Genomic DNA, 144,179 nt, shown 5'->3' on the forward strand with positions numbered 1-144,179 from the left:
TCTGTCGGTATTGGAGAAATTAAGAAAACACACATACATTTATTGGTTCTCTCTTTCTCTCTCTCTCTCTATATATATATATATATATATGTCGCCAGCTGTTTTTATGTGCAATAATATTCAAACATTTGTCTATGATGCATTTTTGCTATGCGCAATTCAGAAGCCAGATCGCGCTCACGCGGAGGAGCTTCAGCACACGCAACATGAAAGTCCTGTTTAATTATGATAGAAGAGAGAACCAACTATTCAAACATCTGCTCACACTTTAGGCCTGTGGCTGTTATATTAAGCTAAGTATTTTTTTTTTTTTTTTCGATTTTGGCTTCCAAGGATTATAGCCGCATTTCTCCCTTCCCTTCATAGCGGCGCGGATTCGTTCCTCCGAACCAAAACTTATCTGAATCAGCTCAATCAGTGATTGTTATAAAATGCCGTCTTTACTGTTGCTACATTGCAGGACATATTTGATAGTAAAACGTTGAAAGTACAATCTGCTGTTCCCCAGGCTGAAATGTGTGTGCGCGCGTGTGTCTGCGCGGTCGCGTGCTCCAAAACGGACAAGCAAAGTACACTTTGAGCTTCGGGCGCGTCGAAATAACACACAAAAATATGCCAAAAAATACACACACAATGTGTCAAAATGGCCGGTTATGAGAGTCTTCACTTTTATGTTTTAAGTGGACGAGAACAGTTGGGAGAAAATCCGATGCGTGTCAGTATATTGTCTTAAAGTGTCAGACTGGAGCTTGAGCCATCAATGTTAATCAAAGAACAAAATGCAAAGAGAAAATCACCCACAGCTCTTAATCTGAACAACATTATAGCTTTAATAAACATAAATCTATCAGTACATACAGTGAAAACTATGCAGTGCTCATTTACATTTGATTACTTTTGTAACTATTACTTACCTGAACATTAATATTAGTAGACCTTCATGGAAAAATGAAAGCACTGTTTATTTCATTTCGTTTGTGTGTTTGTTTTATTGTATTTGTCAGTTTGTTTTACTTTGTTTCTTTGTTCATGTTGTTACAGTATCTTATCTTATGTATATAAAACACTAAAAATACCTGCACACTGGTGCATTTACAAATTGATGAAGTGCAGGCATTTTTAGTGTTTTATATACATAAGATAAGATACTGTAAGAATATGAACAAAGAAACAAAGTAAAACAAAAAGTACCGATAAGAATACCGTTAAAGTACCGGATCGATAAGCAGTATCGATAAGAGTAGTAATACCGTTAAAACCTTAACGATACCCATCCCTAGTATCGAGGTATGTATCGTATCGCCAGGTTCTCCAAGGTATACAGCCCTATTTCTAACCCTCCATAGACCGCAATGGTATTACCACGATCGACGCACAGAAACGTAACAAGGACATCGGTAAAATAGTCCATGTGACATCAGGGGTTCAATCGTAATTTTATGATGCTACAAGAATACTTTTTTGTGCGCAAAGAAAACAATAATAGCATAATTTATTCAGTAGTTCTCCCCGAGTTACCGTCTTCCGCCATTTTAGAGAGTACCCCAGAACGTAATCAAAGTAATGAGCATTGTTTTTCGCTGAACGTAATCAGCATTTTTTTATGTTCAGTAGACATCGCGTGCATGCTGAATGTAAACAACACTCATTTCACGAGTTCACACTTACATATATTTAGCACAAGTAAGGTAATGCGTATTTTGCGAGTATAGTAATTCGTAGTTGGTGTGCTGTCCTGGGGAAGGGCTCCGGGCTCAGGAATGGCCCGAACCCAGAGTACCCCCCAAAAAGTAATTTAGTTGCAGTTGAGTCGCTGATCGTCGTACGGAAGGTAAGGTCGGGTGGCCGGGAGACTCTCGCCGACGTCCGACGGGAGATCAAGACTCGCTGTGTCGGACGGGTAAGTCTCGCAGACCGTAAAATTAATAGGGTAGTTTAGTCTGGCTGGGAGGCTCTCGCCGACGTCTGACGGAGGTCAATACACACGGCGTCGGACGGGTAAGCCTCGCCGACCGTGGGATGGAAAAAGTAGGGGTTGTCTGGCGGGGAGGTTCTTGCGGCATCCGACGGGAGATCAATACTCACTGCGTCGGATGGTTGAGCCTCGCTGGCAGACAGACTAAAGGGCCAAGGTTGCTTGACCGAGAGGCTGTTGTAGCGTTTGGCGGAAATTCAATACTCATGGCATGAGCGGGTAGGCATCACCATTTGTTGAACGAAAAACATATTCGGAAGTTTCTTGCCACGTTCGACGGGAGTTCAATACTCGTGGCATTGGATGGATAAGCTTAGCTGGTAGTCAGGTGGAAAAGGCGAGGTTTGCTCGGCCGGGAGGCTCTCGCCGGCATCCGATGGGAGATCAATACTCGCGGCGTTGGACTGGTAGGCCTCGCCGGTAGACGGACTAAAAGGTCAAGATTGCTTGACCGGAAGGCTCTTGCCGCGTTCGACAGGAGTTCAATACTTGCAGCATCAGACGGATAAGCGTCGCTGGTAGTCAGATGGAAAAGGCAAGATTTGCTCTACCGGGAGGCTCTCGCAGCATCTGACGGGAGTTCAATACTCACTGCATTGGATGGTTAAGCATCACCAGTAGATGGACTGAAAAGGACAAGATTTGCTTGACCGGAGGCTGATGTCGCGTTCGAAGGGAGTTCAATACTCACAGCATTGAATGGATAAGCTTAGCTGGTATTCGGGTGGGAAAGGCCAAGGTTTGCTCGGCCGGGAGGCTCTTGTCGGCATTTGACAGGAATTCAATAATCACAGCGTCGGATGGGTGAGCCTCGCCGGTAGTCGACAGAGAAACGTATTTGCTCCACCGGGAGTGCTCTTGGAGCATCTGACGGGGAGTTCAATACTCAGGATAATTTGAGTCGGCTAAAAGAGAAGATGCTATGAGGATTACTTGCGCAAATGTAGACAAATCCAATAAGCTGCTTCTGATAACGCGTCGAAAATCTTGGTGCTGCTTGCGTTCGAAAGTTAAGCATACGACAAAATAGGATTTCCTGTGCTAGCGTAGGCCAAATAAATGCCATGAATCTGGATGGATAGGCATGGCTTTGGAAGCGGAGGTGATGTCGACTTTTGACAGCCAGGTGCTGAGACCCATGATTTTATCAAATGGATTGCCTGGTCAATGTCTTCCTATTGTGAGAGAATTCGTCGAGAGGAAATCGAGGCGTTTATGCTTGAAACGGGGAGTTATGCAGAGCTGATAGATCGATTAGAAGGTATTTCTTACCCCGGAAATTTTCCTAGAAGCCACTCCAATGGGCTAATGCATAGAAGGCGGTCATTGAAAGGGCTGATCATGAACCCTCGTTTAATTGCGCTGCCTATAGGGGAAAAACTGAACAGATTATAATGGTGAAACGGCTGAACGTAATGAAAAACTCTGAATATGGACATCAAAAGCTGCCATTTTTCTATCATTTACGATTGATGCGGCTTTTCTGTCGTAAAGAAATGGCCAAATGTTAGAGATCAAGTAGACATTTGAATTGGATGTTTTAGCCAAACGAGGATTAGATCGCACGGTGGCATATAGACCAGTGGTTCCCAACTCATCCCAGGGACCCCAAGCCACTGCACACTCCGCATGCCCCCCCCCCCCCCCCCCCCACTTAACACACCCGATCCAACTCATCAGTTCATTGGTAGAGGCTGCAAGACTTGAAATGGGCCCGGCCCGTGAAAGAGACACACAAAAACGCGCAGACCATTGATATAGACCATTGTCTAGCTATTGGATCCCTCTGTAGGCTTTGGTGTAATGCGTATGTGCATGATATGTTTAATACATTATATTAAGTTTTCGACAAAACCATATGTTATTTACTTTTGATACTTTATACAAATGATTATGGCCTATTGGGAAACTGATAGACGCGTTAGAGAAAAAGGGAGTATGAGAAAAAGATGTGTGGGTCTGTGTTGCGAGCGGAGGCAGCCTCGCGCTTGCTTCGCTTGCTGTGGCTGTAGGCTGTTAGTTCATGTTAGTTCACAGTGTATTAACTAATGTTAACAAACAACTTGAGATTTTAGTAATGTATTAGTAAATGCTGAAATGAACATTTAACTGAGATTAATAAATGCTGTAGAAGTTTTGTTCATTCTTAGTTCATGTTAACTAATGAACCTTATTGTAAAATGTTATGGATCAGTGTGCTCAATGTGTCTTTGACCTTTATTATATATGTTTTGATTTTATTGTGTTGTAAATAAAATACAAATAATCAGAACCCCCATTTTTTTTAATCTCCTCCCAAAACTTACTAACCATGCATAATCTTTCTTTTTCTTCTAAAAAAAATGCAATCATGTACATCCATCTTGCTCACATATTATTGTTACACAGTTTGTGCTGAATACAAAAAAATTACGTATTAGCTAACAATATGTTATAAGTAGCTGAAATTAAGCACAAATGTCAGGGCATGTCAAAACATCTCAAGGGCCCCAAAATCATCTCAGACTCTAGATCAGTGGTTTTCAAACCCTGGGTCGCGACCAAAAATGGGTCGCCAGGATGATTTAAGGAAAACGTATGTATGTAACCAAGTTCAAGACTCAGGAAAGAAGCAACTAAATAACATAAACAAAACGAAAGTAACCGGCAGCCGCCTCATGTCAGAATCAAATGTGTATTTGTGTTTGTGCTCTGTTTTTGCAGCATTGTACATTGTAGTAAATCAGAGACATATCTGTTGATTTTTATAATGCTATGGCCAATCAGAGGCGTTTTGGTGAGTCAGAATCCACTCACCGCTCAGAACGCAAGTGTTCTTGTTCAGTTCAGAGTTCTGGAAGCTCGTGACGCGAATCCTCTGGTTATAATGAACGAAATGCAGAGGTGATGTAAATGAGAGATTAATTGTGCCGTGTTGACATTCATTGATTATAGCGGGATTTTCTGACATTGCGATAAACTAAAATGAGTCACAGCTTTTTAAGGAAGCGCACTTTGCGCGCTTTCTTTGCTGTAGCCTATTCTCCATTCATAATTTGAATACAAGTTTTGTTTTTCATGGACTGGACAAAATATGATATGTCAGAATAGATGTGCTTTAAGGCAAAGCACCCTCACCCTCTAATTTCAGAAGCACCGACAGTTGATTTGATTTTGGAACAGAGCATCCATCTGGAGCTCTACGGTGGGACTCGAGACCGGTTTGTAGCATTTCTTTATTTCTCTCTGTCTCTCTCTCTGTCTATATATATATATATATATCAAGTTTCTGCAAATAAATGATCTAAATGACAATATATTTATTTGGAATTTTGGAGAAATGTTGTTAGTAGTTTATAGAACAAAGCAAAAATATGCATTTTACTCAAGTAGGGCTGCCACTAACGACAATTTTTATTTCGATTAATCTATCGACAAATTTTTCGATTAATCGATTAATCTAAACGATTAATTTCCCGCAAAAAAACTAAACAAAACAATTTTACTTAAAAATATTTTATTAAACCAAATGAAATCCAAGTTTTTATGAAATCCTTTTTTAAAGCAAAAGTGAAGTGCAACAGAGTGCAAGAAGCAAGTGTCCATCTCATAGTCCAAATAACTGAAATCAAAGTTCAGTATTATAGTGTAAGAATGACAACACATCCACGTGTTCTAGTCTAATAATAATAAAATTATAATCATAAAACACTTTTTAAAGCAGGGCTCCAAACTGCGACTAAAATGGTCGCATTTGCGACCAAAAATATTAATTTTCGAGTGAAGTTTTTGCTGAGGTCGCCACTGGCGACTATATATAATTTGCATGAAAGGACTTTTTTCCCGATTGTTTTGCGCTGACATCTTTTATGATGTTCAAGTATTAAACTTACATAAGACGATGCGCATCAAAGTTTTACTGAAAAGAGTTTCAAACAGTCCTCGTCTCTGCCGCACACAGTCTGCTGAACGCAGTGAGAGAGACCTGAAAGGGCCTGTTTAGGCTACACCTGGTCACTTCATGCATTTTGTCTGATCGGATATCTATATGATTTGTTAAAACGTTTCCCCATTTACACTTGGCCACATAAATGTGTCTTCGCAAAACGGATATAAATCCGTTCTTCCAATTCCCGCTTCATATGCCAGGGCTCCAAACTGCGACTAAAATGGTCGCATTTGCGACCAAAAATATTAATTTGCGAGTGAAGTTTTTGCTGAGGTCGCCACTGGCGACTATATATAATTTGCATGAAAGGACTTTTTTCCCGATTGTTTTGCGCTCACATCTTTTGTTATGTTCGCGTATTAAACTTACATAAGACGATGCGCATCAAAGTTTTACTGAAAATAGTTTGAAACAGTCCTCGTCTCTGCCGCACACAGTCTGCTGAACGCAGTGAGAGAGACCTGAAAGGGCCTGTTTACACCTGCTCACTTCATGCATTTTCTCTGATCGGATATCTATATGATTTGTTAAAACGTTTCCCCATTTACACTTGGCCACATAAATGTGTCTTCGCAAAACGGATATAAATCCGTTCTTCAATTCCCGCTTCATATGCAAATATAACGGAGTTCATGTCAATGAAAGCAATGGATAATTTTATTAATTATCAGCTAATTTCAATATCAAGAGAGCGCGCGGCATCAGCACTGGAAAGATAGGCTAGTCTCCCTACTTTTAATGAAGAAGATTGTGTGTTGAGCGTCTGCGGCTTACTTTCAGGTTCATTCAGTTTGCGCGTCGCTTGCTGAAGAAATACTCCGCGACTCATCCGCGGTGATGCTTGTTGCATTGCGCTGTCATATCTGACTATAACATGCCATATAGCCTATAAAACGCTCTCACACGTCTATTATTTTAATATTATGGGAGGAGTAAAATTAGCATATGTGGTTTCAACAACCAGATGCATTTACACTTGTCCGGTCGATCTTCTTATCGAGATCTTAATCTATATGCTGTGTTCTGTTAATGCATGGACTTCCTGTTATTTGAAGCGCACTTGCCATCCAGTAATCGCAAAAAGCTTTGTGCTGTCTTACTTTTTAATAAACAAAGTATCAGCTTTAAAATGCTACGAAATTCAAATGATGCGGTTTGGGTGCTCTTTAATGCGGACCACAAGCGCACATTTCGGTAATATAAACACCAGTACCCCGCGTCCACACGGTCCGTGTATGCGTCCGGATCGCGCGAGCGGAGAGTATCGCACTTAATGCTCAGGCGTGATCTCTTTAGCACCTCAGTTAAAGCAGCAAGTGAACCCATTATATATTTCGATTTACTACTATAGTATGAAATGAACATGATCAAAAGGTAGGCAATAAGAAAGCCTATAGTACAACTTACTGAAATGTTTTATGTAAAAGCTCATTGTTTCAAACTGAGGAAATGTATAAAGCTTGCAAACATTGCATTGTAATACATTTACCTCAGAATAACCACTCAGTGTCCATAAACTCATCAGTCAGCTAGAAAAATAACTATAAAGAGGAGCGTTTTGCTATATTCAATGCTACAGCCGCTATACAAAGCACACTAGAATACAAAAATATGTTGGGTGAGGATGAGGGTGGTGGGGGCCAGATGAGGATGGTAGTGATGGTGTAGGTGGAGATATCATTCTTCTAAACCAGCATTTTATGCAGAGTCTTACTTTACTGTAGAGCTGCGGTTTTAAATGTGAATTCTTTTAATTCAGCTCCAAGGTCATGCCATGACGTATTGATCTTCTATTGGTCACACTACTGGTTTAATATGATAGGAATTTGCTGGTCAAAGTTCACCAACTTGAACTATGGAATGTAGTAAAATGTGAAAGAACTTTGCAACTTTTTGGTTGGGGGTGCTAAGGGACCTGGAATATGGATGGTGGTTACTGGCCCAAAAAAGGTTGAGAACCACTCTTCTAAACTAATGTTAATGCTGAGTTATTTACTTTTTGGTTTGTATAAAATCTTAAGATTCACCACTTACCAGATATGCAGACAGACATGATGATTAGGGGTGGGAATCTCTAGGCATCACACGATTAGATTATAATTCAGAGGGCTGCAATGGGATAAGACATGTATCTTTTGCATGTGCATCTTTTTTTAATAAGGATTTCTTTTTTTAGTACTGGGCAATAATTAATCGCGATTTACCGCATCCAAAATAAAAGTTTTTGTTTATATATGTGTGTGTACTGTGTATATTTATTATGTATATATATTATTATGACTAGGGATGTGTGGGTATAGTCGGCTAAACGGTACAGCTCCTACTAGTCGACACTGAAAACAATACTTGATTACACGAGAGAAATTATTTTAGCATTCAAATTACCATCATTTTAACGTTACATTTTAAAACATTTTAAATAAGTTAAAATAAAACTTTTGAAAAAGAATAGCAAAATGTATAAATATTTTTAAAAGCGTATCTACATTTTTACCTCATGCGTAATCTTATTCAATACAGGCACGCATGCGTTAGCTTGGAGGCTCGCCAAAGCCAGCAAATGTCAATCTTTCATACGTCGCTGCAGTACGTGATCCCATTCGCGCAATCTATTCTTCTAAACGAAGACCCACTTTGGTGGTGCTGCGGGATTTACAGGCTCTTTTCGAAACTGTCTGCTTGCTTGTAGTTATCTCTCTGCGTGCCTGTGACTTCAGTTCTTGCCGAGCGATTTTTATTTATTTTTTTTTTATTTATTTTCTTTTTTTTTTTCAAGTGCAGAATCGTCTAGTCCTGTCTTTCGCTAGACCACGTTTACGTGTTAAATTCACTGAACAAATGCGCATGGTCTAAGTAAAACTAGCATTCTTTTGTTTTTAGACAATATAGCCAACATGAAGTACATTTTTAAAAGCCGTTTTAATGCTATTCCTTGATAAACGTTCCTATTTTTTGTTTTACTTTTGTTTTAATATGTTGGCTAACTTTATATGAAAATGTAAGAACTCTGTCAGTCTATTGATTGATTTTCCATTTCTGCATTGCTCCAGCCGATCTGAATAAATAAGCTATGCACCGGTTTATGTTGAGTGTATGCTCTTTCTTTTTTTCTGTTTAACGACGCCTAATATTAAATGATGATAACGCGAGGCAAGCATATGGCATAATCATGACCTATTTTTAGCAGAATTCATTGAGGGATTTGACAGTGTGATTCAAAGATTTAAGTATTGCAAGTGTAGGCTGTTATATAGACACACGCACTTTTTTTTTTTTTTTTGCCATTTTTGGGGGTTTCTAACTTTTAGACTAGTCGACTAGTCGGATACAAAACTTCCGTTTAAACGACAGTCAAATTAGTCATAGCGCACGTCCCTAATAAAGACACACGTACGGTATACATTTTGGAAATATTTACTTGTATATATTTATATTTATATAATTTATAATATAAATAAATATATTTAATATATAAACAACATTTTTCTTAAATATTTACATGGATGTGTGTATTTATATATACATAATAAATATACACAGCACACACACACGACACATTTAAGTGGCATTTAATACACGGAGCCGTAGTTCGCTGACAAGCCACGCAAAATCGCGTTCATAATCGAATGCGATTTATCAGCGATTATGAACGCGATTTTGCATGGCTTGTCAGCGAACTACGGCTCCGTGTATTAAATGCCGCTCCATCTGAAAGTAGGTGATGGAGATTTACCGCTAATCAAAGAACCGGCTTTACTGATGACATGCGCATGACAGTAGCATGAGATTAATCGTGCAGCCCTATTCTGTAATTCCTTCTTTTTCTTGTGCTTGAGTAAATTTACTGACACTTCTCCTTTCATCAGCCTTCTTTCATTTTAATCCTGGTGGGGATTAACACTGAAAAACTCATGCTGGTTGGGCAGGATGTGAGTTCCTTAATTTCAGTTCTTAAATATATAAAAAAAATAAAAATAAAATTGGGGGAGCTAAAATATCGCTGTAGTAATTCCTGAAGAAAAAATAAGTGTGCAAAATAGCATTTAAGTGGTTTTAGTTTTATTTGAAGCATTGATGTTTATCTTTTTGGCATAGTGTCCCAAGAATTTTCACTTCCGTGCATCACTAGTAAGTAATCACTAGTAAGCATCACTACTAAGTCATCACTAGTAAGCAATTTTGTTATCTGTCAGGAACAAATATCAAAATGAAACAAAAATATGTGGGGAATTCGTGGCCTCATGGTTATCGTGTTGGACTCATAACCCAAAGGTTGCGAGTTCGAGTCTCAGCTCCGGCAGGAATTTAAGGTGGGGGAAGTGAATGTACAGCGCACTCTTCCACCTTCAATACCACGAATGAAACGAACCCCCAAATGCTCCCCGGGCACCACAGCGTAAATGGCTGCCCACTGCTCCGGGTGTGTGTTCACGTGTGTGTGTGTGTTCACTGCAGTGTGTGTGCACTTAGGATGGGTTAAATGCAGAGCACAAATTCCAAGTATGGGGAACCATATACTTGGTCACGTCACTTTCACTTTTTCACTTTCAATAACACAGGCCTCACAAGTCAGAACAGGGTTGCATCAGGTTTACATCTGCACATAGTCAGAGGTATGAATTAAAGGGCACCTATGTTATAAGATGTAATATTGGTCTTGGGTGTCCCCAGAATGTGCCTGTGAAGTTTCAGCCCAAAATTCATAACAGATCATTTATTATAACAGCTGGAAAATGAAATTTTTGGGGTGTGTCTAAAAAGCTGATTTGGAGTGTATCACTTTAAATGCAAATAAGCTGTGTTCCCGCCCGTCTCCAGAACAGGGAGTTGCATATACATCTGTCTGCATTGCATATCTACAGCAATAAACCGGTAGAAACAGCCAGTGTTTAGCCGTACATATGGGAAGCCAAATGCAAGTGGGATGAAACAGTGTGATGTTACAGAGCTCGTGCTGCACTGATCTGTCATCGGCGGGTAAATTGACCGAGCCGCGCTACCGAATGAATCTTGTGCGACGAACGGTGAGAACTAATGTAATGTAAAAATACTTAATGTATGCACACAAATACGGTTAAAATACTAAGCACTATAACGACATGACATTCAAAAAAAAGTCTGGAGTGATACACGTGTTTAGGTCAATTTTGAGGCACATTACCTTGAAAAATTAAAGTAATCCACAGCGTCCTCAGCAGCTCGGATGTTGGGAGAAAATTTAGACTCTTATGTTCAGTCTTACATCCAAACACAGAGCAGGGGATTGCTTGTGAGACATTGTTGACGTTACAGCTGCTCGAGCGTGGAGAAAATGGAGGACAGCTTACAACCACTGAGGGCTGAAACTATGGCACTGCAGGGCTGTCAATCAACCCCTGTGGCCCAGACCAACGCAATGTGATGTCACACTGCGTGAGAATCAAAACGGCAGGTTGGGAAAACTGCCAACACACATTTATATCCAAACACCATGTAAAAGTGGATTTTGCATAATAGGTGCCCTTTAAAGTAAATCCATTTTTATTAGATTAGCCTTAGAAATGAAATTTGTTGTGTGAAATTTGATTGAGCACAATTTAGATTTCTTCATCAGTATAAATCTCCCCACATATACTGGACTGCACCCCCCCCCCCCACCCCCTCCCAAAAGACAGAAAGGATAAATCCCCTTTATACAGTATGTGATAATCAGACATCAGTTCCTACACTTGCTTTTTAGTAGCATGTGTATTAGAACAGGGTTTAGTTTAATTTAATTTAACAGTCTTGCTTTCGAGGAGACTGAGGCACAGGTCTAGCGTGGACATTATCTTCAAATAATTTGGCCAGTGGCCTTCTGTGGTTTACTTTACATGTTTGTATTTTAATACACAAGATGACACATACAGAAAATGAATCTCCACTGTAACTTGCTGCCTCTGGAAATCAGATTTCTAGGCTGCATATGAGTGTGGGTGATGCACTAGTCTTTACATGGTTATAACAGTCCCTGTTTAGTATGCAGGTCAGGCTATAGGCTTTAAATCCATTTTCCATACCTGTGTGAGTGGTTATATGGGATATCATATAGCCCTGCCTTAAAGCTTGATCTGAGAGAATGCTTTAGAAGCACCATGGTGATGGACTGTAACATAAACCAACTTTCTCTCGTTCCCATTGCTCTCGATTTTTTTTCATCTTTTCCCTTTGTTGCAGCAGCTACTCTCTTGGTGTTGGGTGAGGAGTTCATATGGCATTAAACAACTAGGCTTTTTGTTTAATAATTGTGAAGTGGATCATGTAATTAAGATTGTTTCTTCTGTATGGCCACATGCTACTCCAAATCAGTCTAGTTGAACCCAGTCTGTTGATTGAGAGTGAAACATGGTACTGGGCCTCTGTCATGATTTTTTCTCCCATGAATGAAGACAGTGTAGGGGTGAACGCTGGTCTGCGTGTCACGTTGACATGTGCGGTTATGGCCCAGCAGCAGAAGAATATCCACTAACGTTTGGTGGAGGAGGGGTGTATGTGGGTGAAGTGGGATTTAATGCCATTGCTGTTGATGCTTTAGCCATCTGCTCAGAGCCCGAGCGAGAGTCAAATAAAGCCTAGAAACACACCGAAAGAGACAGATGAGAATACTGACCTGGCACTAATACAGCCTCTGTTCTTTAATTTGCAAGTGAAGAGGGTTGACCAGGATACACAGAGTAGATTTGATGTATTTGATGTAGATTTAATGTAAATATCAGTACTATATTTATTGTTGTACATCTTTTATCCTGTTAAACACTTGCACCGAAATATAGAATTAAATTTTTTTAATTAATTAATTATTGTTCAGTTATTTTTTTTAAATCTCTGATTTACTCTTTGAATCCATTAGCAGTGAATTAGTCAGGTGTTAATTAATTAGGTGTTTACATGGATGTAGTTAAAGATACGCAAAAGAGTTTTGTTTATGTCTGTCTGTCTGTCTGTCTGTCTGTCTGTCTGTCTGTCTGTCTGTATGTATACACGTACATATACATATGAAGAGTTAATTTGCAAAAAGCGATAACTATTACTTGTTTAACCGAGCTCTATTACTTGTGTTTTTCCTAACAGTGAGCGTATTCGATAAAAACATACTAATAGCCATTATTGTGTAAATATCTTTCTGTGTTGGTTCTTAGTGAAAGTGCAGATTATATATGTAAAATAAATACAGATCTGAAACGTATAGTGCTGCTGCACAAAAATATAGAGTTATTCCAGTTGTTTTTCTATACCAACAAATTATTTATAACGGAAACATGTTCCCTATTTTAAAGAAGGAATTTTTTTCATGTATAACATTACCTCAGAATAGATTCCCTGTTCTACATTTAAAAATGTATGTCTTATTTAATGTTTTAATTTCCCATTGAAAATTATGAAGGAAAAAATGTTTTAATTTTATGACTGAAGATGAGAGCAAATTGCAGAGATGAGACACATTGTTTCATTGGTGTGGAGGAGCTTCCTCAGCCCTGCCTCCACCAACGCAGAGGCAGCGCGATCGGCTAAGATGTCTCTCGATGTAATTCATTATGCCCATATATTGTGCAAAAAGTTGATGTAGTTGTGACAGGCCTATATCCTATGTATCCTGACTTAACACACAAAACACTATTTTTTTAGCATTTTATGTAGTTTAGCATGTAGATAGAAACAATAACGGAGAGGTCCATTGAACTGGCTCAACCATCTTTTGGTGAACACAACCTTTTGATACCCCTTGAGAGCAGGAGGTAGAAAAAATGCACAGAAGAATCATAGGAATAAGTGCCATTGAAAAGCGCTTACTGGCATCCTGTTGACCAATTGTTGAATGGATAGTTGAGGTGGTTTCAAGTGAGATTTCCTGGGAAAGGCAGGGCCCAGATATTTGCATATGAAAACTTCTGGATGGATGAGAGAGAGAAAGAGGGAACATGAGCAAGAGAGAATGACTTGGCAGTGTGACTGTGATGGTTGTCAGAGAAACAGAGTGTACTGTCTTGTTCACACCTGGGTGGAAAATGCTTCTCTCAGCACAGAGACTGCCATGTTCATGTGGAACCAACAATTCTGTTAGGAGGAAAACATCACACAGATTAAAATACCTTAGATAGAAAAGCTAACCTGGACTTACATTATGCCAGCACTTAGGGCTAGGCGATTTTTCAGGTTTTATCGATTAATTCGAATCGAATGTTTTGCCACAAATGTATTTTCTAGAAATCGAGGAACCGAGTTTTTGGATAGAAATGTTACCAAACGTTAGAATTAGACACTTTGACAATATCCCAGTGATAACAGTAGAGAGAAGAATGGTCCAACCACATGTCGGCACACTTGAATAACCGCTCAAATGTGACGCGCTCATATTGCTAGGCACCATTCACACAGATTGCGCTTTTGTGTTGACAAAGATGCAAATTGGCAGTGGAATAGGAAAAACATGCAAGAAGATGGGAGTGAACTTCTTTTAACTTGAGCGCCGCGTTTTTAAAATGCAGTTTCTAATGCAGTCAAACACATCCATGTTTACATAGAAAAACCAATGAAAAGCAGCACAGTCAAATTAAAAACCTGGAAAGAACCACTACTGTCTGATATTTCATGTTGGCATCATGGTGACGGGCTGGAAGCTGCTGTTGTTTTTACAGAACATTTTATAGTTAATAATAGTCTACTAGTGTTATACCTTCAGTCATTTTGGAATTAGAATTTTTTATTAGTTTTATTAAAGCATTTTCTTCATTATTTCCGAAAAGTTTGTCATGTTACTTGACAAGTTTGACAAGTTACTTGAATCTTGTTGTAGATTGTTGACTAGTTAAAAATCGTAAAAAATCGAGAATCGGTCAAATGTTTTAAAATCGAGATTAATATTTTTTGCCGTATCGCCCACCCTACCAACACTAGTGTTCCGACATGCTGGGGAAATCTACATGAATTCAGAGTGCTGTAAAGTAAAATTGCGCAGTATACCAGTACTGGAAAAATGTGTGTATATATTATATTTCAAAAGGTACAATAGCATGATTTTGCTCATTTCTGTACTTGATGCGCTGTAGATGTTCTAGAGTTCATCCCTATGCGGCAGATGACAAATGTGACAACAGAGGGACAAAATGGATCAAACACATACAACACACTCTACATGATTAAATAAGAAAATATCATAAATAGACATATAATGTTAATGCTCCCATGTGTCTTTAAGCGCTCTGAAGAGCATCACAGATTTCTATTTATAATATGTTTTTGCAGCGTTGTAACCAATCAACGGGCATGTCTGTTGACCATGTGAATGTAATGGCCAATCAGATGCGTTTAAGTTGGTCTGAATTAGGAATGGGCATTTATCAGAAATATTGCAAAAAGTATTTGAGCTCAAAAAACAAATATTCTAAAATTCGTTTAATGAATTTAATAAGAAATATGTTAGCCTATTTTCATAATAAAGTCCAACATTATTTGTCACCATTTCTGAACAAGTTCAGGCTATATTCACAACAGGCTTATACATTTTATCATTTATTTTTTTTTTCATTTGAAAATATTGAACAATGTGTGCAAACAGGCTTTGAATTTAACTTTTTCACTCACCAGCCAATTTGGCTACTAAATTTTGAAGTTACCGGCAATTCATAACTTCTACTAGCCAAAAAATAAATAAATAAACCAACAGCTTGCGCTGACAAAACGGGTGTTGCAAATCACTTGAACTTTGTGTCAGTACGTCTCATAGAAAAAGACTTTAGATTGCTGTCGGAGATTTGCTGCGTCACGCCACATGTAGACAGAATCACTGATCATAATGGGTTCTATTGTATTTTGTCACGCCACTCACGTCCAATGTATAGTCTTCAGTCATTTTTCACTTCAATGCAAAGGAAACTAGTGGGCCTGCTGCGCTGTTATTTGTTGACTATGTTTTGAGCAGCAAGCCTAGTCTTAAGTTTCTCTGTGGTAACAAAAATAGACCTAAGTGAACAATAGCCTTTAAAATTAGGCAAAAATAAATAAAGGTCAAATAAAGTATCATAGGCAAGTAATCATATGGTTTTGAACAAAACCGTTAAAATGCATAACCTATTACAAACAATTTGCACATTACGCGTTATGACTGCAGAGGGTGGCAACGGCCTGATGATTTTTTACACTTTACTGCACAATCTAATCCTTGTTTAATATTGACTAAACATTTTATTCAAATGTTCACTTAATCTTTAATATCTGGCCATTTATTTATGACAGAAATGCTACAACCACTGTAATTTCTTAAATATGTGGACATCAAACCATGTAAACTCAGAGCGAGGGTTTAAACTTTTATTTGGAAATTGCGATGAACAGTTAGCATAATGAGAGAGATATTGATGTATTCTCCTGTGATAGATCTGCCACTTGTTCTACGTAATGTGTAACGTTACTTTTTCATAGGAAGATTGCACTTTTGTATAATTCAATAATTGATTTAATATCAGTACCGAGGCATCGAATTCTGGTTTCGTACTGAAGCCAAAATTCTTGTATCAAGCCATCCCTAGCTGACACAGCAGCTGTTTTGGTATCCTAGTTAAGACTTTGCCTCACAGGCTCAGAAGAGCAAAGACCGCTGGTTTGGTGGGCTAAAAAAACAGCAGACTGACCACACATTAAGCCTGCTCGGAGAGAGTACGGAGAGATCAGGAGACACGAGGCGGCATACAGACTACCCTTCACCTCCCTCTGCATTCATCCATCTAAATGCATGGACTATGGGCTCCCAGATGGCCCTGATTTTTGCCTCTCCCTCTCGGTCTCTCTCTCTCTCAAATGCGCTCGCCTGCCAGATTAAAGCCTCTTCGTCAAGCAGAGCCGGTGAGCATTCTGATTGGCTGAGAGCCTCAAGCCCACTGCTCACTGGTGAGAATGCACTTGACGAGGTAGCCACTGTGTTGTCGGGGGCAACCACTCACCGCAGCAGCAGAGACCGGCAGCCTGGGCTTAAAAAACAAGGGAAAAGAAAAGAGGGAGAAATTAGAGGGAAAAACATGACAGCAATAACAAGGGATTAGCCTATGGCATCAGCCAAACCATCAGCACTCCATATATAAATTTAAAAAAAACCTCCCACCGCACACAGATGTTTGTGAAAGGGAGAGAGGGAGGGGATGGAGTGTCTGAGATGAAGGAGCCCGATTGAAAAACAGCTCAGCAAGAGAGGATGTGCGATCTGCTTGGTACACAATAGAATTAGGAAATGCGTACGTATGTGATGGACTTCAACTGGTAGCGTGGCATCACACACAAATACACACTGACCGGCCATCAGAGAACCAGGAGCAGCAACTTGTTATGAGGAGCAAAAATCAGAGGTGTCACCTGAGCGCAGAAGAACAGGCCACATCCATGTCTGTTTGAACTGCATATTGGACGAGCAACGGAGCTGGAATCTTCGTTTGACCTTAAAATGGGGGACACAGCAGAATATCAGCGTCTGCCCAGTGATTGCGATGAGGATGAGGTATTCCAGGCTATCCAGATCACAGTTTTGTTGGTGTACTACATATTTGAAATGTTTATCATGAGTATTGTGGACATTTATTTTTAATGTCCATTACACATAGCTTATTCAGTCTGTGTACAGTAAGAATGACTTGCTCAGCCGTGGGTAACCACAACAGAAATGTGAGTCTGTAAGTGTGTCAGTGTGTCTGTAAGACGGCACAATAACCCACATGTGGATGAATCATCACGTGATGCGCGGTACTCTGATTAGCATGGTGGTGGGTGCCCTAAATTTCCTCATACTTTGCAAACATTAACCAGGCTGTGCTATACTGTTATTGTCATTCATTAGTCTGATCGACAGCATATGTATTTACTGTTTGCTCTGGGTGGTACTCAACTCAATGCCACACGTGACATTTGAAGCCTTGTCTTAGCAACTCCACAAAAATGGTTAAAGTAAAAAGACATTATCTAAGACTGGCATGATTTCAGTTAGACTAATGTGTTTACACAACATTTTAAAAAGGACAAATTATTATTTTAGTTTGATTGAAAATGCATGTAAATATACTTAATGAATGTTTTTAGAGCTGTTTGTAGATCTTTTCATGACAGCCTGATGTTCTGTGAATCATCTACAGTAAGCTCTCCCTTTAGGGTAGTATGTTAGTACTTGTTTAGGCTAGGTAAGTCTGTGTGTGTGTGTGTGTGTGTGTGTGTGTTAACACTGTTTCTCTGTGTTTGGTGGCATTTCACTCTCTCATAGCACTATGACCTCATCCACCCCTTGAGAAATCCAGATAATGTTTTAGCATTCACATAATGCATCTTATAATCTTGTACTGTTTACAGTTTTAGTCCTGCAGAAACAAAACTGACTGAGTATCTCAGTACCTCTTTTTCTCTGTCTTTCGTTTTTAATTCACTTACTGGTCTTTGGTTATTTCTCTTTAAATTATCACCCTGGATTATCATCCTGACCTCTTTTCTGTCTTTTACCTCACTTTGTACTGAATACAGTCTGTGTGAATGCATGTAGAAATTCGGAAAAATGTGAATAATGTTACTGGGTTTAATCCCAGAATGCATGTGTAAACCGAACAGGAGCTTCATTCTATGTAAGATGTATTTCGTAGTGATTATCTTACTTGTATGTGATGACTTGATAGGAAAGGAGAAAGTTTTTATACAGACCAAGATGCAAAAGGAAAAAATATGACCAGGGAACTACTCGCCATCCATTCGGATGATGAAATGGACCACTCAAATACAGTAGTATATGCAGTGCAGTTGTTCGTGGGAGGATGGCACAAAAATGAAAGATGCTTCTTGATGAGTACATTAGATGTCAATCAGTGTTGGGTAAGTTACTCTAAAAAAGTAATTAATTACAAGTTACTAATTACATCTTCAACAGATTACTTTACAAATTGCTCTCTCCGAAAAGTATACAATTACTATTTAAGTTGGCTTGAGAAAGCCTATTTAAACTTATTATTATTCTTTTTCTGAGACTAAAATTTCTAAATGCTACTCCTCCTAGAGCTTTAACTCTACAGACTCCAAACTCAGCCCAAATCTTCATACTGTTCTGACTTGAGTTGCTATATCTTTTCTAACTGATCGGACTTGCGGTTTTCATAAAACTGAAGATTAAAAATCATACAAATCCCATAGACTTACATTGATGGAATGTTCAGATGAGCGAAGACTATGCAAAGCATAGTTGCAAAGCAGCTCTACAGGAATTTAAGTTTCCACAATATATTGCAGAACCTTAATATGTTTAACTTATGGCAAAATTTGGTAATTCTGTATGTTGTCTGAGCATTGGCATCCTCTGAGGGGTTGGCTTTCCTCAGGTGTTCGGTCATCTCAGATCATTTAAGGGTTGGATCCAGACTGAAGCTTCTGTAATTCCTATTTACCACGGGATGTTCCATCTAAGCAAAAATTATTTGTTCAACCCAAGTGAAAGAATAATAATAATGTACATTTGATCAGATATAACTGCAGTACAAGATTATAAGATGCATTATGTGAATGCTTGGCTTGATGAAATTAACAGTTGGATGTGCCAGAACTTTCTTCAGTTAAACAAGGAGAAAACTGAAATCATTGCATTTGGAAACAAAGATGAAGTTCAACTTCTCAAGGTGAATGCATACCTTGACTCTAGGGGTCAAACAACTAAAATTCAATTCAGAAATCTTGGGGTGATTCTGGAGACAGACCTTAGTTTCAGTAGTCATGTCAAAGCAATAACTAAATCAGCATACTATCATCTCAAAAATATTGCAAGAATTAGATGTTTTGTTTCCAATCAAGACTTGGAGAAACTTGTTCATGCCTTTATCACCAGCAGGGTGGATTACTGTAATGGTCTCCTCACCGGCCTTCCCAAGAAGACCATTAGACAACTGCAGCTCATCCAGAACGCTGCTGCCAGGATTCTGACTAGAACCAGAAAATCTGAGCATATCACACCAGTCCTCAAGTCCTTACACTGGCTTCCAGTTACATTTAGGATTGATTTTAAAGTACTTTTACTCGTTTATAAGTCACTCAATGGCCTAGGACCTAAATATATTGCTGATATGCTCACTGAATATAAACCAAACAGACCACTCAGATCATTAGGATCGAGTCAGTTAGAAATACCAAGGGTTCACACAAAACAAGGGGAGTCTGCGTTTAGCTATTATGCGGCCCGCAGTTGGAACCAGCTTCCAGAAGAGATCAGATGTGCTAAAACATTAGCCACATTTAAAGCAAGACTCAAAACTCATCTGTTTAACTGTGCATTTGTTGAATGAGCACTGTGCTATATGTCCGAACTGACTGCAATACATTTTATGTATAATCATTTTCTTTAAATTTATTTTAAGTCATTTTCTATACCATTTTAAAATTCCTTGTTTTTATTATTTTTATTTCCATGTTTTTATTGATTTTAATGTCTATTTCACTTTCTTTTATGTAAAGCACTTTGAATTACCACTGTGTATGAAATGTGCTATATAAATAAACTTGCCTTGCCTTGCCTTGCCTAAAGAGATCTAGATTTAAACAGAGAGAGTGTGTCTGAACCCCGAACGTTATCAGGAAGGCTATTCCAGAGTTTGGGAGCCAAATGTGAAAAAGCTCTACCTCCTTTAGTGGACTTTGCTATCCTAGGTACTACCAAAAGTCCAGAGTTTTGCGACCTTAGGGAGCGGGTTGGATTGTAGAGCGCTAGAAGACGAGTTAGGTACGCAGGAGCTAAACCATTTAGGGCCTTATAGGCAAGTAGTAATATTTTGTAAATGATACGGAACTGAATGGGTAGCCAGTGCAGAGACTGTAAAATTGGGGTAATATGATCATATTTTCTTGACCTGGTAAGAACTCTAGCCGCTGTATTTTGGACTATCTGTAGCTTGTTTATTGAAGATTCAGGACAACCAGCTAGCAGTGCATTACAATAGTCCAGTCTAGAGGTCATGAATGCATGAACTAGCTTTTCTGCATCAGAAACAGGTAGCATGTTTCGAAGCTTGGCAATGTTTCTAAGATGGAAGAATGCTGTTTTTGTAACATGGGAAATATGATTTTCAAAGGACAAGTTGCTGTCTAATATAACACCCAGATTTTTGACTTTAGAGGACGTGACAGTGCATCCGTCTAGTTGCAAATTGTAATCCAATTCGGTGTACTATTTTGTTTGGTCCAATAAGTAATATCTCTGTCTTATCTGAATTGAATAGGAGGAAATTATTGGTCATCCAATCATTTACATTTTTACACAATCTATTAGCTTAGTTTAGAAGTTTAATCTGGTCTTGTTGAGATATAGTTGAGTATCATCAGCATAACAATGCAAACTAATCCCGTTTTTTCTAAAAATATTACCAAGAGGACTTCCTGTCCTATAGCTGTAAAGCACTGCAGTTTTTCTTTGGGTGCGATGAATGAAGCTGAAATACTAGACGCAGTAGAATCTACATTTGATATTGTATTTCTGATGTTATCCATTTTATCAGTAAAGAAATTCATAAAGTCATTCCTATTAAACGGTGAGGGAATATTTAGATCGGGCGGTGTCTGTTTATTTGTTAATCTAGCCACTGTGCTAAATAAGAACCTTGGATTGTTTTGGTTATTATCTATGAGTTTGCGGATATGCTCTGCCCTGGCAGCTTTTAGAGCCTGTCTATAGCTGGACATACTGTTTTTCCACGCAATTCTAAAAACTTCCAATTTAGTTTTTCTCCATTTGCGCTCAAGATTATGAGTTTCCTTCTTGAGAGAATGGGTATAACTGTTGTACCATGGCGCAGTACGTTTTTCTCTAACCTTTTTCAATTTGAGGGGGGCAACAGCTTCTAATGTATTAGAGAAGATAGTGCCCATGTTGCTAGTCATTTTGTCTAGCTCATGTGTATTTATGGGTACGCAGAGCAGTTGAGATAAATCAGGCAGGTTATTTGTGAATCTGTCTTTGGTGGCTGGAACAATAGTTCTGCCCGGACGATAACGCGGAGCCACATAATTAATATCAGTAATACGCAGCATGCACCATACAAGGAAATGATCAGTAACATCATCACTTTGAGGTACGATATCTATATCGCTTTCCTATAGCTCAAATGGTAGAGCATGGCGCTAGCAACGCCAAGATCATGGGTTCGATTCCCAGGGAAAGCAAGAGCTGATAAAATGTAAAACTGTAACTTGAATGCAATGCAAGTCGCTTTGGATAAAAGCGTCTGCTAAATGCATAAATGTAAATATCGGTAAGATCAATTCCATGCCATATAATTAAATCTAGCATATGATTAAAATGATGAGTGGGTCCGGTGACGTTTTGCTTGACTCCAAAAGAGTTTATTAGGTCAGTAAACGCAAGTCCTAACGCATCATTTGTATTATCAACGTGAATGTTAAAATCTCCGACAATTAGCAGTTTATCAACATTAACCAATAGATCTGAAAGGAAATCTGTATATGGCCCTGGCGGTCTATACACAGTAGCCAGAGCAAGAGATAGGAGAGATTTCTTTTGCATATCTGCAATTCAAACTCCAACTCTCAAAATTCAAATCTAAAAACACTGAAGCCGTTTAGACTCAATCAGACGTCCCTTCTATGTACTATTTCTAACCCATTAAAACTCGTCTGTATGTCTGTCTGTATTGCCTGAAAAACTACTTTAAACTTCAAACTATTTCAGACTGAAAACCATCAAACTTAAAACTTTTTCAAACTTTCTGGTCCGGCTTTCTCAAGCCAACTTAAAATTTGTCTCGACAAACTTTTTTTAAATCTAGTTACTATATACTATTACTATATACTATACTTGACATGATATGAAATGTTTTTTTTTTAATTCTTTCAAGTAACTACATAAATTATTCTGGTCGCATTTTAGATTAGGGTCCAATTCTCACTATTAACTATGATTTTTGCCTCAAAATACTCCTAATTACTGCTTATTAATACTTAGTAAAGTAGTTGTTACATTTAAGAATTGGGTAGGATTAAGGATTTAGAATAAGGTCTTGCAGAATAAGACATTAATATGTGTTTATTAAGTAATAATAAACAGCCAATATCTCAGTAATATTCATGCTAATAACCAACTAGTTAATAGTGAGAATTGAACACTAAAGTGTTACCAGTATTTTTATTAACTCACCAAAGTATTTAAAGTGAGAAGGTACATAAAAAGCATGCATTTCAAGGTCAGACTTTAAATTTTGATCCTAGATCCACTTGTGTATAAATGTTCTACAGTCTATTCACAGTATTAAGTTCAATTACATAAGAAGTAACTGTAATTAAATTACAGAAAAAACACGAGTAATCCCTTACTTTTTCAAGGGAAAAGTAATTGAATTACAGTAACTAATTACTTAGTTACACTCAACACTGATGTCAGTGTCTTTACGGGACTGTCCAGGATTGTGAATGAAAGCACAACACACAGGGAGGCACTGGCAGTGTGAATGAACAATTATGCAATGTCAAAATACTTTGAATACATCAATTCTAAAACAAACTCATTGATTCTGCCATGCCACTATACTATATGTGACCCTTGACCACAAAACCAGTCTTAAGTCGCTGGGGTATATTTGTAGCAATAGCCAAAAATACATTGTATGAGTCAAAATTATAAATTTTTCTTTTATGCCAAAATAGTATATTAAGTAAAGATCATGTTCCATAAAGGTATTTAGTGAATTTCTTTCCGTAAATATATGAAAACTTTATTTTTGATTAGTAATATGCATTGCTAAGAACTTCATTTGAACAACTTTAAAACCCTTAGATTCCAGATTTTCAAATAGTTGTATCTCGGCCAAATATTGTCCTATCCTAACAAACCATACATCAATCGAAAGCTTATTTGTTCAGCTTTCAGATGATGTATAAATCTCAATTTTGAAAAATTGACACTTATGACTGGTTTTGTGGTCCAGGGTCAAATATATGCTCAGGCCGAACAAATCCTAGTGGATAAAATCAAGTAGTGCTCTACATTTTTCTCTTCATTGTTTCTCTTTGAAATACTGTATAGAAGTTACGAGACAATGTATTTCAGAAATGTCTTTCACATCTAAAGCTGAGAGCAGGAGAATTGTGCTGCATATTCAGTATCACTTACAAAGTTGAATTGTATAGGACCATGTGAGTTGTTATTAAACTGAAGCATGTGTTGTTTTTTAAGCCATGTTCAAGCATGTCTTTTGTTTGTATGACATTTCCAGATGAGCTTTAACAGTAGAGCCAGCTACTGTTACTGCTGTTGTCCTTCAGTAAAGGTGTTGTGAATCCCTTACTGATCTTGAGAGAAGACTTGCTTTTGGCTTTTTCAACTGCTGGGTTTTACACTTCCTTGTCCTGATGTTGTTGTTGTTATATTTGTCATGTTGAAAAATTATTTTTGATTTATGAGTGAAGTATCTTCTATGTTTGGAGTATGGCTGATCCTGGGTGTCATTTAAAATGCCACTGGGTACAAGCACTTTTGTGTGACTGCTTCCCTCTGGTGGTTTGTTAGAATACCGCAGCGTGGAAAAAAGTGATCCACCTGACCAGTGTGTGCACAAAAACTTAATACCTATATTTAAGAAGAACTAACAATATACACCGAGTAAAATTATAAACGCAACACTGTCGTTTTTGCCCCCATTTTTTATGAGCTGAACTCAAAGATCTAAGACTTTTTCTATGTACACAAAAGGCCTATTGCTCTCAAATATTGTTCACAAATCTGTCTAAATCTGTGTTAGTGAGCACTTCTCCTTTGCCGAGATAATCCATCCACCTCACAGGTGTGGCATATCAAGATGCTGATTAGACAGCATGATTATTGCACAGGTGTACCTTAGGCTAGCCACAATAAAAGGGCACTCTAAAATGTGCGGTGTTACTGTATTGGGGGGGGGGGGGGTCCGAAAACCAGTCAGTATCTGGTGTGACCACCATTTTCCTCAAGCAGTGCAGCACATCTTCTTTGCATAGAGTTGATCAGGTCCACTCTTCTTCAATGGCTGTGCGAAGTTGCTGGATATTGGCAGGAATGGCACAACAATGGGCCTCAGGATCTCGTCACGGTGTCTCTGTGCATTCAAAATGCCATCAATAAAATGCACCTGTGTTCGTTGTCCATAACATACGCCTGCCCTTACCATAACCCCACCGCCACCATGGCCCACTCGATTCACAACGTTGACATCAGCAAACCGCTCACCCACACAACGCCATACACGCTGTCTGCCATCTGCCCTGTACAGTGAAACCTGGGATTCATCCATGAAGAGAGCACCTCTCCAAAGTGCCAGACGCCATCGAATGTGAGAATTTGCCCACTCAAGTGGGTTACGATGACGAACTGCAGTCAGGTCGAGACCCCGATGAGGACAACGAGCATGCAGATGAGCTTCCCTGAGATGGTTTCTGACAGTTTGTGCAGACATTCTTTGGTTATGCAAACCTATTGTTGCAGCAGCTGTCCGGGTGGCTGGTGTCAGACGATCTTGGAGGTGAAGATGCTGGATGTGGAGGTCCTGGGCTGGTGTGGTTACACGTGGTCTGCGGTTGTGAGGCAGGTTGGATGTACTGCCAAATTCTCTGAAACGCCTTTGGAGACGGCTTATGGTAGAGTAGTAACATTCAATTCACAGGCAACAGCTCTGGTGGACATTCCTGCAGTCAGCATGCCAATTGCACACTCCCTCAAAACTTGCACATCTGTGGCATTGTGCTGTGTGATAAAACTGCACATTTTAGAGTGGCCTTTTATTGTGGCCAGCCTAAGGCACACCTGTGCAATAATCATGCTGTCTAATCAGCATCTTGATATGCCACACTTGTGAGGTGGATGGATTATCTCAGCAAAGGAGAAGTGCTCACTAACACCGATTTAGACAGATTTGTGAACAATATTTGAGAGAAATATGCCTTTTGTGTACATGGAAAAAGTCTTAGATCTTTGAGTTCAGCTCATGAAAAATGGGGGCAAAAACAAAAGTGTTGCGTTTATAATTTTGTTCAGTGTATTTCCAATGTCTTAATATGGGTGTAATGGGGCGGTCTCGAATTCCATTAATCAGATTTGACTACTTGTGCTTTTTGTTATGGACCATCGTTGAATCCTGCAGGCAGACATGAGAGTGAGGGTGGATTTGACTTCTTTGTGAGGTGCTACATTTGGAGGTGTAGTGTGAGTTTGGCTCATCCGGTCTGAATGTGCAAAGCTGTTAGTGCTAACTACAGGTCACCTACACAAACGCACATAGAAAGAATTGATCCTTGATGACACCACCATCACTTTCTTAAATGAAGTATTTTAATCCAAGTCTGAACAGATTTAATTATGCTTTTATTCATAAACATTGATCATTGCCCATGAAACATTGCCACAGCCATATCACCCTGCAGCACAAGACCGGCTGCTCACTGAAGCTAAGCAGGGTTGAGCCTGGTCAGTACCTGGATGGGAGACCTCCTGGGAAAACTAGGTTGCTGTTGGAAGAGGTGTTAGTGAGGCCAGCAGGGGGTGCTCACCCTGCAGTCTGTGTGGGTCCTAACGCCCCGGTATAGTGACGGGGACACTATACTGTAAAAAGCACCGTCTTTCGGATGAGACGTTAAAACCGAGGTCCTGACTCTCTGTGGTCATTAAAAATCCCATGGCACTTCTCGTAAAGAGTAGGGGTGTAACCCCGGTGTCCTGGCCAAATTCCCTCTACTGGCCCTTGTCTATCATGGCCTCCTAATAATCCCCATACACTTGATTGGCTCTATCTCGCTCTCCTCTCCACCTGTAGCTGGTGTGTGGTGAGCGCACTGGCGCCGTTGTCCTGTGGCTGCCGTCGCATCATCCAAGTGGATGCTGCACACTGGTGGTGGTTGAGGAGAGACCCCCCCCCACATGATTGTAAAGTGCTTTGGGTGTACAGCAATACACAATAAAGCGCTATATAAATGCATCATTCATTCATTCATCAGTGGACATAGACATTGCACATAAAATACAGAAAATTAAAGCTGAAATGTTACTGCTTGATGCTTGAGACCCAATTTTTTCTTGTCTCAAGCAAGCACTTTTGACCTTCTGTTTAACATATTTCATAACAGAATTTTTCATTTTGGATGAACTGTTGAAATCCAGTCCAGGGATGTAATGATTACCAGTTTGACGATAAATCATGATCAAATTCCCCATGGTTAGTATTACGTTTCATTATTATATTCATGTTTAATTATCATTAAAACCATATTCGATGACCGTGATCTGAACAACTCACGATAAATAAATACTGTCCAGCATAAAGCAGTTTTAAGTAAAGGTGCGTTCACGCCATATTGTAATAACTGTAATTACGAGATACCAACTTGTAAAAAGCGTTCACGTTCTCGTAGAACTAGTTATTACAACTTGTGAACTGGGAGTTTGTACCTTGTACCAGGTGACTGCTGCACCTCATGCTGAACCAGCAAAAAATGGCGGTGCTTTCAAAGAAAACTATTACTGCTCTAAAAAAAGATGAAAATAGATACATATATACATACTACAATGTACTATAATACTGTATAAAAACATATGTAAGCGTTCATACTGTTATTATGTTATTGTTTGTTTAGGTTAGCAATATTTATCACCTTCATTAATAATAACAAACAAACAGACCGTTTCTAATAATTTTTTTACCTGACACGGTTTCTGGTTTTTGCAATATTTAGCAGTAGCTTACAAATGTAATGTTATATGTTTTACTGCTGCCAGTAACATTCTTTCACATGATCGCGGGTTCATTTCGTTGACTGTTGCTATAGAAACGGACAATCCCCAGTCCGAGGACGTGAACGTCACGTGATGTCATCTCAGGAAATATTAGGACATGGCGTGAATACAGCATAACAGTCTCACATGCACACAGCACGCAGAGTAGTTTCCTGTGAAAATAGGGCGGAAAAGCTGGGAGGTTTAAAAGGGAATTATACAAATGAATATATGAATGAATTAATTATATGACTGTATCTCTGAAGGTTCTGACTATCTTCAGAAACGATTCAATGGTATTTTTTCATCTTCGCTCCATATAATTCCTAAAAGAAGTGTTCTTATAATCGCAATACTGCTTTGTCCACGGAGTTTACGGGAAACAGCTGTAATTCAGCTTTTCCATAAGCGCCACCTAGTGTCAGAGAGTGGATTTACAGATTCTTATATTTACATTCAGCCTGTGTGCAGTTTCTGTCTGGCCAAAAAAAAAAGTCATGTTTGTATGTTGATTTTTAAATATAAAACTTGACCTTATTTATGTGTCAGTACTTTTTGAACATCTCCAGCACATTTTAACAATACCGTGATAATACTGATAACCATGATAATTTTGTTCACTCTAATCGTGATAAGAAATTTTCATACCGCTACATCCCTAATCCAGTCCTTTTTTAACCGTGTGCAGTCATGTCACTTTGTATAGCACTGTTCACAGTCCATGCTTTTTTTATATCAGCCTTACATAAAATATTGCCTTGATACCCCCCGTGAGCAAGCCGAAGGTGACTGTGCTACGGAAACAACTCAAATGAATTAACCAGACTCTGACGACACCTGCAGTGTCTGCAGTGCACAGCTAGTTTAAGTGTTCAGCCAAATATCTGAGCTTGGTCACAGGGACCCACATTTTCCCCTTATTCACAGCTGTGCTAGCATTACCAGATTTTTCTTCATTCTCTTAAATAAAGCTCCTTTTTCTATAAGTCTCAGGAACATTCCTGCTGCATTAGCTGCTTGGTCTGAAGCGGCCGTTGGAAATTTTTTGTGTCAGGGCAGTAATTGGAGGCAGACTGTTCATGACACGCAGGGCCCTGCTTTATTGCCTCTGTCCCTGCTCACCTCATCTTCCCTCTTGCTCTTGGGGAAAAAAACTAAACAAAACAAAACATGGCTCAACCAACATTGTACATTTTGTTTATCGCTCAAAATGCCGCACGTCTGGTTTAGTCTGTAGGCTTGATGAATCAGTGGGGAATGAGGGAGGGTGAATGGACGTAAATAAAACATGGTTTATTCTGCTAGGGGTGATGAAGCCAAAATGCCCCCTTTTTGTTCAGAGGAGAATGAGATGGAGGGAGGGGACACATTTTGAATGCGTTTGTTTACAAGAGATTGAGATAACATTTTTAGAGGGATTGAGGAAGGAGAATGCCGCAAACCAAATAAAGAAGAAAAGTCAGGTCATGTGGGAGTTTAGAGTAGAGTGGGAGAGAGAGAGAGTGAATATAAAAGAAAGATGTGGTGAGAGCCAGAGATAGGAGGGGATATGGTGCTGTTCAGGAGGGGGATTTGTTAAGAGACCAACATATGGGAGGAACACAGGAAATGAGCTCTCCATCCTGCAGTTAAATCTGACCTTTTGGCTCATGATCAAATGTTCCTCCATCCGAATACCATGGAGTCTCTGTCCCGGGCACAGGCTGATGGAGGGAGGAGGGAGAGATGGAGGGAGGGAAAGAAAGAAAAGGGGCACTTCCCCAGCGTCTGTTTGTGAGTTGCAGGAATTACACAGTCACGCAGTAGGGGGAGAGAGAGTCCTAGACGCTCCTCCTGCTCCAGAATAACACGTCCCCTCTGACACAAACATGCACGCACTGACCAAAAAAAAACAGTGCCTTTTCTAGCTCAGGAGCCCACAGAAGCACTAAGGGACAACTTTGTCTGGGCATTGCAGCTCTTCTGGTTCACTTATCACTTCCACTGTGGCTGTCATTTGAGCGAGGGATTTGGGAATAGAAGAAACTGTTCTATTAATAGCTGGCCGGTGGACTGAGCGAATGGATAGAGGAATGGACAACTGAGGAAAATGACTCAAACACACACTGCAAAATCTTTTTCAGACATACAACAAGGAGGACATCACCTCACAGTTCTTGTGATTTGCTTCAGACCGCGCAGTGTGAACTTTGTTTTGGGATGTTCAAACTAGGCTGCCAAGTGAACATTTCCCTTTGGCAGACCTCTCTCTCTAGTGTTTTCTTGCCTTGACAGTCCCCCACATACAAGTTCTCCATGCTAGCACTGAGCTTCGGTTAAAGGAGCTTAATGTGGATTGCCCCGCGATGGAATGTAGTACGTCGGCTGTACAAGTTGTGGAGACTTTCCAACTGAGGAGACCTTCACAGTTTTGGAGCGGTCTCTCCATCTCGAACCCTGTTCTCCAGCAAAAGAATCTCGGACGATTAGGCTGAACTTGTCTTTTTGTGGATTTTCTCGTAGAACTCAATATGCGTCGTTTTGACAAGCTCAAAAAATCATTTCCGTTTCTTGCTCATTTTCACATGTACAGAGTAAGTCTGTTTTTCATTCTCTTGTGCAGCGCATGCTAGGTTTCAGTATGAGGTATAGAGCTGGGAATTTCAGGACTGACTCGTGCATGAGCGTGCGTTTGTGTGCTGGTTCATGTCAGCATCGGTGTTGGTGTGAAACCGCACTATGCTTTTACACGTGTGTAAGCTGTGTGCTTGGCTGTGTTCATGGATCTCATCAGACCATACCAGAGCCTGACCCTAACAATACATGAAACCTTCACAGTGCATAACTTCAGTATCATGTCTAACAATGTATTTCTCACACACTGTCAGAAGTCAGGTGTTTTTGCATTTATTTGCCATTTATATAGTGTTACGTTACGTCCATTAATCCATCCTTGTTGACTTTAATTGCATCATTTGTAGCTGATTTATTGTGCCTTATCATGGCAATTCATTTGTAATGTTCTTTCTTAAATTTGCATGAAGGGTGTAACCACTCTTGGTTGTAACTCATGGACTCTGTCCAAGGGTTTAAAGTCTACAGCCCTGTAACACCATATGCAGTACTTCAAATTTCATAAGCTTCACTCGTTGCCACTAGCATTGCTCAGTATACCTGCATTTTGGTAATACTTGTTAGCAGTACTACCATATTTTCCAAATGATAATACCGTAATGCAATATTAAAAGATATTATAGAAGAATCTTGATTTGTTTGGAGTGCTTGCATATTCTAGTGAATCGTACTGTATCAAGACCAAAAGCTGTTCCTCTTTAGCATAAGGATATATTGTAAAAGATGCATGCACACTATGCATGACCACATATCATCAGGATCAAGTGGATCAGACTCCTCACATATTAAGATCACAATTGAGCCAGACATTTCATGGATGCTTTGCCACAGTGGTTGTGAGGACAGATTGCTTGCTTGAAATAGCAGTTGGATTTGTCAGACTGTGAGCCTTCGTATCAAAAACAGAAAGTTGTAACTGATTTTAGTCTGTAGATTTGACTGATACATGTTGCTTGCAACAACCACACATTAACTCTCTTCAACCACAAGACAAGTGTCTTTCCTCCTCTATCATCAGTCTCTGAAGAGGACTGGATTTCTTTTTCTCTATTTCACACATTCCCCTTCCTCTTTTGCACAGGAGAGATGTTTCCTGTGTGTTCAAAGGTATACTGTATCTAAACTTTGACTCCTAAGTTTGCTAGCCAGCAGGGTAGACCGGAACTATTGAGACCTATTTGGACAAGATGTTGGATCTGTTCCCAGTTTAAGTGTGAAAGGTTACTGGGAAGTTCAGTGTGGGGGAGGGATATGGCTGTTTGTAGATGTAAATAACTATTTTGTCAATATAAAACAATATAAAAACAATTTTTCAGTGGCATTTGCTAATGTATGCATCACTATTATTGGGCTGTATAGAATGTTTTATTTTTTCAAAATTCTAAAACTTTACAAATTTAATGTCATTGAAATAATAAGGCCATAACAAATCAGGTTTTTCCCCAAATTGTTGTCCGTTTTAATTTTTCTAGATTCTATATTTTATTATTGAATACAAATCAGTTATGATCAATTATATCACCTCCACAGCTCATTCACTTTGATGCAGATTTGATATTTAAATATAAAGAAATGCTTGAATACATTCATTCAAAATGTGCAGCAACCTATGGTTACATGACCGATTTGGCCACTTTCTGCATCATGAAAATCATAGAGCCCTACAATAACTTTTCTCATACTTGAAGTTAACAAAACAGAGAGATAGAACGTCACAGAAAGTTCAGTGCGTTACTATGCTCTGAAAGATATTGATGGTTAAATTAAAGTTAAAAAGGCCCTGACCTTTGACTTTTCATGTGTCAACAGGGGAAGCACTTTGGGCACAAAAGGCTGCTTGTGCTCTCTTTCTTTTCCGACACTTATTCAAGGAATCTGTCGACTTTGCAACCCTTTATTTTACATGAATATCTCAGCAAGCTTCTGCCACTTTTACAATTCTGCAACAGAGACCAACTATTTAAAATGGATCTCTGACAGAACACAATATATATATATTTTTGGTCTATTGGAAGGGTTTCCTCCACAGTAATGTAATGCCTTTCTAATGATCTTAGTTTCAGCAAATGCTGATATATGATTATATGTAGTGGTTGGCTTTGGCCAATATATATTTTTTTTTATTATCTGCCAACAAGTTTTCCTGTTTGGCAGATGGATCACTCAAATCAGAAAGAATGTGAAGGTTATGATGATGGCAATGGACGTGTGGGAAGTTATAGTTCTCAAGGAATTAGTTTGTTCCTTCCAGAATACTTTCAGGTGAAAGCATGATTTAAACAGGTGCAGCACTTACTCACACGCAATCGCTCTCTCAATAATGCATTTAAACAAATTTAATCTTACAGTGCTACTGTAAGATTAAATGTGTATCTTCATCTGTATCTAATTTTGAATGAGCAGAAATCTGTAAAAAATGCAGAGATCCATAGATAAAATAACTGGCGAAAACAGTTATTTTCATCCTTCACAAAATAAATTTGCAAAAAGCAGCAATGATATGTTTTAATGCCGACAACAATGTAATAAGTTTGACGTGGTAGGAATATTGTTCACACACTAGTGTTCCAATAATAAACTACTCTCCAAGCATTTTATTCATTTTTTTTATTTAATTTAATTTTAATATGTTATGAAAAGAAGTTCTGTGGTATTTCAAAACTGAAAATACTTTAGCTGTAGATTTCCTCAGGGAACGAAGATGGAGCGCTGTTTCTGATATCAGTGAGCGAGGAGTGGAGCGGGGAGCGAGAAATGGTGAACCTGGAGTGGAGTGGCTATTGAATACTTGGAGCGTGGAGGGGAAATTGTTGCCAATCCACTCCGCTCTCATTCTCTGAAAATCACACAAAGAGTGCCGTTTTTCTATAAACAAAATAAACATCGCACAGAATATGAAGAATATCAAAAGCTTGGCGATTCAGTTGTCCATTGCAGTCCTAAACCTGTTATACATGTGTTTTGTCCTAAATATGACTTGAGTCACAACCAGTGATGTACTGGTGATACTCATCCAGCCTGATCCGTGGTCTCCTGAGACTGAAGGATACCTAGAAATAAAAATCGGCTATCGGACACCCTGCTTTCTAAGATCTCGTCATATGCCATCAGAAGAAAAAGAATGGTTGACCACCGTTTTATATCATTTTACATCATTTGGTCATTTGACATCTCATGTAGGCTAAATAATTTGTGTACAGTCTGTAATTGATTGACAGCCCTAATTTCAACACATCAAGAGAAACGTAATCCCTAACAGCTGCTTGTTCATCACTTTTTTTTTTTTTTTGGAAGTACAGACTTGATTTTACTGACTGAGTTTGAAGCAGTTTTCCCAAATGGAATTTAGCATTAAACTAAAAGTGCAAACATATCTGTCTGCAGTTTTATTGCAGTTTACACCCTTAGCAGCCTGTTATAGTTGCACACATCATATGCATTGCATAAGAAAGTGTCATGAACAAAAGCTTAAGTTACACAGTCACACGGATGCATGCAAATATGCAGTGTCATTCAAAAGAGCGAGTTTCTCTGATCGCAAGATATGCTCTCCACCACCTGCCCGTCACCCTCCCAGGTTTTGCCTTAATGTTGTTAAGAAGTGGCATACCACAAGGCCTCCAGAGAAAGAAAGTGTGTCAGAGAAAGATCACCAGTGTGAAGGAGTGCAGGGGGAGGGAGAGATTGAAAATTGAAAGCAGCTGATGTCCAATATGCTCCAACAGAAAAAAGAACAAGCACAAAAGCAGACTATGGAAAACAGTAGCACACTTTATTTGTCCCAGAGCTTCCAAGCATCAGGGTCAGTGTTATTCCATCCATTTGCTGCACCATTCATCTGTTCCTCTTGTTGCAAAACAGAAGCTTAAAGAGACCATTGATGTTCATTGTTTGATACGTGATAAGGACTTTGGGACTTGAGGATTTAGATTTTTATGGATATGTCAAGACGTTGCTAATTGGGTCTGAAACTGAATTACAGATGCAGGAGCTTCTGTGAAAAGGTAAGGCCTATGTAATCTGGTTAGTTTTGGAGGTTTGGAGATGCTCCTTTTGGGAGTAATTAGCTTTAGAGAGCAGCTTAGCACATGTGGCCTAGGCCAGGGCCAATGCCAGCTGTGCTTTATGAACTTCAGGTGTGCATGTTCATTTTTGTGTGTGTGTGTGTGTGTGTAGTCACCAGATGTGCGCCACGGTTAAACAGTGAAAGCCAACTGTATTGTTTCCCCCCCCCCCTATTGTTGCCGCGCACTCTGAACATTTAGCATGCTATCAAACGTGATTTAGTTCAATCACAATTTTGGACTTGGTCGCTTGGTCCTGTCTTGTTGGACACTACTTTTTGTTTTTGACTGTTTGTTAGTTTATTTTGCTGGAAATATCATGAACATGCTTGCTTCTGGGGTTTTGGGAGAGTCATTGCCTGTGGGGAATAGCTCTGTGGAGTTCATTGGTGTGTCTCTGTCTGTGCAGAAGCTGGGCAGCAGTATGCAGTGTGAAGAAGGCACTGAGTGGCTGCTGGAGCTGCTGATGGAAGTGCAACTGCAGCAGTATTTCCTGCGCATCCGTGATGAGCTCAACGTTACACGTCTCTCACACTTTGACTATGTGAAGAATGAGGACCTGGAGAAGATCGGTATGGGCCGGCCAGGTAAGTCTAACCAAGGTGTTTGCTTGTAGGTTTATTAAACAATGCTTTCCAAAAGGCAGTGTACTCAAAGAACAGAATCGACATATATGCAGAGATTCAAAACAAATGTTCATGATTTAAATTTTGGCAGTTGACATAGTGATAACCATAGGAACGATGAAGACCGAAAAAAAAAATGTATTGTATTACTAAATATTATTTATTTATATAAATATTTTTGTATTAGCTTTAAGTAGTAAGTCAGTGTAAATGCCAAATATTTTCTGCCACAGTAACACTGAGATGAGAAAGAAAACAAATCAATAATGTCTGAATGTGTTTAGTAGCTTTAAAGGGGTCATTGGATGACCATTTTGCACAAGTTGATATGATTCTTTAGGGTCTTAATGAAAAGACTATAACACACCTTGGTTAAAATTTCTCAATGGTAGTGTAAATGGTAATGGTAAAGTGTAATGGTAGTCCTTTTTAACTTGTCAAAATCAGCTCTGTTTTCAGCAAGCCGTCCTAGTCCATGTTGCTTTAAATGCTCATTTTAAATGCTCACCCCGCCCCTCTCTTCCATGGGGTGACGAGCAGACTGTAAACTTCAGCCACGAAACTTGCTAACTAGCATATATTAGAAAAGGCGATTTGCAAAGATTCATAAACTCTTATACTCACGTCTTCTGTAGATGAAGCTGGATCACGAATGATTCACGCGAATATAAACGCATTTAGGCAGATCGAGTATCATTGCATTCCTTTCAAAAATGAAAGTAATGTTAATCCTCTGAGTCTTCAGCGACTCAGATGTTGGGAGTAAATAACGACTGCTGTATTCATTATTGCATCCAACAACAGAATGCCTCAATTGCTTAATCGGAGACATTCTTGTCTTCCCCTGCACCAGTTGACACAATGGCGGACAGCTCACTCAGGGGGGGTCTAAGGTAAAATGGCCCTGTCAATCAACTATCGTAGGAGGGGCCTGTGCAGAACTATCTTATTCTGACAGAACGGCCTGATTTGAGAAAGGGGATTTTAAAATAGGGATTAAAAAAAAACACTGGGTGGATTTTTATCATTATAGGATGGATGTGTACACACACTTCCAACACACATGTATGTTATGTTATAACATGTAAAGTGAACTTTGTATCCGATGACCCCTTTAATAAGGCAGTGACTGGCCACCACCTACTGGTGGTTTTAGTTTCGTATTTAAGAGTATCAGTTAATTTTTTATTTTTTTTAATTCATTTGACATTTTACATTTACCATTAATAGGGTTTAATTTGGCATTAATCTCATAGCATTATTTATTCAGTTCTAATTAATGGCACATATAATCTGTAAAAACTTTAATCACTTGACAACCCTATTTATTTTTATTTTATTATTATTTTTTTATTTTTTTATTTGCAAATACCTTAAATAGTTAAATAGATCATTTCAAATAGTTTTTGCAGTAGTATCAAAATTGGTACTAAGAATTGTCAAATTTGACTGGTAGCTATTGATACTGACTAGATTTTGTAGGCATGACAACACTAATGTATAAAAAGTATATTTTAAAAGTATATGTTTCTCTTGAATTGTAGATGGATTTTTTCACAGAGCTTGTTGCGACGCATTCTTCAATTCTTGAGCATAGAAAGTCATTGCCCACTCTAGTCAGTGCTTTAATGATTGTTTGTGGATGTTGGGCGATGTCAGTAAGAGCTTTTGCAGCTCTCAATACAAAATCAGATGCTGTTTACATAAGTGGCAGGTCATTGTTCTTCAAAAGCCATCTTTGTGAAGCATTTTTTTCATTCATAAAGGAATGACATACTGTAGCTTTTCGGTTTGTATCTACTTATGTCAGCACCTTAATCCAAAGGTCACTAGATCTAAATTGGTTCAACCCTAGAATGAATATTTTCTCAGAGTTATATAATGGACAAAGGTGACAAAGATGCATCTGAAAAAGTAACATTTTTAGATGCATCTTTTTAATACAACAGAAGGCTGTCTGTGATGAAACTTACTGAAAAGCAAGGATTTTTTTTCACTGGTAAACCCAGCAGAAGTTTGAGTGTCTTCCAAATGTATAATCAGTGTGTCATTCCACACTCAGTATTAAACCTTTTGTATTTATTTTCTTTCTTTCAGAAATAATGTGTTGAGTATTTACATATTTCTGTTAATTAAATTCTAGTTAATAATTTCTCTGGTAAATATTCCTTAAAAATAATGTTTTAATAATAATTTTATTAAGTAATATATTCCTATCACAGTTTCTTCAAGTTAAACCGGACCTTTATTTTGACGGGTTGTTTTGAAGACCTTTAAGTTTTTCTTTTTATATAGAGTAAACTTACCTATTAAGCTCACCAAAATCAATATTGAGACATTTTTTAGTGCACAAGATATTGGTTTCAGTACAAAAAATTGTTAAAATATTAATCTCTCACACAAAAATATTTAATTTTATTTTAAATGACAAAAGCATTTCAATAAAGATATACATAATTAAATTCAAAAAGTCTGGCTGTGCTTAATGGGTAAATTTTTGTACCCTTTAAGCACACCCCTGTTCCCATTAAGCTTACATCATGTTTTATTAAAAATTCTTGCTTATTTTATGGAAATGTTTTAAAGAATAATTGTAAAAATTTATTTTTTGAAGGTACAAAGTCAATCACACAAAAAAAAAACAAGACATTAAAATCAAGCAACAAGGCAAATCAAACAAAGTTGATCAGTTATATATTCATAATAAAGTGTCATTTAAGCACACTGCAACATCTGTACTAGTCCACATTAGTGTTGTCACGATACTGGAATTTCTAACTTCGATACGATACCTTGAAAAATATCGATATTCGATACCATTTTCGATACCACGGTGAAAAAAACTGCCACAATATTAAGGGGGTAATTTTTTTAATTTAAAGATAAATGTAACAAGTCGAGAGCATGCAGTATATTTTACATGAACAAAAAAATGTCTTGAGGTACTGCATTTGTTGATTTATTTATTAATCTTTTATTAATCTTAGTTAAATGTTAATTGAAACTAACGTTTACTAATACATGTACTAATTAAAATCCAAAGTTCTATTTGTTGATATTCTCATTTGCTTCATAACCAAAATATTTCCAGATATAGGGCCCTATGAAATAGGCCTGTCACGATAACAAATTTTGCTGGACGATAAATTGTCCAAGAAATCATCGCGATAAACGATAATATTGTCGATCTGAGACCATTTTCATCTAGAATAATGATAATGGCATAATAATGCACATACACCTTTCAAAATTCAATAAACGTTTATTTCCAAAGACTATTTAACACTGAAAATGGAAAACATTTTAAATATCCACAATAATAATGAACAAAACAACCAAAAACAATAAAAGCAATGGACTCTCAGTCTCTGTTAACAAAAAATGCACTTGAATAAATACCAAAAACAATAAATAAAATGGATGTAAACAAAATTGCACTTCAAAAAATATTAAACAATAGGCACAACATGCATTCCATAACAGGCAAAACTGCCTGTTAGGACCTTTGTAAACAAACAAACAAAAAAGTTGATACTGTTTTAAAACAAATGCGACATACCGGCTCGCTCAGGTTAAGTGGTTCACCACGGTCATTCGGTTTGAATCCGAAGTGCTCCCACACTGCAGCTGTCGCGTTTGGCTTTGAAACCAATTCCATGTCACAACTTGCGTCTCGTCTTTTCGCTCTTCTCTGCAGTCGCCTCAAGCACTCCCGCCTTCCCACACAAAGTCCATGTGACTGACAAGTGCCGCCTCCCCACACAAAAGACAATGCAACTGACAAGAGGTCAGACTTCTCCTACGCTAAGGAAACGAGAGTTGTCATTCAGTCGCGGATAACAAACAAGTATGCAAATGAAATCATTTTTTTTTATCGTGCGATTAATCGATTTATCGACTATCGCGACAGGCCTACTATGAAATCCGTTTTATTTTCTCCCAAATTCCGTTCTATTTTTTTCTACATTCAATTTTTTCCGTTTGAATTTTTCTGGACTCCTTTTTTTTTAATGGTCAAATTAAATGCTATTAATCTAAAAGCATGTCTAATTCATTAAAATCATGAAAATTATACAATTTAACATTTAATTTATTAAAAGTGTAACAAAAATTACACGTTTAGGGCCGTATGAAATGTTTTATTTTTTTCTCACCTTATGTTTTATTGTTACCAAATTCTGTGTTTTAGCATGTCTATTATTTGAATGCATACAAACTATTTTTATTTATTCTTACAGTAGCCTTATGAAATGTGTTTTCCCCCTCAGAAATTCTGTGTTGTGTATTTAAATTTTACTGGATATCAGATGAAGGCATAAAATAATTTGAATTAATTTATATTTGAATTAATGAAAATTAAACATTTACATTTTTGGCAAATGAAGGGGATTTACTATTAAAATTAAAATATTTTGTGATTATTTATTTAAAAAAATGAACAGTAGTAGTAAGTAGTAGTATTATGTACATTCTACTAAATAATAGTAATATAGCCTATTTCTGGCACACGGTCTTTAATAGGCTGTTAAACCGAACTTTTATTTTGACGGGTTGCCGTGAATACCTTTAAAGTTCTGTGTGTGTAGGATATGACGCTAGTTTTGAAATCACCGCGAGCGCCACATTAGTAAACACAACCGCACGTGCAGCACATTCACACAGAGACGCGCAGAACATGCAGGATTCATATTTAAATCGACTTTTGCAGCTTAATATTTACAGATACTAGTCCATATCGCGATTTGATTTAAGCGTAATGACCTACTTTTGATTAATTCATCCAAACTTTGACAAATTCCGTGACATTCCGCGTTAAACTGTAAATTCTGTTTTTATGACTGGATTCCGTGCGCATTCTCTGCATCGCGGAGATCATAGATCCCTACAGATAGCGCTCCTGCTGTGTTCTTTATCAACAAGAGCAGTCATCTTTCTATTCACTTCACTTTTGCTATTTAACCAGAGCGAAGGAGACGAGTGCGGTCACGTGTGCTGCTTGTCCACGCGCCTTTGGAGAGAAGTGAAAGTGACAGCTCGGCTAGTATCGGTGTATCCATACTTCGGGAAATTAATATTGGTACCGTTCAGATATTTCAGTATCGATATTTATCGAAATATCGATATTTTTGACAACACTAGTCCACATTCAGCTGAGTAACACATTCAAAAATCAAATAAAACAAACCAATAAAACATTTAATTCATGGGGATGAACACAGAAACTAGCCTCATTATGAAGCCTCTTATTATATGGATGTTAACTTATCTATAGTCCTCATGGCTGGAATACACTACATGATTTTTGTCCCGATTTTCCACAGATTTACAGTCTGGAAAAGTTCATGCTAGTTGCTAAAGTCTGCAGATTTGAGTTGACAGAATCCATAAAAAATCGATTAACTTAACTTAAAATAACAACCATCAGTTAATATTTAAAGTCTGTTTATAAAGTATTTACATAGACGTTCAATGTGGAAGAGCTTAAAGTCCATGTAAAGTCAATTCTAAGAATTGTTTGTAAACACATTATAAATGTTAGAAATGCATTGCGGAAACATGTTACAAAGACTGTGAACTATGTAGTTCTTAATTGTGGAGTTAGACCGTTAAACAGTTTTTGATCAGGATTTTTTGGGCAGGGCTAAATCATGGCTCGATGACGCAATCAAGCCACTGAGCACGGCCCCTTTCCCAACACTATAAGACGTGTGTTTGACTTGAAGCAGCACTGCAGACTGATCGGTGTGTGACATCAAAGTACAGTGAGAGCTACAGAGAGCAGAGGCTCCTGATGCTTTCGAATCGCTCTCGCGGTACTTTGATGTCATACACCGATCGTTCTGCAGCGCTGCTTCTAGAGCACATTAGCATCAGTGGTTCACGGCTCAATCGCGAGTTATTGTCATTACCGTTAGTTACTACAGCCTACAGTTTGTTAGCTAGCTATGCCTTAGTCACGTAAATGCATAATACCTGGTTGCGATCATTTACAAAACAGTTCGGTCTTCTTATTAAATAAGCTGCTAGAGGAAGACAGTTGAGAGAGACAGCAGCTTTCCCGCGAGTGGGCGTGGTTTCATATAATATTTATTAAAGTGACAGAATTTTTCTAAATAAAGAGTCTAGGTCCTGTATTAAGTTCATACATATTTTAATATGAACAACTATTATTAACAATATCTATGAAATTATACTTTTTCTTATTGATGTCACACTGAAGTGGAGTGATTTTCATAGTAGTGCATCCTTTAAGCTCACCTTAAAATAATATGAAGTCTTTAAAAATTACAGCACTGTAAAACCACAGACCAGCAATAAACTGTCAATTTATAATATTATGGATGTAAAAGTACAAGCCGTAGCACACAAACAGCTAGTCAGCTAACTGTGTTCTGTAGCATCTGTGCTGTGTTGCTAAAATTATCTTTTGGATCTAATGTAATTATTTCCCACATCCAAGTTCCAGGTTATAATATACTAAAATCTGAACATTAATCTCTTAATTTTACAATAAATAGTGAAACTTAACCAAAATAAAGGCTTAAACATCAAAAAAAATGCACATTTAAGGGGCTCAACTTTTGGTGAAAGTTTTTAGACCGCTTTCAAAATGGCTGCCAGACAGAGTGAACATATGGAGACCCCTATCTCAGTGTGCAATGATCCGATTGACTTGAAATTATAGGAAGTATATAGCAACAAACACATCAATTGGCTAAGACATCAGGTAGGATGATAATAAATTATTTTTTCTTTTTACAATCTGATCTCAAAAATGGGTGCTTAATGGGTACGTGAGCTTAATAGGTACATTTATGACAATAGTTTTTTTCAAAAGAAATGGTAAAATGTAAGTGAGTTTTAGAAATTGTTCATGTGTTCATGTACTCATACAGTATATTTGGCTAAAAACACTGCGAGCTTCACGCATGCTTTATTATGTGTAGTAAGCGAAACCACACGTCTGCCCCATTCATTCACACAGAGGCACACAGAACATCCAGGATTTGTATTTAAATGGTATTGTTGCAGCTAAATATATACATTGTTTTGATTTAAGTGGACTTATCTGCTTTTGATTTATTTATCCAAAATTTGGCAAATTCATGACATTCCCGCGTTATTACAGTAAATTAAATTTTTATGGCTGGATTACACAATTCTGTCTCTATTTTCCGCATTGCGGAAATCATAGGGCCCTAATAACCAGGGCTTGAATTTCAGCACGGGATTGCAGGTTTTGCGCATTGTTTCTAATCATTCTCACAGGTTTTTTTATTTAGCATGTAAGACGCTTGGGACAAATTGAGGAATGTAATATTTGCACTTTTTTTAAGTCTTACCAATTTAAACATTCAAGCGACTTTTAACCATTCAACGCAAGAATATGCAAGAGAGAACTTAAGTACATAGACAGAGCACACATACAAATTCTCAAAATACCCATCTTCGTGAGTATTCACGTAAACACAGTCAGTTATAGACCCTTTTAGGGCCGATGTCACAGTTACGTTACAGCGCTAGCTGGAGGCAAAACAAAGCGAAAACTGGAGGCGGCCCATTCAAAACAGCGCATATTCGGCTACATAATGAGCTTATAATATCATCTTGTTGTGATGTTGGGTGCCAGAATCGATGCAGTAAAGGCTTCCATTTGAAATTTTAACGCATTCCTGCTGCCTCTGCAAGACAAAAAAAACTGACGAAAGCTGTGGTTAAACGCAAAAAAACGAGTGGACTGGACGGAAACGATCGTCAAAAATACTCACGTTTACAGCGCACTCTTCTTATCAGAAAAGGTTAAATAAAGTAATGCTATTGTCTTTTGTTGCTATGGGCACGTCTAAAGATTTCTTATGCATCTCACCACTATGTCGTGTATGAAATAATGTCCGTGTACCTGTGTGCAAAACAACAAACTGACGATTTATAAGCGTAATCATTTGTAATTGTATATACATTGTGATTAATTGTGGCTGGAATAATAATGTAACGTTAACTGTAAAAATAGTTGCCTATTGAAATTGAAATATATACATCGTTGCCTATTGAAATTGAAATATATACATCTTCTAGATAGACACGGTGAGTTTGTCTTTACTATACAGGTTAGATGTGAGTCACTCAACCGGGTTTAACTCCATCCTTTGAGTTAAAGTGTGTGCGGGTCGCCCAATCTGGTTTCATCCGTTAAAGTTAACCTTTTAAAATAACAATCACAGTCCCGGACAGTGAGTGACCTTACTTACATATGGATGTAAAATCTGAATTTCTCCAGTTATAGTTAAAAAAACAAACTAACAAACATCATAGCTAGCGTTAGTGAAGCGGTCCATGGAATCTTTGTGCCTACAGCTAAGCTCCGCCCACAGAAAAATGTTGCAATGTTTACTAAAAGAAAAAAGGTCTATAACGTGAATGTAAACAGCTGAGAAACAAAACGCGTGTATAAGAAAATTAGATCCGCACATCCTCCAGTGAAAGAGACAGCAGTATAAATAAACCTGTCTGTTACTTATATATTGAAGACCATCCAGTGTTATTTTACAGGTGAATGGATTATTCAGTTTCTGTAGTATTTCTACAGTATACCTGATTATTACCAAAGTCCCTTTCAAGGAAAGTCCGTTCACTCGGCCGCCATATTTGCAACGTCTCCGGGCAGCTCAGACAAGACCAAGTCCTATATAAATGAATGGTGGAATCCTAAAATCTCAACAAACGGCTCGCTGAACTCGCAATTAAATTACATATTTCAAATCAGCAATAAAATCTGAAATGAACTGCCCCATGAATGTTGTTTCTTTTGCTCAAATAGCGTTTAAAAAGCTTATTTGTCAGGCTAGACCAACCAGTGCGCATGCGTAGCTCCAACGCGCTTATTTCTATGGGAACCAGAGCTTCTAGGCCGCTGCAGTGACACAATTACTTTACCAATCAACGATTGGCTCTTTCATTACATATTGTGTGTTGCACTTTCTCCCATTCATAAGTATAGGAGTGAACTGTCTTTGTATTCCTATAGTCTTTGTTATTACTGTTACCAAACTGAAAAGGTTAAAGCACTATTAATCCTCTAACGCATGAATTATTAAATCACAAAGTATACTTTTTTTACATGTTTGTTTTTACTTTTAAACAAGTGAAAAATCATGACAAAAACAACACGCATCAAAGGTATAAAAAGTGAAGCAATAGAACTAAATGTGTGGTCTTAAAAAACATGTTTTTAAAATATTAACTATGTGAAAATGGTTTAAATACACTTAAGAACATTCAGTAAGAACAAGCTACAGTTGGGCAAAAAAGTATTTAGTCAGCCACCAATTGTGCAAGTTCTCCCACTTAAAAAGATGAGAGAGGCCTCTAATTTTCATCGTAGGTACACTTCAACTATGAGAGACAGAATGGGGGGAAAGAATCCAGGAAATCACATTGTAGGATTTCTAATGAATTAATTGGTAAATTCGTCGGTAAAATAAGTATTTGGTCACCTACAAACAAGCAAGATTTCTGGCTCTCACAGACCTGTAACTTCTTCTTTAAGAGGCTCCTCTGTCCTCCACTCGTTACCTGTATTAATGGCACCTGTTTGAACTCGTTATCAGTCTAAAAGACACCTGTCCACAACCTCAAACAGTCACACTCCAAACTCCACTATGGCCAAGACCAAAGAGCTGTCGAAGGACACCAGAAACAAAATTGTAGACCTGCACCAGGCTGGGAAGACTGAATCTGCAATAGGCAAGCAGCTTGGTGTGAAGAAATCAACCGTGGGAGCAATTATTAGAAAATGGAAGACATACAAGACCACTGATAATCTCCCTCGATCTGGGGCTCCATGCAAGATCTCACCCCGTGGGGTCAAAATTATCACAAGAACGGTGAGCAAAAATCCCAGAACCACACGGGGGGGACCTAGTGAATGACCTGCAGAGAGCTGGGACCAAAGTAACACAGGCTCAAATCCTGCAGTGCCAGACGTGTCCCCCTGCTTAAGCCAGTACATGTCCGGGCCTGTCTGAAGTTTGCTAGAGAGCATTTGGATGATCCAGAAGAGGATTGGGAGAATGTCATACGGTCAGATGAAACCAAAATAGAAGTTTTTGGTAAAAACTCAACTTGTCGTGTTTGGAGGAGAAAGAAGGCTGAGTTGCATCCAAAGAACACCATACCTACTGTGAAGCATGGGGGTGGAAACATCATGCTTAGGGGCTGTTTTTCTGCAAAGGGACCAGGACGTGTAAAGGAAAGAATAAATGGGGCCATGTATCGTGAGATTTTGAGTGAAAACCTCCTTCCATCAGCAAGGGCATTGAAGATGAAACGTGGCTGGGTCTTTCAGCATGACAATGATCCCAAATACACCGCCGGGCAACGAAGGAGTGGCTTCGTAAGAAGCATTTCAAGGTCCTGGAGTGGCCTAGCCAGTCTCCAGATCTCAACCCCATAGAAAATCTTTGGAGGGAGTTGAAAGTCCGTGTTGCCCAGCGACAGCCCCAAAACATCACTGCTCTAGAGGAGATCTGCATGGAGGAATGGGCCAAAATACCAGCAACAGTGTGTGAAGACTTACAGAAAACGTTTGACCTCTGTCATTGCCAACAAAGGGTATATAACAAAGTATTGAGATTAACTTTTGTTATTGACCAAATACTTATTTTCCACCATAATTTGCAAATAAATTCTTTAAAAATCAGACAATGTGATTTCCTGGATTCTTTCCCCCCATTCTGTCTCTCATAGTTGAAGTGTACCTATGATGAAAATTACAGGCCTCTCTCATCTTTTTAAGTGGGAGAACTTGCACAATTGGTGGCTGACTAAATACTTTTTGCCCAACTGTATGTCATGACGGCACAGAAATGTGAAGTGTAACAAACAAAACGTAAGAGTGTGTGTCTATGGGACTGGGGTATGTGGGGCTGTGTGGGGGGAGGGTAGGGGTGGTGGCCTATTCATATACATGTGAGCACAAATACAAATACACACAAGCACACAAACCCTCCCACCACACGCTCAAACACAATCATGCACACATATACTGTATCAGCACTCATACAGTATATATATATATATATATATATATATATATATATATATATATATATATATATATATATATATATATATATATATATGCCTACAGCTTTATATCTAATAAATAAATATATTCATATGCAATATCACAAAACAAAAAAAATAGATAAGTACAACAATTAAATGGAACTGTGGATAACCCTTTGGGGGTTCGTCAGTTGGTGGTTGGGACATGATTCTACATCTTAAATGGTCAATTCGGAGTTTGAAATCAAAGTTTCTTGTACTGTGTGTAAGCTATAGGACAACAAAATCACCCCATAGCACTACCTATAGTTGTACACTTTAAAATGCATGCAAGTGTCTTCCTAACAATATAAATATGAATCAACACAAAATTTTAAATTGTAAAACACAAAGGCATTGAGTGATAAAACATTTAAGTTAGATGCCAGCAATTTAAAAATGTATAAAACATTTCAGAATCAGAATCAGAATGAGCTTTATTGGCCAAGTATGTTTACACATACAAGGAATTTGTTGTAGTGACAGAAGCTCCACAGTGCAACAGAAAGACAGCAACAGGACAGGACACAGGTAATAAAAACAAAATAACAAGAAATAGCCAATAACCAATGTACAAAGCAGCAAAAAACAAACAAAAAAAAGCAATATATAATATAGACAACTATGCATGTACAGGTCAAGTATGTGCAAATTAGAAATGAGAAAAAAATAAAATAAGTGAGTGTGGTGAATGGATAATGTATTAGTTGTGTGTTCCACGTTTATTATTGAGTGTTCATGAGATGTATTGACTGAGGGAAGAAACTGTTCCTGTGTCTGGTCGTTCTGGTGCTCAGAGCGCTGTAGCGTCGACCAGACGGTAACAGTTCAAAGAGGTTGTGTGCTGGATGTGAGGGGTCCAGAGTGATTTTGCCAGCCCTTTTGCTCACTCTGGATAAGTACAGTTCTTGGAGAGTGGGGAGGGTTGTACCAATAATTCGCTCAGCAGTCCGGACTACCCTCCGTAGTCTTCTGAGGTCGGATTTGGTAGCTGAGCTGAACCAGACAGTTATTGAGGTGCAGAGGATGGATTCGATGATGGCGGAGTAGAACTGTTTCAGTAAGTCCTGTGGCAGGTTGAACTTCCTCAGCTGGCGAAGAAAGTACAACCTCTGCTGGGCCTTCCTGACAATGGAGTCTATGTGAATGTCCCACTTCAGGTCCTGAGAAATGGTGGTGCCCAGGAATCTGAATGACTCACTGCAGTCACAGTGCTGTTCATGATGGTGAGTGGGGGGAGAGCAGGGGGGTTTCTCCTGAAGTCCACTATCATCTCCACAGTTTTGAGCATGTTAAGCTCCAGGTTGTTGAGACTGCACCAGACAGCCAGCTCCTTAACCTCCTGTCTGTAAGCAGATTCGTCACCGTCCTGGATGAGGCCGATCAGTGTGGTGTCGTCTGCAAACTTCAGGAGCTTGACAGAGGGGTCTTTAGATGTGCAGTCGTTGGTGTAGAGGGAGAAGGGCAGTGGGGAGAGAACGCAGCCCTGAGGAGCTCCAGTGCTGATGGTTCGAGTGCTGGATGTGAATTTACCAAGCTTTACTAACTGCTGTCTGTCTGTCAGGAAGCTGTTGATCCACTGGCAGACGGAGAGCTGAGTTAGTTTATTTTGAAGGGTTTCCGTGATGGTGTTAAAAGCTGAAGTCCACAAACAGGATCCTCACATAAGTCCCTGGTCTGTCCAGATGCTGCAGGATGAAGTGCAGTCCCATGTTGACTGCATCATCTACAGACCTGTTTGCTCTGTAGGCTCTGTAGTCTTTCAAATGATTTCATGGCTACAGACGTTAGGTCTGTAGTCATTAAGTCCAGTAATTTTGGGTTTCTTTGGCACGGGGATGATGGTGGAGCGTTTGAAGCATGAGGGGACTTCACATAGCTCCAGTGATCTATTGAAGATCTGCAGATGTAATTCCTAAGGTTGGGTTTTTCCTCTATAAGAAGAGTACTTTTCTGGTGTCCTTGCATATATCATGACAATTACAAGGTTTAACATGCTTTTTAGCTTTCTTTTGACACCGGTAGTAGGCATTTTTATTGCACATATGTAACACTGTTTATTTTTATTCAGATACATTGGTTTGCGCCTGATGTCACTGTTGATAAAGCTGAACTTGTTTTTAACCGGCAAAATTCATTAAATAATAATAATTCTCTCATTTGCTTTTTTTTGTCAGGGCAAAGACGGCTGTGGGAGGTGGTGAAGAGGAGAAAAACCATGTGCAAGCGCAAGTCTTGGATGAGCAAGGTATGTCATCAGCCTTCCTCACACGCACTGACAGATTAATGAGGCTTCCAGTCCAGGATCAGGTCCCACACACATCTATACACATGCAGCCGGAAAAGGGCTTTGCTTTGTTCATTTCGTCATTCAGCTCACATTGTCCCTCAAGAACTTTAGATTTTCTAACTTGCAAAGTGTCTTATTGAACCTGAAGGGAATAAATCAAGAACTAACATTTAATGAACTTGACCTAGACTATTTCCACAGCCTTAAATCTTTTTCCAAGAGCCTAAATGTCAAGCTGAGGTTGTGATGCTTCTCAAAAGATAACTCGCTGTTCATGGAGCTGAGCAGTTCAGGAATCGAGTTTCTTTAAAGTTAGAGTAAGGAAACATATTTTGCCATCGACACATCGAGGCCTGTTGCTTCACCCCTCTGAAATTTATCAACTTATTTTCTCTCTTTTACACACAATACTGAAATGTCTGCTCTGACTGCTGAAGCAGGAAGTGTTGGCTCAGGCCTGCCGCTCACTCTCTAAAGCACTAACCAGGTTAATGGTCCATCAAATGCTGCAGGAAGAGCATCAAATTGGCCTCAGTCACAAGCAATAAATCGGCACAATATGGGCCATTCTTTAGGGTTTGTGTGTGCACGTGAGTGTGTGCATGTGTTTGACGATAGATTCGGAATGCAGAGGAAATTAAGTTTATAGCTGATCCTGTAGGCCAGGCTGAAATGCAGTTTGCATCATTCTGACAAAATAAAATGTTCAGTATATTGGATGATACATTGACTTTTTACAGTATTTTGTTGATGATATAAAGTTAACCAATATCATAAATATTTCATTGATATTAACCCTTGTGCATCAATAAAAAAAAGTTACACTTGGGTCCATAGTGGACAAAAATGTCCATGTCAAAAAAACGGTCATAAAAATTGGAAGCTTGGGAGCAGAGACTTAAAGGGATAGTTCACCCCAAAATGAAAATTTGCTGTTAATTTACTCACCCTCAGGTCATCTAAGGTGTGGGTGACTTTTTTTTCTCCAGTAGAACAGAAAATAAGATTTTTAGGTGAAACCGTTGTCCTTGGTGATTCATAAAATGGAGGTCAGCGGCTGCCGGTTTTTGAGATAAAATTAAAATATATAAAAACATGTCCAAATCAATACCCGTGGCTCCTGGCGATACATTGAGGTCTAATGAAGCGAAACGATCGGTCTGTACAAGAAAATGAACACGATTTACAACAGTTTTACCTTTAATCCTGAGCCTGGGCAACCGGCTGTCAGCGCGTGCACGACTGTCTATAGAGCGCGACCTCTCGGTCCCCATGACAACGGATTCACGGGCGCGATACTGATGACGCTATTTGTTTACAGAGTGAGAGAACGTGAGGAGAGCTACTCACACTGATAGATAGTCACACTGGAGCTGACACAGTTAATTCACGATAGAGATAGAGGACGCCTGTTTTATTATTTGTCAAAATGGTACTTACCTGTGCTTATCCTGGATGCTGGAACAAGTTTAAAAAAAATAAAATTAAAGTAAAAAAGTCAAATTAAATAGTAAAAAATCGGTAGTAGTTTCCTGTAACGTTTATTGTATACACCCCCCCTCACAAACACACACAACATGAGATTAATCAATGCATAAACTTTTAAACTTTAGCTTTGTTGTTCAAGCTCTCCTCACGTAAAACAGGAATAAAGCAAGTATTTGCTTTATAGAACCTGAAAAAATGTCTGGTATTTGCTCTATAGACCCTTTATAGACTAAACCTGAAAATATGGCACCATCTGGTAAAAAATAGTAAAAAAAATAATTTTGAAGCCTTGCCAACAGAATGAAAGCCTATTAACAAAAATTGCATAATTTTACAGTTAAACGGCACTGCAATGGGGACATTTTTGTCCTTAAGGTCCTGAGTGTGAGTATTTTAAAATTGATTTTTTTGAATGAAATGAGGGTGAAATATTAACATTCCAATAAAAATAAACACCTGAGCCAAAATTTAAGCAGTTGGCATTAACACAGGCACACTTATAACAAAAAACAAAACTGAAATAGACAAAAATGTCCATAAGGTCGCACACGGGTTAACAGAATTTGTATTTGGTCTGGCAAGAATGAAAACATTTACATAAAGAAGATTCACTTTGTTTCATCAATTAAAAATAAAGGTAAAATTTAGAAAGGCAAACATAAATGGTATTGAAAGCTAAAATATTAATATTTTAAATGTTTACTGATAACGATGCATTTTCATGATTTGTTTACAAGCAGAGGAAAGCACACGCATGCGTCATGGCAAGACAGGATGAGAAGAATTGTTGAATAAAGTCATTATTTTTGTTTTATTTGCTTACAGAAAGTATTGGCGTAGCTTCGTAAAATTACGGTTGATGTCACATGGACTATTTTACCGAAGTCCTTGCTACATTTCTGTGCCTTGATCGTGGTAGTACCCTTGCTGTCTATGGAAGCTCGGAGAGCTCAGATTTCATCAAAAATATCTTAATGAAGATGAACAAAGGTTTTATGGGTTTGGAACGACATGAGTGTGAGTAATTAATGATAGAATTTTCAATTTTGGGTGAACTATTCCTTTAATTTGACCCATTTTCACTGCTGCATACAGCTGATACCCATTGTATTTAAATGGAATTATCTGAGGAATAAATAATGTTGAAACTAGAAATGTAGCTTGTTTCCCTCTATCACAACAATTGCATTGAACTTGTCTGAGTGCCAAAAATGCACTGAAATTGTCAATTTAAGGCATATTAACTTGCTCTCAGCAGTCTGCTCATAAGATTCTGTATTTGACTCAGTTTTTGCGATATTTGGAAGGGATTTTGTTCATTTTAATAGCTTCTGATTCTAACAAGTGTTCAAATATGCAGTGTTGTAACTACGTGTTACTGCATTGAGAACTCACTATCTCTGGAATTGAACCATATAAGGCATGAAATGAAAATTCCAAAAGAAAACCAGAACCAAAAATTATATTAAGATATATTTAATACTTTGAGTTGCAGTCGTGCAAACTTTGTAAAGCAACGTTTTTGGCTCCCAGAAAAGTATGTTGTATACAGTTGTTTTGATAAAGGGAAACAAGCTACATTTCTTGTTGCAAAATTATTTGTTCCATACATTCTTTTTTTAACTGCAATAAGTATAAGCAACATGCAAAGTGAACCACATTTGTTTTTTGTACAATTTAACTGTGTATCAAACATTATCTCAAAGTGCCACATTAAAATCCCAATATCTCTGAAATCTTATAGGACCTTAAGACGGGTAAGATACCATAAGAAATTGTTTAAAAAAAATCCTTAATACTTAATGCAAGAATTGCTTTAATTACTAAAGTCAATAGATTTTACTAATAGAACCACCAATTTCTGTGAAAAATAACATGAGGTTGGCATATTACCCCCACCCCCACCCCTCTACAAAGCAGTGTGTTACTCAGTAAATAGTCTTCCATGACATTTAATATTTTGGCTTTCTTAATCATTTATGTATTTCATCCTCTAGAACAAAATATATATTGAAAACAGAATATTTAGCCGGGGACCTCTGGTTAAGTTGACAAGGAATGACCCAGATGGATATTAAACAAATGAATGTAACTAGTATTATGAGACAACCTGGCAGTAATTTTTGTCACATTGATTGTTTTTTTTTAACTTCTCCTTAAGCCATTTGAAAGAAAATAGATTAATAATAAAATGCATATTAATCATTGTTAAAAGGCAAAAAAAAAATAGCATCCATTTGTAAATGTATTTATTTAGAAAAGGGCCTGTTTTTAGGTTTGTCAGACTTTTGAATGTTGGTTTGGTGTAGAATAAAATGAGCTAGGAGCTAAATCGGACTGTGTAAAAGTAGCAGCTTGTTTTGCCCAGAATGTTTATTACATACAATAAACTGATCTGAATAAATGTATACTTTGCTTTGAGCTGTTTCTGTACGGCTGGTTATAGCGTGTCCTCAGTGTGAGAGTTGTTTTCATAGGGCTGGATGTCTGGGTGGTTCTGACCAAAGGCCTCACTAGAGCCAGAGCCAGTTTTAACCTGAGTAAACAGCAACAGCAGTTAGTGCATTTGCAGTTATGACAGACACATTTATTAATTTATGTGTATTTGTGTTTGTCTGCCCTGCTCTATATTTAAAATACCACTACAATGTTTTGTTTCTGTGTTTTCCCATTGAATGTGTGTTAAGTGTGTATTTGTGCCTTACTGGTATCTCATTTTCTAACAGAGCCAAGGCTAGAATTAGAGAGATCATAGAATGTATCTGGCTCTTCCAGCTCCATCTGACTTGACATGTCATTAATCTCCTACTCTCACTTATATTTACATTATATACTGTGTATGCTCATTTCCAATATGTGTTGAGAGGACGTGTGTATGTGGGAGTGATATGCACACAGGATTGACAAATGATTGCTCTTGTCTAAACCATCAGCTTGCAGGGCACATTCCTCTTTCTGTGGGATGAGAGGACATCTTGACCTTTGGCACCAGAAATGGCACACTTGTGTTACATGAAGCACATACAAAGATATCCTCTACTCCCATACTCTGTTAGGAAAAATGTGCCAAAATGTTATCTTTTTGGGTAAAGCTGCTTACCATTGGTGCAGTACCCTTAAATAAACAATAGTGTACCTTATTTAACCCTGAAAGGTGCATGTTAGTAGTAATATTACCTTAATGTACTACTATGAACCTTTTAGGTGTAAATAAGGTATAGAGTTGTCCCTTTTGATGTTAAAAAACGTCAAGCTTTTGTACCCCTAAAGGTACAATTTTGAACATCTGACAGTGTATACATGATTATTAACTGCTTTTATAAAGTCACATATAAAGAACATGCACACTGTTTAATATGTGACCATCCACTTAGCCTCCTCTCAGCTCTTTCATACATGTCAAATAATGAAACCAACACATACACAGACTTATTTTGTGTGAAGGCTTTAGTTGCAGCTTTGGCCTGGGCCTACAGGAAGTGGCCTGAGAGGATGAGAGCTTTCTAAATTTACACCTGTTTGTTTCCATTTCTGGCATCGAGAACAGACTGAGTAATCTGCCTCCTCACTCCACTGTTAGTGTGTGGGGGCATACTTTAGTTGACACTTACGCTTAGTAAGTGTTCTCCTGTTTCAAATGTTGCTTTCATGCAAATATGTGTGGATGCCTATATAGTTTTGTGTTGGAATGTGAAGTGACATACTGCATAAAGTGATATTCGTGCTCTGCATTTAACCCATCCAACGTGCACACACACAGCAGTGAACACACACACACCGTGAACACACACCCGGAGCAGTGGGCAGCCATTTATGCTGCGGCGCCCGGGGAGCAGTTGGGGGTTCGGTGCCTTGCTCAAGGGCACCTCAGTCATGGTATTGAGGGTGGAGAGAGTGCTGGACATTCACTCCCCCCCACCTACAATCCCTGCCGGCCCGAGACTCGAACCCGCAACCTTTGGATTACAAGTCCGACTCTCTAACCATTAGGCCACGACTTCCCCAGAATGTGTTTTGTGACAGAGTTTTGGTTGCACTTACTATGTGGACAGTAAAACCTGAATCATCTATGTTGTGGAGGGCAACTATCCCGCTTTGAAACAGCTTAATAAACATACTAACTAATGGCTTAATGAAGATGTAAAAATATAAAAAGCTATTTGTGAGGGTCAGGAAGCGAAAATATCATTTGCTCAGTATACAAATGTCAATGGAAAGTCCAGAACCAAGATGGAAAGATGAGTTTGGATTTGTTACACATTGAGGCATTTGTCAGTGTGTAATATATGTTTGCTATGTGTATGGCTATCAGACAGTAGTCTGGGGTTCAAGGTTCTGTCTAGATCCTCTATATTCACTCTGGTCCCAGTTCAGTTCTTCTATTTTCAGCCTGTCCGTCAAATCCAGGCTCTCACTCTCAAGGCTACAGACATAGCATTCCGACTTTCTCTATTTTTGTTTTCTCTTTTTTTTTTTTTTTTTTTGCAGTGTCAACACTCTCTCTAATCTGATCTTTCAGTCTGTTTTAAATGGGTTAAAGTCAAGGTCACCTCTCACTCCTCCACCTTCTGTTCATGTCCATCCCCCTTGTCCCTTGAGTTTGTAGCCCCTGGCTTCCCTCAGCCCACACTCTGGTTCTTGATAGCTCAGCTCTCCTTGGCCAACCCACAGGCTCCTCATACAAAGTGCCTCAAGAGCCGATAAGCAGTTAGAAAGAGTAGTTCTTCGTGGAATTACACACACACTCTCTCTCTTTCACTTTATCTCTCTCTCTATCGCTCTCTTTCTCTCTTTAATTGTGATTTCTACTGCTGTCCTTCTTTTTGGTTTTGAGATGTTCCCTGTTAGCACATATCATTACAGTAATGGGATAGAGACTGTCCAAGGAGTCCTCAAGTTCCTGGTACACATTTGATGCAGTTCTGGCTGCACACAATTAAAACATGGGTTGTGCACACAGGTTGCTGAGGGCTTTTACTTGTCACCTCTAGATGTTGACTTAATTGTTGTTTATCCCTCAGGTGTTCAGTGGCAAGAGACCAGAAGGAGACTTCAGTCCCCAGCCGGCCAGTACGTTCCGAAAACTCGCCGCCACACCTCCTCCAGTGGATGGACAGCAGCAGGCCCTCACCTGTCTCATCAGTGAGAAAGACCTGGCCCTCTTTGAGAAACTGGGCGATGGCTCCTTCGGCGTGGTCAAGCGTGGAGAGTGGTTCACGCCAAATGGAAAAGTGGTGAGCAGACCTGCACGCATAATTGTTAAAAGATTGCAATCTTGATTCAAACACTCACGCAATCTTATTCCTAAATGACAACACTTCAGCTATGTCTATTAAGCCTGTTCTGAGTGTGAAGCTTAACTTGCTTAAAGCCTGCCCTTGAATCTCTGTGCCAGTGTCATTTGTTAACGTGCTGCTCATGCTGGACTGATGCTTGCACTGGAAAACATTCAAATCTTCATTCGTGCTGCCGATGATCAGGAGAGAGCAGCTGCCATGAATATGTAGTTTGAAAGCTTCACAAATAGTACACATTATCATTATTTCTGTGTTATTAACATTACACAATTTCTGTGTTACAAAATAACGGAAGTACTGGGATAAAAAATTATAGTTTTGGTGTAAACTGATATCTACAACAGTGATCAAAATAGTTAATCACCTTTTAAAATGATTTTGATTCTTTGTGTTGTATGCCAGGTGGTGACACTTTACTAAAAAATGTATTTGTCATGGAATCATTCATTCATAGATTCATTCACAAATGCTGGTGCTTCCAATAAAAAGCAGGTCTTTATAAATGAGACTATGCCTGCGTCCCAATGTGCAAACTATCCATCCTAAATTCTATGCGATATTAGTAATGTTCAATACTATTTATGGCAGATAGAGTGGAAAATATGCACATTGGGATGCAGGGATTGACTCCATTCATTTTTTTTTTAACAAATATTTCATTTAAATTAATATATTTGGACATGAACATTTTGTCATCAGAATTATGGGAGAATCACAAAACAAATCATGATTCTGAATTTATTCATTATCATTCAGAGTTCTAGTGGTGAGTGCGGGAGGAGAGAAAGGTTAAAGTGTTTGGAAAAACAGGGAGCTTTGTTAAAAACACCAGCTTTGCAGATGCAGAATTCAGCCACCATCTCTGTCATGCACTAGGATGTACTCAAGATGAGGATTCAAATTGTACCATTGACATTTTAGTGATATTCAATTCAATTCAATTCAAGTTTATTTGTATAGCGCTTTTTACGATACAAATCGTTGCAAAGTAGCTCTACAGGAATTTATGTTTCCACAGTATATTTATATATTGCAGAACCTTAATATGTTTGACTTATGGCAAAATTTGGTAATTCTGTATGTTGTCTGAGCGTTGGCATCCTCTGAAGTCCTCTGAGGGGTTGGCATCATCTTTCTCAGGTGTTCGGTCATCTCAGATCATTTAAGGGTTGGATCCAGACTGAAGCTTCTGTCATTCCTAGTTACCATGGGATGTTAATCCCGTGGCAGAAACAGAGAAGCAAATAGAGACATAATTAGCGTAGCTGCTGTTCCATCTAAGCAAAAATGATTTGTTCAACCCAAGCTAAAGAATAATAATAAATGTACATTTGATCAGATATAACTGCAGTACAAGATTATAAGATGCATTATGTGAATGCTTGGCTAAAGAGATGTGTCTTTTAATCTAGATTTAAACAGATAGAGTGTGTCTGAACCCAGAACGTTATCATGAAGGCTATTCCAGAGTTTGGGAGCCAAATATGAAAAAGCTCTACCTCCTTTAGTGGACTTTGCTATCCTAGGTACTACCAAAGTCCAGAGTTTTGCGACCTTAGGGAGCGGGTTGAATTGTAGCGTGGTAGAAGACAAGTTAGGTACGCAGGAGCTAAAACATTTAGGGCCTTATAGGCAAGTAATAATATTTTGTAAATGATACGGAACTGAATAGGTAGCCAGTGCAGAGACTGTAAAATTGGGGTAATATGATCATATTTTTCTTGACCTGGTAAGTACTCTAGCTGCTGCATTTTGGACTATCTGTAGCTTGTTTATTGAAGATGCAGGACAACCAGCTAGCAGTGCATTACAATAGTCCAGTCTAGAGGTCATGAATGCATGAACTAGCTTTTCTGCATCAGAAACAGGTAGCACGTTTCTAAGATGGAAGAATGCTGTTTTTGTAACATGGGAAATATGATTTTCAAAGGACAAGTTGCTGTCTAATATAACACCCAGATTTTGGACTTTAGAGGACGTAACAGTACATCCATCTAGTTGCAAATTGTAATCCAAGAGATTCTGTGTACTATTTTTTGGTCCAATAAAGTAATATCTCTGTCTTATCTGAATTTAATAGGAGGAAATTATTGGTCATCCAATCTTTTACATTTTTTACACAATCTATTAGCTTAGATAGTTGAGAAGTTTCATCTGGTCTTGTTGAGATATATAGTTGAGTATCATCAGCATAACAATGAAAACTAATCCCGTATTTTCTAATAATATTACCAAGAGGCAACATGTATATTGAAAATAGCAGAGGACCTAGGACAGATCCTTGTGGTACTCCATACTTTACTGGTGATAATTGTGATGACTCTCCTTTTAAATGAACAAAGTGGTAGCGATCGGACAGGTAGGATCTAAACCATCTTAAAGCCTGCCCTTGAATACCAGTATAGTTTTGTAATCGATCTATGAGTATGTCATGGTCTATAGTGTCGAACGCAGGACTAAGATCTGTTTGATATGTTTGTTAATCTTTTTTTTTTTTTAATCTGCAACACTTGAAATCAGAAATTGAGGTAACACTTTGGTACAGGGACCAAACTGTCACTCTCACTATTAACTTGTTGCTTATTCGCATGCCTATTATTAACATATTGGCTGTTTATTAGTACTTACAAAGCACATATTCTTGTTGGAAATTTTCTACATTCCTAATCCTACCCAGTGTACCTGAACTTTACAACTACCTTGCTAAGTATTAGCAGCAAATTAGCAGTTTGAGGCAAAAGTCGTACGTTAATAGTTTGTTAATAGCAAGAATTGGACCTTAAAATAAAGTGTGACCATTAATGACTATTGCACATTTTGGCAGGAACATTGTTTGTCACGTTCAGAAACTGAGATCAACAAAAGAATAGTTTTCAGACACTTTGTATCTGCTGTCCCACCTTTCCCTTAAAGTGTTCCAGGGCTCCATGTGAACATCCTGTTTCAGGACAGATCTCTATGTGTCATTGTAGCAGCTGTGTTCTCTAGAGGAGGTTTGTGGGAGAGACGGGCCTCTAATGACCTGTTGAGGGGTCAGATGTCGTGTGAACTGAGCCGGAGGCTGTAGTGATAGTGTATATTGTACACCAAAGGGTTCTTTCTACATGGGACTTGAGTGGAAACATCTTTCCTGTGGCCATCTGTGCAGATCAAACACTGCTTCGTTGAGCTATACAGAAAAATGTCAGGACCAAGCTGATATTTATGTCAACTGCTCTTTTCCTGCATGTAACATTCAAACACCCTCATCCAACTTAATGATTATAGCCTTTAATGCAAACTCAATTCCTGGAGGGCCACTGCTCTGCAGAGTTTAGTTCCAACCAACTCCAACTCGCACCTGCTTGGAAGTTTCCAGTAATCCTGAAGACCTTGAGGAGTTGGATCAGGTATGTTTGATTAGGGTTGAAGCTAAACTGTGCTGAGCTTTGGCCCTCTAGGAATTGAGTTTGAGACCACTGCTTTAAAGCCTGAGACACACTGCACGATTTTTGGCTGTCCCAGACAAAAGATTGGCATCGTGAAACAATCGTGCTGAAATTCGTGCAGTGTGTCTCGCATCACTATTACTGTTTTTCAAACATAGAAATGAAGATTTGAACAAAACCCTGACCCTTAGTGCGATACATGTCCAGCATTTGTGGTCTACACTGTACATGTTTATCACTTCAAAAAATCTGAGTAGATTGCTTTTACTTTTCTAACTTGAATTGGACTCGATCAGTTTTCACATGCAAGGCAATTAAGCAGAGGAAGAAAATATCCTACACAACAGAAGCAACAGGTGGACAACAAAGTGTCAAATACATTCTAACAATGTATGCATATTATTGACACTACCAGGTAAATTCATACATCGTTTCCCAAAACTGTTTTTGATTGACACCTGCTTTGAATTTACAGATGGATGGCATTCAGAAAGATGCAATGTATTTGCACTATTTAGTTCTTTCTGAAAATGTAAAAACCTATATAACCATTTAAAATCTATTTAAACTCATGAAGTAATGAAGATGGGTCTGGTCATAATTTAGGCAGAGTAATGACAGATGTTACATGATTTCTTTCCAAAATGTGGAACTTCAGCCAGAGTCCAAGCTGAGCACAGGGAATAAAGTTGCTCTGCGATTATGCTCTGTACTTTAGTGATGTCCAGCAATAGTGTAGAGACAGGTCTCAGAGGGGGTCATTAGCGTGTGTGGGATTGTAATGTGTACAGGTTAGTCCAGCTGCTGGGAGCTCTCCCCAGCAAAGGCAGATGTGTTCTCATTCAGGGACTTATGATGAATTTGTGCTGATTTCCTGTCTGAGTTGTTCTTTCAACATGTCCTCCTCAGCTCAATGTGGCAGTGAAGTGTCTGAAGACAGACGTGCTCAACCAACCAGATGCTCTGGATGACTTCATCCGTGAGGTCAATGCCATGCACTCTCTTGACCACCAGAACCTCATCCGTCTCTACGGAGTCGTCCTCACACACCCCATGAAGATGGTGAGTGAGTGTGCGTGTTAACGTCTACATCAAATTGGTGGTGAAGATAGGGTGCTAAAGTATCAAGGTCTTGAGAAGGGAGGGGTGAGCTAAAATAAGGCTTGACATTTGCGTGCTCTCTTAGACACATTATTTGCTGACACTGACTTCTCGAATTATTCCTGATTGGCAGTGTTCATTGTTTCCGACAGCAAGGTGCTTCTTGTCAAATAAATTTTTCAGTTGTGAAATGAAACTTAATATTGTGCCCCTCTGATTCCCTTCCCTAAATGACCCTCTTTTTTTACCCTTCTTTCTCTAAGGTGACTGAGCTTGCACCTCTCGGCTCCATGCTGGATCGCTTGCGAAAGACCCTGGGCCATTTCCTCATTTCCACTTTGTGTCAGTACACCATCCAGATAGCCAATGGCATGGCCTACCTAGAGTCCAAGCGCTTCATCCACCGAGACTTGGCCGCCAGAAATATCCTCCTAGCTTCCAGTGAGCAGGTCAAAATCGGTGACTTCGGACTGATGAGGGCGTTGCCTAAGAATGATGACCATTACGTCATGCAAGAGCATCGCAAAGTCCCATTTGCCTGGTGAGCGAGAGGGTTGGAGAGACTGGATATATATTTACAATTGAAGAGTTTGTTTGCATGTGGTTTGAATCTGTCGAGAAGGGATACGGAGAGCTTTAATTAATTTGGTTGGTTTTGTTTGTATGCAGTGACAGGCCAGAACTCAGGATTCAGACTGAATTTCAATGAGGTCATTGTTTGTGGCCCTTGATTTTATTAAATGAACTGTGCATGATCCTCATGTCATTTTCCCCTTAGTGGGTTGTTTATTTACTGGCATTTTATTCTACTGACCTAATTTCTGCATGGTGTTTTTTTTCTTACATAGGTGTGCCCCAGAGAGCTTGAAGACGCGCACGTTTTCTCATGCAACAGACACTTGGATGTTTGGTGTGACACTGTGGGAAATGTTTACCTATGGTCAGGAGCCATGGCTGGGTCTAAATGGTAGTCAGGTACCCCTCCTCGTACACTCTGAATTTCCATTTAGTCATAAACATCTGCCTAATGAAAGACCAGTTTTGGTATTTGACAGTAATCCCAAAAATCAAGACATTTAGAGCCTAATATTGCATTTGCTTCTGAATAGTGATCATGCTATTATTGCATTTACTTACTGGGTAAGACAATCATAAGAAAAATTTAATATTTGTTTGTGACAGATCCTCCACAAAATAGATAAGGAGGGTGAAAGGCTGCCTAAGCCTGAGGACTGTCCTCAGGACATCTATAATGTCATGATGCAGTGCTGGGCTCAGAAACCAGATGACAGGCCCACCTTCGTGGCTCTGAGGGAATTTCTAGTGGAGACCATGCCTACAGACATGAGGGCCCTGCAAGACTTTGATGAACCTGACAAGCTTCAAATCCAGATGAATGATGTCATTACCATCATAGAGGGCAGGTAAGCTTTTATACCATAGAATATAATGCGGCTAATGGATTCATGATTGATATGACACTTTAATTTTATAGTGAATGATCTTAGGACAGGCAAGATGAAAACAACAGTCTACCCCAGTGGTTCCTGGAGTAAATTTAGAATCCTAGGAAAATCCAGACTTTTTTGACTTAAGAAATCCATACATTTTAATTACAGAATGTTCATCGGTGATCTATTTAACCAGTGACTTTACATGATTTTGCCACACATCTATGACTTATTATATAATGATTAAGGATACAGATTTTAAAATGTTCAAAATAATTTTCCAAAAAATCAGTTTGGCATAACTAGAAAAATGTATGTTCATTATAAAAATGGCCATGAAATTTAAAAGGATAGTTCATCCAATAATAATTAAAAAAAAAATGTAAATTACTCGCTCTCAAGTTCCAAACCTGTATGGGTTTCTTTCCAAACAATTGAATGTCTACCATCAACTGTTGTTTACCAACATTCTTAAAAATATTATATTTTGTGCGCAACAGAAGAAAGAAATTTAGGTTGCGAACATGAGGGTTAGTAAATGTGAGAATCCTGGTTCTTCAAAAGAAACAGTTGTTGAGGGGGTGAATTAAAATAAGAATTTTTTTTATTTATACATTTTAAAAAGTCTTTAATTTATTTAATTCACATTTTGTTGTATTTTTTAAATAATTTGAAGTCATCTTGAGGCCCTCTTGGAAGTCTGGTCTAGACCTAGAGATGGAAAGTTCTCAGACTGGCTCAGTGCTATTGATTTTACTAACAATAATCTGCTCATATGATTCACTCCTATGGGAATCATTCAATACTGGTTGAAAAAACTGTTCAAGAACTGTTAAAATTATAATAATAAAAAAAAAAAAGTGAATAATTAGTTCTCTGTTCCCAGCCCTCTTTAATGCACCTCTTTAATGAAGTAGCGAAATAAGAGAGATGCTATGTTTTTATCTTTAAATGGTCTCTATGTGTCTTGCAGGGCAGAGAACTACTGGTGGAGAGGTCAGAACAAGCGTACCCTAAAGGTTGGTCAGTTTCCCAGGAACACAGTCACGTCAGTGGCAGGTCTTTCTGCCCATGACATAAGCCGTCCACTGAAGAACAGCTTCATTCACACGGGCCATGGAGACACTAACCCTCACCGCTGCTGGGGCTTTCCTGACAGGATCGACGAGTGAGTCTCTTAAACCTAATCTCACATGTACATTCTGTATTATCTGTAGTTTTTATTGCATTCTCTAAAATGTTTTAATTGGTGGTTCTCCAGTGTTACTGTGTAGACTAGAGGGCCTGGGGTAGCAGTTGTATGATGTCCTTATTGAGTTAAATGAAACCTTGCAGGTTGCACACTGGATGGACAGATACGTCTGTCATGGCCAATAAGTAAAGTGCTACATTCACTAACATGGAGAAACGGCCAAAGTCTTTGCACATGATATAAGCACTTTGCTTCATCAGCACAAGGTGGCAGTAGAACACAGTACATTCTATCTCTACCATAAACTTGGCTGCATCAACTGATATCACAGCAGTAAATACCTCCATAAAACATCAGCAGCTGATCAAATCTGAAATGTCTTTTTATTACTTTGGTTATACATTACTTTGTTACATATTACTTTGGTTAAATCTTTGTTTCCCAAAACTTAGGTCTAAGAAATAGTCTCCTGTATACACTGATGGGCTGCTAAATGCTTTTGTCATTCTGCTTCTTTTACAGTGTTTATCTTGGGAATCCCATGGATCCTCCAGATGTTCTGGGGCTGGAGCTGAACTCTGTCAGACCAACTCAACTCCCTGGACGTGCTAAGAGTGAACAAATGCCTTTCAGTTAGTAAAGTGCAAACATTATTAAACATGCTTCCCATGGTCATAGAACAAGTAGAAATGTTAAGGTATTTTAAAATTGTGTTTTCAGGCCTGAAGAAATCATGCATCACAGATTCAACAAAAATATTAGGCAGAACTGTTTTATTGATAATTTGATAATTAATGTTTCTTCTCACTCAAATTTGTAAATGCAGCTATGAGTTAAAACCCAGAATAGAAATGGTGGCCAATGAGAAGGCATTTCACAAACGAGTCTAACCAAACAAGAAACATTTGAATGACTTTCCACGTTTAGAACAAAACAAGAAAACTACAGATCTGAGAGTGCTCTGAATGATTTACTGGCAAATCAGTTCAATCATTTAAATGCTTATCTAGAAATCATAAATAACTGGAAACTCAAAAAGTGTGGGAACCCTGTAATCTAAAAACCTGACTTGACTATTGATTAAAAAAAATAACTCCAACCTCTTAAATTAAAAACAAAAATACTTTTGCCTTTTTCAGTTCACTGCTTCTTTAATACAGATCCTCATGCTTTGTGCTTCTTTCTTCTCTCTCTGTTATGTACTTATTGTTTTTACGTTTTTTTTTTTTCTTTTTCCAACCTGCTTTTTTGCATATCTTGCTATCTTTAACTCGCTTGCTGTGCAGAGGAGCCTCCCCCTCGGCCCCCTCAGCCATCTTTGCTGGTTAAGAGTAAGTGTGGACCCTCAGTTCAGTTTAAGCACTGCTCATGCTCCCTCTGTTCTCTCGTAGCACCCCTCCTCAAAGGTACAGCACATCTGTATTGTATGCATTTGCTCTTTCACTCCCCCTGTTTCTCTCTTAATTGCTCAATTTTTTTAGTTATCTGTTTGTCATGTCTTTGCTGTGGTCTCCTTCACTGACATGACATTTGGTAAACAGCCGGTCCTATAATATCCTTTTTTTTTTTACAAAAATAATGCTGATTACAGAGCTGGTACTCTGCAAGGGATCTGCAAATCTCTGTAAGAACTGGTCCGCATTTCATTGACTTGAAAGTTGAATGATGGCATAACTATGTTGCTAGATGTTGTGCTATGTCCACAAACATGGTGGCCTATAATAACATACAAAATAGTACCATTTTAATGTATTTACATATTTTGCTCATATTACAAGGCTGTTACATTAATTTATATAAGTATTACATAGTTATTAGTAGACATTCTGACAAGACGTTGTCTTGTGCATGTTACATTTTCATTTTACTTTGAATGTGGGTGGGTCAATGAAACTGCACTTGTTAACTTTCATATGTGCAAAAAGGTGCAAAGGTACAGAAAGTTTTGGGGTATTAACACTTCCTCAGTGCCATGTGCTACTAAGCAACACCTGTGCTCATTTAAACATGTATTACCGTAATGCACCTAATGTCACGAAGATAAAAAAAAACAACTTAAAAAAAAAATATACATATCTCAAACATAACAAAATACAGCAAATACATTTGCAAATCATGCAAAATGATCCATATATAACTAGACCAAAAAAATATACATACAATATATATACCAATAAAACAATCTCATGACTCCAACAAAAGTTTTAAACATCAGTTTTTATATACAATAAATGGACATCATACCAAAGTACTTGTTAGGGTCCCCCATATACAGGTCCTTCTCAAAAAATTAGCATATTGTGATAAAGTTCATTATTTGTCTAATGATAAACATTAGACTTTCATATATTATATATTAGATTCATTACAACACAACTGAAGTAGTTCAAGCCTTTTATTGTTTTAATATTGATGATTTTGGCATACAGCTCATGAAAACCCAAAATTCCTATCTCAAAAAATTAGCATATTTCATCCGACCAATAAAAGAAAAGTGTTTTTAATACAAAAAAAGTCAACCTTCAAATAATTTTTTTTTTTTTGTCATGTAACTAGAACCCTCCTACGATGCTGTTGCTGAGGATGAGAACCAAACATTATCAGCCCTTCGGCGTCTCTCTTTGAAGAAGGGCCTTAAGCTCAAACCAGCTGCCTGGGTCTCTGCTACCAAATTAGGTGATCGTTCCACATACAGTGTGCGGACCCCAGGGGGCAGCACTCCCACAGAAGTCTCTCTCATAGACTTTGGAGAAGAGTTTCCATCGGCCACACCTTCACCCTCTCCTGTGGTGGAGCTTCAGATCCCAACCCTGGCTAAACTGGCACTTGAAGCAGAGAACATTTTAGACAGAACTCCTCCACAGAGCCCCTCACGCTCTCTACCCCGCCCCCTTCACCCTACCCCAGTGGTGGACTGGGATGCCCGGGCCCTCCCTCCACCCCCAGCCTATGATGATGTAGCACAAGATGAGGATGACTTTGAAGTAAGCTCCATCAACAGTGCAGAACGAGGAGCTGATGAACTATGCTCTCCACGTATGTCCTGCACTCCTACTGGAGAATGTAAGCCTCATGTAGAAGACAATTTATTTTTGCCCTGCAGGCAGAGCAATGCCAGCACCTTCTCACAGTCTACTGAAATCTTCCAAGAGCTGCAGCAGGAGTGTATGAGGCACCTCAATGTACCTGTGAGCTCTACCAGCCCCAGTCTGGAGCCACACCGCCAGATAGTCCTAACTTTTTCTGAGGACAAACCACAGATACCACCACGTATCCCCATACCACCCCGTCCAGTCAAACGTGCAGGTGGTGATTATGCTCGCTGGTCTGGTGAGCTGTCTCTAATCTCTGGAAATGAGGATGATAAGGAGCGCCCACCCCAGATTCCCCCTCGAGATCCTCTCTCTCAGTCGGGCTCTCGCACGCCAAGTCCACACGTGGGATCCCCTCAGACTCGAAGCAGCCTCTGCTCAGGTTCCTCCATCTATGGCCCATCCTACCTCTCCACCTCACCTGCTAAACTAATGCCAACTACTCAGAGCTTTGCTTCCGATCCCAAATATGCTGCTCCCAAGGTCATCCTGGCACAGGGCAAAGATAAGGAGCCAGCCAAAGGGCCCTGCATTCTGCCTATCGTACGTGATGGCAAGAAGGTCAGCAACACGCACTACTACCTCCTGCCTGAGAGGCCTCCGTATCTGGACCGCTACGATAAGTTCTTCAAAGAGGCAGAGAGTGGTGAGGAAAAGCAGCAGGTAAACACAGCCACTGTCAAGCCCATGGTTCATCAGCAAGGGGATCTCAAGTCCAATTTCTCCACCAATAACAACAGCAGTCTGACGAGCTCTGGATTTAGAGGGGGGCTGAAGAACTCTCTCAGCCTGTGCCGAGTAAGCTCTGATGGCTCATTTAACAGGGCTGACAGCACCAGCAACCATGACAAAGTCAAACTGGTAAGAGATTTGGAGATTTATAGTAAACCGATTCATGTTATTACTGGTTGTTTTCTTGTGTATACATCCAGTATAAGCTGTCATGTGCTTTTTATGGCAGAATTATTCACGAGTGGCTTGGGCTGGCTGTGTAGTGTCTTAATTATAGGAACTTGGTTTTTGACCAGAGTAATTATCATTTATTTATATTGTGGCATGCAGGCGGACCATAGTTCTGATCATAGTTTTCCAAAACCTACCTTTTCTACATGGATAACTCCATTAAGGCAAAAACGGTCCATCATGAAGGCATACTTGCTTGATCTAAACCAGGGGTGTCCAAACTACGGCCTACGGGCCATCTGCGGCCCGCTATCATTCCTGTGGCGGCCCGCGAGGGATTTTTAAAAACATGATACGAATCTGCAGAGGTGGGCAAACTACAGGTGTTTTCATCCAGCCCGTGAGGCAGTTGTTCCAATATGCAATATCAGTAAAATCCAATAGATGGCATGGCGCTGTAGCCTGTAGTGCAGTATATAACCCCTGATTTACACTGTCCTACCGCTCCGACGCGGCCACCGGAGCTGATCGTGCCTGCTCCAGTCAATCCGCGGCACGTTTCAGAAGCGGCTCTCCGCGCGGCTTTTTTTTTTTTAATATGTTTGTCATGAACATATTATGCGGCCTCCCACTTAATGGAAAACTTGATGTGGCCCTCGAGTCAAAAAGTTTGCCCACCCCTGATCTAAACAATCATTTTGGGTGAATGTATAGTAGTAAGTAGTAAGAATGTATAGTAGTAAGCTCCATGAGAAAATGTATCCAAGATGGCAGAAGATAACGGCAATTATATTTAGGAAGAGGCTATATGCACGTATTGCATTTGCAGACATGTACAGATTTGAACTTGATTCAGTCATGTCAAAAGCTAAATACACTGTTGATTCGCACCGCAGAACTCACTTTACTCTCTCTGATTATTCCCAAAGCCACTCCTTAAAGGACCGTCTATGGATTTATAGTTATTGTATTTGCCCTGTTTAGGTGCAGGAGGCTGTCCATGGAGTAACAATTGAAGAATGTCAGACGGCTTTACAGAATCACAGCTGGAATGTACAGAAGGCTGTACACTACTTAAAGGTAACAGTCATCACAGTAATCATGATTCACTGGCTGGTTGGGGTAATACAATTGTAATAAGTAATCAGACCCAAAAATACATTGTAAATTTTATTCCTCCTCTGTTTTTGGCACATTACTTATACAGAGACTGGAAATATATCCATAATGTTCTTGGAGGACCTAATGAGTTAAATTACTTTTATCCATTTTCCCCTTCTTTTGGTGCCCAGGTGGAGCAGCTCTTCTGTCTGGGCCTGAAGACAAGGGTGGAATGTCATAAGATTCTAGAGATGTGTGACTGGAATCTGGAGTTAGCCAGCATACAACTGTTAGACTCCTATGGCTCAGTGAAGCTGAGGTAGGATGGTCTTGAACTATGTGCACACTGCAAGCATTAGTGCCGGATTCTGAAAACATGGAGGCCGCTAAAAAAGCATTTAGCCAGTAGCCAATCTATTGTGTTCTTGCGCTCTTTTTTTTTTTTTAGGCTCACTGCATTCTGATTGCACACTGGCAGTGAGAACTGAGGCAGAGTCAGAACTCCACTTAATGCCACTCAAAACGCTACCTCCGCTTTGCAGTGTGTCTGTAGCGAGTGGCATCCACAGGACCAGTATAATCATCATACATACATGCAAATGCAATTGGAAAAATGTTAACTTTTTTTCTGAATGCCCAAAGTAAAAATGCAGTGTCATTTTAATAAACAATAAACAAAGCTTGCCAATTCACAATGAAATACGCGTCCAATATTTAACTGCAATATTTAACATGCATATAACAACTACATCCAATGTGTAAACAATACATCCAGTGTGTAAACAATATAACTTAAGAACTTAATTCAGTAGAAAGTGAGTATAATCAGCATATTTTAAACACTGGTGACAAATTTCACTACTTGCTTCTCATAAAGATTGGCTGCCGCCTGGTGTGTTTTGCTAGATATTTGCATAAAGTTGAGCATCTCTGACCCTTTGGCCTCACTTTCTCAGCGCAGGCATGAAGCTCGACTCCCATAGGAATGAACTGCAAATGCTCGCTCTGTTCCACTCACTTGCACCACCCTAGTGGACATGCACTGTAAGGGGGTTGGTGGAGAAATCGTGCATGTTCACATGGCTATTTTATTACGATTTTGATTAAATCGATGTGGGCAGTGGCATTACTACTTCGTGACTTTGGCTTCCTAGTGATCACATGAGCTGAATAGATGAATGTGGACAGCTGGCAGACATTGGACTGCCGTACTATTACAGGTAATCAACATATCTAGAAAATGTCAGTGATACACATTTGTCTATTTTATATTTTCTCAGAGCTAGTAAAATACTGTTCCTAAATAACTTAATATTAGTTGTAAACAGCATGACGTAATGACCTGATTTAGTATCTATTATTGATGTCAATTAGAGTAATTTCTCATTAGCAGATTAAGCAAAGGGCCATAAATTAATAGTTGTGGTCTTTCGTCATTAGACAACTACACACTTTTGTCGTGATTTAAAGTTGTGGTGTGTTTGGGGATCCCAGATTTTACTAGAACTAACAGAACATATAACCTATATATATATAGGTTATAATCACTTAAGTTTATAGTGATTATTTTTATGTAGATCAGTGATTATTTTAATTAATTTTTATTTTATAATGTTGGATCCTTCTCACACCAAAAATGAAAGCAGTACAGTAAATTATCTCCTATAAAACTGTCTTAAATTGTCACTTAAGTACAACTGAAGCACTGAAGTATAGCTGTTTGTAGATATGTTTGTAGATTAATTTTGGTGAAAGGCAAACTATGTCTTTGAGACTGTAAATGTAATTTGAGGCTCTTTAGCCTCACAAATACGTGTTATACAAGTCAGAAAAGGTGCAAATTTAAACTCAAATGAAGCTATATAGACAAATTCACACCATAGTAAGTCAAAGTCACCTAGTACTGACATCACTCCCCACACTGATTTATAGGAGACCAATGGAGATGTTAAACCCAAAATGCACTGCATGAAACTCAAAGCTCAACATTTGGAATCACAAGCAAAGAACAGATTACTGTAGAAAAAGAAAACATTATTTTGCTCAAAATTCTGATAATTTTGCTTTTCTTTTTTGTAAATATTTTCTTCTTGTGTCATAATACATTTGGGTTCAAATTGACACCATACTCCTGTAGAGCAGAATTGTGATGTATGTCACATTATTCCCAATATGACTGTTCAAACTGAGGTCGCATTGAAAAACATCAGACTAGTATTGGATTTAGGAAAACATATGGAAGTGGCCCAAATCTGATTGAATTGAAAAATCATCTTCCACATGGTTTGTGCTGTGCACTCTGTTATGAAAAAAAAAAACAGTTCTAAGTCATGTATTAGCAAAATAAATTGAATGGACCACTATTGCCTCCAATCTTAAAATAGCCTTTCTCTCTTGTTGTTCAATGCACGCCCTACTGGTAATTTAACCTCCAAATTTGTTTGATATTTTTGTGCGGCTGATTCGTAGAATCATTTTCCAGGAAGTTTATGTTCTTAGTACCCAGTTCCCAACTCTTCCATTTGCATTGAACAAATGACCAAAATGGATTTGCAGTACACTGATTCTATGCCAGACCTCCTATATTTAATTCACCTCACAACTGCTCATACTATGATCCTAACAGTTTGTAATCTAAGGTGAAATCAACCCCTTGAACCAGTAAAGCAGAGGAAATGAGGAATTCCCCGTGGGAAGTTTTCCTGAACCTCAGTTTTTGAAACCATACCTGTACAGAGATGTTGGATTAACTCTAAATTAATTTCAGTCAATAAACATAGCGATTATGCCTCAGGGCATGCTTTAGTTCCTGTGCTCAATTGCAATCTTTTGTTGACACTTCTGCTGTAAGAAAACTTCCAGACAGGGGGCTGAGTCTACTAAAAAATAAATAAAAAAAAATCATGTGTGTGTTATTCTAAAGTCAGCACATTTTTTTATTGCTGCCAGTATTAAAAAAAAAAAAAAAAGTTTGTACACTTTCACTATTTGTTTGTGCAGGACTGCATTTCAAGATGCTTTCCTGGCATTTTTGTGTAGCGTGTAATCATAATGCACATTTTTAAATTCCTCTATTTTTCCTGTCTCCTGTTTTTGATTATATTGTATGTATTAGTTTAGCTACCTATTGTCAAGTGCTGTGCGAATTGTGTCAATTTTTTTTTTTCTCCATTTTTGCAGACGATGATGCATCGGAAAAGCCTCATGCCCTAAAAGAAGGTTGAGAGCACCGAGGGAAACACTGAGGGCCAACCAGGACTCTATCCTAGCACATTTTACCTCAAGATCTGACTTGTGTGAGAGAGAGTGTGTGCATACATGAGGCAGTGACTGTGCTCCTCCTGAAATCTTTCTTTAGGGTGCAATACAGAGTTCACGCTCACAGGTCAAAATTTAAAGAACCTGCTTTTTATTTTCCAGTTGATAGCAACAGATGGAAAACAAGGTGCTGCTTGTGATTTTTTTTTTTTCATTTGTAATTTTACAAACAAGAGGTGTATAAACAGGCTTATGAAAGCCTCTATGTATATATTTTCAGATGTTTTTGTTATACATATGCATCTGATTTGAGTTGGTCTTTATCAGATTATTTGTCAGCTTTACATTTGCCTTTTTAATTTAATCTGTTTTGTGTTTGTCACCTATAACAGTAAGAATTCTTGAATCCTGACCTAGTTCAAATGTTGTATGCGTGTTGAATTGATGTATATGTTAAAAACCTTCATGTTGAACTATCATCTTTTGTCACCCATGTTGACATATACTTAAGACCCTCTCTCTGCCATTTTTGGTATTATTATTTTTGTACTTTGCTCATGAATCACTCCTTATAAGCCAACTGACTTTGCTGGTGTCATCAGTAAAGTCACAAAACTGTTTTTATGTTGATTTGCACAATGCTGCTTCCAATCTGAAAGTAAAGACAAAACCTTGAAAAATCAAGGTTTCAGAATCAGAAAAGACCACCAAAGCACAAATAAGTGAACCTTGTCTTCTTGCGCTCATCTTATTTTAAATTGGACAACTGACTGTTTTTCCACAAAGCACAACTTATAACGTGTTATTTACATTGTTATCTGGAACAGCACTAGTCACAAATAGTAGCTTCTATAAAATTGTCAGTGATTGTTGGCATTATAACACTCCACAGTAAGGTTTTTTTTTTCTTTTTTAAACCTGCCTGTCTATATAAATAGATCTGCTTGAAAAGTGACCAATGTATAACACAATTCTGACTAATTTATGCAAATGAACCCACAGTGATGTTAAAAGTTCGACACCCTTTTTCTCTGTACAACTGAATAGCAGTGTAACAGTGGTGTGGGTTGAGTGTTAGCAACCTTGCTTTGTGAATGCTCAGTGTCGTATGTGTGGATTCCACATAGATGTGTTCATGATGGAACGTTGTCTACCATCCTCTCCTGCATCCTAGCAATCTGAGAATAGGACTTATAGTATTTGTTACAAAGGCAAACACCATCCTGCTACAATGCTGACCATCTGAAGATTTAGTCCAGAGTGGAAGCTAGTCCTAGTCTTACCTTTATGCTGTTATAGTTTTAGGAAAACTGAAGTGAGTTGCCCAGTAACAATGTGTTCCTGTTCATGTTCATTAGTTCTTTTTTTCCATCTGGTCTACCTATGTGCTCAAAAGGTTTGCTCTGAACAGCTTTACAATTAGAACCTTGATATCCTAAATGTGTAAGAAGCATAATGATGCACAATTTATAGTATATAATATAAATGTATTTTTTATTAAAATGATTATTTTTTATCTTTTTCTATGTAAGTGTCTTTAATATTTTCTTTTTTTACTCTTAAACATGGAGTTTCCCCAGACTGGTGAGGGTTTTTGAAAGACCCTACAGTGATGAAGTGCCAAATACCATGTATTTTTAGCTAACATTTTAGGCTTTTTTTTGTTGTTAAAGTATGATGATCTGCTTGCTCAAATATAAAGACCGCTATAAATGTTAATGTTTATTAATGTTGTGTGAGGGGGGGAAATACATAAAACATTTTTATTTTGGCTAAATTAAATAATTGGCATTTGTATTGTTGACTTTTTTTTTTCTTTTCTTTTTTTATGTTTTACAATTAATGATAAATGTATAAACCAGTGTTATAGTCATGACTGAAACCAGAATGGGGTCAAGACCAAATCCACATTCTTCTAAATTTCATGACACAAGTCAAGATGACTTCAAGATGGTTTCATTCTTATTTAAACTGCGTACGCTCTTCTGTTTCAGCTGCATCACGTGGATACATCTTCTATGTATATTTACGCTTTGATTTGAATGAAAACATTGCATCCAGTATGCGGCTAACACAGAAGAGCGTACGCAGTTTCCGTCCAGTGGATATTCTCCAAAATGGCACCAGGGTGATGCGAAGGAGACAAATTTGAATAAAGTCGGGGTTTTTTTTCTTTTGTGCACAAAGTATTCTCATAGCTTCGTAAAATTACGGTTGAACCCCTGATGTCACATGGATTATTTTATCGATCTCCTTGCTACGTTTCTGGACCTTGATCATGTAAGGACCCTTGCTGTCTAAGTAGGGTAAACATTTATAGGGTCTGAGAGCGCTCAGATTTCATAATTTGTGTTCCGAAGATGAACGGAGGTCTTACGGGTTTGGAACAACATGAGGGTGAGTAAATAATGACAGAATTTTCATTTTTGGGTGAACTATCCCTTTAATGATGAATTGCAATTAGCATAATAATAGAATATAAACATTATTTTAAAGATATATAAACATACAGTGGGTACGGAAGGTATTCAGACCCCCTTAAATTTTTCACTCGGTTATATTGCAGCTAATTTGCTAAAATCATTTAAGTTCATTTTTTTTTCTCATTAATGTACACACAGCACCCCATATTGACAGAAAACACAGAATTGTTGACATTTTTTGGAGATTTATTAAAAAAGAAAAACTGAAATGTCACATGGTCCTAAGTATTCAGACCCTTTGCTCAGTATTTAGTAGAAGTACCCTTTTGATCTAATACAGCCATGAGTCTTTTTGGGAAAGTCGCAACAAGTTTTTCACACCTGGATTTGGGGATCCTCTGCCATCCCTCCTTGCAGATCCTCTCCAGTTCTGTCAGGTTGGATGGTAAACGTTGGTGGACAGCCATTTTTAGGTCTCTCCAGAGATGCTCAATTGGGTTTAAGTCAGGGCTCTGGCTGGGCCATTCCAGAACAGTCACGGAGTTGTTGTGAAGCCACTCCTTCGTTATTTTAGCTGTGTGCTTAGGGTCATTGTCTTGTTGGAAGGTAAACCTTCGGCCCAGTCTGAGGTCCTGAGCACTCTGGAGAAGGTTTTCGTCCAGGATATCCCTGTACTTGGCCGCATTCATCTTTCCTTCGATTGCAACCAGTCGTCCTGTCCCTGCAGCTGAAAAACACCCCCACAGCATGATGCTGCCACCACCATGCTTCACTGTTGGGACTGTATTGGACAGGTGATGAGCAGTGCCTGGTTTTCTCCACACATACCGCTTAGAATTAAGGCCAAAAAGTTCTATCTTGGTCTCATCAGACCAGAGAATCTTATTTCTCACCATCTTACATTTACGCATTTAGCAGACACTTTTATCCAAAGCAACTTACATTGCATTCAAGTTACAGTTTTTACATTTTATCATCTCTTTCTTTCCCTGGGAATCGAACCCATGACCTTAGCGTTGCTAGCGCCATGCTCTACTATTTGAGCTACAGGAAAGCTTGTGGTCCTTCAGGTGTTTTTTTGTGTCTTGCACTGAGGAGAGGCTTCCGTCGGGCCACTCTGCCATAAAGCCCCGACTGGTGGAGGGCTGCAGTGATGGTTGACTTTCTACAAATTTCTCCCATCTCCCGACTGCATCTCTGGAGCTCAGCCACAGTGATCTTTGGGTTCTTCTTTACCTCTCTCACCAAGGCTCTTCTCCCCCGATAGCTCAGTTTGGCCGGACGGCCAGCTCTAAGAAGGGTTCTGGTCGTCCCAAACGTCATCCATTTAAGGATTATGGATGCCACTGTGCTCTTAGGAACCTTAAGTACAGCAGAAATGTTTTTGTAACCTTGGCCAGATCTGTGCCTTGCCACAGTTCTGTCTCTGAGCTCTTCAGGCAGTTCCTTTGACCTCATGATTCTCATTTGCTCTGACATGCACTGTGAGCTGTAAGGTCTTATATAGACAGGTGTGTGGCTTTCCTAATCAAGTCCAGTCAGTATAATCAAACACAACTGGACTCAAATGAAGGTGTAGAACCATCTCAAGGATGATCCGAAGAAATGGACAGCACCTGAGTTAAATATGAGTGTCACAGCAAAGGGTCTGAATACTTAGGACCATGTGATATTTCAGTTTTTCTTTTTTAATAAATCTGCAAAAATGTCAACAATTCTGTGTTTTTCTGTCAATATGGGCTGCTGTGTGTACATTAATGAGGAAAAGAAATGAACTTAAATGATTTTAGCAAATGGCTGCAATATAACAAAGAGTGAAAAATTTAAGGGGGTCTGAATACTTTCCGTACCCACTGTATATACTAAATATGTAATACTATATGTACTAATTTCCCTCGTTTCTGTCACAGTTGCACTGGTGTTAGGGAGATAATTTTAGTCCACTAAGAGAAGATACGCAAGGAGAATAAATACTTACACATCAGTAATACAAGTCAAGGACTGAACAGGCAGAATTTTCCACAAAACTGCAGAGACAACAACCCAGGGTGATGGGGTACTTGTAGAATGGGGGAACACCAGAGGGAGCAAGGACCAAGGTGGGACCGGAGGGAAGGAGGATCCCGGTGGAGCCGAAGGGGTGGAGAGCTGAGGTGCAGCTAGAAGCCAAGAAGTCTGTGGTGAAACCAGGGTGACGAGAGTCCAAGGTGTAGCCAGAGGGACAGGGGAACCTGGTGGAGCTTTAGTGATGATGGACTATGTCGGAGCTGAGGCAGCACAGAGCCAAGGAGGAGTCAAGGGCGTGGAGTCCAGCGGTGAAGCCAATCCAGTGATGGTAAGATGTAAGGTGGCGCCGCAGATGGCAGATACTGTGCATTGCTCTTCAGTGTTTGTACTGTTTTTGTTTGTTTTTCCTGTTTTTTGTTACTCAAATACGATCAGTTTTACCAGGGATGACCTGCTGAACATTCGGCAGAACACACCACAAAATCTTTTACCGAATTTTGACTACTCGGACGTTTTGCTGGACATTGTAGTTGGCGGAGCTGTAGCTCTGGTCAAACTCTTCAGGAGGTCGCGCAGACGGGGGAAGTGAGCCGGCGCGCTCGTGAAGCTTCGTCAGCGTGTATTTCGAATGCCGTTGTCTAGCATCCATCTGGCAAATCTCCGCTCTCTACCCAACATGGCGATGGGACGTGCTTTTACATCAATGAGAGGTGGTGTACAGATGTAACTGTGTTAAAGAAGATGTGCTGTTCAGATCTAGAAACGCTCTTCATTAACTGCAAGCCATTCTATTCGCCGCGGGAGTTCTTCTCGTTCATTCTCGTGAGTGTCTACATTCCACTGCAATGGCACATGAGCACAGCTTTACAGAAACTCGCTGATATGATCACAGAGAGTGAGCAACAACACCCGGACTCTGTTTTAATCATTCTCGGGGACTTTAATAAAGCAAATCTCTCCCGCGAACTGCCAAAATACAGACAGCACATCACATGTCCCACCAGAGACAGTAATATACTGGATCACTGTTAAACAGCGATAAAGGACGCATATCACTCGGTTCCACGAGCAGCTTTAGGCCTGATCGCTGTTTGGTTCATCTTATTCCGTCCTACAGGCAGAAACTTAAATCTGCAAAACCTGTATTAAGAACTGTTAAAAGATGGACTAATGAAACAGAGTGGGATTTACAAGCCTGTTTCTCTCTCACTGATTGGACTGTTTTTGAAGCTGCTGCCAACGATCTGGACAACCTCACAGAGACTGTAACATCTTATATCAGTTTCTGTGAGGATATGTGCATTCCTACCAGGACTCCTTTAACCTACAACAATGACAAACCATGGTTCACTGCAAAACTCAGACAGCTCCGTCTGGCCAAAGAAGATGCTTACAGAAAGGGGGATAAAGTCTTGTATAAACAGGCCAAATACACACTGGAAAAGGAGATCAGAGTGGCAAAGAGGAATTATTCTGACAAGCTAAGGAACAAATTGGAATTCCAGTGATCTTGCTTCAGTGTGGAAAGGTATGAAAGATATCAGCGCAGGTGACCCATACTCTGAATTTATGCTCTGCATTTAAGTGTACACACAGTAGTGAACATACACCCGGAGCTAGGGCTGCACAATTAATCGAAAAAAAATCTCGATTCATACATAAATGCGATCTCATTTCTAAATGACGGCGATTCACTTCCGTGTATTTCCCTGCATTCAGATCATGCTGCATTCACGCGTTATTGGTCACACTCACACAGTAACAAAACACTATTAATTCACCAATCAATCATAAATCTCTATCACTTTTCTCCTCTCCCTCATTGGCCACGTTCCGCTGTCACTCACGTGACGTGTAACAAGGCGGCAGACCTAAACGGAGTCAATAGGCGCGTTCGCAGAATGATCACCGTATGACATCAAAGTACCACGAGAGCGGTAAGAAAGCAGTCGGATCCTATGCATTCAAATCGCTCTTGCGGTACTTTGATGTCATATGGTGATCATTCTGCGCAGCGCTGCTTCAACGGGGCGTCAGCATCAACGCTTGACGGAGGGCGTGTCTGAAGCTTGGTGCTGACCAGAGCCGTTGAGAAACACAGTTGCGACACGCTTTGATCTCGCCGCCAATCTAATTAGTATGTAAAATGTGTTATTGTATAACTATATATATATATATATATATATATATATATATATATATATATATATATATATATATATATATATATATATTATTAATTTTTTATTTTTTTTATTTCTATATACTATAAATTTCTTCATCTATGGTCATCTATTATTCACATTTTAATACAGTTATGATAACTAGTTTAGTTATTGTAGCTAGTGTATCTATAATAATATAATAAAAATCTAATGGTCTCATTAGCTATTATCTATCGATAAGCATTATTAAACCTGACGACGTGAAAATACCACTATTAATTACTATTCAAGAATAGGTCAGCTAAGGCGTTAAAATATTTAAAAAAGCAGTTATTTCATCAACTTACCAGTGAAAATGCTCCAAAGATACTGAAATTAATGGGGTTAATTCAACTTCCTTCAGGGAGAGAAAGATTACAGAAAGATGTAAAACAACTAGCATCAACTAGCATCTGGTTATGATCGCTATTAAGGTGTTTCTCACATTATCTAACTGCAAATATAGCATATACTGCCTATTATCTAAAAATAAACATTAACTATAACGCGTCTCATAAAATACAACTACTGGTCAGATTTCCGAGAGATAAACTAATGCGTTAAAATGGCAAAAAATGCTGTAATTTCCTCAAATTTCTGGTGACTGTGCTTGAGAAGCACTGAAATGAATGGGCTTCAATGCTGAAACTATCGGTTGTTTGGAACTTTTGGCTGCTCCATGACACGCTTTACTTCTGCATTCCTAAGTTCCTATGGAAGCCTATGGGAGTGTCACAACTCTGTTTCTCAACGGCTCTGACCATGGTGTTGACACGCCGTCATAGTGATAACAGCCAATCACATATTTCTCTGGTGCTGCATGAATGGGATTGGCTAGCGTCTGCGCTAGGGTTTTTGCATAAGGCGATCTGATTGGCTGACGCCTGCGTTGGCGCTTGAAAAGTTGAAAAGTTTTCAACTTCTGCCGCGTGCAATGCCAGTGAAGCGACGCGAGGGACCCACAATTCAGTTCGGCAGTGCTTGACATCACTCCATTCAAAGTAAACGAGAGGCATTGACGCCGACGCCCCATGTGAATGTGAATATTCTTATTATTTTTAATGTTCTCTTATGTTCAACAATTTAAAGCTTTTAAAATTATTCACTTTAAGGGGTCTAAAATAAAGAAAAGAGACAAGTTTTTGTTACTCCAGCACTTTATTATACTGAATGTCCTGTGGGGTTTTTTTTTTTTTTGGGGGGGGGGGGGGGGGGTTTGTACTTGAGTGCAATACATTTTGGTTGGAAAAAATGAGAATCATGTAAGAGAATCGTGATCTCAATTCCCATGGAGAAAAATCGTGATTCACATTCTAGCAAGAATCGTGCAGCCCTACCCGGAGCAGTGGGCAGCCAATGCTGCAGCGCCCGGGGAGCAGTTGGGGATCGGTGCCTTGCTCAAGGGTCTCACCTCAGTCGTGGTATTGAGTGTTGGTTATTCACTTCCCCACCTACAATCCCTGCCGGACCTGAGACTCGAACCCACGACCTTCGGGTTACAAGTCCAACTCTCTAGCCATTAGGCCACGACTGCCCAATCAACAACTGGCAGACGATTTGAAAAAAACAACCCACACCCTCCCTGAACACCTCTCCACACAACCATTAAGACCTCCAGCAACCCCCCTCTCCCCCACACCTACAATTCAAATCAGTGAAGATGACGTGTGCCAGGTCTTCAGAAAGAACAAAAGAAGGAAAGCACCAGGCCCAGACAGTGTGTCACCAGCCTGCCTAAATACCTGTGCTGTTCAGCTGGCCCCCATCTTCACACAGATCTTCAACAGATCACTGGAGCTGTGCGTAGTCCCTTCACGCTTCAAACGCTCCACCATCATCCCCGTCCCAAAGTCTCTAACGTCTGTGGCCATGAAATCATTTGAAAGACTGTTTTTTTGGCTTATCTGAAGGACATCACTGGACCCTTACTGGACCCCCTGCAGTTTGCCTACAGAGCAAACAGGTCTGTGGATGATGCTGTCAATATGGGACTGCACTTCATCCTGCAGCATCTGGACACACCAGGGACTTATGTGAGGATCCTGTTTGTGGACTTCAGCTCCGCTTTTAACACCATTATCACAGACACCCTTCAGAATAAACTGTCTCAGCTCTCCATCCCCACCGCCATCTGTCAGTGGATCACCAGCTTCCTGACAGACAGACAGCAGTTAGTAAAGCTTGGTAAATCCAGATCCAGCACTCGTACCATCAGCACTGGAGCTCCTCAGGGCTGCGTTCTCTCCCCACTGCTCTTCTCCCTCTACTCCAACGACTGCACATCTAAAGACCCCTCTGTCAAGCTCCTGAAGTTTGCAGATGACACCACACTGATCGGCCTCATTCAGGATGGTGACAAGTCTGCTTACAGACAGGAGGTTAAGGAGCTGGCTGTATGGTGCAGTCTTAACAACCTGGAGCTAAACACGCTCAAAACTGTGGAGATGATCGTGGACTTCAGGAGAAACCCCCTGCACTCCCCATCATGAACAGCACTGTGACTGCAGTGGAGTCATTCAGATTCCTGGGCACCACCATCTCTCAGGACCTGAAGTGGGACAATCACATTCACTCTATTGTGAAAAAGGCCCAGCAGAGGTTGTACTTCCTTCGCCAGCTGAGGAAGTTCAACCTGCCACAGGAGCTGCTGAAACAATTCTACTCTGCCGTCATTGAATCCGTCCTCTGCACTTCAATAACTGTCTGGTTCAGCTCAGCTACCAAATCTGACCTCAGAAGACTACGGAGAGTAGTTCGGACTGCTGAGCGAATCATTGGTACAACCCTCCCCACTCTCCAAGAACTGTACTTATCCAGAGTGAGCAAAAGGGCTGGTAAAATCACTCTGGACCCCTCACATCCAGCACACTCCCTCTTTGAACTTTTACCGTTTGGTCGACGCTACAGCGCTCTGAGAACCAGAACGACCAGACACGGAAACAGTTTCTTCCCTCAGGCAATCCATCTCATGAACACTTGACAATAAAACGTGGAACACACAACTCTATTATTTATTCACCACACTTGCTTGCTTTTTCATTTATCTAATTTTTTCAATTCAAATTTGCACATATCAGACCTGTACACACATAATTGCCTATATTATATATTGTTTTTTTTGCTGTTTTGTACATTGCCTATTTGGATATTTGTATTATTCTTTAATATCTGTGTCCTGTCCTGTTGCTGTCCCTCTGTTGCACTGTGGAGCTTCTGTGACTAAAACAAATTCCTTGTATGTGTAAACATACTTGGCCAATAAAGCTCATTCTGATTCTGATTCTGATTGACAGTGAAAGCCTCCAGCCTCGGGATTTAAGTAGCAACTGGCTCTAGTTCTGGGACGGACATGTTGACAAGCCCTGACTTCATGGTAGGAGGTGGCACTCACATGTGGCTCAGGGGCTCAGGCGTCAAACTCTGGTCTGCGGCAGAAGATCGATCTATCTATCTAATATGTACAACCCGAATTCTGGAAATGTTGGGACGTTTTTTAAATTTGAATAAAATCAAGTCAAGTTGAGCTTTATTGTCATTCCGCTACATGTGGGGACATACAGTGGAACGAAATGTCGTGCAATGAAGTAAAAAACACTGTAAACCTATACACAACTAACCTACTGACAGATTTAACTATAAGTATACTATATATACAGGTGCTGGTCATAAAATTAGAATATCATGAAAAAGTTTATTTCAGTAATACCATTCAAAAAGTGAAACTTGTATATTAGATTAATTCATTACACACAGACTGATATATTTCAGATGTTTATTTCCTTTAATTTTGATGATTATAACTGACAACTAATGAAAGTCCCAAATTCAGTATCTCACAAATTAGAATATCAATTAAGACCAATGCAAAAAATATATATATTTAGAAATGTTGGCCAACTGAAAAGTATGAACATGAAAAGTATGAGCATGTACAGCACTCAATATTTAGTTGGGGCTCCTTTGGCCTGGATTACTGCAGCAATGCGGCGTGGCATGGAGTCGATCAGTCTGTGGCACTGCTCAGGTGTTATGAGAGCCCATGTTGCTCTGATAGTGGCCTTCAGCTCTTCTGAATTGTTGGGTCTGGCGTATTGCATCTTCCTCTTCACAATACCCCATAGGTTTTCTATGGGGTTAAGGTCAGGCGAGTTTGCTGGCCAATCAAGAACAGGGATACCATGGTCCTTAAACAAGGTACTGGTAGCTTTGGCAGTGTGTGCAGGTGCCAAGTCCTGTTGGAAAATGAAATCTGCATCTCCATAAAGTTGGTCAGCAGCAGAAAGCATGAAGTGCTCTAAAACTTCCTGGTAGACGGCTGCGTTGACCTTGGACCTCAGAAAACACAATGGAGCAATACCAGCAGATGACATGGCACCCCAAACCATCAATGACTGTGGAAACTTTACACTGGACCTCAAGCAACGTGGATTATGTGCCTCTCCTCTCTTCCTCCAGACTCTGGGACTTTGATTTCCAAAGGAAATGCAAAATTTACTTTCATCAGAGAACATAACTTTGGACCACTCAGCAGCAGTCCAGTCCTTTTTGTCTTTAGCCCAGGCAAGACGCTTCTGACGCTGTCTCTTGTTCAAGAGTGGCTTGACACAAGGAATGCGACAGCTGAAACCCATGTCTTGCATACGTCTGTGCGTGGTGGTTCTTGAAGACTCCAGCTGCAGTCCACTCTTTGTGAATCTCCCCCACATTTTTGAATGGGTTTTGTTTCACAATCCTCTCCAGGGTGCGGTTATCCCTATTGCTTGTACACTTTTTTTCTACCACACCACATCTTGTCCTTCCCTTCGCCTCTCTATTAATGTGCTTGGACACAGAGCTCTGTGAACAGCCAGCCTCTTTAGCAATGACCTTTTGTGTCTTGCCCTCCTTGTGCAAGGTGTCAATGGTCGTCTTTTGGACAACTGACAAGTCAGCAGTCTTCCCCATGATTGTGTAGCCTACAGAACTAGACTGAGAGACCATTTAAAGGCTTTTGCAGGTGTTTTGAGTTAATTAGCTGATTAGAGTGTGGCACCAGGTGTCTTCAATATTGAACATTTTCACAATATTCTAATTTTCTGAGATACTGAATTTGGTACTTTCATTAGTTGTCAGTTATAATCATCAAAATTAAAGGAAAATAAACATTTGAAATATATCAGTCTGTGTGTAATGAATGAATCTAATATACAAGTTTCCCTTTTTGAATGGTATTACTGAAATAAAGTCCATGTTTCAGGAAGTAGGGGTTTGCATGGGGTTTCAGAGGGGGGCGGGGTGATTTGAGTTCAGGGCTCTCACAGCCTGGGGGAAAAAGCTGTTGAGCAGTCTGGTGGAGTGGGCTCTGATGTTCCGGTACCGTCTTCCTGATGGTAAGAGCTGGAAGAGACTGGGAGGGATGGGTAGAGTCCTTCACGATGCTGTTGGTTTTGCTGGAGCATCGTGTAAGGAAAATGTCCAGGATGGAGGGGAGAGGGGCACTGATGATCTTTCCAGCTGTGTTCACTGTCCTCTGGAGGGTCTTGCGGTCAGCAGCACTGCAGTTCCCGTACCAGACAGTGATGCAGCTGGTCAGCACACTCTCAATGGTGCCTCTGTAGAATGTGTTGAGAATGGTTGGAGGGAGACTTGCTCTTTTCAGCCGGCGGAGAAAGTGTAGGTGCTGTTGTGCCTTTTTGGAGAGTGACATGGTGTTGGTGGTCCAGGTGAGATCCTCTGTGATGTGCACCCCCAGGAATTTAGTGCTGCTGACTCTCTCCACAGTCGAGCTGTCGATGGTCAGTGGGAGGTGGTCAACGGAGTTTCTTCTAAAGTCCATCACAACCTCCTTTGTCTTCTCCACATTGAGAGACAGATTGTTATTGCCACACCATTCAGTCAGCTGTGCCACTTCCTCTCTGTAGTGCGTTTCATTGTTCTTGCTGATGAGACCTACCACTGTTGTGTCATCAGCAAACTTGATGATGTGGTTGGAGCTGAACTTGGCAGTGCAGTCGTGGGTCAGCAGTGTGAAGAGCAGCGGGCTGAGCACACAGCCTTGTGGGGCCCCTGTGCTCAGTGTGGTAGAGCTCGAGGTGTTGTGGCCGACACAGATTGACTGAGGTCTTCCGGTTAGAAAGTCCAGGATCCAATTACACAGGGAATTGTTAAGGCCCAGCCGGTTTAGATTATTTATGAGCTGTTGTGGGATTATTGTGTTGAATGACGAGCTGAAGTCAATGAACAGCATTCTAACATAGGAGTCCTTATTTTCTAGGTGGGTAAGAGCCAGGTGGAGGGTGGAGGAAATTGCATCGTCCGTAGAGCGGTTTGGACGGTATGCAAACTGGAGCGGGTCGAGTGTGTTGGGGAGGCTGGTTTTGATGTTGTGCATGACTAACCTCTCAAAGCACTTCATCATGATTGGAGTCAGTGCTATGGGACGGTAGTCATTTAGACAGGACACAGGTGATTTCTCTGGCACCGGTATGATTGTTGTGGATTTGAGACATGTGGGGACGACTGCCTGGCTCAGCGAGGTGTTGAAGATATCTGTAAGCACATCTCTCAGCTGTGCAGCACAGTCTCTCAGAACACGACCATATAAAATGAATCAACTATCTTGGCGATAGTTGGAGAAATGAGGAGAGAGATTATTGACTTCTATGGTGTCATCAAGTAAACAAAGAGATGAGATTTTAAAGTCCATAATAGTGGAATGTTTATCACTATCCTAAACAAATAAAATGACAGATCCATGTGGAAGAAAAGGTCATAGAAAAGGTGGTGTTACAAATTTTCTTCCAGAATTCGATGGGGGAGAAAGCCAAGACTATTTTCCATTTGGGCATTGGTGGTGCTATTATGTTTATTGGCGTTTCATATAGGTTTATGTAGTTTGGTTATTAATTTTCTGGAAGTAGTGATTTTCATTAACTCTTTCATTAACTGACAGGGGTGTATTTATATTAATCTTTGATTTAACTAAGGACTTGTTGATAATGGAGAAACTGCTTTCCCCCAACCACATATCTCTGAACTAGTGTGTTAAATTATATGAATTGGTTGTTTTAGTTAAGTGATAGAGATTAATAATTCCTCTGTGCATCCCATTGGGTATGGTTACAAAAAAGTTTATTTGCTATATAGTATATATCGCTTTACATGAGTGTTCTGGGATAAAGTTGGCTATATATCCAACTTCATGTATGCAGAGCTGTGCGATAATACAGTTTACATTTTGTGGCATTCTTCAAAATATTTACCTTTGTTTTTTACATTTTAATTTTGGTTGAACTATTCCTTTATAACTAAGACAAATTGACGAATGATCACTGGAATAAAGAAAATGCGAAGCGCACACTTTTGTGGCATTTGCTAAATTCGTTTTCAGATCCTCAGGGAAAAACTGATATTTATGAAGAATATTGTACATTGATTTAGGAGTCAATACTTGTATGTTTTTGTGACTGTACATAACACAAGGACCCACATGAAGTATCAAACAAGCCTTTAAAATGCATCTGTAGAGGACAGTCTTTTGTGAGGTCTCTGCTTCTGTAAATATACTGCTTTGGCTGCTCGTTGATTAGGTTCTCAGAGCCTTAGACCATTCATCTTCCTGTTCTGGGCTATTGTTCAGTGTCCCAACACCCCAGCAAATTATTACTACCTGTCACACTGATTATTACAACATGCACAAACCATCTTATTTGCAGAATGCCCCACTGAACCCCTGAGAAATTGTTTTTGCTGTGCTGCATTTTTGAAAATGGTAACAAGATTTACTTATATAATCTCTCTTTCCCTCTTTCAAGCAATTCAGCCCAGCTCTTTGTAATATACATTATAAATCAGATTTCCAAGTCAAAATCCAACTGGAAACAGGGTGAAGATACAGTTACACCTGATGTGTTACTTCTAACCAAACTGCACATTATTGTAATCTAAATTCAAATACAAAAACTTTTTTTGTTTTTGTTTTGTTTTTCACCATTGGATAAAACAACACATAGGGCCTATTATAGATAGGATCTTCAGAAACTCACAAGTTAACTCCGATATTGAATTGTCTTCACTGTTCTTTGAAACATTAATATTTAAAATAAAAAAATAAACTAGCTTCAGAAAGTGTTCAGACTCTTAAATAGTGTAGTGTAATAGTATTAGTGTAAATAGCCTTTGCCAACAAGGTGGGCTATTTGCACTTAGTGTAAATAGACACTCCGGACATGGATTGTGAAGTGTATTCTCTGTCCCTATTGTCCCTCTGTCTGTTCCCTTTTTTAAAATTTGAATAAAATGAAAACTAAAAGAATTTCAAATCACATGAGCCAATATTTTATTCACAATAGAACATAGATAACATAACAAATGTTTAAACTGAGATATTTTTACAATTGTATGCACAAAATGAGCTCATTTCAAATTTGATGCCTGCTACAGGTCTCAAAATAGTTGGAACAGGGACATGTTTACCATGGTGCAGCATCGTTTGAAGACGTCTGGGCTTCGATTTTGTGAGTTTCTTGAGTTTTCGTGTTGGAATTTTTTCCCATTCTTGCCTAATATAGGTTACCAGCTGCTGAAGAGGTTGTGGTCGTCTTTGAAGTATTTTACGTTTAAAGGTTGCACCAAATGTTCTCTATAGGTGAAAGATCTGGACTAAAGGCATGCCAATTCAGCACCCGGACTCTTCTACTACAAAGCCATGCTGTTGTAATAGCTGCAGTATGTGGTTTTGGATTGTCCTGCCGAAATACACAAGGCCTTCCATGAAATAAAAGTCATCTGCAGGGGAGCATATGTTGCTCTAAAACCTTTATATACATTTCAGCATTCATAGTGCCTTCCAAAACATGTAAGCTGCCCATACCATATGCACTTATACACCCTCATACCAGAGCATCAGAGATGCTGGCTTTTGAACTGAACACTGATAACATGCTGGAATGTCTCCCTCCTCTTTAGCCTGGAGGACACGGCGTCCGTGATTTCCAACAAGAATGTCATATTTGGACTCGTCTGACCATAGAGCACTTTTCCACTTTGAAACAGTCCATTTTAAATGAGCCTTGGCCCACAGGACACGATGGAACTTTATTTTATGTTTATTTTATTCATTATTTGACAGGGACAATAGACGGTCAGAAAACTACCCCAGAATTAGCCACAGAGCTAAATTTCAGTTTCATCTGCTTCATTTCATCAACTTCTGGACCATGTTCACATATGGCTTCCTTTTTGCATGATAGAGTTTTAGTTGGCATCTGCAGATGGCACGGCAGATTGTGTTTACCGACAGTGGTTTCTGCAAGTATTCCTGGGCCCATTTAGTAATGTCAATGACAGAATCATGCCTATGAGTGATGCAGTGTCGTCTGATTGCCCGAAGACCACGGGCAACCAACAAAGGTCTTCGGCCTTGTCGCTTATGATACAGTTTCTCTGAATCTTTTGATGATCTTATGCACTTTAGATGATGAGATGAAAAGCCTTTGCAATTTGACGTTGAAGAACGTTGTTTTTAAAGTATTCCACAATCTTTTTACGCAATCTTTCACAGATTGGAGAGCCTCTAGTCATTGACGTTTACTTCTGAGAGACTCTGCCTCACTAAGACATCCCTTTTATAGTAATCATGTTACAGACCTGATGTGAATGAACTTAATTACTTGCTAGATGTTCTCCCAGCTGAATCTTTTCAAAATATCTTGCCTTTTCAGCCCTTTGTTGCCCCTTGCCAACCTTTTTGAGACGTGTAGCAGGCATCAAATTTGAAATGAGCTAATTTAATGGATAAAAGCGTAAAATTTCTCATGTTTAAACATTAAACATTAAACACACTCTGTGTTCTATTGTGAATAAAATATTGGGTCATGTGATTTGAAAGTCTTTTAGTTTTCATTTTATTCAAAAAAAAAAATCCCAACATTTCTGGAATTCGGGTTGTAGTCGGTCTCTTGACATTGCATATGGGGAAACCCTTTTGCTCAAAAATGCTAAAGCCAGATTTAATCGCTCTATTACTCTGCACTAGACAACAGTGTTCAAGTATTCGCCTGATTGGCAGGCTCAGCTGCTATATAGGAGATATCGGGTGCCAATTTACCTCAGAATCTTTCTCCTTCATCTGGAACCTATTTCGCCATTGACCTGTGCGACAAGAGTAGACGCATGGAAAGTGATTCCCTCCTGCATTATGGCGAGAAAAAAAAGAAAGTTAGAAGATGTCTCTTCACGGATGCTACATGTTGTAGGGTATCAGACCGAATCAGACAATTTAAGATTTGATCAGATCATGGTTGAAACAACCCAAGACAACCTCATAAATCTGTCCATGATACCCTGGCGCCACAAGTCTGAAGCAAGTCCACCATCTAGCAGCTTTGAGCATTCTCACAGCATAAAACAAAAGAACACATTGATAATTACAACTCAGGTGGTTAAATGACTTTCTCCATAACTGCATTCTCTGGTTTTCCTGATGGCTTCATCCATCAGAATCAGAATCAGAATGAGCTTTATTGGCCAAGTATGTTTACACATACAAGGAATTTGTTGTAGTGACAGAAGCTCCACAGTGCAACAGAAAGACAGTAACAGGACAGGACACAGGTAATAAAACAAAATAACAAGAAATAGCCAATAACCAATGTACAAAGCAGCAAAAAAAAAAAAGAAATAAAAAATACACAATATATAATATATAATTATGTATGTACATCAACTATCATTTAGCCTTTCCCCATGTATGAGTGATTGTACATATGTATGTTTGTTTGTTTGTTTGTTTGTTAGACTAGTTTGTGTTAGTGTTTAGTTAATAAAAGTTGTGTGCACAAATTACATGAGTTTCTGGTTCTGCCTTGCAAATTAATGTCCCTTTACGATTTTGACCCTTGCTACCATGCTCTAATGCATTAATAGGAAAGTATTTTCTGTGGCCAAGGAAATACCTTTTCTTAGAGTTGATACGAACTTACACTGAATGTTCGCTGGACGGACAGATCAGTTGATGGCAATTTAATTCTGCGACATTTATTACTGTCAGCCAATATAAATAATTGTAAATTAATCATAATTAATCGTAATTATTTATATACAATTCCCTTTTGAGCTTATAAATTGTTACAATAATGAACCATAACAGTATTTGCCAGCCTTGATGCCTGCCAGAATTAGTCATTAGTCATAGATTTTAATCGGGCTTAAAATCGTGAAGTGTGAACTATTAGTCTATTAGTATTAGTCTGCAAATCTAATATTCTTATTCATGTAAACTATACCATGGTGATATAAAAGTTGAAATTTGTACATAGTGTAACCATGTTGGATGTTATACAAATTAATATATCAGCAATGTAATTACTTAGAATATATTGTAAGTACATTGTAGTGACAAGTAAAATGTGTCTTCAAACATTTTATACTCCAACTATTTATTTCCCCTTCACCAACGAAATAAAAAGCGTTGTGTTGTTATAAAGTGCTTTTTTGATATTGTTTTCTTTATCTTTAATCTTCCACCCAGACCTGTCCATGCAGCAGTCTCCACAAGATAGGCTGGAAAAGGTAGGATTCATTCATTTATCCCAAAGCTCAATGTACATTTATAGGCTTTCGATGTATTATTACAAAAATTGTGACTACAGTAATACCTATATGCATAGGAATCTAAACCAGTGCTAATATGAAAACATTTCTTGCCAAAAAGGGGCTTCAACTATCATTAGGCTAACTGTTGAAATGAACATTTACTGTTGTGTGACTTAGGCTACTCATTTACTTATCTGATGTGGAAAGTGATGTTTATTAACTTACAAGTTTAACAGTCATAGGTGGCAGATGACATATTATTATTTATTGAAAATCCAATTTCTTCAATACCAGCTGTTCTGGATTGTCTAGAAGTATATGAATCCATCTCTGGATATAAAATCAATTCAACTAAATCAGAAGCACTTATGATTACTGGCCGGTAGAACTAAATGATAGAGCATCATTTAGCTGTTCTAAATAGGGATTCACATATTTAGGAGTTGCCATTACACCTAAAGTTTCACAGTTGTATCAGGCAAACTATGACAAGTTAATCCACACAATTAAAAAGGATATACTAAGGTGGGCGGTGTTACCACTTTCATTCTTTGGCAGGATTGAGACAGTGAGAATGAATATTCTACCTGGATTGCTCTTTTTATTTCAGCCCCTCCCTGTATGGATTCTGGCATCTACATTTAATGTGCTAGATAAACTCATTTCAAAGTTTATTTGGCAGAACAGACGACCCAGAATAAAACTAAAGATGTAAACTCTAGGAAAAGATAAGGGAGGGTTGCATCTCCCCAATTTAAGATATTATAACCGGGCCGCTCTGCTCACAGCAATAGTGGTTTGGATTAACAATGATGCTGAAAAAGGATGGGTTAGCATGGAACAGCTATGTACCAAATGCCCCTTTGCCAGCATTAGCCTTTATGACACCCCAATCTCAGAAAAAGATGAAAATAAAAAATGTCTGGGTTAAGCAAACTCTGAGAGTTTGGACAACAGTTAAAAAAAACTGAGAGGAGTGGCAACCTTATCAAGAGCTATGTCCATAGCAGATAACCCTGAATTTTTACCCTCTAGGTGGGATGCTACTTTCAAAAGACGGCCTGACAAGGGTCTTATAATAATTGATCAGTTATTTAATGGAAGAACATTGCACTCATTCTCTGATCTTAAAGAAAAATGTATGTTATCATCAAGTGATTTCTTCCGATACTTACAAATAAGAAATTATATTACAAATCAGAAGGAAAGGGAAATACTTAAAAAGGTTCCAACTAATGTGGAACAGTACTTCATTGATATAAAGAAGCAACACCCATTACATAAAAGACATCTCTCACACATATACAGCAGACTAATGCTTGATTTAACACACTTAACATAAAGGCAAAGTGGGAGTCTGAACTTAACGAAAGTATTGAGGACGGGACTTGGGAAACCATATGTACAGAATGTCATAAGGGCATCAATAGTCATAATTGGAAAGAGTTTGACTGGAAAACAAAACATGGTTTTTCAGAACACATTGGTGATATCAAAATTTGTTAACAGTCCAGAAGCAGAGGAATGTTGGAGGGGGTGTGGGAAGGTAGGAGATCACACACACATATTTTGGGAATGTCCAAATATATTTACATTTTGGCAAGGGGTAAAGGTTGAGATTATGAAAATCCTGCTTATAGACTTGCCTTTTACTCCCCTTTTTTTTTTTTTTTTGCTTGAAGGGATACCCCAGGATTTATGTAGTAAAAACCAGAGATATATATTACACATACGCTTAAGTGCAAGAAAAACCATAACAATTAATTGGATGATGCCACACCCTCCAACAATGGCCCAGTGGATACAAAAACTTGAATCTATTTATAGAATGCAATTTATGACTGCCCAACTCCAACTGAAACTGGACAATTTTAAACAAAGCTGGACACCTGTTACTATGTATCTGGACGCATTGAAAATGAACTGATCAGTAAGGAACCTTGATTTATTCCCTGTTGTATTATTTGACAATGTTGTATGTGTCTTCTTTCTATTCTTCTTATTTATTTGTATTATTATTTATTTTTCTTTGAACCGCTGCTGCTGTCAAGGAATGTTTGGTTCATTGTTTGTAAAAAACAGTCATAGGTGGTTTCTCAATATTAAAGTAGCCTGTGCATTAGTATTTTTAAATTCTAGTAGATCACTTTCATTACCATTCTAAATTTTACATGTACTTTTTTTATTGAAATTGATAAGCTTCAGTGACGCAGCCATATTCAGATGTCAAATATTAAATAATAATTAAATAATAATTTATGTTCAAATAAATGGTTGTAATTGCATGAATTTTCACCCCTGTGTCACAGTGTCATCTACACATTGTGTTTAAGTAAAAGTCATATTCTTTGTAAATATATTGCTGTCTCTCATCTTTTACCCAAGCCTGTTTGTGGTTCAGCCTCCACAAAATCAACAAAAGATATCTTCAAGGACCAAGAGTAGTGAGAAGGGTAGGTTAATTGTACTTTATTGCCTCCTGTTATTATATATTCAAAGAAGTGATATAAAAATAGTCCCTTTTAGAAAGAGAAATTTGGCTATGAAGGGCTCCAACCCTCATTGTAATAGCTGAATGTAATGTTCCTACCTCAGTATTATTTGGCTTGTAGTGAGAAAAACAGCTTACATGATGGTGGTTGTATCATCAGTTTATCCCCAAAATACAGCAGGAGTAACGGTCACTAGTTTTGTACCTCATTCAAAATTTCCAGTGCCTCAGTCTTAAGTATTGTAGGAGATTTAAATATAAATGTAAAAATACAGCTGTATTGTGTGTCTAGTTGAGTGTCAAGCTGTTGACCTGCCCAGCCATCAGACATTAGCATACATCACACACATCAAATGAACACTGACATCTGTAGCTACATTTCATGTTTCATCTGTCATTGAAACTTTACAGTGCTTTCACCTCTGCGGGATCATCCACAGTCCTCTGCAGCAGAAAAGGCTAAAGAAACTGGTGAGCTTATTTCACAGTCAACTACATGTTACAGAACTTTGAAGTAGCGTATTGACCCGAATATAAGACGATGTTTTTTTCTTGGAAATACATCTGAAAAAACGCGGTCGTCTTATATTCAGGGTCTAGACTTTGACATGTCAATAATACATCCACAACAATAGGTGGTGCCAAACACGCGTAAAACGAGTGTGCCATGAAATACGTAATGTAATGTGTGTTGTAAAGATTGCTAGTGAAAACAAAAGAAAAAGAAAAGCTTACAGCGGCATGAGTCGTGACTGTCATGTTAGCCTGATGGGAACAAACTTCCTCTGTAAGTGATTTTAAAACATAAGACAGTACCCTGATTTGAAGACTACAATAAGATTTCACAGTATGTCACTTCACTTCTACTGTTAATAAAATGTTGGTAGGCTACTATGAGATGGATAGCCTAAATGTTATATAATTCAGATGGGCTACCTGTTATTTTTATGGTATATCAAAAAGTGTGTATTTTTAAATGTCATTGTTGGTACACTTAAAGAGGAATGAAATTTCCTCCGCGAAAGATTTAAAGAGGGTAAAACTGATTTTAAAACATTACCGCTTAAAAAATATTGACTGTCATAACACCATTGGCAAATATTGTCAAACAATTCCTTAACCATTTGATTTTCACAGCTCTTGCAGTTAGAAGTAATATCCCTGCAGGCACCTGAACAGAGGAAACAGGAGTCAGATATATCTGACTCCTCATCCTCTGATTAATCGTCTGAGCCCGATTCAGAGACCAAGAAACCCAAGAAGAAGAAGTCCCAGCAAAAAAAAGGGCAAGAAACCAAGAGGTATGCAGTGAGTCATATACAAATCGATACAGTAGAGTTAGTCTCTATTTGGGCAGTAGGTCAAAAATGAATGTAAACACTTTTAACGTTGTAAGATATCAGAGACTGAATCAGACAAAGTTAAGATTCCATCAGAACATCGAAACACGAGAAGCTGAGATTCCACAAAGAGAGGCTCCAAGAAACAGGATGTCATAAATCTGTCCAGATCCTAGCACCAGCTAGTCTGAAGAAAGCCTAACCAGCAAGCCTCTTTCCCAAAACAGCTAGCAACATTGAGACAAAAGAACACTTATTGATAATTCCAATTCAGGAAAAGACTGTCAAATTTGTTGCAAGTAATCAAGACTGATGGTCACATGTAAACCCGTGATAGAAAATCACGAGCTACAGACTCTCTTGGGTGGGTCTCCGCACACAGAAGACAAAGAACCAGACTGAAAGTCCTTCGTTCATAGAGACAATCTGTTCACATGTACTAAAATTCATCTTAAAAGGACATACGAGTTATTTCTCTGCATAGAAATAACCTATATTATGTTTGTAAACTACACATTAGATTATCATGCTTTAATCAAATATTATGTATGGTTTTTTTATCACTAATGAATAGCTGAAGGATTCATATGCGTGTTTGGTATGTATGAGTGTGAAAAATCATGCTTTAAATGTTTCTTCCAATCAATTCTTTGTCAAATGTATCATAGTCTTGTTATAGAAATCATGCTCAAAAGTATACTTTGCAAGAGCCTGTAAAATTCGGACCTCTGACTGAACAGATAACGTTGATTTATTCACCTGGTGGAGGAACAAAGCAATACCCCAAGCAAGGACAGTATCTAATTGGTCAAGACGTCCAGATGGGACGGTCTGAAAGCCGAGTTTAAAAAGTCATGACACCATCAAACTTTCTCTTTTCTCAAACTGCCTCTTACTCTTCTTTGTAAAAATGCTCTCTTCTTCTCTTTTGCCACCGCGTTTTGACGCTGCTCTTTGAGCGTGCTCTGGCCCACGTGCCAGCTGCTACCATAATGAGAAGGAAAACAACTTAGTCTCGTTACATCCTTTTATTTTTATTCTTTTACTTTAGTTTCTTTTCTTTCCGTGGAGTTTTGTGTTCTAATGTAAGTTTGCTACAAAGTCCAGCTCCGAATGCACTCGCTTCAAACTTCGACCAGACCAACTCCGCATCCTCAGCCAATGCCCAAGACCTCACTTCAAAGACTACTGAACTCTCAACCAATCAGACACTTCGGGGAACCCCCTGTCTGGCGACACAAAGGAAACCCCTTTACACAGGCAAAGCAAGCAACACCTCCAGGTTCTAACTGAATCAGGTGCATTTAATATAAATTTTAGCCTCATTGAGAAACTCAAAGCGAGGGTTAAATAAGTGATTGATGGTTGTTAAGATCTATGCAACTGAACAATTGCTGTAAACTTGGGATATCACATTTTCATTCTCTTAAACTCATCCTTTCCTCACTTTCTCTCTTTTTGCAACGTGTGAATGTGTGAATGCTTGTGTTCATGTGTTAGATTAGTTTATGTCTTAGGTTTATATAAATAAAATCTTATGTATATCGAAAAGAGAAGTATCTTGTGTTTTCTGCTCACAAGTTAATGTCTTAATCTGCCGATTTTGTTACTGTGCTATTAAATAGTGTTTTCACTATACTTTGGATTTTAATATCCAGTGCAGAGTTTGTTATTCAGTGAATCGCCATAACACTGATTCTGTTCAAATCCCTATAAAATCATAAATGATTCCCTTAGAGCTAAATTATACTATTTCTTTAAATTACATATTAATATTACGCTGTTATTACGTTACACGTACTTTACATACACCTATACTCAGAAAAAATGACAAAAAGCATCCCCTCTGTAAAACCACCATCCCCCTTACCATCCACTTTAGATTAATAATGTTGTTTAAAACTCGTCATGCAAATTAAATGTTAAAATTCTCTTTGTATGATAATTTACAAACTAAATAACAGCGATTGATAAATCAGAACTTAATATTGCAACAAGCTGCGCACAAGCTAAAAAATGGTTCAAACGTGACTTTTGATGTTCTTAAAAACATGCAGAGCAACACGGCACTGTTTCGTTTCTAAATGTTTTTGAATGAATCGAGTGAGCCACTAATTAATAATCCATTCATAAAGACGGTCACTTGCTTTGTTTCTAACTGAATGAGCCGTTTTGAACGAATCTTGACGCAATGATTTAGTGAATCATTTATTAAAACAGGGACTTGCTGACACTTACTGGCTGGCAATTTTAGTGTAATGAGAGCCCTAAATCAGCCACATGTACCAGCACAAAAACACATACAGCAAAATATTGTGTAATTAACAACAAAAATCCCTTATTTCAGGTCCCAGAAGGAAAACAGCTTATAAATCATAGTACATTTAATAAAGCTTTTTTATTTAATTTTTTTAATAAAAATGTGTTTAAAATTTAGACAAATTTTGTAATTATTGTGTAAAGTTAGCTAAACGACCATCCCCCCTGAACTTTTTTTTTACAATTCGACCACTGCCTATACTATGTTCTGTGGTTGATTCCACAGCAGTGGTGATCCCTCTCCTGAAAGTAGCTATGTATAATTCCTTTGCACCCAATTGCCACTGCTTTTAAGCCCTATCGTTTTTGCATAAACAAAGTTAGAACAGAGACCTTTCAAAAATGTGTTGCAACTAAGTTTCTCCCCTAGACAGACTGGCTAAGAGACACTCCGGTCTCTGGAGACTGGAGCAGGTTCAGGACAGGGAGGAGACAAGGGAAGCCTCCAGGGCGGATCAGGAGACTCGGGAGGCCATGGTGGGACAGGAGATTCGGGAGGCCAGGGTGGATCCGGGGACTCGGGAGGCCATGGTGGGACAGGAGATTCGATATTATTCTTTCAGGGGGCCATGGCAGATCAGGGAGTTCCGTGGCCTTGGCCTGGCCACACAGGCCGTGACTATATGGACCCCCCCCCACACAAATCTTCTTGGGGAGGTTCCCCTCTGGGAACAATTTAGGAGAAGCGGACTCTTGGGGGCGCTCTGGAAGCACGGACTCTTGGGGGAGCTCTGGAAGCGCGGAGCTGGATGGGACCAGCGGAGACACAGGAGGGCTGGACGGGACCAGCGGAGATGAAGGAGGGCACTTGCGAGGCGCAGTCACTGAAGGGCACTTGCGAGGAGCAGGCACTTGCGAGGAGCAGGCTCTGGAGGGCGCTTCCGAGGAGTGGGCTCTGGGGTGAGGACAAGAGCCGAGAATTCAGGGGGTAACGCCATGTCCAGGAGCTCCAGGGCAGGAGCCGGCGGGCTAGTATGTGCAGCGAACGGCGGCCTTGATTCACCCGCGAATGGCGGGCTTTGCTTCCCCGTGGATGGCAGCAGCATAGGCTTCGCAACGGACGGCGGGGGCATAAACTTCGTCCCGGGCAGAGGTACAAACATCGCCAAGGACGGCGGCATAAACATCGCTGTGGGCGGCGGTTGGCCGATGTTCCCCGGGCCAACCTTGCGGGGAACTAATCGCAGCCTCATCTTTCGGTTTGGTCGTGTCTTCTGTTACGCAATGCTGATCAAGGAAGATAGGAAGACGAGGGATGCAGAATAATCAGGTTCTTTAATGGAGTAAACGTATATAGCAACAGCAATAACAGCGTGAACATAACTTTAAGACACGATGAAGAGGATTAGTGAACTCAAGGCTTAAAAAGAACACAAACTAATGAGGAAACAAGATGATTAATACAAGACAGGTGAAAGGAATAAATGATGATTAACTAATGACAGGAAACTGACCAAATAAGGACAAACAGAAACTAAACTGAAACTAACACGTGACAACAGCCTAGTCAGATTATTGTTTTATTTTGGTTTTGCATCACTCATAGTTCTAGCGTTTAAAATAGAGTTTAGGAAGATGTATGTAACCACAATCATTAGCTTTGATTAGCTCTTAAAGCCTTGTCTCTTGTCAAAAGGCTCAATGCGACCGCAGACTTTGATGAACACTGCTGGCAGCATCGACGTCTGTGTCCGTACCATTCTTATCAATGACTCAATGACAGCGTAATCTCGTATCTCCCTGCTCCCAAGTCATAAATCTTGTATCTCCGATTAAACATAATTTTGGGGAAATGTTGTGTTAATGTTGGTACACAACAGTATATGATAGCAATATAAGGTATAATACCAACTTTAACGACACAATGTTTAATAACTCAATTTTTTTTTTTAATTTCTTGAAAAATAATGGTTTTGGAGATGCGAGGATTCCGCCCGACAGCAACGTTATACAAGGCTTGGGGTAGATCGGAATACCATTGTGTCTCGGGCTCCAATTGCGGAAGTTGCAGCAACTAACCCAGATCTGTTCCATACACTGAGGTCCATTTTTAAAAGAAAGTTTAGCCTGAAAAGGTTTGCTGAAACTTGCAGGGGTTTTTGTGAGCAGGAGCCTACAGAACTAAGCAAGAACAGAACTAAGCAAGTTTGTATTTGTTCTGTATGCCATGTGTTTGTGGCATTTATTTGTTTATTTTATTTTAGTTCAGCATTAAATATTTCATGAGGAGTCCACATTAGTATCTTGTTACATTAAAAGGTAGCTCCTTACCTTAAAAAAAGACCAAGCTGTTTGCGAAACCTTTTTTCATATTTTTAAATTTTTTTTGTAAATCCTTTAACAGCTTTATGGTTTTGTTAAGTGTTTTCAGATAAAGGCACTATAAGTTCGTGGTATATATACTGAATTCCTTCTCAGCTCCTCCCAGGCATTGCTGTTGATTTAACTGTTTTAAGAACTGGGTTAACTGGGTTGCTGTTTAAGAATAAAGCAGAAAGTTAAGATCAAAGTCTTTTTGTGTACACTTTCATGTTCATATTCATATTCATGTCATTTCACAATTATGCCATCATTAATAAGTTTATCCATATTTAAAAGGGTCAAGTCACCACTTTAGTTGACGGGCCACACATGATGAAGTCATGAGAAGCTAATGTTTAGTCGATGAGTACTGTATTTGGATGTCAACAGAATTTACAAGCTATGTGCTGTGATTGGCAAATGTTGGGGTCTGTCCATTTACTGTAGGCTGTATGAGGATGACATGAACGTGCTTGAAAATTAATGAAATTAATTTCATTTATTCATTAATTTCATAATTAATGAAAAACATTAGTTCTCACATTAATTGACATACTGTTCTAGTCTGCATGCATGCATGAGGTAAGTAGTCTTACATGCACAAAATAATGCTATTTTTCTATGAATGGTAAGGGAATTGACAGTTAAAATCCGGGGACCAGGTGTTGAATGAAGACCAGGAGTCAGAGATGCGATCAAAAAGCATCCGATGACGAAATTCTCCACTTACTCAGGAAAAGATGCCGACACACACATACACAGACAACACATCTTCTGTTTAAGGTGGCCTAGCTCTGGCAAGAATCCTATCAGCATTCGGCATGGTTCATTACACACACACTATGCTTGTCTCTTTTTAGAGTGTAAAAATACAGAATAACGCAGGATTATTTAATATCTATTATGCAAATACCAGTTAAATTGCTCAGTAAGCAAGTTGCAAACAATATCATAAAACAGCAGAACACATAAATGTCACAGTTGTCCCAATCACTGTCGCTCATGTAGATGGGAGGTCACCCTGACCTAATCATGGCACTGTGACCCTATGAACAGAATAGACTTCAGTATGGAACCAAGTCAATCATCAAAAAATCTAGGAGGTTAAATATGGATCAATAACTTGATTAATAAACACACAAATAATGAAACAATATTATTGTGAAGGGTATGGCAGATCGGCATCCACTCCATCCACTCCTTCAGCATGAATTCATGATGATTCATGTACCAAAAGTATAGATTTATCCACAGTGGATAGTAAAGGCCTTTTTTTTTTTTTTTGTGAACAAAGAAAATCTCATGGTCATGCATAATAAATCATGGTGATGTACCCATCTTAGTTAATGTCTTAATGTGTTGTTAATCCATGAAGTCATGATAGAAATACTTTGAATTCTTGTTAGTTCCTGATAATTCAGGGGATATTAATGGTTATTCTTGATTTCTACTGTATGGACAAAAAATTCTTGAATTTCTCAAATCATGTTCCACAGAAGAAAGAAATTCATACAGGTTTGGAATGACATGATGTTGAGCAAATAATGACAATTTTCATTTTTGTATGAATCTCCATTTAAGAACTTTGTTATTTGTAAATAATAAACAAATTTTTATATAAGACACTGATATTAATCTTTAATCAGGCCCTTATTGAATTAACATTATATTTCAATTAAAATTCATTATAAATAAATATCTAAAAAGAAAGAAGTTCTTGCTTAGAATCCAGAGTTTAGTTGACTAGAATTAGTAGGATGGGGACACTTAATGTCTAGCGATTATCGTCAATTTGATTTCACAGATACTATTTAAACTAAACTGAGCTTGACAATAACATCTCTGAATTCAATAATGCCTTTAACTGAAAATTGAAGGTTTAATCTTATTATTATACATTACTGACACTCTATCCTCCAATTTGATACTGTTAAGTGCTTTGACACAATCTGTAATGTTAAAAGCACTATATAAATAAAGGTGACTTGACTTGATGGTGTAGAAGTAAAGAAGTAAAACCATGGTCCTCATTACCTTGGTTATATGGTTTTTAAAATAAGTAATAATAAACAATAAAATTTGTGTATATATACACTCACCTAAAGGATTATTAGGAACACCATACTAATACTGTGTTTGACCCCCTTTCGCCTTCAGAACTGCCTTAATTCTACGTGGCATTGATTCAACAAGGTGCTGAAAGCATTCTTTAGAAATGTTGGCCCATATTGATAGGATAGCATCTTGCAGTTGATGGAGATTTGTGGGATGCACATCCAGGGCACGAAGCTTCCGTTCCACCACATCCCAAAGATGCTCTATTGGGTTGAGATCTGGTGACTGTGGGGGCCATTTTAGAACAGTGAACTCATTGTCATGTTCAAGAAACCAATTTGAAATGATTCGAGCTTTGTGACATGGTGCATTATCCTGCTGGAAGTAGCCATCAGAGGATGGGTACATGGTGGTCATAAAGGGATGGACATGGTCAGAAACAATGCTCAGGTAGGCCGTGGCATTTAAACGATGGCCAGTTGGCACTAAGGGGCCTAAAGTGTGCCAAGAAAACATCCGTTATGCCAGTGGTAACAAGGCATGATGGATCCATGTTCTCATTCTGTTTACGCCAAATTCTGACTCTACCATCTGAATGTCTCAACAGAAATTGAGACTCATCAGACCAGGCAACATTTTTCCAGTCTTCAACCGTCCAATTTTGGTGAGCTCGTGCAAATTGTAGCCTCTTTTTCCTATTTGTAGTGGAGATGAGTGGTACCCGGTGGGGTCTTCTGCTGTTGTAGCCCATCCGCCTCAAAGTTGTGCATGTTGTGGCTTCACAAATGCTTTCATGCATACCTCGGTTGTAACGAGTGGTTATTTCCGTCAAAGTTGCTCTTCTATAAGCTTGAATCATTCGGCCCATTCTCCTCTGACCTCTAGCATCAACAAGGCATTTTCGCCCCCACAGGACTGCTGCATACTGGATGTTTTTCCCTTTTCACACCATTCTTTGTAAACCCTAGAAATGGTTGTGCGAGAAAATCCCAGTAACTGAGCAGATTGTGAAATACTCAGACCGGCCCGTCTGGCACCAACAACCATGCCACGCTCAAAATAGCTTAAATCACCTTTCTTTCCCATTCTGACATTCAGTTTGGAGTTCAGGAGATTGTCTTGACCAGGACCACACCCCTAAATTAGCATAACAGTGATGTGGTCTGAGTACCCGAGGTGAGTGCGGGGTACAGCCTTGTAAAAGTTTTTTTACTGTTGTGTAAACAAAGTCCAGTGTGTTGTTCACATGTTGGTAGAACTTTGGCAAAACTGTCTTTAAGTTTGCGTGGTTGAAGTCACCGGCTATGATGAAAAAGTTTTTTGTTTGTTGTTCACTGATGGCGCTGTACAGTTCACGAAGCGCATCCTTAGCGCTTGCACACGGGGGGATGTAGACCGCAACAATAACAATGACCGTGAACTCCCGCGGCAGATAGAACGGTTGACACTTCACAAACATAAACTCCACCAGCGATGAACAGTGTTTTGATAATACCACAGCATTGTTACACCAGTCTTTGTTGATATACACACACAAGCCACCTCCGCGGGTCTTACCAGACAGTGATGAATCTCTATCCGCTCGGAAGTTGGTTAGCCCGTGCAGCTGAATGGCGGAGTCTGGGATGTTGTCGTTTAGCCATGTTTCAGTGAAAACAAACACACAACAATCCCTTGTCTCATGCTGTGTAGAACGACTGAGTTGAATTAAGTCCAGTTTGTTTTCCAGAGAGTGAACGTTTGAGAGCATGAGTGTTGGAAGAGCCGGTCTTGTGTGGTTAGCCCTTATCCTAGCTCGTATACCTCAGAGCTTACCGCGCTTCCGTCCTCTCTCACACCGCTTGCGACGCTGCCTTGTGTGGGTAGCGTCAGTAGGCGAGGCCGCGGTCTCGAGGTCCGACTCCAGCAGTAAACAAAGGCCTCGTAGCTTCTCAGTAGCCGCCGGCGAGAGTTGTTGTTTGTATGCGTTGCCGATATCCAAAAGACTTTGGTGATCATAGATGAGTTTTGGGATGATTTCCTTATGAGTTAGCGTTAAACTGACACTATTAATAAGACATAAAAGCACCGTCTTTGGGACCCGGAGCAGCCGCTGTGTCTGATCGCGCCGCCATCTTGGATCTTTATATCACTACCATCTTCAATAAATTCTTCTCCCCAAAAAAGTTTTGGTGAAGCACACTTAATTTTTTATATCAGAAAAATCTATTACATTGGTGAGCCACCCAAAAGACTGGTCAGCAAAAATACAATAAAGATAATGATACATGGGGCAACTTTTTAGGTTAGAAGGGGTAGTATGCACTGGCCTGTCTAGACAGATATTGTCTTGACATGAAGTTAAAGTGGACTAATTAAAAGAGAACAACTGCACACTCACTTAAGCATAATAAATAGCCCATGCTTAAGTGAGTGTGCAGTTGTTCTCTTTCAATTAGATCATATTTTTTTCCTCCAACTTGCACCTCTATAGGTGCACGTTTGCTTTGCCTCACTTGCTCAATGCAGTTAAAGTGGATCATAATTCAAATCAAAATAACACAAAATCTTTAGGGCCGCAAACTATACTTTCATGCTTTTATGAAAAAATGAACATATCACCTCAAATTTTGAACATATCACCTGGACTATCTATAAAATGTAAATATTCCACAATATGTAATAACAGTAACATTTATAATAAATACATTTCTGCCAACACATAGACTATTTGTACAGTTAATAACCTCAAGTTAAATTATGGTGCTGAATTGATAAGCCTATATGCCTATTCATAAGCCTGATCGTCGCCGGAGGCCGGGACACCTGGATGAGCCCCGGGGACAGACCTCCTGGCCAGAGAAGAACTGCCCCCCCCCGACTGAGCCTGATTTCTCCCAAGGTTTTTTTCTCTATTCTGTCACAGAGGGAGTTTTGGTTCCTTGCCACTGTCGCCTCTGGCTTGCTCAGTTGGGGACACTTGATTTCTAGCAATGTTCGTCAATTTGATTTCACAGATACTATTTAAACTAAACTGAGCTAGACAATGACATCACTGAATTCAATAATGAAATGCCTTTAACTGAAAATTGAGTGTTTAATCTTATTATACATTACTGACACTCTATCCTCCAATTTGATACTGTTAAGTGCTTTGACACAATCTGTATTGTTAAAAGCGCTATATAAATAAAGGTGACTTGACTTGACTTGGAATGTCCCGGTGCTCCCGATGGCCAGTAGGTGAGCACGGGCCCCCCAGACCTCTGGGCCCTATGCACTCTGTCACCCTTTTCCCCCCACTAGCGATGCCCCTGCCCTTGTTAGTTTATTTGTTCATTAATCAGTCTCACCTGCTGCTTGTTAGGCTTTTATTCTCACTATATAGACACGAAAAGTGGTTAAGGCCCACTCAGTGAAACCATTCACTCATGTACCTAATCTTTGGAACAAGTTTGCAAAACTACAAGCACATCATGTGCTTTAAACTCAGTTTGCTACTGTAAAACAAACTTTTTGCAAAACTCTAAACAAAGTTCCCTATATTAGACACGTGTGAAAACAATTATAGCTAATTTGCTCACTTAGAATTCAGAGCTTGAGCACTATATATGGGCTTTAGGATGGCTTTCATGGTTTGAACAACAATGGAGGCCAATTTTAGAGAGAGTGTTAGAGCAAGAGGAGTGAGAGTAAGAGGGGGATGAGGACAAGGAGTACAACAAGGAAAAGGACAAAGGAAAACAATTGACGCTTTTCCACTGCGTGGTATGACTCGGCTCGGCTCAGTTCGGCTCGGTTTGCGTTTCCACTGCAGTTTAGTACCGCTATAGAGTGGGCGGGATTATTCACGTGTCATTATAGTTGCGCCGTAACTCCTGAAAAACTTTTTAATTCCACGTCACTCCATCACGCTCTCGTTGGATCCGCTCCTTGGCTATCAACGAGAAGAAAAAGGCAAGGGGAAGTGGTGTGTGGCCAAGTATGGTGACCCATACTCGGAATTTGTGCTCTGCATTTAACCCATCCAAGTGTACACACAGTAGTGAACATACACCTGGAGCAGTGGGGGTTCGGTGCCTTGCTCAAGGGTCTCACCTCAGTCGTGGTATTGAAGGTGGAGAGAGTGTTGGTTAGTCATTCCCCCACCTACATGATTTTATTTATGTTAAAGAGGTTGGCTTTAACCTATACAAAGCAAGACTTCATGAGTTCACATTTACATATAATAAACAGAGTTATGTGTATTTGACGTGAGAGGGCTCTGAGCTTGGTAATTCTTCCCAAACCCAGAGCATTCCCCCCTATCCGGGGAGGGGGCACCGAGCCTGGACCCAGAGCGTGCTGGGGTAGGAACGGGCTAATGGTGAAGAGTCGGGGTGGAGGAAGGATGCTGAAAGACTGTAGAGAGAATGAAGGTAAAGTGGTTTAGCTATTTATGAAGGTTCTCTCTTGAGCTAATAGGCTAGACAATGTAATTGCTGATGATGCTTTGGCCGGGTTAATTATCTGACCGTGCTCCTCCCGAACTTTGTTAATGCAACAACATGTAGGCGAAGAAACATTATAGGGCACCGTGCCATTGTCAATGTCCATGGACATCATGGTGGAAACATCACAATGTGTGCGGCCATTAGTCACAATGGTGTCCTTCTTCAACATGCCATTCTTGGTCCTTACAATACTTCCCACATTATCACTTTTCTTATGCATAATATCCTTGTACCCAATCACCAGAGGAATGGATCAGAGCAGTCAAGGTTTTTTGTCATCTGGGACAATGTAAGTTTCCACGGGTCTGCTCTGGTCCGCAATTGGTTTAATGACCATTTTGATGCTCTTTTCGGTGTGACATTGAAAGGTATACAATCTCCAACCCCACCATTGCATTCCCCTTCTCCAAGCAATGAAGGAGGCCTGTGGTGACATAGACAAAGGGGCTTTCCAGGGATGGATATGCCACTCCAGATGCTACTTCCCCCACTGTTTAGCTAGAGAGAACATTGCTTGTAATTTTGATGAGGTTTTGTGGCCAGACCCAGACAGGAGACAAGATGCACTATTTTTTTTCTTCTTCACATTACAGCAACAAGCCTATTTGTTTACAGTCTTCAAATGTATCTTTTGTCTGTTGGTGTTGATCGCTTATTCAAATACAATGAAAAAAAGTATGTTTTGAGAATAAAATATTTACCCCTCTGCATTTCTGTTAACAGTTAACATACATACTGAATATCCATACATACTGTATATACAGTGTATTTTTTGTACATAAATGTGTGAGTGCTATGACAAACTCATGTGCACTCCACTGCACACTGAACAAGCAAAAGACACAAGAGAGTAGTGCTTTAGATTTTTCACATCTGTGTGTAGTTTTTGATGTTTGTGTGTGTAGTTACTACACAAAAACACGAGTTAAAATTGTTTTAAATGAAGTGTTTGCTTTTGCAAGAGATGTGTGACGTTTTGCAGTTTGTGTGCTTGTTTGGTGGTTTTGTGTGTAGAGGTTCGAGAAATGGAGCCATAGTTTCATAAATTGTAAGCAATTTGAAAAAAAAAAACTTTAATGAACTCAGTTTGAACGGTTGCCTTCAGACTGAAGGGTTGCCACAAACAGAGGCGCCTGTCACCATTGTGGCTTAATGCCCAGTTTCTCCAAGGCAATATGAGCCTTGACTGACATTAATGAGTATAAAATCAGCATATTGCCAAGGGTATGCAAAGACAGCTCAAGACATTCCTGACACTTTGTTATAATCCTAAAGGTAATGAGGCTAAATTATTTTACACAAGCTGTGCACTCAGTTTAGTTTTTTGAATGCCTCTCGACTCAATTTAAGTGAACAAGTGTTTCTTTGTAGAATGTTAAGTGAATTAATTCCCATAGATCTCATTGGACAGCTGTTTAAAAAGTCTAAGAAGCAGGTAAAATCTTTTAACATTTTCCATGCTATAAAAATAATCTCTATAGAAATATAGTGAATGTGTGTGAATAAAGTGAATATAGCTCAATATAAACACTAAGTTAGATGAGTGTGCACATTACTATAAAAGAATAAAACGTCATCAGCATGTGCTAGTGCTAAACAAAAAGAGCATGATAAAACACACTTTAGCACACTTTTTTATGTGTGCTGAAAAAAAGTGGAAGCGGTGAAAGAGGAAGGGATAAGAGCTTGAGGTAACCAGTTTTATGTTTTAGCACCATGTTGCATTTTTATTGGTTGGTCAGTAAACGTGGATCATACCAGCAAACACATTGTGTGATGATCATGCAGTATCGTAGACTATCTTTGGTCACAAGACCATGACAACGGCCATCTTTGAACCTCTCTCACTGTATGACACAGGGCCACCAATTAGGAGCCACAATCACAGAAATCGCCAGGAATGTTTCACGATGCCAAACTTTCATCTGGGACAGCTGAAATTTGTGTTTTTAGGGATTTAGAACACTACAAAAACTGAAATAAGTAATGGAAGCTTGATTGCTTCCATATTGTTTTAAACAACCTTAAATTTTTGTTTTATTCTAAAGTATTTGTGTGACAGGTTGCTGGTGGGGACAGATTAAAATCATAGAGCCTTTTTACTCAACCTTGTGCCAGTGTACACATCATCAGAGAAAATGTGTTATTGTGGGGATTATGATTAAATATTATGAGTATAATAATATATACTGCAAATGTCTGTAAAAAAATAAGAATTTAAACTCCTGCAATTAGTTCCATGGCTATGACTGTTGGACAGGCCGGCATTGACGGGCAGTATGGGACTAGACTGGCATCGATTTTTTCATGGAAAAGGATAGACTGTCATCATTTTTATTCCACTGCTCTCACTCCATTCCAATGTGTGCTCTGGCTTTCCAATTTCAAATATTTCTGTGGTCTGGAGAATCTTCAGAGGTCCCATCCATTAATGATTGGATACAGCGCAGTTTGGAATCAAGCACATGTCCATCTCCAGCGAGCCGTACGCCAACAGATAGAGCAAGCAGACTGACATAAGCTCACATTGTCAGTTTTGTTTATTTGATAACCGCATTTACTTACAGGTGTGAGTTTTGAAATGTCTCGTTCACACAGCAGCTTGCAGTTGCATCTTGAATACTCCATCAGATCTTCATTACCCGACAGAAGTTTTTATATTTGGGTGGGGAGAGGAGCATTTGAGTTGTGTGCACCAAACTGAAGGGCGTGGCTCCGGTGGAGGAAAAACAGACTGGATCGAAAACTATCTGACAACACACGGCTCATTTCTCTGTCACTGTATGTTACCGAAACCACACATGAAAACACACAACACACGTTAGTACGCATTTGTGCTGCAGAGCATCTCTCTCTTGCACTATATGATTTGACAGACAAATAGTTGTCCAGTTCCGTTGATATTTTCCAAGAATGTGGTTGTGAATCCTGAAAATGTAACGATGTGAGTTCGGTTACAGAAAGCGGTTGTTATGCCCGTAAATAAACGTACTGTGTGTGAACATAACTGTATTAAGGACTCAAATACAGCACCACTGTAAAAAAAAATAATCTTATCTTATTTAGTATTTTCGTCTTGTTTCTAGTCAAAATATCTAAAAATTCTTAATTCAAGATACTTTTACTACTTAAGCAAAATTACTTAAGATATTTAGTCTCGTTACATATTTGTTTCCAGGGAAAAAAACTAAACTAAATTAAGTGCATTTTGCTTAAAACAAGTAAAATTATTTGCCAGTGGAGCAAGTAAAATATTCTTAAAACAAGAGTATTTTACTTACCCCACAGGCAGATCATTTTAATTGTTTTGACTAAATATCTTAAATCATTTAGCTTATCTAGTAAAAGTATCTTGATTTAAGATGTTTTTTCTTTTTAGATATTTTGACTAGAAACAAGACCAAAATACTAAGTAAGATATGACATTTTTTTTTGCAGTGTGACAACTGTATTGTGACAACTGTACTGTTGTGTGAACGTGGCTATAGATTCCCTAATCCTTACTATGAACCAGGCCAGTGGGTATGGCTTTCCACATAGTGGACGGTGAGGAGGCATACTTGGTTCACAAAATCACTGCATTTTTCTTCCTTAATTCAGTTCTCTATGTATAGTTCGGCTTTACTCTGTTCTTCTTTGCTTTTTGTTATCTTCTCAGTATCAGCATGTGAAGGTTACCTCAGGTGTTTAAGATATGCTTTAATATTCAAGAAAATGAGCCTTGTTGCCTTGAAGATGTAAGCCCAGAGTCTCGTTCATGAATAATTCTGTGCTGGCCTGTTAGTTTTTACTGTTCCTGTTGTGCAATACTTGAAGCTCATCAATTGTTAGTGTCAGTATTGCAGTATTCCTGAGGGCTCAGGTGCAGCGCTTTACTGTGTTTACTGTCTTATGGGCAATGTTTTGTGCCTTATCTGCAACTGTGCATCAGCGCACCAGTTATGTTCAGTATTTAACATTAAATTAAAAAAAAAAGAAGAATTGTAACCCTTTCAGGAACAGGCACATAATTTGGGTAACAAACCATCAAGCATACATGTGCTTTAGGTTCATTAGACTTGGGGGACAAGAATCATTTTTGAGGTGGTTTCACCTGGCCTACAGTATACACTTTCAGGGGATTCGGCTCAGTTGTATAAATTGTCATTTCTTTTTTTCAATTTAATAAAATTGTTTTAGTTTTGTGAAAACTGATAATGTGCATCCGTTTTTGCAAAAAAAAAAAAAAAACAGTAGTACCAGCAGTATCAGTAATACCAGCAGCAGTACATTCCAGTCATTCAAGTCATTCCAGAGCAGAAAACAGATCAGATTAGAATGAAATATATATAAGCACATACAAATCAGTTCATTCATTCATAATTTGTACAAACTTCATTAAATTCCAAAGCATATTTTACATTTTGTACTACTACTACACATACAGTACAAACATATTTGTGCATGTTTTAAAACAACATTTTACTTTTTTTAAATCAATAAATGTCATAGTTTTATAATTAATTTAGTTAATTACATATAGTACGTGTTCATTTGACAATAACATCCAAGAATGTGTGTAAAAATCAGCATAGTTTAATCACATCCTGTGCTACGTTTACCCTTCTCTAAAATGGGAAGATTTCTACATTAAACTCGAATTCAAGTGCAAAAGTATAGGTACTTTCTGCTTGTAACTACAAGCTTGCGTCCCAGATGTGGTCACTGTAAATGAGCTGCAGCAGAGAAATTCTGTGCTGTTAGTGTGGCGTGCATTTGATTTTAGTCCTCTCAGTTTTTACTAACATATACATGCTATTCTCTTGTTCAGTGCATTAACAACCTAAAAGCTAAAAGCTACAAGTGTCCCTATATCTTTATTTTTGGGAGTCTAGGCCATGTGCACAAGCTTGTAATGAGGGGGTGGAAAAATCACAGGTGGGACCTACACATTTTCTGTAACACATCTGCATCTGTCTTTTTCTTTTTTTTTTTGAACCTCTGCAGCTGTCTCCTGATGATTCTCTAACTATGTGCTCATCAATCATCTGTTACTCACCTGGATACCAATCTCAGTCGAGGTGTGTGTTGTTCCCTTTTCCTGTCACGTCCTGGACTCTTTGTCACCTCCAAGTCCAGGTTCCTGCAAAGACATTCAGGTCAGTCTCCATTTAACATTGTTTACTCTTCTAAATCGAGTTCATCCTGACAGGATGGCCTGCGTGTGAGTAAAATCACAACACATTTATTTATTTATTTTATTTTTGGTTATCCCTTTAAGATGTCTGAGAATATTTCACCCCGAATCCTTCCCTTACTCTAATTATATTACATAAATCAACTACTATATTTTACCCCTATATTGTACAACAATATTTTTTGTTTATTAAAATAATATTCAATATGGACTATGCCCAAGCATTAAATTGGCTTGTATTTCTGAAACAATTTGAGAAATCAAAAATCTGTTTATTAGTATTATGTCCATTAGTCCATGAGATTTTAAAATCATTCAGTGAGAGGATATACTACCAATCCTAATATAATAACAAACATTTCTTTATAAAAGCTCTTGAGTGAATTGACAGTAGGCCTATATCTGTGAATAAAAAACAAACTTTTGTTAAATAATTTATTAACGATCTAGTTCACTCTTAAATGTCAAAAAGCAATAGAGAGAATTATGAATGCTCATTCATGATAAAACTTTGTATTGTATGTATTACTTACATCTGCAATAACCCTGTACTGAAGTATTTATTGATCTTTCATAAGTGCATTCCCTGAGAGAGAATGGATGTATAGTCTCATAGAGAAAGGGCAACACTGTTTTCGCAAGACACCACAACCACATTTCCTATGCTGAAAGTACATGCTGATCCTGATAGATGTGAGACCAACAGCCAGCATACATAATAGTCAGAAAGAAATTCTGAGCATGTTTCCTTGTGCACCAGATGGGTTTTGTGTCACATATACAAGCTGAATGATTGCGAATTAAATCTACCATCAACTACCGTTTCCTGTTTTCAGTCTGTCTTTCAACACTAAATTCAAAAGGTAAACATTAAACAATGCTTTTACATTGCAGAACAGGCATGGGTCACTTTGATGCAAAAATAATGCTATCCTGATTCTTATTATCAAATATTAAAGATAGGAAGTGTTGATTCCCACCCAAACCGGTCTCTCACCACACATCCATTCCTTCTAAAGCTCCCAAGTGAACTGGGTTCAGTGTTGGCTCTTTTATTTTCTACTGGAGATGTGTATCTTCATATAATTAAAAACATCAGTAATCCAGCCTGCATTACCAAGCTGATCCTGTACAGCCACAGGCTCTATCTACATGCACACATCTATCTTCACACATTCACACCACGTCAGTCGCCAGTCACTTTAGCGCAGCTTTACTCTTGTTGTGCCGATGTATGAATATTATTTGCCATTATCTGCCAAAGAGAATGTTTTTTTTAAATCAGAGTTTTCTCAAAAAGCCTGTTCATCTGGCTGGAGGTATGAAATCAAATATATTGATCACAGAATAAATCAGATTAAAACCCATGCATGTTTAAGGCCATTTTTTTGGCAGGATAAATGCTGAAAGCATATAAACCATAATTCAGGTTTATCACCTGTTCACACATTCAGGCTGTTTGTACATCTGTGTGTCGGACCCACCCAGTGTTGCCAGATTGGATTACCTGTCATCTTCTCTTAACCTACAGGCTATGTGCAGATCAGCTTGAATCTGCCTGTTTTCTGATTCATGGCCTTTGCATTGACAAAAATCTCATCATTCTGAAATGTCACACAAAGCCTCAATATGGCACATAAGCATGATAAGAAATTCACTCGACACACATGGATTGTATTTTTAAGCACATTATCATCGCCACTGCTTCACCTTATAAGCTTTGTAATTGAATCCAGGCTTGGAAATAATCATTTGGTCTTTTCAAGACAGTTTTCTGTGCATTTGCATGTCCTGTAAAGTTTATACCATTCGGAAGCTTTATTGTAATGAAAGTATGTGAATTTCTTTGAATGTTTGGAGTGTTAAAATTCTTTACACATACAATGTACTAATAAAAATAAAAATAATTCCTGTGTAATAAGTAGGTATAACCAACCCAACCCTAAACCTAGCCTTAAATGAAAGTTCACCCAAAAATGAAAATTCTGTAATTTACTGCCTCTTCTGTCATTTCAAACCCACAAGACCCATGAAGTCAATCTTCAAAACACAAATTAAGATATTTTAAAGGAAAGCTGAGAGGTTTCTGTCCCTGTATTTATCCAGATAATCAAGTCAAGTCACCTTTATTTATATAGAGGCTTATACAATACAGATTATGCCAAAGCTTTAGTGTTAAACAAGAAAGTAGCGTTTCAATAATGCAAACAAATTTAAATTCTGCTGTAAAGCAGCTCTAAAAAGAGGACAATATTAAACAGTCGGTTTTCCAGTTAAAGTCAGTTTATTCAGTGCTGTCATTGTCCAGCTCAGTTCAGTTTTTTTCAAATTGTGCCTGTGCAATCAAGTTGACAATATTGCCAAAAATAAAGTGTCCCCAACTAAGCAAACCAAAAGGCGACAATGGCAAAGAACTGGATGACCAAACTTACAGAAGATCTAAAAGGTCATAAAGGCGCCTTAAAAGGGACCTATTATGCAAAAATCACTTTTATAAGTTGTTTGAACACCTGTGTGTGGCTGCAGTGTGTGAAAACAACCAGTATATAATAGCAAAAATCCACCCACTCATTTTTTATAATCCCAATAAATCATAAACACTCTCTCAGTCTGAACAAGCGATTCCAACATCATCGTAGGGAAAAGGTTCCGCCCATTTGTAACTGCCCTATTAGCATAGACAGCCCTGAGTTAGAAGCAGCAGTCCACCATTACTGTTTTCTTGCTGTAGCTGCTGGAGATATAAAATGTCAGTGCCAAAGAACGATGTATTGGGATGCACCAATGAATATAGGAGTCTCCATACACTCCCTTCATCTGAGCCAATGAGGCTTGTGCTAATAGTGGGATGATTATTTGTATGCCAGAGCTTGATCTCTTGAAGCTCCGCCCTCTTCTAAAGGGGGTTGGGAGCACCAGCTCATTTGCATTTAAAGGGACAAACACAAAAACTGAGCGTTTTGGCTCATACCCTAAAAGTGGCAATTTTACACCCACTGCTCCGGGTGTGTGTTCACGGTGTGTGTGTGTTCACTGCTGTGTGTGTGCACGTTGGATGGGTTAAATGCAGAGCACGAATTTCCGAGTATGGGTCACCATACTTGGCAGTATGTCACTTCACTAAAAGTGGCAATTTTAACAAACTATGAAAAAATGTATCTGTTTGTTATTTTGAGCTAAAACTTTACATATACTATCTGGGGACATCAGAGACTTATTTTACATCTTGTAAAAAGGGGCGTAATAGGTCACCTTTAAAATGAATCCATATGAAAGAAGCTGTTTGATCAAGCTGTTAAGTCTTATAAAGAGATATGATTGTTTTACATGCTTTTATTCAAGCAAACTCAGCGGAGCCCTTGTTTTTACCATATGTGATGTGTTCTATGTCAATGTGTTTGTCTGTCAATCATTGGTAAGATGTGAATAAAAACATAAATTACATTTTTTCCTTATATAAAGTGATTGTATCTCCACAAGACTTTAAGATTTAAGATTTAAACTGCTCAATTCATAACGTTTTACAACACCTTCATGACCCTTTGGACCTCCAAATTTTTGGTTATTTGGGTCTTATGGGTTTGAAATGACATATGGTTGAGTAAATGACACTATTTTAACCCATGTTAAGTCCATACCTTATGTAGTATAAAATAAAGCACAAGTTATATACACTGAACAAAATTATAAATGCAACAATTTTGTTTTTGCCCCCATTTTTCATGAGTTGAACTCAAAGAAGACTTTTTCTATGTACACAAAAGGCCTATTTCTCTCAAATATTGTTCACAAATCTGTCTAAATCTGTGTTAGTGAGCACTTCTCCTTTGCCGAGACAATCCCTCCACTTCACAGGTATGGCATATCAAGATGCTGATTAGACAACATGATTATTGTTTGGCTGGCCACAATAAAAGGCCACTCTAAAATGCGCAGTTTACTGTACTGGTGGGGGGTCCGAAAGCCAGTCAGTATCTGGTGTGACCACCATTTTCCTCACGCAGTGCAACACATCTCCTTCGCATAGAGTTGATCAGGTTGTCCACTCCTCTTCAATGGCTGTGCGAAGTTGCTGGATATTGGCAGGAACTGGAACACGCTGTCGTATATGCCGATCCAGAGCATCCCAAACATGCTCAATGGGTGACATGTCCGGTGAGTATGCTGGCCATGCAAAAACTGGGATGTTTTCAGCTTCCAGGAATTGTGTACAGATCCTTGCAACATGGGGCCGTGCATTATCATGCTGCAACATGAGGTGATGGTCGTGAATGAATGGCACAACAATGGGCCTCAGGTTCTTGTCGCGGTATCTCTGTGCATTCAAAATGCCATCAATAAAATGCATCTGTGTTCGTTGTCCATAACATACGCCTGCCCATACCATAACCCCACCGCCACCATGGGCCACTCGATCCACAACGTTGACATCAGCAAACCGCTCACCCACACGATGCCGTACACGCTGTCTGCCATCTGCCCTGTACAGTGAAAACCAGGATTCATCCATGAAGAGAACACCTCTCCAAAGTCAACTGTGAGCATTTTGCCCTCTCAAGTGGGTTATGAAGACGAACTGCAGTCAGGTCGAGACCAAGGATATTATAGTTTTGAAATTTTAAATTAGTTTTTATTTTAACATAGTTTTCAAATTTCATATTTCAGTGTAGTTTTAGTTAGTTTCATTAATGGTTTTGTTAGTTTTAGTTTAGTTTTTATTTTGTGAACACATTTCTATTTAGTTTTTATATATTTTAGTTTCAGTTTTAGTTTTAGTAATTATAGTTTAACAGAGTTAATAGAACACTTCCAGTGTAGACCAAACCAAGACATTTAATTTTAGCAAAGTTGAATGTTTGCAGTTTACAGTTAACTCTTGTGCAGACCTCTTAATAATGAAAATAAAATAATTCTTTACAATTCAACAAAAAACAAAAATATGCACCATGTATACAATTTATTAATTCATATCCATGTTCATATTCATTCATATAGTAATCTTGTTTAATATGCCAATAGTTTACAAACAACAAGCTAATCAAGGTTTTCAGAGTTACTAGACAGTATCAGGCAGTTGAGTTTTTATCAGGGTTGGAGTTAAATTCTGCAGGACAATGGCCAGTGCTGGATTTGAGGAAACATGCCCTGCATCCCAATGTGCATACTATCCACCCTATCTGCCTTAAATAGTATTAAAAAGGACTAATATCACATAGAATTTAGCATGGACAGTGTGCACACTGGGATGCAGGCATGTTCTTTGCAATAGGCATTGAAACTCTGTAAACTTTATTTTAGTCAATCTGTGTTTTCAATGCATCTCATTTGTTAGATCTTGTGCACAGCACCACCGGTGCACGCTACTGTATGTCCCGTCTCTCCCTCTATGAACGTACATATTAAGAAGAAATGTTTTTTCATTTATTTAGACATTTTAATTTTATTTCAGTTTACGAAAAAATGTTTTGACCAATAGTTTTAGTATTAGTTTCAGTTTTCGTTTACGAAAATAACCTTCGCTGAGACCCCGATGAGGAGCATGCAGATGAGCTTCCCTGAGACGGTTTCTGACAGTTTGTGCAGAAATTCTTTGGTTATGCAAACCAATTGTTGCAGCAGCTCTCCGGGTGGCTGGTCTCAGACGATCTTGGAGGTGAAGATGCTGGATGTGGAGGTCCTGGGCTGGTGTGGTTACACGTGGTCTGCGGTTGTGAGGCCGGTTGGATGTACTGCCAAATTCTCTGAAATGCCTTTGGAGACGGCTTATGGTAGAGAAATGAACATTCAATTCACGGGCAACAGCTCTGGTGGACATTCCTGCAGTCAGCATGCCAATTGCACGCTTCCTCAAAACTTGCGACATCTGTGGCTTTGTGCTGTGTGATAAAACTGCACATTTTAGAGTGGCCTTTTATTGTGGCCAGCCTAAGGCACACCTGTGCAATAATCATGTTGTCTAATCAGCATCTTGATATGCCACACCTGTGAGGTGGATGGATTATCTCAGCAAAAGGAGAAGTGCTCACTAACACAGATTTAGACAGATTTGTGAACAATATTTGAGAAAAGTAGGCCTTTGGTGTACATAGAAAAAGTCTTAGATCTTTGAGTTCAGCTCATGAAAAACGGGGGCAAAAACAAAAGTGTTGCGTTTATAATTTTGTTCAGTGTATGTATGTGTGTATGTTTGTATTTATTTATTGTGCGTTTATTTAGCCCTATGAGGCGCCACGTAGGATTTAAATCAAACTTCGCTTATCAATACATACATAAAACAAGTGCATATACATTTATAAATTACTCACATATACATGTATACTATTGGATGTTCAATATATATATATATGAAATACACGTGTACACTAATATGAAATCCATACCAATACATATTATGTTAGTAATGAATGCATATACACTTGTGAATAACTTGCGTATAAATATAAACTTGACGCATGCATACACCTGTAGACTCTCGCTGCTACATGCAAACACGATCCATGCATATACACCCACAACAACACACGCACATACATATAAACTCGCTGCATGCAGACACGCATATACATATAAACTCGATGCTCGCATATGTAGCGCCCTCACCGCCTGATGAGGGGAGATGTGAATACTTAATAAAACACACGACACGGAGCTGCTGCTTCACCATCAGAGTCTCTGTATTTTCTGAGCAGCGCGCCCCCTCCCCAAACAGGTGAACACTTCCCAGGGAAGAACAATCAAGCAATCAATGAAACATTCAAGGCTGAGCAGGGAACATTAATCGTCACAGATAAGACCCTATAAAGTGCATTCAAAAAATACATTCACTTGTTTTCAGTTCAGTGTTACTCTAACATAATTTATTTATTTTTTTTTCCTTCATTTTACACATTTATTTATTAATTATTATTTTCCATTTTATTTTTATTTATTTTTTTAATCACCACACTCTCCCCTTCAAAATAAATGTCGCCTCGACATTACACCCTTTTTTTTTTTTTCTTCACAGTTGAGGTATTATCCAAATGTTCTAAATTGTGTATGTACTGTGTGTTACTGTCTCTACAGTTCACCAATAAAGGTCTATTTGGAAAGTGCATAGTCTCTTGTCTTCCTTATGGACACTTCCTTTTCACCTTTTAATTAATTCTCTTCAGTATGCATATAAATCTTTATATGTGTATAAATATACTGGTTGATATGGTGGTACTGGGGTAGCCCACTGAGTCAAGTTCTGCATCCCATATTGAGTGGGCACAAAAGTTCCTGGGTTTAAATGCTCTACCCCATAGCATGCTGGAGTACCAAGGTAATCATAGGTGAACGTCTTTGGTGGTCTCCTCTCTCTCCTAGGCCATCTGCACCCCTGTTCTCCTTCATCATTAACTTCTCTCGGGGCTACATGTCCATTTGCTATGACATCAGTTGCAGGTTGTTCCTCCACCCTCACACTTTCTCGCTTATTTCTTTCCTTTTCCACTTCGCAAGGCTGAACAAGTGGTAAGTTTGTTGCCTCTAGTCTTTCATTTCTCGCCACAGGTTGCTGATGCTGGACTACAGGTAGGTTTTCATTTTCCAATTCATTGTTTCCTACCACAGGTTGCTGATGCTGAACTACAGGTAGGTTTTTGTCTTCCAATTCATTGTTTCCTCCCACAGGTTGCTGATGCTGGACCATAGGTAAGTAATAGTAGCCACGTTCTTCATCTTCTTCCTCTGAGCTAGGATCATGCCTTTCCATGGAGGTTGGGCCCCCATGTTCTCCTCTTCACTCTTGGCTGTGGTTGGACTTCCAATTCTAGTGGTAGGTAATCGCATGGTAACAGGAGATTCCGGTGTAGGACCCTTGATCTCCCTTTCCCTCGTTCTGGTTTCACTTCGTAGACAGGGCCTTCTTCTCCCACTCGGCGAACAACTGTGTGTATCGTGTCCTCCCAATGATTCTGCAGCTTCCCTGTGCCTCCTCTAGGTGTGAGGTTCCTCACCAGAACACGATCTCCAGGGTGCAACACAGAGCTCCTTACTTTTCCTTTGTGGTTCCTTTTGTTTCTCTCAGCCACCTTTTTGCAGTTTTCTTTGGCAATCTCATATGCTTCCCGCATTCCTTGATTCCATCTCTTTACATATTCCTTGTGGTCCTCAGTCCCTCCCTCTGGTGCCAATCCAAAAAGCAAGTCTACAGGTACTCTTGGTGAACGCCCAAATCCAGTTACTTCACATCGGGTACTGTTGTAGGCAAAGATAAATTTGTTTAACGATTCCTTCCAGTTAGACTTCTATGTTTCCGTCAAGGTCTTTAACATCTGGAGCAACGTCCGATTGAAACATTCCACCTGCCCATTCCCTTGTGGGTGGTATGGTGTTGTTCGCAATCCTGCTGTTCCACAATTCTTCTTTAGCTGAGAAAGCAACTGATTTTCGAACTCGGCTCCCTAGTCATGATGAATCCTTTTGGGAAATCCAATTTTCTGTGCATAGTCATTGAAGATTCGTTCAGCAACGGTTTTAGCAGATTTCGATGTGGTGGCGTAAGCTTGTGCAAACCTTGTAAAGTGATCAACTATCACCAGGATATATTCATACCCTCCTTTGCTCTTGTCGAGGTGCAAAAAGTCAATAGAAACGAGCTCAAATGGCTGGGTGGTGACAACATTCATAAGTGGTGCTCTAGTTTCTTTACTTGGCTTCTTCTGTTTCAAACAGGTACAACACTTGGTCACAAAATATTCAATTTCTCCCTGCATTTTTGTCCAGAAGAACCTTTCTCCCACTAAGGACATGGTCCTTTCCACACTTTGAGGCCCCATTTTACTATGTAACTCCTGCAAGACACGTTGTTTGTATCTTTCTGGCAGCACAAGCTGAGTTCGGGTAGCTGTTTTCCTGCGAAGGATTCCATTCTCTCCTAAGGAAAGCTTGTCCCAGTGGCGCAGCAAGCTCTTACTCTGTGTACTTAAAGTTTCCAGTAGGTGTTTGGAGGGTTTTTCACCAGCCAACTTACATTATATTACTGGCCCAATGTAGGTGTCTTCTCTCTGTGCTTGTCGTATGTCATCACTAGAGTAGGTCTCACTTGACTCTGCACTCTCTGTTGGGTTATGAAGTGAGGTCATGGCTGTCCATGACATGATCAGATCTTGCGCTTCTATTGCCTGCACGGTTGCCTCCACACAATCAGACGTGAGTTCCTCCGTTCACTGCTCCATCATTGTTTCGATGTCCAATGGCATATGGGATAAACTGTCCGCATCAATGTTGTCTTTTCCAGGGCGGTATTTAATTGTGAAGTGGAAGTCCACGAGCTCTGCCACCCATCTGCTTCCAGTCGCGTTGAGTTTGGCACTAGTTAGTACGTAGGTTAGCGGGTTATTGTCGCTATATACGCTGAAGGTGGATGCGTAATACAGGTAATCGCGAAACTTCTCTGTGACCGACCACTTCAACGCTAGAAACTCCAGTTTCCCTGAATGAAGATGGTAGTTTCGTTCAGCGGCTGTCAGTGTGCGAGATCCATATGCAATGACTCTAAGTTTCCCCTCTTGCCTTTGGTACAGAAAAGCACCAAGTCCCAGGTTTGAGGTGTCCGTGTGGAGTATGAACGGCTTTGAAAAATCAGGAAATCCCAGGATTGGAGGTTCTGCCAAGCAGTCTATTAATTTCTCCAACCTCTGCTGATGCTGTTCCAACCATAGAATGGGCTTCTGAGAAGGTACTCCTTTTTTTTTGCTCTTTATCCATTTACTTGCAGCTCCATTATGTCCCTCTTCCTTAGTTTCAGCTGCTCCTTTCAGCAAGTCGTAGAGAGGCCCCGCAATCTTGGAGAAGTCTTGAATATACTGCCTATAATAACTCAACAGGCCAAGTACAGCTCTCAGCTGTCCCACCGTGCTGGGTCTTTTCTCTTTCAGGGCTCTTACGGCTGCCGTGTCCGCAGGATCCATTTTACTGCCCTCCGCAGACACAATCCTTCCCAAGTAACGTACTTCCCGTTTAAACACCTCACATTTGCTAGGCTTGCGTTTAATTCCATATTGCCTCAGATGCTGTAGGACTTTTCGCACATCATTGACATGGTCTTTGAAGGATTTACTGAACACTAGTGTGTCGTCAAGGTAGGGGACACAGCAGTTGTCTCTGAGATCTTCCAAGCACTCTTCCATGCAGCGTTGGAAAGCTGAGGGAGTGTTCATTAGACCAAAAGGGATATGGATCTACTCGTAGAGTCCCCATGGTGTCACGAAAGCCGTCATGGGTCTACTCTCTTTGGTCATGAAATCCTGGTGATATGCTTTCACTTGGTCGAGTAACGAGAGCCAGGTGTTTCCTCCAAGACTGTCCATGATGTCTTCAACGCATGGAATGGGCTGTCGGTCTGGATTTGTCTTCTGATTCAATTCCCAGTAGTCGATACACAACCGTAAACTACCATCCTTTTTGCGGACACAAACTACAGGTGAGGAATACGGCGAGTTTGACTTCTGAACCCATCCCTGGGCAATGAGATAGTGTAGGTAGTCTTTCATCTCTTCATACAGGGGGCGAGGTACTGACTGGTAAGTACGGGTGACGGGGGGGTAGTGTCTTTCAGCAAGATGTTCAACTGCAATCCTTCTATACAGCCAATGTCGTCATCGGATCTTGAAAAAGAAGCTGCTTCCTCTCTCAACATCTGCTGTACCGTTTGTCTTCTTGACTCACTGAGATGGCTTAAGTCTAACGGTGGGTCCCATGTTGGCTCGGGATTCTGGGTAATTTCATTTATGGTTTGACTAATGCTTACAGTCTTAGAGCGGGGTGTTTCAAGAGCAGCGGCTGGGTATACAGCCTGTACTGGATGCACTGTACCAATAACCATCTTGCCATTCAACATTATGTCATGGTCAGTAGGGTTTTGAACGGTGACAATGACATGTGGTGAGGTCTGTCGTCGCAACTTCACAAGGGTTTCACAGAACTCCAATCCCTCAGGCCAGGTAGGATTCTGTCTGTACTCTACATTCAACTTGAACAGAGGTGTATTTAGGCACACAGACTCTTTCCTTTGTGGTTTTGAGGATGTACTCACACAATGTTTCTGCTTGTACTCTCTCGATAAATGCTCTTATCTTATCTCCTTCCACGTTGGGGATGGCGTTCACCAATGTCTCGCTGTGTGGCTGGGTTAACCCGTTCCTGTTGGCTACCTGCTCAATCACGTTGTACCCGATGATGGGATGATACAGATGTCCGCCTCTCATCACTAACATAGGTACGATGAGTTCCCTGTTCTTTCTTTCATCAGGTGCAAATCCAAAAGTGACTTCCATCCATCCAATGAAAGGTATATCCTGACCATTTGCAGCTACAAGGCGGAGTTCTTCGGGTGCATCGATTGCTTCTGAAACATCTCTTAATCGTACATTAGGCAAGTTCTTATTTTTCCACACCTCACCAACAATACACACTTGGGAGCTGGTGTCCCATAATGCTTCTACAAGTAACCCTTGAAGATAGCATTGCACAAGGCACTGTTTTCCAACAAGCCCAGCGCAAGAGGGTTTGTTTGACTGCCGTGTTGTGGTAGCTGAGGTAGGGTTCACACTTATTTTTGAATACAATCTACACTGTCTCCTATGATCTGCCCAGTGATCTGCTTGACATGCTTTTGAGCAGTATAACGTCTGCTTAAAATTTGCACAGTTTCTCAACAGTAGGTCAGAACGGATGGTGCCATAATATGTACAGCGTTTAGGGGACTCTTCTTCAGCACCGGTCACGGCCTGTCCCGCGGTCGTGCTGGATGTGTTTATGTGGAATTCAGGATCGTTTAATCGATGCATTAACCGCGTAATGAATACAAAGGATATATTTATTTTTGTGCATATCAAATACGTAGGTGTTTGGTTTCAGATGAAAGCTGATTTCATTAATAGTAAGCTGGTGTGGATGAAATTTGTTTGTTCTCATCAATGCATGATTACAATACGAATAGCAATCTGCTGTTAATAAGTTTTCATGTGATAAATAACTGAACAGATAATGTATGCACGGAAAAGGGGCCGTGCAGGGCGGGGCTCCGTCCCACAGGAAGAATCCGATTGGGTCAGTCGCCCGGGGGGCAGATCCCAAATCGGCCCGTTAAAAACAGATACCCAACTGTATCTCACTTGGGTTGTTGTTGGAAATTGAAAAGAAAAGCTTAAGCTCAGCGCTCCTTGCTCGACGCTCTCAGTCATTTAACATCATGATTGAGCAGTAAACTGAGATCAAGACTCAAGCTTCCAAAGAACTTTAACATCTAAAAGTCTCCGAAACTGAACCAACTTCCTGGGAGCATCATCAAGCCAGAACGAGGCCAACCAACCACTGAAGAGTGTTCTCGTGACAACAACCTACCAAGCCGCCCATCAGCGCACAATCTTTTCTGAGCCGGGAAGGAAGAAATTCAACTGAAAGCAGAAAAGTTGAAGTAGAAACTCCTGGAACCGAAAAAAGGACTGAACTCAACCGAAAGCAAAGTAAGACAAAAATCTCCTGAATTGGCTGAACGGGTTGTATTTATCTTTTCAGAGTAAAGATAGAAGAGTTCCATGCATGTGTGATTTCCCTCAGGTTGAAAACGCGCATTAGAACCTAAAACTCTCTTCAGATCAAAACAATTAATTGCAACGAATGTGTGTGTTTGTTTACGACTTTTGTTCCGTGTTGTTTAGCTTAGTATTGTGTTAGAGTAGTGAAATAAACTTTGATTCTATTAAGAAATATCATGTCTGTTGCTATGTGATTTTCCAAGTCTTGAAACTACTTGCCAAAAAGATAACGTTACCTGTGCTCATGAGCTTGATAACTAACTATTTGGTTTGTTTTATTGTTGGCCGCGAATAAGATAAACAAAATTGTTAAGAGATAACGTGCTGATTTTAATGCTTGCTGGACAAGTCGTTAATAAGGTATCGTTAACAAGGTATAAGTTGGACATTCTGATTAATCTCAATTAATCATATAAATATCTAATCTTAAGAGTGATTCCCTAAAAGCTAAAGTTAGAACAATGTTTCTAATGATTACTTACACAATCAATGAAACATTCAAGGCTGAGCAGGGAACATTAATCATCACAGATAAGACCCTATAAAGTGCATTCAAAAAATACATTCACTTGTTTTCAGTTCAGTGTTACTCTAACATAATGTATTTAAATTTTGTCCCTTCGTTTTACACATTTATTTATCAAATATTATTTTCCTTTTTTTTTTTTTAATCACCACACATATACACCTATAAACACTCGCACATACATATAAACTCGATGCGCGCATATACACCTATAAACACTCGCACATACATATAAACTCGATGCGCGCATACACGTGTATATATGTATATACAAGTGATTTCATATGTGGATGTGCGTGAACTTTTCAGTGTAAACGTGTAAAAGGAAGCAGCGGCACTTCCGGTGGGACATTTGAAAATGCTTAATGTGGCTTAATGCATTAAAACAGTGTGTTTTAATAGACCAATATCAATAAACACATTATTAATAAAGCATACGATATATAGACAAGCAGATGAGTCCAGAATAAGAAGGTAACGCGTTTCATTACGCGTAAAGCATTTTCCTCCCAAAAGGAATACGCTTAACCTGGCTTAATGCGTTAAGACAGTGTTTTTAAAATGCCAAACACAGTAAACACATTATTAATAAAAACTATGTACAGTATAGTGTGATTTATTAATGTTTTTATTGAGCTTGGCGATTTTGGAAAAAATATGAGCATACGAGCATAGTCTGTGAATTATTTTTTTTCTCCCCGCTTTCCTCATGTTATTCTGTATCTCTTCCTCACTCTAAAACAAATTCCTCGTATGTGTAAACATACTTGGCAAATAAAGCTCATTCTGATTCTGATTCCGATTCTTTTACCGTCTCTAATTCAGCGAATATGTCTGTGCACTTTTCAGAGCGCCGTCAGTCAAATCCATTCCACATGACATGAAGAATGCACTAATAAATTAAACTTAATTTAGCTACAGCCTTGAATTCCACACTGCTGCTTCCTCAAATCTATTGCACTTGGCTCATGCAGAGTCCATATAAATGAAACTCCATTCTGTGTTTTCACTAGTTGCTCGCTCCTGCTGCACTCCTGCGACACAGCAAATTAAAGCGTCTGAGCGCACCTGCTGCTCAGATACACCTAATCCTACCCGATACTTTATTCAAACTTTTCAATTATTTCCTTAATTTTTATTTTTATTGAAAACAAATGCCTTTCCGATGTAATAAGAGATGTGAAAAGGGAAAAGAACGATTTCAGCCAAAGGTGGACGAGAACTCTGATCTCTCGCGTCAAAAACACGACGGTACACGCTTTACCTCTTACGCCACTGAAAATACATAGATGTAGCCGTCTTTTGTAATCTTGTGACGTTAGTGGGCAGAAGTAAATAACCGATGCCAACAAGGCGGACTATTTGCACTTTGTGTAAATAGACACTGCGTTAATTAAAAGGCACCAGACTACAGAAAATATACTCCAGTATTTTTTTTTTTCTGGTGGAGGACCCACCCACATTTATTTTGCTTCCGATGCCCATAAACTGACGCATTAAGCCAGGTTAAGCATATTTATTATGGGAGGAAAACGCTTTACTGTATGTATACGCTATATGTGCGTGTGTTTAAAGGTGTATGCGCTTCGAGTTTATATGTATGTGCGAGTGTTTATAGGTGTATATGCGGCGCATCGAGTTTATGTACGTGCGAGTGTTTATAGGTGTATATGCGCGCATCGAGTTTATATGTATGTGCGTGTGTTTATAGGTGTATATGCGCGCATCGAGTTTATATGTATGTGCGAGTGTTTATAGGTGTATATGCTGTCACGACAGGCTCAAGCTGTGACAAATTAGCGGAGGACAAAGTCAAGTTGGTTGGGTTTCAACGAAAAAGGTTTATTAACATAAGTAAAAGAAACACACAAAACATAAAATCAACAGAAACCATGTTTCAGTCGGACTATGATATCAAAGCATCCGACCAAACAAAATATAACTAATAAGGAAATCTAAATAAACAAACCAAAACAAGAACCCAGGAGCAGGCCACCTGGTCCCGCCCACTGGCCGGCCATAGTAGGGAGTACCGGAGACCCATCACACACCCCCTCCTAAAAGAAAAGACCAAAGTCTTTAAAACAAGCCAAAACTTCAGGAAATCCCAGCAATCAAAGTAGAAAGTATCGGTCCAGCTCTCGACTATCCTCCAACTCCAACTCTCCAACTCCTTTCAGCAACCTCGGCGCCTAGAAAGCAAAATTAAGAAAAGAACAGAGAAAAGAGAGCGAGAAATAAGACCACTTTACCACACCTAAACTACTTAGACACGAGACAAAGCATCCGCAGTGACATTTTCAGAGCCTTTAATGTGGCGAATATCCAACAGGTATCCCTGCAAAAACAAGCACCACCGCATTAATCTTTGATTAGGATCTTGTAATGAGTGAAGAAAAACTAAAGGGTTGTGATCAGTAAAAACCACCAACGGTCCCTCCGTCGATCCCACATACACCTCAAAGTGTTGCAAAGCCCAAATCAGGGCAAGAGCTTCCTTTTCAATCACTGAATAATTAAGTTGATAACAATTAAACTTCCTAGAAAAGAAACCAACTGGGTTGATCAATGCCTTCTTCAGAAATTTGTAACAGAATGGCACCAGCACCCACATTACTGGCATCCACTTGCAAGCGAAATGGCTGATCAAACCTTGGAGCTTTCAAAACAGGACCCTCTGTAAGAAGCATTTTTACTTTCTCAAATGCTTGTTGACAACCCAAAGTCCAGCAAAAATCTCTTCCTGCCCGTAACAAATTTGTCAAAGGGGCCACCACTGTAGACAAATTCCTACAGAAACAACGATAAAACCCTACCATTCCAAGAAATCGCATAAGTTCCTTCTTTGTGGTAGGAGTAGGGTAATTATCAATCACTTCCTCTTTTGCCCGGACAGGGCGCACCTGGCCTTGCCCCACCATGTTCCCCAAATAAACAACTGTGGCCTTCGCAAACTCACATTTCAACAAATTAACAGTTAAATTGGCCTTCAAAAATTGATCAAATAGTGCTCTAATTTGACTTATGTGTTCATCCCAAGTTTGACTATAAACGATTACATCGTCCAAATATACAGCACATCCCCTCAACCCGGAAATAACCCGATTCATCAAGCGCTGAAACATTGCTGGTGCATTTCGCAACCCGAAACTCATAACCTTGTACGAAAATAAACCTGATGGCACAACGAAAGCTGAAACGTCTCGAGCTCTTTCAGTTAGAGGCACTTGCCAGTAACCCTTTAGTAAATCAAATTTACTAACAAATCTCGCGTTTCCTACTTGATCAACACAATCTTCAATTTGAGGTAATGGAAACGAATCAGGTTTAGTCACCGCATTTACTTTTCTATAATCAGTACAAAACCTGAATGAACCATCAGGTTTATTCACCAGCAACGATGGAGATGCCCAACTAGAAAAAGAAGGTTCAATGATATCATTTTCCAACATAGTCAATTTCATTTTCTAGTTGCTTTTTCTTGTTCGCAGATACTCTATAATAGCGCTGACGAATAGGAGCTGAATAGGAGCCCACATCGATATCATGCTCAATCAATTTTGTGCAAGACGGAGTATCTGGAAAAAGTGTAACGTATTCAAAAATCAGGTTAATCAAATCCGTACGTTGCACCTCTGTTAAATGACTAAACCGATCATACAAAGAATTCAAGGCTTCTGAATTTCGCAACCGACCCTGGAGAATAGAATCCCCAGGATCAATCTCATCCTGACCCCCACCTATCAACACTGAAGTGGTTGGCAACTCCGCCCCAGCAACATGGGAAAAACCTGCAAGCAAAACCGGTATGACACAAGAGTCAAGTACATCAATCGTGTCTGTTTTATTTACTTTGGTGTCTACAGAATTTTCAGAACCATAAAAAGGTTTCAACAAATTCACATGACACACTCGAGTTTTCTTTTTTCGATCTGGTGTATTTATCAAATAATTAAGATCGGAAATTTGACGAGCAACAGTATATGGACCTGCAAATTTTGCCTGAAATGGTGAACCCACAATAGGCATCAAAGCAAGGACCTGATCACCCGACTGAAACGAACGCAACTCTGTACGACGATCGAAAAGTCGTTTCATTCGATCTTGTGCTTTACTCAAAGATTCCTTTGCCAGCTGGCATGCTTCAAAAATCCGCCTGCGGACGTCACTTACATATGCCAGAACATTTTTAGGTGGATAATTTTTTTTCCAATCCGCAGACAAAACAGATAAAAGACCACGTACATCATGACCAAAAAAAAGGTCGTTCGGACTAAATCCAGTACTTTCCTGAGCGGCTTCACGGGCCGACATCATTAACCAAGGTAACCCAGTTTCCCAGTCTTTACTCATCTGAACACAATACGATCTTAACAAAGATTTTAATGTCTGGTGAAATCTTTCCAGTGCACCCTGACTCTGGGGATGATAAGCACTGGAAAGACTATGTTGAATATGAAGCTGCTTCAGAACCTGACTGAACAGATTGGAAGTAAAATTACTTCCTTGATCAGACTGAATAATTCGAGGTATTCCAAAAATTGAGATAAACTGAGTCAGTGCTTTTAAAACTAACTTTGCAGTTAGAGAACGCAACGGGTACACAGCTGGATACCTTGTTACTTGGCACATCAGAGTAAGCAAATATTCATTTCCCGCTTTTGACTTTGGCAATGGTCCGACACAATCCACTATTAGATGTTCAAATGGTTGACTAATAGCAGGAATTGGATAGAGAGGAGCTGGTTTCACAGACTGGTTTGGCTTACCAGTAAGCTGACACGTTTGACAAGACTTGATGTATTTAGACACATCACGCTTCAGTTTTGGCCAAAAGAAGTTTTTCAAAAGCAACTTATGTTTTTTTCACTCCCATATGTCCAGATGTATCATGTGCCGTTTTTAAAACAACCTGACGGAGCGACTGAGGTACTACAACTTGCTCTACAGGATCACCAATTACAAATTCTCCATGTGGCACCCACTTTCGATACAACACATCTTCCTCCAGATAATATCCAGAAGGAAGATCAACAATTGTATCATAGGGAACAACTCGATCAAACAACTCTGTGAGAGTAGAGTCAGTTTTTTGTTCTTTAATCAAATCATTTCGTGACACAGACAAGATGGAAGGAACTTCTAGAGGTGTACTCACCCCTTTTAATTCAGATTTAGGATCAAGTTGCTTTTTAGTCATAGAACGTGTTATCACACATGACGGAAAAACACTTGAACAAAAATTATCAACACCTGTCTCAAAAGTCAGGTGTTACCACCAAATTTGGTGAAACATTTCGCCAAACTCGTTCACCAGCCAAATCATTTCCCAAGATTACCTGCACTCCTTCCACAGGCAAACAGGAGCGCACTGCAAACTCCACCTCTCCCTGGATCAAATCAGAATGCAAAACAATTTTATGTATGGGAACAGACATCACATTCAAACCAATGCCTCTAACCAACACATTGTTTCCAGTATAAGAGTCATTTGAAAAGGCTAAGACAGACTCTAAAACAAAAGTTTCTGCTGATCCAGTGTCACGAAGGACTTTAACTGATACCGCCTCAGTAGAATTAACCAATCTCATAGAGCCGTCCGTAACAAATGGAGAGAAAATTGAACCGGGTGACGAGCAACTCTTTTGTATATTATGCACTTCTGAGGTAGTCACCACAAAAGCTACAGGTTTAACTGAAGGTAAAGACTTCGATTTCATTTTTGCAATGTCTTTTACTTTCAAAGATGGACACTCACTCTTCCAATGACCCATCATGGTGGCAATAATTACACATGTTTGATCTTTCTTTTTCTCCAACAGAAACATAACCCTGTCCATCAGGTAAAGCACGCACCAATTTAGAAGACTTACTAGCGTCATACCACGATTGTTTCGAAAAATTTCCCTCAGTCTTTCTGTAGCCAAAAGAAGTCTTATGGATCAGAAAAAACTCGTCAGCCATAACGGCTGCCTCATTAACCGTATCAGGTTTACGTTCATTAATGTACGTTGCTAAGCGTTCTGAAACAGAGTTTTTAAACTGTTCAAGCAACATCAATTCCTTCAAATTTTGTAACGTTGTCACGCCAGCGATAAATATACTGAAATAAACTGAAATATCGTGAACAAATTCAACATGTGTTTGTTTTTTTCCAAGATCTAAACTTTTGTCTATAGGCCTCTGGGACCAACTCGTAAGCCTTCAACACAGCATTCTTAACAACCAAATAATCTTTAGCATCTTCTACACTAAGACACATATACGCTTCTTGAGCTTTACCTGTAAAAACGGACTGCAACATAAGTGTACGATCTTCATCTGGCCAATTACGTGCCTCTGCCACACGTTCAAACAACAAAAAGAAACGCTCGACATCTTTTTCATCAAACCTAGGGATCAGCCTCATATTAGCCACTAGATCAGAATTATACGAAGCCATACTCTGTTCCACAGTATGTTCTACACCTCCAGACAAAAACATTTTACCCTCTCTTATTAAATCTAAACGATAACGTTCAACGTCTAGTTGTTGTTGTTGAAACTTAAGTTTAGACATCTCAACATGACTTTGTACTTCCAACATTTTTTCTTTCATCTCCTTTTGAATTAACAATAACTGTTTTTGTTGCTCAAACGTTAAATGAGACATTGTAGATGTATCAACTAAATCGGACTGAATCTCTGAAAACTGAGAAAATAAAATTCCACGTTTAGTTAATTCAGTTTTTATCAATAACTTAACATTATCTTTAAGACGTTTATCTTGGCTTACTAAATTAATTCCATAGTGGCCTGCAAGTTCTATTAGTTGATCCCTAGTAAAATTATTTAATAAGTCTTCCGACGGAGCACTAACAAATTTTTGAGGCCATTTTCAATCAAACAGAAGGCTATTAAATCTTGGAAAAAATATTTGAGGAGAATAAAACTGGAAAATACAATTCCCTCTAACTAAATTTTAAAGCTACCTAAACTCAACCCTAGTCTTCATACAGTTACTTGCAGTGGGTTCTTATACACTGTAAACCAATGTTTGCAATAGCGACCGATTAACAAGTCACCATTACCAAACATGGACGTGTTCCCGAGACGACTGCTCTAACTGCTTTCACCGTACAAACAAAACAAACAAAAAAAAAAAATATCAAAGTATCCTATCAAGGATACCTCGCTAAACCTATCCAGGGAAAAGCATAATCCAAAATAATCTCTCCTCAAATATACAAACAATTAAGCGACACTTACCAGAGTCAAAGTCGAGCTCCCACAAACTAAGAAACCAAACCAACCAATAATAATCCTCCAAAGAATTTGTAAAAACAATACAAATATTACTCAAAAAAATGGACGAGCCCCCATATTTGTCATGACAGGCTCAAGGTTTATTAACATAAGTAAAAGAAACACATAAAACATAAAATCAACAGAAACAATGTTTCAGTCGGACCATGATATCAAAGCATCCGACCAAACAAAATATAACTAATAAGGAAATATAAATAAACAAACCAAAACAAGAACCCAGGAGCAGGCCACTCCACGCCAACACAGCCCCAACATTTATCACAGGAAGAACAGGTGGAGATCATTCACTTGACGAGTCCTCCTGGCCCCGCCCACTGGCTGGCCATAGTAGGGAGTACTGGAGACCCGTCACAATGCGCGCATCGAGTTTATATGTACATGCGAGTGTTTATAGGTGTATATGCGCGCATGGAGTTTATATGTACGTGCGAGTGTTTATAGGTGTATATGCGCGCATGGAGTTTATATGTACGAGAGTGTTTATAGGTGTATATACGTGCATCGAGTTTATATGTATGTGCGAGTGTTTATAGGTGTATATGCGCGCATCGAGTTTATATGTACTTGCGAGTGTTTATAGGTGTATATGCGCGCATCGAGTTTATATGTATATGCGAGTATGTATAAGTGTGTCTGCATGCAGCGAGTTTATATGTATGTGCGTGTGTTGTTGTGGGTGTATATGCATGGATCGTGTTTGTATGTATTAGCGAGAGTCTACAGATGTATGCATGCGTCAAGTTTATATGTATACGCAAGTTATTCACAAGTGTATATGCATTCATTACTAACATAATATGTATTGGTATGGATTTCATATTAGTGTGCACGTGTATTTCATATATATATATATATATATATATATATATATATATATATATATATATATATATATATATATATATATATACAGTTGTGGTCAGAATTATTGAAACCCTTGGTAAATATGATCAAAGAAGACTGTGAAAATTAACCTGCTTTGTTAATCCTTTTGATCTTTTATTTAAAAAATTCACAAAAAGCTAACCTTTCATTGGATAATAAGAATTTAAAATGGGGGGAAATATCATTATGAAATAAATGTTTTTCTCTGATACACATTGGTCACAATTAACGACACCTTTTTATTCAATACTTTTTGAAACCTCCATTCACCAGTTTAACAGCTCTAAATGTTCTCCTATAATGCCTGATGAGGTTAGAGAACACCTGACAAGAGATCAGAGACCATTCCTTCATCCAGAATCACTCCAGATCCTTCAGATTCACAGCTCAATGTTGGTGCTTCTTCTCTTCAGTTCATCTCACTCATTTTCTACAGGGTTCAGGTCAGAGGACTGGAATGGCCAGTAGAAGCTTGGTTTTGTGCTCAGTGACCCATTTTTGTGTTGTTTTTGAGGTTTGTGTTTGGATTATTGTACGGTTGGAAGATCCAAACATGGCCCATTATAAGATTTCTAATAGAATCAGTCACTTATTGATTTTTTATCTGTTGGTATTTGATAGAATCCATGATGCCATGTGTCTGAACAAGATGTCCAGGACCTCCAGCAGAAATATAGGTCCACAACATCACAAATACAGCAGTATATTTCATTGTACACATGGGGTACTTTTTATCCCTGTGTTCACCAAACCCATCTTGAGTGTTTGCTGCTAAAAAGCTCATTTTTTAGTTTCATCTGACCATAGAAGCCAGTCCCATTTGAAGTGCCAGTCCTGTCTGATAACTGAATATGCTGGAGATTGTTTTTGGATGAGTGAGGAGAATTTTTCTTGAAATCCTCCCAAACAACATGTGGTGATGTAGGGGCTGTTTGACAATTTTTTTTAAGGTTTTCTGACCCCGAGACTCAACTATTTTCTGCAATTCTCCAGCTGTGATCCTTGAAGAGTCTTTAGCCACTCAAACGCTCCTTCTCACCGTGCATTAGGACGATATAGACACACGTCCTCTTCCAGGCAGTTTCATTACATTTTCTGTTGATTGGAAATTCTTAATTATTGCCCTGATGGTGGAAATGGGGATTTTCACTGCTCTAGCTCTTTTCTTAAAGCCACTTCACTAATTTGTGAAGCTCAATTATCTTTTGCTGCACATCAGAAATATATTCTTTGTTTTTTCTCATTGTGATGGATGATTAAGGGAATTTGGGCTTTGTTTTCCCTCCTATTTATATTTCTGTGAAACAGGAAGCCATGGCTGGATAATTTCATGTTCATAATCACCCTAGAGTGCTCAAAATTGTGAATATGAATGGGAGTATACTTCAGAGATATTTTACTCTTAAGAATTTCTAGGGGTGCAATAATTGTGTCCAACGTGTGTTTGAGAAAAACATTTATTTCATAATGATATTTCCCCCCATTTTAAATTCTTATTATCCAATGAAAGGTTAGCTTTTTGTGAATTTTTTAAATAAAAGATCAAAAGGATTAACAAAGCAGGTTAATTTTCACAGTCTTCTTTGATCATATTTACCAAGGGTTTCAATAATTCTGACCACAACTGTATATATATATATAATGGTGGCTTTAATGGTACTGTTATATCTGGAGCAGACAGTCTCAGGGCAAAACCCATGACTGCGTAATGAGAATTCTGTCCGCCAACACAAGAAGAGGAAATAAAATATCTGGAATATCTGAGGTTTTCCGTGGGATCAGATGGTTTGTACTGGTACACCTGTGTTGGTTTGTTAACGCAGTTTTGTATTTATAATATTTAAATTTATGCAAATAATTACTTATAGAGGAACATAAGCAATTTGTGACAAAAAAATAAATGTCATGAAAAACATAAAACATTTTTAAAAAAATATCTTATTTTGAGTAAGTAGGCAGATATTTTTCAGTTATCTGTATTACTATTTTCATTTGGGAAAAATTTTACTTCCTTACATTCAAAAGCAGAATATTTTACTTTTTATTCTACTACTCCACATACAGAAAAATCACTGAATTGTCCTTGTCTGCCTGGAAATGAGTGTGTTGACTCCTAACAATTCATAATAATGTCAGAGGGTGATCTAACCTATTTAAGCTCTTTCCTGTCTGTGTGACCAGGACTTAGTCCCCTTTTTCTTTAAATAGGAATTTTGAAGGATAGCATTATAAATAAATACGTTATTCATCAGGAGCTTGGTAACACATCAGAATACTGTATGTTAGCCACACCTTTTTTTATTTGATTATTATTTTGTTGTTATTATTTTTGTTATTGATTACAAATAATTACCCAAGATCAAAAGGTGATTTAGATATCTTGTCAGCAGACATTCAATAAAGAGCCTCACCACAGGCCTCCCAGCCTTTTGGAAGCACATCGGCACTTGATGTAGAAATTGAGTGTGACCAGACATCTTGCTTCCCCCTGCTGTGTTTTAAGTGGGGTAACTGCTCTGAGGTGATTTCACTAGACTGGTAATATTGATCTGCCCTCTAAAGTTTTGCCATGGAGACAGAGTTCTTAAACGGATTCCTGTGAGTCTATGTGAATGCATGTGTTTCACAGAGCTGATTAGCATTAGAGTAGAAACACTCCAGGGCATATACACGTCTACATATTCCAGCCCAAAGTTCCTCTCTCATCTCATGTGTTGTATAAATGCTCAACGTTCTCCATAGAGAGCAAACCGGCTCTGTTTTTGGTGCCTCATTTTTCATACTGGTCTGACACGTCTAATCTACGGCCATGAAGTTGGGATTAGGTGTCAGCATGTCCACTGAGAGGCTGAAGTAATCATGTTGGCCTATATGAGAGATCGTCAGGGATGCTACTTATCTTTAAAGTCCCCTCTGTAACACAGAGATGGCTGAGACTTCTAGTTATGGCACCTTATCGACAAGCCCATCTTCCTCTAGATCCTTTGAAAATAGCTTGGGGCTTCACAGGACCTCCTGTAATGGAGATAATCATTACTTGCATTATTACCTTGATAGCCTAGTCATCAGCCTTTGCCTGGAAAGGGACACTCTGGAAAGTATTTCAAGAATGTGGCAGCAGTTAATCATTTTATATATAGTGAACATATGGATTGAAATAAAATGTAAAATCATACTGAAAAATATGGAAGTTTTGCACAAACATCCATAGAGATCAAAACAAAACGTTTCACTCAAATTTTACAACTGATAATTGGCATTAAAAATGGTAATAAATAAAAAAACCTGATTAACCACAATAATAATGCAAAATTGCAAGAATTAAATAATTATAATAATGCTAAATTTAAGCATTTGTTTTGATACAACAATGAAACTGCTTCCTTTGAAAACCTTTTCTTTTTCATTTTAAATTTTATTTTGTAAAAAAAATTCCTTTGATGTAAGTGAACTAAGGAATTCCTGTATGCCAAAAGGAAGATCAAAAGAATGTGAAGCAGCTGAAAGTATTTAAAATAAAAATGAAATTCCGAAAGCATGCAGTGAGGTCACTCATCATTGACTGTTGGTAGAATATTTACAAAAGTGTTGAATGTTACATGCTGGGATGGTAACACAGTTCCTTTAACTCCTCTTTCACATTGGAAATCGATTCTCCAGTATGGGGACATAAACTTGATTATTGGGTCACAAAACAACCAAGAAGATAAGGTGATTCAGGCAAACCAGGAATAAACCACTCTTGAATTAATAAATTCAACCAATAAAGTCTCCTGGGACTTTTCATTGTGGAAGACATAAAAAAAAGTGTCACTTCCACTCCATCTGACGTCAATGAGCTGTTAAAGTCAATAGTGTTATTTACTTCAGCTGAAGCCACTTTGTTTAGTTCTACCTCCCCACACACCCACCCAAATATGTGTGCTTTTAAAGTATTATGGCTGTAAAATAGAGCACTTACGGTGTGCTAAATCTTTCAGTCTCTTTCTCTCTCACTTGTATACTTTTCCCCCTCTCTATATTCCAGGTCTCCTCTATTCATATAAACAGATCAATGCTTCCCTACTGGTCACTAAAGTGCTTACTGACAGTGGTGAACTGTACAGGACAAGATGAGGAGGAAAGTCTCAGTGCGGCAAACTCTCTGAATTACTGTTTGTGTCTTGCCAAGACACACAAATCTAATTCTGTGCATTATTATTGGACATAACGTAGAACAAATCAAATAAAAAATGACTTTTCTCAATTTGTTAACATTTGTTTTAATAATGTTTTGCTTTTCTTTTCAAGTATTACATGTTAGTTACAAAGTTATAATATATCCATGTATTCAAGCTAATACATCCTTTTTATTGTCATTTTAAAGAAATGTTTTGCAACACAGTGGGCTTCCACCTGTCGATCCATGAAGGTAACAATAAAGATGAAAAAATATCGTTCCTTGCTTTGCATTACTTTGACATACTGAATTAGTCTTTGTTTAATTTGTATATTTTATTTGTCAATATTTGCCAATATTTTTTATCTTTCTTTTTTTATTGATCTCTAAGTTGCTGAAATGGTGGGTAAAATAATTAATGTAATAATGTATCGTATATAACTGTTATGTCATAATCATTTGAATAATTTAAATACGCTGTAAAATATGTTTAAATATGTTGCTGGTCTAGGCTGATTAATATAACAATAGAAGTGGCAGTATTTCACAAGTTCAAAAGACAAATTAATATTATGCTAGTAGTGCCCAGTTTACTCAACAATTTTTGCATATGCAGTTATGCACTAAATAAATTCATACAAAATGAGAAATACTTTTTTTGGTCTGCTTTTCCGGAAAGATAAATGTTGTCTATATATATTTGGACACAGGCACAAGTTTTATTATTTTAACTGTTGACCAAAACATATTCAAGTTACAGTTATATAATGAATATGGGTTTGAAGGTCACACACGGATTCTATGCATTGTTGCTGTGATCCAACATCATGCAGTAAACTTTACGTCCACGGAGGACAACAGTTGTGGATGATCGGAGGATCCTCTCCATGTTAAAGAAAAGCCCTTTCACAACATCCAGCCAAGTGAAGAACACTCTCCAGGAGGTAGACGTGTCACTGTCAAAGTCTACAATCAAAAGAAGACTTTACGAGAGCAAAAACAGAGGGTTCACCACAAGGTACAAACAAGGTCAGATTAGATTTTAGACCAAAGAACATATATATATATATATATATATATATATATATATATATATATATAAGGCAGACCACTTCTGCAAAAGCATTCTTTGGACAGCTGAAATTAAGATCAGCCTGTACCAGAATGACAGGAAGAAAAATGTATAGAGAAGGCTTGGAACAACTCATGCTCCAAAGCATACAACATCATCTGTGAAACATGGTGGAGGAGCGTGATAGCATGAGCATACATGGCTTCCAGTGGCACTGGGTTACTGGTGTTTAGTGATGAAGTGACAGAAGACAGAAGCAGCCAGAAGAATTCTGAAGTGTATAGGTATATACTGTCTGCCAAGATTCAGCCAAAATGCAGCAAAGCTGATTGGACGGTGCTACATAGTACAAGTGGAAATGAACCAAAACATACAGCAAAAGCAACCCAGGAGTTTTTGGATTTTTGGAAAAGTGGATTATTCTGTAATGGCCAAGTCAATCTCCTGATCTCAACTCAATTGAGCATGCATTTCACTTGCTGAAGACAAAACTAAAGGCAGAAAGACCCCAAACAAACAACAACTGAAGTCAACTGCAGTAAAGGCCTAGCAAAGCATCACAAAGGAGGAAACCCAGTCTTTGGTGATGTCCACGAGTTCCACACTTAAGGCAGACGTTGCCTGCAAAGGATTCTCAACAAAATATAAAAAAATGAATATTTTATTTATGATTACATTTTATTTGCCAAATTACATTTGCCCGATTATAATTACTAAGCTTTATATGTTATATTTTTGTTCAACCCCTTGACTTAAAGTTTAAAATCTGCACTTCAATTTCATCTTGATTTTTTCATTTTAATTCTATTCTTGTGGCATACAGAACCAAAATTTATGAAAATTGTGTCAGTGTACAAATATACAGTCTATGGACCTAACTGTAAATAGTAAATACATATATCTGGTAAAAAGGATTTAGTGGACTTTTGTGATCAAACTAGCAGATAAATGAACTCAAAACTAACAAAAATGGACTAAAGCCACAAAACGTCTCAGATATGTAACCCACTATCCTAATGAGATGATATGTGAGTTGCTGATGCTATGGGGATATCTTCACCCTGTGCTCTGTGTCTGAAGCATGTGTACGAATACACCAGTGCAACTGGCTATGGCAGTCATATTAAAGGCAGGTTAGGTGATTTGGTTCAAAAACATTTTTTGTTATGCTAATTGAAAGTCTCTTCACATCCCGATAGCAATCAGTAAGTTAAGTGGTCTAAATTTATATGTATTTATATGTAGACATTTATATGTAGGACCATAAAATGTTCGTCCAATCAAAATGTTCGGTCCGAACATTGCGATAGGCTGTCCTGCCTGCCAAATATGTATCTGCATAGTACCTGTGCTCACCTTGTTTGCGCAGAATAATTATATGACTTTAGTGGCTGGTGTCTCTATTTTCACGTTCCGTACAATAGAATCGCCAATTACTAGAGCACTTTCATCAGGTTTCTCAGTGGGTGCGTCACTGAGTGGGGAGAACCTAAAGTGAGAAGTGACTTAAAGGTAGGGTAGGCAATTTCAGAAAGGCTAGCGATTGCAAGCTAGCTTTAAAAGCAAGATCCCCACCCTCCCTGCATAATCACGCTGCAAAGCCACACCTCCCCATAGTCATATGTTTACCGGGAGCCAGTGCGCCTGACATCTTGGCAAATTTAAAAGTGCTGGCTAATGTTAACGTAAATTCAGTAAGATCACTAAAAATAATATTAAAGAGGTGTGTGAACTTGCAAGTACGATGTCAGACACTGTTATATGCTCTGGTCCGCTCCCTGCTTACCGGGGTGATGAGATTCATAGCAGACTGTCATCACTCAATGGCTGGATGTCTAAGTGGTGCCCACAGAATAACATAGGTTTCACAGACAATTGGACAAGTTTTTGGGGCAGACCTGACCTGTTGAAAAGAGATGGTCTTCATCCCTCCTGGGGTGGTGCCGCTCTTCTCTCTAGAAATATGGCACATAGTCTTAGAGTTTGTACTTGACTAACTGGGGCCCAGGTCAGGAAGCAGACAGACTGGCTAAACCGACCATCTGCTAGCCGCCTCACATCACAGAAGTCAGTTAATTCTCAGCACATAGAGACTACTTCACCTAGATATCACACTATAGAGACTGTGTCTGTTCACCGAACTAGAAAATACAGAAAACGTCCAAACCAATTTAAGAGTAACAATTTAATTAATGTTCAACAACAACAAACCTTTCTACAAAAACACTTTTTGTAAATGATTTGATCAATGATCTTAACCTAGATTTGCTCTTTTTGACAGAAACATGGTTAAAACCAGATGAATACATTACTTTAAATGAGTCTACCCCCCAAGATTACAGCTATAAAAATGAGCCACGTCCAAAAGGTAAAGGGGTAGGTGTTTATAGCAATTTATAGCAATATTCTCAGTATTTCTCAGAGGGCAGGCTTTAAGTATAACTCGTTTGAAGTTATGGTGCTGCAAATAACATTATCTAGAGAAACACGTGTTAGTGATAAATCCCCTGTGACGTTTGTACTCGCTACTGTATACAAACCACCAGGGCACCACACAGACTTTATTAAAGAATTTGCTGATTTTCTGAGTTAGTACTGGCTGCAAATAAAGCCTTAATTGTTGATCAAGTGGGGCTGGTCGGTCACACGCTGGTGTCTGTGGGAGAAATGAGATGGCGAGTTAGTGCTTGGTCTCATGGAGTCCTCTCCCTGTGTGTGGGGCTTGCGTGGCTTATCTAGCCACCGCCTGATGAGCCGCAGCTGTGACCGATCAGCCTGTGATGAGGATGTGCAGGTGTTCCTCGCTTGTTTCCAGGGCGACGCTGATGATCCTTCGGGACGCTCATCACCCCCCCCCCCCCCAAGCGTCGTCCTGGTCCTGTTGATAATATTAGGCAGTAGGGGGAATTTATGGGGTGGGTGGGGAGTGACCCCTGACAGACCTGTGAAAGCTGCCCAGATCCGAGAGAGGCCGTCAGCGTTGGCGTCCGCGGCTCCAGCCCGATGACGCACAACGAAGTGGAAGTCCTGGAGCGCGAGGAACCATCGGGTCACCCTGGCATTGGTGTCCTTTGGCGCGGGCCATCCACTGAAGGGGTGCGTGGTCAGTGACCAGGGTGAACTTCCAGCCCAGGAGGTAGTATCGCAGCTCCAGGACTGCCCACTTGACGGCCAGGGCCTCCTTCTCCACCGCAGCGTAGTTTCTCTCGGTCCTTGGGACCGGGTCATGCCGTTAGTCCGGGAACACCTGAGAAAGGCGCAGCAGGCTCAACTGTAGATGAGGAGGAGCATAACCTTCCTGCTAATGTAAATGACAGGATGCTCCTCACCTTCCTGGATCTGTGACAGGACCGCTCCCAGTCCTGTGTCGGAGGCATCCTTCTGCAGCAGGAAGGGGCAGCTAAAGTCCGGGGCTCGGAGGACTGGTTCCGAGGTGAGGGCCCCTTTCACCTTCTGGAAGGCTTCCTCCGCTGCTGGTGTCCACAGTACCTTCTCCGGCTGCCCCTTCCTGCTCAGGTCTGTCAGGGAGGCGGCTAAAGAGGAGAAGTTAGGGATGAAGCAGCGATAATATCCCGCCAACTCTAGAAAGACTCGTACCTGGGTTTTGGTCTCGGGCCTTGGGGTGGACCGTACCGCCTCCACCTTCTTCTCCTGCGGTCGAATTAACCCCCGACCAACCTGGAAACCCAGGTACTTTGCCTCGGAGAGGGCAAGGTGGCATTTGCGAGGGTTGGCGGTGAGCCCAGCCTTCCGTAGTTCCGAAAGCACCCTCCGTAACCGGTCCAGGTGGTCCTCCCATGCCTCGGAATGGATTACCACGTCGTCCAGGTAAGCGGCGGCATAAGACTGATGGGGCCGCAATAGGATGTCCATCATCCGCTGGAACGTGGCTGGTGCTCCGTGAAGGCCGAAGGGAAGGATCCGGTACTGCCAGTGCCCACTAGAGGTGGAAAAAGCAGTCTTAGATTTGGCATTATCAGAGAGGGGTACCTGCCAGTAACATTTGGTGAGGTCCAACGTCGAGATATACCGGGCCCTTTTTTTTTTTTCTAGGCTTGATTGTGTTTATGGGGTGCATTCTAACAAATGTTCATTCTTCATTTTTTAAAAACGCATTATTTTTCACATAATTTACCTTTATTCTACACCGCTCTGTCCCTTCTCTGAGAAACGGTCCGATTTTTTCTTGGTTTTATGAAGCAGAAAATACGCATTGGGCTCAGATTGGTTAGCTGGTCCAGTGTGTTGTGATTGGCTAAACCGCCTCTAGTGCGAGTCTGAACATCCCGCCCCTCATGTGCTCCGGGTTGTATTTTAAACAATGGCGTCGTCAGTATTGCTTATCAATTTGAGCCCGATTGAGACGCAGAGGATACTAGTCAAGAGGATTGTGCAGAACCTGTGCAAGTACGGCTTTTAATGGTGTGTTTGTTTGTTGTTGTCTCATACTTTTAGATATGCTGTTATTTGTAAATGCTATTGCTTCTGTTAGCTTTTAATATACGGTTTTATTCTGATTAAAGCTTTAATACAGCACGGCAACCACACGCCCGGCCATGTTTAATGCTTCTCATTGCACCCCTAGTTTTATCTTCCTCCTCTCTAAAGCAGCACAACATGGCCTCGCCCCCTTCATTGCATGTTCCCGGGGGTGGGGTTTATCTGGGTTCGTTACGTCACAAACCCAGGAAGTAACTCATTGTAGTCCCTATGACCCGATTTTTGTAGGCCTTAAACTGCTAGAAAAGATGATATCTGCGTTTGCCTTGAACTTTCAGCTTCGTAACTTTGCAGATATTATTTTTGCTCAAACAGTAACATTACTACACACTAACTAACGTTACAAAAGTGAAATCGCAATCAACCACCCCTTTAAACTAAAGCACAAACACATGACTAGTCTGAACAAAACAAATACATCATGCATACATACATGGGAAAAGCGGATGTAAAAGTGAATAAATGAAACCGTTACAGAAACCAGGGAATGAAGCTATGGAAAAAATGTCAGTTAACCACCTGAACAGAACTATAAAAAAGGGAGGGTCACTGAGTACTGCCCTTTTAACTACTGGCAAGGTCAAACCTCCTGAGTTTGCCTTGACCAATGAAAAAGATGTAATTTCAGGTGGGATAATGTTTCTTTGTTTGGAAGCTGGCTCATTTGCATGATCAGAGTGGGCAGGCAGTGTCTCATAATATTCTGATTGATAATAACAAGCAAACAATGCATGTTATGAGGATGTGGTGTGCACCAATAGATAGTGGACTAAACAAGGATAAATTTGATATCATGCATAGTATAGAGTTATGTTATCTGATAATTCTTTCATAAGGTATGTAGTAGTGAGTGGGGCGGGGCCGAGAGCCGTGGGAGCGGAACGAGGCCGGTGGAGTGAATGATAATGAGCGACACCTGCACCACTCACCGGTCTCGAGTCCCACGGAGGAGCTCCGGAAGGATAAAAGGAGGAGTGACGACAGTGGAAGACGAGGGAGGACCAGGCCTGGACTTTATTTTGTGTTTTGTGTGCGGCAGTCGTCCGTGAGGGGCTGCCGCTTTACTTTTGTGTTTGTTTATTTTTGTTATTAAATTCTTAAATGTTTGCCGGTTCCCGCCTCCTTCTTCCCGACCTACGAACTTTGTTACATTGGTGCCGAAACCCGGGAGGAAGGAGGGACACGCTGTCAGAGAGCCCTCGCTGCTGAGGGGGATCGCGGTGCTGAGGATATCGGGCAGCAGGGAGTAGCGGGGGCGGCCGTTGGTTGCCCGAGGCGGCGGTGGTACTGGAGCGATGGAACAACAGGCGGGACGGAAGGCTCGCTGCCGTGCTCCTGGGTCGAGGAGGAGGGCTGCCATCCGAGAGGGAGCAGAGGAGTCGGCGCCATTTGCCATGTGGCCGTACCCTGCTGCCATCCGCCATGTTGGGGAGGAGCAGGGAGTGGGGGACTCGCTGCCGGCTACCCTCGACCAGAGGAGCCATCGCTGTCTGCCAGCAGGCGGAGCGTCGAGCCACTCACCAAAGAGGTCCAGTACCATCGCATGGCACCGCGAGTGAGAGCCTCTCAGCTGGTTGAGGACCAACCAGCAGTGTATCCGGGAACCGGACCGAATTATTATTATTATTTTTTTTTTCCTCTCTCCCCTCTCTCTTCGCTGTCTCTCCTCATCCTTCCGTCTCCTTTTCTCTCGCCTCGTCTGTCCTTACCCCCAGGTCTCGAGGGTACCCCCCGGCCTGCGAGGGGTGATGGGGGTATGTAGTAGTGAGTGGGGCGGGGCCGAGAGCCGTGGGAGCGGAACGAGGCCGGTGGAGTGAATGATGAGTGACACCTGCGCCACTCACCGGTCTCGAGTCCCACGGAGGAGCTCCGGAAGGATAAAAGGAGGAGTGACGACAGTGGAAGACGAGAGAGGACCAGACCTGGACTTTATTTTGTGTTTTGTGTGCGGCAGTCGTCCGTGAGGGGCTGCCGCTTTACTTTTGTGTTTGTTTATTTTTGTTATTAAATTCTTAAATGTTTACCGGTTCCCGCCTCCTTCTTCCCGACCTACGAACTTTGTTACAAGGTATTATTCTGATTTGTCCCGCCGTTACAACAGGCACCCTCTTGTACTCACGGGTACACAAGTAGTGACGTTATTGGTCAGTAAGATTGTCATGTGTAAGACACATCGATCACACAGATGGCATTCCCCGTAGAGTCAAAAGATGCAGTACGAGTTCCCAAACTTCAATTTTGATTAAGGGTCTTTAAAAGGCTACTGTTTTTGAATGTGGTGTCTTTGTCATATTACTTGCATATTACTACGTATTAATGCATTTGATAGTGATAATGACCATGATGAAGGTGATGCTGGTAGTACAAAACTTTATTCCCCATCACAATAAGTTAAACACAGAAACACTGGAGATATGTCACGTATACACCACACAAAGCATCCCAAAACAGTGTATTTACAATGCTCCGTGGAGTGATGTGATTGCAAACGATTGCAAAGTGATTCCTGAGTATTTCCAAAATCTTTCTGTATGCCATTCAGTTAATTTACCCGACTGTGCTGATAGTCACTGTCTGCCTTTGACTGAAGTCTGAAACTCTTTGACTGCAAAGGTTCTATTTACATGAGTACCTGAGCCCTATGCATCCTAATTAAGCATTTTGTGGGCTTGTTTACTAGAAATAATGCAAACAATATTCTAAATTGGAATTCATACATAGAACAAAGTATTCACTAGTTCTGTCATAAATGTGACATTATGAGAAACTTAATTGCCGTTAAATGCGTCCAAATGTTTGAGTGCCAGTGAATATAACTTTATTATAAGTCTGTCATTTATCAAATATACTAATCTTATGTAATATAAAGATGGAGAAATAGTGTGTCACTTGAGTAACATATAGCTAGAAATAAATAGTCTCTGATGAGTTGCGGTCATTTTTGCTCTCTCCTTTGTTTTATGGAACGTAAAAAGAGATCATTAAAAAATATATACTGTATATACAGAGTTGGGTGAATTCAGCACCCTTTACACTGGCTTGCCATCCACCATTGAAGTTCGCCCAAATATGAAAATGCTTTCATCCTTTACACACCCTCATGCCATTCTAAACTCTTATTTCTGTCTTCTGTGAAACAAAAAAATAACATATTTGAAGAATGTATCTGTTTTTGTCCGTACAATGAAAGTCAACGGCCTGCAATACTTTTATTCTACCTTTATATCATTTTTGGAGCTTGAAGCCCAGGTGAAAAAAGGGAAGTAAAATACACTTTATTTCAGTACACTTATTACACTTCCATAATGTACTTTTCCATAATGTTTTCTATTTTCTCGCACTAATTTTGTACTTCTTACAATAATCTTATGAACATCAAAGTGTACTCAACTGTGCTATTTTGGGACACCGTGATTATGAACTAAAATGTGTTTTTAACATACTTTCTCTTTAAAAAATTATTTAGTTACCACCTGTAGTACAATTGAAACCATCTTTAATACACTTTTAAGTACTCATCATGCATACAGTTATTATTTAATGTATAAGATTAATATATAATGAATATATATATATATATTCATATATATTATAGTATATATAATAATATATATTGAATATAATATATATATATAATAATAATATATTGAATATAATATATATATTCAATATATATATTATAATATAATAATATATATATATATATATATATATATATATATATATTATTATATAGTATATATAATAATATATATTATGAATATAATATATATATTCATATATATTATATATATATTATTCATATATTTATTATATATAGTTCCCAATGATACCCCCCTCACACACCACTACAAACTCTTCACCCCTCACCATCATTAAATCGATTAAAAAAACAAAACAAAAAAACAACCAATCTACACTGAGTACTATGTACTGTAAATTTTTATTTCTATGCACTTTCAATGTTCATTGCACTAGTGTTTATATATCTTAATTTATAGTTTATTCATATCCATTTGTAATTATTTTCATAGTTTTTGCTCATAGTGTACATACATTTACTGCACAATCCATCTGTATAGTATGTTCATATCACCCATCTGTATATCATACTGATAGTATTTA

The 144,179-nt window shown here is 39.2% G+C and overlaps 1 protein-coding gene across 1 annotated transcript; it reads left to right on the forward strand.

Annotated features, from left to right (window-relative positions):
• Positions 1 to 29,571: 29,571 nt before the first annotated feature.
• Positions 29,572 to 67,741, forward strand: LOC306846403 (activated CDC42 kinase 1-like; the record flags this gene model as incomplete). The annotated part of the gene is made up of 14 exons (XM_079379770.1): positions 29,572 to 30,239; positions 34,753 to 34,930; positions 48,253 to 48,323; positions 54,875 to 55,087; positions 59,488 to 59,640; positions 59,943 to 60,220; positions 60,528 to 60,654; positions 60,862 to 61,103; positions 62,104 to 62,298; positions 62,845 to 62,936; positions 63,609 to 63,728; positions 64,879 to 66,275; positions 67,302 to 67,397; positions 67,610 to 67,741. Exons 1-14 carry the CDS (start codon positions 30,177 to 30,179, stop codon positions 67,739 to 67,741), a joined length of 3,357 nt encoding a protein of 1,118 aa, XP_079235896.1. The 5' UTR covers positions 29,572 to 30,176.
• Between the last annotated feature and the right edge of the window lie 76,438 nt (positions 67,742 to 144,179).

Source organism: Barbus barbus (assembly GCF_936440315.1).
Source record: "Barbus barbus genome assembly, chromosome: 26".
NCBI classification, from domain to species: domain Eukaryota; kingdom Metazoa; phylum Chordata; class Actinopteri; order Cypriniformes; family Cyprinidae; genus Barbus; species Barbus barbus.